General features: G+C 36.2%; 1 long non-coding RNA gene across 1 annotated transcript; it reads right to left on the reverse strand.

The window, feature by feature from the left end:
• Nucleotides 1-27,370: 27,370 nt before the first annotated feature.
• On the reverse strand, nucleotides 27,371-103,129 carry LOC108582168. Its single transcript, XR_001895365.3, has 3 exons — nucleotides 102,314-103,129; nucleotides 86,237-86,284; nucleotides 27,371-27,743 (listed from the first exon to the last, which is right to left on the reverse strand). It is a non-coding gene; the product is annotated as an uncharacterized LOC108582168 (long non-coding RNA).
• Between the last annotated feature and the right edge of the window lie 41,050 nt (nucleotides 103,130-144,179).

The following is a 144,179-nucleotide window of genomic DNA, read 5'->3' on the forward strand; positions in this document are numbered from 1 at the left end:
ATGCAAGAGAAAGAAATGTATGGTTGCAAACCATGTAAACCAACCAGTACTGGTTATGTAATTTGGGGACCACAGTGTAAAATAATAATGTGTCCCTCTGCTCAAAAATTAAGAATTTCAAGATAATAGTATCAGAATGTTAAACTAAGCATGGGACCTGCATAAGGGCAGGACTTTGTGAGAAAAGAAAATTACCTGGACCCCTTGGTGAGACTTGTGACAGGGGTGTGGCTCGCTTATTCGGCTGCCATGCTCAAACCCCTTGTGGAAGGGGATCACGCAGGCGAGTGGGTGATGGGGCCGGCGAACACTTTTGGGCTCTGGCCCTATGCCAGCGTCTAGGGGTGTGTTACAATTAATGCTCTCTTAGCAGTTGCCATCCACTGACTGCTAAGTGTTAATCAGCTCAATGGAGAGTCAGGGTGACAACCTTTTACACTTTGCCCTCTTGGTACCCAGGTCCTTGTCTGACATCCAGGAAGAAGCAAGTCATATGGACTTGAAGGATGGTGAAAGCAGAGATTTAATTGAATGACGGAGGTGGCTCTCAGCGGGATGGGAACCAGAAAGGGGATGGAGTGGAAGGCAATCTTCCCCTGAAGTTTGGCCATCCCCATCCAAATTCCTACCCAATTATTCAGATGCCTCTTCGACATTCAGATGCCTCTTCTCTTCTTTCCCTCTCTGCTGCACTGCTTTGCTCCTCTGCCAATGGAGTTTGGGGTTTTCATGGGTACAAGATGGGCGTGGTTGGCCAGGGTGGTTTTGGAAAAGCAACATTCAGCCAGGAAAATAGGGGTGTGAAGTTCTCACTTAGGGCTACAGGCTCAAGCTTGTGAGCGGGGCCTTTGCTGGGGAACCACCCTCCTCTACTCAGTATTTTTTCTGTTCATATAATTTGTGCAAATCTTCAGGTCATATACACATGAAGCCAGCTCTGACCAGAGCAGCCTGAGGTTATCTATTCCCAAAGTTCACATGCATTTACATAAAGATTGATCTGAGGACATTTCCAACACATAAAATCACCTCATAATATGTAGAAAGAAAAGCTGTTAATATTGGTGGTGCAATGCAAAATCTGCTTAGGCTTTGCATTTCTATGAACCTCGATCTGCAAAAATACAGAAGGAAAAAAGAAGGAAGATGTATATAAATGTGAAATGTGGATATGCCCTAATATATACTTCTATAATAGCTCATATAACAAAATTTTTATTTGACAAAATAAAGATAAATAATAATTAGTCCTTGTTCCTGATAAATAAATCATTTGGTAAGCAAGAAAGATACAAACAAACAAACAACAACAACAAAAAAGACAAAGTGGCTTACTTTTTTTTTTTTTTTTTAAGTTCTATGATAGAGGCTGCTCAGACTGCTGATAAGATAGAACAGAGTCCGGAGCAAGATGGCTGAATAGGAGCAGCTCCACCCTCCAGCTCCCAGTTCAAGGAACACAGAGGACGGGTGATTTCTGCATTTTCAACTGAGGTACTGGGTTCATCTCACTGGGGAGTGCCGGAAAATCAGTGCTGGTCGACTGGTACAGCCTGACCAGCGAGAGCTGAAGCAGGGCGAGCCATTGCCTCACCTGGGAAGCACAAGGGGGAAGGGAATCGCTTTTCCTAGCCAAGGGAAACGGAGACATACAACACCTGGAAAATAGGGTAACTCCCACCCTAATTCTGTGCGTTTCCAAGGGTCTTAGCAAACGGCACACCAGATTATATCCTGTGCCTGGTTTGGAGGGTCCCACAACCACAGAGCCTCCCTCATTGCTAGCACAGCAGTCTGAGATCTGACTGCAAGGCAGCAGGAAGGCTTGGGGAGGGGTGCCCGCCATTGCTGAGGCTTAAGTAGGTAAACAAAGCCACCGGGAAGCTTGAACTGGGTAGAGCCCACCATAACTCAAGGGGTCTGCCTGTCTCTGTAGACTCCACCTCTGGGGACAGGGCATAGCTAAACAAAAAGCAGCAGAAACCTCGGCAGATGTAAATGACCCTGTCTGACAGCTTTGAAGAGAACAGTGGATCTCCCAGCACAGAGGTTGAGATCCGAGAATGGATAGACTGCCTAAACAAGTGGGTCCCTGACCCCTGAGTAGCCTAACTGGGAGAAATCCCCCACTAGGTGCAGACCGACACCTCACACCTCACACAGCTGGGTACACTCCTGAGACGAAGCTTCCAGAGCAAGAATCAGACAGCAACACTCGCTGTTCAGCAATATTCTATCTCCTGCAGCCTTCATTGCTGATACCCAGGCAAACAGGGTCTGGAGTGGACCTCAAGCAATCTCCAACAGACCTACAGCTGAGGGTCCTGACTATTAGAAGGAAAATTAACAAACAGAAAGGACACTTACACCAAAACCCCATCAGTTCATCACCGTCATCAAAGATCAAAGGCAGATAAAAACACAGAGATGGGGAAAAAGCGGGCAGAAAACCTGGAAATTCAAAAAATCAGAGAGCATCTTCCCTTTCAAAGGAACGCAGCTCATCGCCAGTGACGGAACAAAGCTGGATGGAGAATGACTTTGACGAGTTGAGAGAAGAAGGCTTCAGTCGATCAAACTACTCAGAGGTAAAGGAGGAACTATGTACCCAGCACAAAGAAACTAAAATTCTTGAAAAAAGAATGGAAAAATGGATAACTAGAATAATCAATGCAGAGAAGGCCATAAAAGAACTGAGAGAGATAAAAACTATGACATGAGAAATACATGACAAATGCACAAGCTTCAGTAACCAACTTGATCAACTGGAAGAAAGAGGATCAATGATTGAAGATCAAATGAATGAAATGAAGCAAGAAGAGAAGTCTAGAGAAAAAAGAGGAAAAAGAAGTGAACAAAGCCTCCAAGAAGTATGGGATTCTGTGAAAAAAACAAATCTACGTCTGATTCGTGTGCGTGAAAGTGAAGGAGAAAATGGAACTAAGTTGGAAAACACTTTTCAGGATATCATCCAGGAGAACTTCCCCAACCTAGTAAGGCAGGCCAACATTCAAATTCAGGAAATACAGAGAATGCCACAAAGATACTCTTTAAGAACAGCAACTCCAAGACACATAATTGTCAGATTCACCAAAGTTGAAATGAAGGAAAAAATGTTAAGGGCAGCCAGAGAGAAAGGTCAGGTTACTCACAAAGGGAAGTCCGTCAGAATAACAGCAGATCTCTCGGCAGAAACTCTACAAGCCAGAAGAGAGTGGGGGCCAATATTCAACATTCTTAAAGAAAAGAATTTTCAACCCAGAATTTCATATCCAGCAAAACTAAGTTTCATCAGTGAAGGAGAAATAAAATCCTTTACAGACAAGCAAATGCTTAGAGATTTTGTCAACACCCGGCCTGCCCAACAAAAGACCCTGAAGGAAGCACGAAACATTTAAAGGAACAAACGGTACCAGCCATTGCAAAAACATGCCAAAATGTAAAGACCACCGACGCTAGGAAAAAACTGCATCAACTAACGAGCAAAATAATCAGCTAATATCACAATGACAGGATCAAGTTCAAACATAACAATATTAACCTTAAATGTAAATGGACTAAATGCTCCAATTAAAAGACACAGACTGGCAAATTGGATAAAGAGTCAAGACCAATCAGTTTGCTGTATTCAGGAGACCCATCTCACATGCAGAGACACACATAGGCTCAAAATAAAGGGATGGAGGAAGATCCACCAAGCAAATGCAGAACAAAAAAAAAGCAGGGGTTGCAATCCTAGTCTCTGCTAAAACAGACTTTAAAACATCAAAGATCAAAAGAGACAAAGAAGGCCATTACATAATGGTAAAGGGATCAATTCAACAGGAAGAACTAACGATCCTAAATATATATGAACCCAATACAGGAGCACCCAGATTCATAAAGCAAGCCCTTAGAAACTTACAAAGAGAACTAGACTCCCATAAAATAATAATGGGAGACTTCAACACCTCACTGTCAACATTAGACAGATCAACGAGACAGAAAGTTAACAAGGATATCCAGGAATTGAACTCAACTATGCACCAAGCAGACCGAATAGACATCTACAGAACTCTCCACCACAAATCAACAGAATATACATTCTTCTCAGCACCACATCACACTTATTCCAAAATTGACCACATAGGTGGAAGTAAAGCACTCCTCAGCAAATGTACAAGAACAGAAATTATAACAAACTGCCTCTCAGACCACAGTGCAATCAAACTAGAACTCAAGACTAAGAAACTCAATCAAAACCGCTCAACTACATGGAAACTGAACAACCTTCTCCTGAATGACTACTGGGTACATAACGAAAAGAAGGCAGAAATAAAGATGTTCTTTGAAACCAACGAGAACAAAGATACAACATACCAGAATCTCTGGGACACATTTAAAGCAGCGTGTAGAGGGAAATTTATAGCACTAAATGCCCACAAGAGAAAGCTGGAAAGATCAAAATTGACACCGTAACATCATAATTGAAAGAACTAGAGAAGCAAGAGCAAACACTTTCAAAAGCTAGCAGAAGGTAAGAAATAACTAAGATCAGAGCAGAACTGAAGGAGATAGAGACACAAAAAACCCTCCAAAAAATCAATGAATCCAGGAGCTGGTTTTTTGAAAACAAAATTCATAGACCGCTAGCAAGACTAATAAAGAAGAAAAGAGAGAAGAATCAAATAGTTGCAATAAAAAATGATAAAGAGGATATCACCACTGACCCCACAGAAGTACAAACTATCATCAGAGAATACTATAAACACCTCTATGCAAATAAACTAGAAAACCTAGAAGAAGTGGACAATTTTCTGGACACTTACACTCTCCCAAGACTAAACCTGGAAGAAGTTGAATCCCTGAATAGATCAATAGCAGGCTCTGAAATTAAGGCAATAATTAATAGCCTACCAACCCAAAAAAGTCCAGGACCAGACAGATTCACAGCCGAATTCTACCAGAGGTACAAGGAGGAGCTGGTACCATTCCTTCTGAAACTATTCCAATCAATACAAAAAGAGAGAATCCTCCCTCACTCATTTTATGAGGCCAACATCATCCTGATACCGAAGCCTGGCAGAGACACAACAAAAAAAGAGAATTTTAGACCAAGATCCCTGATGAACATCGATGCAAAAGTCCTCAGTAAAATCCTGGCAAACCGAATCCAGCAGCACAACAAAAAGCTTATCCACCATGATCAAGTGGGCTTCATCCCTGGGATGCAAGACTGGTTCAACATACACAAATCAATAAATGTAATCCAGCATATACACAGAACCAAAGACAACACCCATATGATTATCTCAATAGATGCAGAAAAGGCCTTTGACAAAATTCAACAGCCCTTCATGCTAAAAACTCTCAATAAATTCGGTATTGATGGAACATATCTCAAAATAATAAGAGCTATTTATGACAAACCCATGGCCAATATCATACTGAATGGGCAAAAACTGGAAGCATTCCCTTTGAAAACGGGCACAAGACAGGGATGCCCTCTCTCACCACTCCTATTTAACATAGTGTTGAAAGTTCTGGCTAGGGCAATCAGGCAAGAAAAAGAAATCAAGGGTATTCAGTTAGGAAAAGAAGAAGTCAAATTGTCCCTCTTTGCAGATGACATGATTGTATATTTATAAAACCCCATCGTCTCAGCCTAAAATCTCCTTAAGCTGATAAGCAATTTCAGCAAAGTCTCAGGATACAAAATTAATGTGCAAAAATCACAAGCATTCTTATACAGCAGTAACAGACAAACAAAGAGCCAAATCATGAATGAACTTCCATTCACAATTGCTTCAAAGAGAATAAAATACCTAGGAATCCAACTTACAAGGGATGTAAAGGACTTCTTCAAGGAGAACCACAAACCACTGCTCAGTGAAATAAAAGAGGACACAAACAAATGGAAGAACATACCATGCTCATGGATAGGAAGAGTCAATGTCGTGAAAATGACCATACTGCCCAAGGTAATTTATAGATTCAATGTCATCCCCATCAAGCTACCAATGACTTTCTTCACAGAATTGGAAAAAAACTGCTTTAAAGTTCATATGGAACCAAAAAAGAGCCCGCATTGCCAAGACAGTCCTAAGTCAAAAGAATAAAAGAACATCACGCTACCTGACTTCAAACTATACTACAAGGCTACAGTAACCAAAACAGCATGGTACTGGTACCAAAACAGAGATATTGACCAATGGAACAGAACAGAGCCCTCAGAAATAATACCACACATCTACAGCCATCTGATCTTTGACAAACCTGACAAAAACAAGAAATGGAGGAAGGATCCCCTATTTAATAAATGATGCTGGGAAAATTGGCTAGCCATAAGTAGAAAGCTGAAACTGGATCCTTTCTTTACTCCTTATTCGAAAATTAATTCAAGATGGATTAGAGACTGAAATGTTAGACCTAATACCATAAAAACCCTAGAAGAAAACCTAGGCAATACCATTCAGGACATAGGCATGGGAAAGGACTTCATGTCTAAAACACCAAAAGCAATGGCAACAAAAGCCAAAATTGACAAATGGGATCTAATTAAACTAAAGAGCTTCTGCACAGCAAAAGAAACTACCATCAGAGTGAACAGGCAACCTACAGAATGGGAGAAAATTTTTGCAATCTACTCATCTGACAAAGGGCTAATATCCAGAACCTACCAAGAACTCAAACAAATTTACAAGGAAAAAAACAAACAACCCCATCAAAAGGTGGACAAAGGATATGAACAGACATTTCTCAAAAGAAGACATTCATACAGCCAACAGACACATGAAAAAATGCTCGTCATCACTGGACATCAGAGAAATGCAAATCAAAACCACAATGAGATACCATCTCATACCAGTTAGAATAGCAATCATTAAAAAGTCAGGAAACAACAGGTGCTGGAGAGGATGTGGAGAAATAGGAACACTTTTACACTTTTGGTGGGATTGTAAACTAGTTCAACCACTGTGGAAAACAGTATGGCGATTCCTCAAGGAGCTAGAACTAGACATACCATATGACCCAGTCATTGCATTACTGAGTATATACCCAAAGGATTATAAATCATGCTGCTATAAAGACACATGCACACGTATGTTTATTGCGGCACTACTCACAATAGCAAAGCGTTGGAATCAACCCAAATGTCCATCAGTGACAGACTGGATTAAGAAAATGTGGCACATATACACCATGGAATACTATGCAGCCATAAGAAAAGATGAGTTTGTGTCCTTTGTAGGTACATGGATGCAGCTGGAAACCATCATTCTTAGCAAACTATCACAAGAACAGAAAACCAAACACCGCATGTTCTCACTCATAGGTGGGAATTGAACAATGAGATCACTTGGACATGGGAAGGGGAACATCAGATACTGGGGCCTATTATGGGGAGGGGGGAGGGCAGAGGGATGGCATTGGGAGTTATAACTGATGTAAATGACGAGTTGATGGGTGCTGACGAGTTGATGGGTGCAGCACACCAACATGGCACATGTATACCTATGTAACAAACCTGCACGTTGTGCACATGTACCCAAGAACTTAAAGTATTAAAAAAAAAAAAAAAAAAAAAAAAAAGGATATAATAGAGAAGGGGACCTAACATAGACTTTGTGGGAAGGAACCTGAACCTGGAACCAATACCCCAATGACTGTCCTATGTTATTTTATTTTGTGCTTTCATCTCACTTCAGTCATCCTTTTCCTTCATTCATAATCCATAATATGAATAGTGCTTTGGTAATCTGATGGTTCCATTATTTGTTTCACAATATGACTCTAGGAAACAATAAATTGTTTATTTAGGTGCAAGCAAGTGTTGGGGCTCAGCAAGTATATGTTAAATGAGAGATAATTGAGTGAGATGAGAGCTAACGGTCAATAAACATTATCAGAGCAAATAGTGGAATACATAAATCCATAGATTCACAGAAAATGTAAAGACATGGAGGGATGAGAAAAAAACAATAAATACAACGTATTTCACTGTAGCTGAGATATAGGCATGCGGTAGAAAGGAGAGTGTGAAAACAATCTTAATAAGTTATGTAGCAGCTAGGTATTGAAATGGATCCATGTATCTGCCCGTATTCTGGGTTACAAACAACAGAATACATGTTCCTATCTGATTATTATAACAAAATTAAATGTTCACAGAATCAAGGAGCAACTGAAGAATCGGACTGAAAATAGACCAAAAATAAAGCTGTTATTTTTGGTTAAAATGAAGGAACGATAACCTTTTACTTTTTAGCAGAAAAGTTATCTTCAATATGCTGTTTTTACTGTTCCAGGACAGGGAGAAAACACTACTACTTCTACATAGTGCTAGCACTGTCCCAGAGCACCCAAATCAATCATTTATATCCCTGTCACTTGTTTCAAATGTAATCTCAGGTGTGACAGTTCATTAAATAGAATCTACTTCTCATGAATGAGCCTGAGTAACCAGGTGTGGCAGAAATAAAATAGCTCCATTTTCACTATTGTAGTTGGAAGTAGGGCATTATAACTTATCAACATTTCAAACAAATGGGAATTAATCACAAAATTATGGGGGTTAGAGAGTCAAATGTGTGGCAAAACTGATTAAAGACCTTCTAAGGAGGTCATTTTTTTTTTTTTTTTTTTTTAAGTAAAAGCAAAACAAAAACCCACACAACAACCATAACAGTAACAACATGGAAAGTCACTGGGAGATTTCAAGTATGAGAGTAACATGATCTTATTTGTGATTCAAAACAATTACTTGAATATCACTGTGGAAAATATACTGGAATGAAACAACAAAAGAAGACTTATAGACAAATGATAGGCTTTCATAGTAATTCAGGTAGGAAATTACAGGAAATTTACTAGGCCCAAGCAGAGGCTGTGGAGACGAAAATATGTTACTGATATAAACTATATGTTACTGACTATATGATAATAATACAATGTGATAGTTAAGAGCAATAAGAAGAATTTTAAGATGACTTCCAGGTTTCTGGCTTGAGAAGGAATGCGAGGTAGATTTAATATCCAAAAGTTAATTTTGATAGTTAATTTATGTCAACTTCACTGAGTCATGGATTTCCCGGATATCTGGTCAAACCTTATTTCTGGGTGTGTCTGTTACAGGTAGTTAGATAGTCAGTGAGAGGGGTAGAAGAGGACTCTCCTTCATCCACTAGGAATGTTGGGTGATAGTTTAGCAATTATTGCATTTCCTCTTTAAAAATGAGAATTCAGCAGCCAGAGAGAGGCCATTTCCTGATGGATTACACCTGTTAATGTCAAAATGTTAATTGAAGGTAGGCCCCAGGGAGAAGCAACTTCTTGGGCATTCGTGTTAACAGACAAAATGGTGAAGATATTCTTGGGACACACTAACCCGGAAAAGGAAAGAAAACCTCTGAAGAGCATGCATATAACTTCCTAAAACACATTGCACATGCTCAACTCCAAAGCGTAAGGAGAGCACTTAGCATTCAGGAAGCACACCTGAAAAGAAGAATCATGGAAAAGAGGCAAGCCTATAAAGTCCTAGGATCAAGGTTAAATGTCCATTTTTGTCCACTTGGGTCTTTTGCAAGTAAATTTTCCTTTCTTTCCTGTTCAAAAGCCTTTTAAAATAAACTTTCTCTCCTGCTTTGGAACTTGCCTTGGTCTCTTTTTCTGCTGTATGCCCCTCAATAGAATTATTTCTTCTGAAGAGGCAAAACTGAAGTTGCTGCAGACCTGTATGGATCCACCACCAGTAACTCGGGGTAACTCGAATCTCTGCCACTACTAGCATGTCTGACAGGGTGCTTCTGGGAGATATTAGTATTTAAATTGGTAGTCTAAATATGTGGATGTGCCATCTCCTTTTGGGTGGGCATCATCTAATCCATTGAGAGCCTGAATAGAACAAAAACGTGGAGGAAGGGAGGATTTGTTTTCTCTCACTCTGTCTGAGAACTTGAGCTAGAACCCTGATCTTCTCTTGCCCTTGCTGCCCCTAGTTTTCAGGCCTTTATACTTGGACTGAAATCTATGGCACAGGTTCTCTGACTCTCAAGACTTTGAACCACACTACTGGTCTTTCTGCATCTCCAGCTTGCAGACAGTAGATCATGGGACTTCTCCGTCACCATAATCCTGTGAGCCAATACTTTACAGAAAATACAATTAAACAATATCTTGTTGCTTGTGTTTCTCTGTAAAACTTTGAGTAACACAGCAAACGATAAAATTTTTAAAAAAAACAAAAAACACATGATCATTTCCAATATAGAAAGACAAAGCATTTTATAAAATTCATGAACCCTTCACATTAAAAGCAGTAGTAGAGATGAAAAAAGAAACTTTATCAAACTGATTAAAAGCATCTATAAAAATTTGATAACTGACATCATACTTCTCTGTGAAAGACCAAATTTTTACCAGAAAGATTAGGGATAAGATGAAGATGGCCATCCTCTCCACTCTTATTAAACATTGGATTAGAATTTTCAGTCAGATAAACTAGGTAACAACAACAACCAAAGAGTCAACACCAGAATTGGAAGGGAAAAGTACAACTATCTTTATTTGTTAATTGAATTATGGTTTATATATGAAATCCCAAGGAATCCACAGCAACTGTTACACCTAATAAACAAGTTTAGTAAGGTTAGGATCCAAGATCAATTGCATTTTTATATACTTCTAAGAAATAATAAAAAATTTTTTAAAAAATTCAATTTTGAAAAGCAGCAAAAAGAATAATATATACAGATATAAATTTACAAAATAAATGCAAGACTTTTACACTAAAATGTGTAAAACATTGTGAAAAGAAATTAAAGAACACCTAAAACTATGGAAAGAATCCACGTAAATGGATCAGAAGTCTTAATGTTGTTAAAATAACAATATTCCCAAATTAGTCTGCAGATTAAATACAATCTGTCTCAAAATTCTAGCTGGACAAATTTGGAAATTTACAAAATGATACAGGAGCTGCTGGGCGCTGTGGCTCACGCCTGTAATTCCAGCACTTTGGGAGGCTGAGGCGGGTAGATAATGAGGTCAGGAGATGGTGAGCATCCTGGCTAACACGGTGAAATCCCGTCTCTACAAAAAAAAAAATACAAAAAATTAGCCCAGTGTGGTGGCGGGTGCCTGTAGTCTCAGTTACTCAGGAGGCTGAGGCAGGAGAATGGCGTGAACCCGGTAGGCGGAGCTTGCAGTGAGCCAAGATTGCGCCACTGCACTCCAGCCTGGGCTACAGAGCGAGACTCCGTCTAAAAAATAATAATAATAATAAATAATAATAACACAGGAGCTAGAAAGAAATTCTTTAGGCAGATAGTGAGGGCAATAGAGTCTTCGGCAGACTTCCCTTCTAGAAAAAAAGGAACCCCCCAAAACATGTCTTTTCTAACAAGAAATAGCCTGAAAAATCGAGCTGCAAACATAGATAAGCAAGCTGGAAGTTTTCACGAGGGAATGACAGCAGGTGTGCTCATAGAGAAGGGTTACCTGGGGGCCAGACATTTTTTTTTGTTGTTACCATGTGTACAGTAAGGAATGGGCAACATGAGGCAGCTCAGTCAGAGAACCCACCTGCATTATAAAAGATTAGAATGGAGGCAGCCAGAAATTCATGCCCTATGCAAATTGGACACCTAGTTCTAACCAGTTTTTCATGCCCTATGCAAATGGCACACCTGTTCCAACCAGTCTTTTGTGCCCTATATACATAAGACGCCATCTTCTCAGCAGCTCATCTACAAAATCCCCTGCATTTTGCCATGGGCTGGCAACCCATTTTTCTCAGATCCCTCTCTGCAGCAGAGAGCTATTTTCTCTTTTTCACACGTTAAACTTCTGCTGTCAACCTGACTCTGTGTGTGTCCACATCTTTGTTTTCCTTGGCAATCACCAAACCTTGGGTGTTACACCAGACAATGAGTTCATTTCAAAAATAATCCTAAAATGTATTTTAAATTCTCAAGAACTCAATATTGCTTAAATATTCTTGATATAGAAGAACAAATTTGGAGAAAACACATTTTCTAATTTCAAAACTGACTACAAAACTAATTTCAAAACTGACTACAAAACTAAAGTAAAATACTAACACAAAAGTAGACCAATAGATCAATGGAATGCAACTGAAAGTCCATAGATAAACCCTCAAATTTTGCTCGATAGATTTTTGGCAAAGGTTTCAAGACAATTCAATGTCGGAATGAATTGTTCTTTTAACAATGGTTCTACGTCTAGATATTCACATGCAAAACAATGACACCAATCTCTACTCCACACCATATATAAAAATTAACTTAAATTAGATCAAAGGTCAAAAAATAAGACCAAAAACTATAAAAATCTTAGAAAAAAACATACACATATATCTTCTTGAACATGAATTAGGCAATGATTACTTAGAACCATTTTAAAACATAAGTAATAATAACAACAAAAATATAAATTCTTCCTCAAAATTGAAATGTTTTTGTTCTTCAAAGAACACCATTAAGAAAGTAAAAAGATAACTCACTAATTGGGAGAAAATATTTGAAAATCATTTCTGTTAAGGAAATTGTATCTAGAATATGTATTCTTTGAATTAAATAATAAAAAAATGAAAAAATAAGCATGCTATCTGAAGAGTTATTTCTCAAAAGAAGATATGAAAATGGTCAATAAGCACAGGAAAATGCTCAACATTATTATTTACCAAGGAAATGTAAATCTAAACCTCCATAACCTACCACTTCATGACCAGCTGAAAGACTATATTCCAAAGACAAAATAAAGAGTGTTGTGAGGATGTAGAGAAATTAGAGCCCTTATACACCACTTGTGAGAATGTGAAATGGTGCATCTACTTTGGGCAATAGTCTTGCAGTTCCTCTAAATGTTAAATATACGGTAAACTGTGGCCAAGCAATTCCACTTCTAGGCACATACTCAAAAGAAACAAAACATTATTTTCACACGAAACTTGTACATAAATGTTCACAGCCATAATAGCCAAAAGTGTAAATGACCATCAAATGTCCATCAAATAATGAATGGAGAAATAGAAAGTGGCTTATTTCTACAATAAAATATTATTCAACAATAAAAAAAATTTAGTATCCATACATACTCCAACATGGATGAACCTTGACAACATTATTTTAAGTGAAATACACCACTCACAAAGGAGCACATGTTGTATTATTCTATTCATATGAAATGACCAAAATAGGGAAATCCTTAGAATCACAAAGAAGATAAGTGGTTTCCTGAAGCTAAACAATGGTGGGCAAGCGTGGAAGGAAATGAGGAGTAACTGCTAATGGGTATAGAATTATTTTTTAAAGTTATGAAAATGTTTTAAAATACATTGTGGTAATCATGTCTCAAAGTCATGAATATACTAAAAACCACTGAATGATACACTTTAAATGGGCAAAGTGTATATAGTATGAATGTATCGTGATGAAGCTATGACTAAAGAATAAAGAGCCTGCAGTCCCAGCTACTCAGGAAGGTGAGATGGGAGTTTTGCTTGAGCCCAGGAGTTCAAGATCAGCCTGGAAAACAGTGAGACCCTCTCTAAAAAAAGAAAAAAAAAAAAGTTCAGAAGTGGTCACCTACTGTTAGAATCATAAAATACATACTTTTAAAAAGGATGCTACAAGGTGTCTGTTATCTCTATCTCAATTCATATTTACACTTTAGAATATGAGGAAAAACTTTTTTAGTAAAATAGCCTGTTAATCAACACAATAAGTGTTAAAAAAAAAAAAGCTGTTTGTAAAGTTAATGTAATTTATACATGTAGATTGTAAAATTATATTTGTGATGCTCTTGTCAGAGGCATTTAAACCAGAGTGACTCCATCTTGAATAGGGGCTGGGTAAAATGAGGCTGAGACCTACTGAGGTGCATTTCTAGAAGGTTAGGCATTTTAAGTCACAGGATGAGATAGGAGGTCAGAATAAGACACAGGTCAAGAAGACCTTGCTGATAAAACAGGTTGCAATAAAGAATCTGACCAAAACCAAGATATCAATGAAAAGTGACCTCTGGTCATCCTCACTGCTTATTATGTGTTAATTCTAATGCATCAGCATGATAAAAACAACTCTCCCACCAATGCCATGACAGTTTATAAATGCCATAGCAATATTAGGAAGTTGCCCTATATGGTCTAAAAAGGGAAGGAGCCCTCAGTTCAAGGAAATGCCCACTCTTTTACTGGAAAAACTCATGAATAGTCTATACCTTGTTAAGCATATAATCAAAAAATAACCATTAAAATTGCAAACCAGAAGCCCTTTGGACTGCTCTGCCTATGGAGCAGCCAGTCTTTATTCCTTTACCTTCTTAATAAACTTGCTTTCACTTTACTCTATGGTTTTGCCTTGAATTCTTTCTCACATGAGATCCAAGAAGTATTCTTTGTTCCAGTAACACTCTCAGTGTTACATAAATTTAACAAATTTTAAAAATCCTTATGAAACCTATACAGTTACTGTGGGAGTGAGCTCTGAAGGCTTGATACTTAAATGTTCCTGGGTCTGGCTACTTATTTAAGAGGTTTTCTTGTTGGCTGTTTCACAATATAAATACAATTGATTGGATTTGTCTTGTAAGTGTTCTCCTTTCTGATTTAAGTACACCTTTCTGATAGGTGGTGGTCTATGACCCCAAAAAATAAAGGGCAAATAGATGTTTGTTCAATAAATTGCTACATATTGAGGCAAAATTTTTTCTGAGACTTGCTTTTATTTCAGTCTTCTTATATGGTAGAATAGCAATCTTCCTCAAAATATTTTGAAGGCAATCACTGTCTATTGTCAAATAAAATTACAAGAGACTATTGCTCTCGACTGATTTCCTGAACTAGGTTCCAACAGACCAAACCAAACTAAAATGGAGATACTTACGAATTTTGATGTAATCAAGCTGAAACTTCAAAACAAAAGACAAACCTAAAACAGACTAGTTTTTTTTTATTCTTTCTAATAATACAAGGTTCCAACATAATAAGGAAGTCACCTTTGTGCTAACCCTCACAAAAAGTAACCTGAAATAACCAATCAGTTTTTGTTGTGGCTCTGTTCCTTTGTTTCCACCTAACAAAACCTACTCTTTTGCTGTTTCCTGGTGAGAGCTGAGACCAAATATGTCCAGTATGATGGTGACAGAGTGACATCAATGCCTAAAGTTTCCGTTAATATTTCAAAATTGAGAGATTGACCAAAAGGGAAATACTTTTAAATTTTAATTTAGCCTAACACTTCCTCCTTACATATTTTAAGTTCTGCCTAAAGGTTTCTCCGTACATAACAAGATATAACCTAAATAGATACATAAACAGACTACAACATATGCTTATAACAATCCCAGAGTTTTATCCAATCATAGGAAGTCCACTGTTTAAACCATGTTCAAATAAGACAGATGCTGAGCTATAACCAATCCAATTATTTCTATATCTCACTTTTGCTTTTTATATGTCACTTTACTTCTGTCTATAAATGTTATCCAACCATGTGGCAGCCTCAGAGTCACTCTAAACCTATGGTGGTTCCCAGGACTGCCTGATTCACAAATCATTCTATTAGTTCATTTTCATGCTGCTGATAAAGACATATGTGAGACTAGGCAATTTACAAAAGAAAGTTTTATTGGGCCTACAGTTCTACAGGCTGGGGAGGCATCACATTCATGATGCAAGGGGAAAGGCACATTTCACATGGCAGCAGACAAGAGGAGAGAGCTTGTGCAGGGAAACTCCCATTTTTAAAACCATCAGATCGAATGAGACTCATTCACTATCACAAGAACAGCATAGGAAAAACCTGCCCCCATAATTCAATTACCTCTCACTGGGTTCCTCCCAAATATGTGGCAATTGTGGGAGTTACTATTCAAGATGAGATCTGTGGAGCTGGGACACAGCCAAACCATATAATTCCAGCCGTGGCCCCTTCCAAATCTCATGTCCTCACATTTCAAAACCAATCGTGCCTTCCCAACAGTACCCCAAAGTCTTAACTAATTCCGGCATTAACCCACAAATCCACAGTCCAAAGTCTCATCTGAGACAAGGCAAATCCCTTCCAGCTATGAACCTGTAAAATCAAAGGCAAGTTAGCTATTTCCTAGATACAATGGGGATATAATCACTGGGTTAATATACCCATTCCAAAAGTAAAACAATTGGCCAAAACAAAGGAACTACAGGCCCCATGCAAGTCTGAAATCCAGCAGGGCAGTCAAATCTTAAAGCTCCAAAATGACTTTCTTTGACTCTATGTCTCACATGCAGGTCATGCTGATGCAAGAGGTGGGTTCCTACAGTCTTGGGCAGGTCCACTCCTGTGGCTTTGCAGGGTACAGCCTCCCTCCTGGCTGCTTTCACAAGCAGGCATTCAGTGTCAGTGGCTTTTCCAGGCACATGATGCAAGCTGTCAGTGGATCTACCATTGTAGGGTCTGGAGGACAGAGGTCCTCTTCTCATAGCTGCACTAGACAGTGTCCCAGTAGGGACTCTTTGTAGGGGCTCCAACTCCACATTTCCCTTCTGCCCTGCCATAACAAAAGTTATCCATGAGAGCCCTACTTCCACAGCAAACTTCTTTCTGGACATCCAGGTGTTTCCATTCATCCTTTGAAATCTAGGTGGAGGTTCCCAAACCCCAATTCTTGACTTCTTTGCACTAGCAGGCACAACACTATGTGGCAGCTGCCAATACTTGAGGCTTGCACCCACTGAAGCCATGGCCTGAGTTCTATGTTGGCTCCTTTCAGTCATGGCTGGAGTGGCTGAGACACAGGGCACCAAGCCCCCCAGGATGCACACAGCACAGAGACCCTGGCCCTGGCCCCCAAAAAACACTTTTTCCTCCTAGACCTCTGGGCCTGTGATGGGATGGGCTGTCATGAAGACCTTGACATGCCATGGAGACATTTTCCCCATTGACTTGGGGATTAACATTCAGCTCCTCATTACTTACGCTACTTTCTGCAGCTGGCTTGAATTTCTCCCCAGAAAATGGGATTTTCTTTTCTATGGCATTGTCAGGTTGCAAATTTTCCAAGCCTTTATGCTCTGCTTCCCTAATAAAACTAGATGTCTTTTAACAGCACCTAATTCACCTCTTGGATTCTTTGCTTCTTAGAAATTTCTTCTGTTGGATACCCTAAATCATCTCTCTCAAGTTCAAAGTTCCACAAATCTCTAGGGCAGGGCAAAATGCTGCCAGTCTCTTCGCTAAAACATAATAAGAATCATATTTGCTCCAGTTTCTAACAAGTTCCTGATTTCCATCTGAGACCTCCTCAGCCCGGACTTCATTGTCCATATCCCTATCAGCATTTTGGGCAAAGCCATTCGACAAGTCTCTAGGAAGTTCCAAACTTTCCCTTATTTTCCTGTCTTCTTCTGAGCCCTCCAAACTGTTCCAACCTCTGACTGTTACCCAGCTCCAAAGTCACTTCCACATTTCCAGGTATCTTATCAGCAGCGCCCCGATGTACTGGTACCAATTTACCATATTAGTTTGTTTTCATGCTGCTGATAAAGACCTACCTGAGACTAGGCAATTTATAAGAGAAAGAGGGTTATTGCACTTACAGTTCCACATGGCTGGGAAGGCCTCACAATCATGGTGGAAGGTGAAAAGCACATCTCACATGGCAGCAGACAAGAGAAGAGAGTTTGTGCAGGGAAACTCCTGTTTTTAAAATCATCAGGTCTCGTGAGACTCATTCAGTATCATGAGAATAGCACAGGGAAGACTTTAACCCATAATTCAATGACTTACCACCAGGATCCTCCCACGACATGTGGGAATTGTGGGAGCTACAATTCAAGATGAGATTTGCTTGGGAACACTGCCAAACTATACCATCATTCTTTGTTAAATTAAACTCTATTAAATTTAATTTGTTTACTTTTTCTTGTGACACTACACAAATAATCTAAACTGTATGTAGCTAAACAAGTTTGGTCTATTCCCATAGATCATAGATGGCCTAATGGAAGACTGTAGAAATCACAAAGATGCAGATAAAATGCATAAAGTGTTTGTTTTAGAACTCAAGAGAAAAGAAATTGCTAAGGTGCAGGAAGTGATTATTAATGGGTTAGTAATATCAGATCTAAAATATCTCTACTTGGTTTAAAAATCTGAATAATATTGATGCCTAAGTCATTTATAATTTTTCGAGATGAAATTAAATTTAAGGCAAGTTTAAAAAGCGATTCTACAAGTTAATATTTCTATATATATAGTCATATACATATATACATGTACATATACACACACAAACAAATACACACACAGTCATGTTACACATAATATTTCAGTTAACAATAGAGGACATATACAGCAGGAGTCCCATAAGATTATATGAAGCTGAAAATTTTCTATTGCTTAGTGACAATGTAGCTGCTCATGTGTTTGTTGTGATGCTGGTATAAACAAATTGTGCTTCTAGTGGTGTAAAAGTACAGTATAGCATATATAATTATATATAATAATAATACTTAAGTACAATAAATGACTATGTTACTGGCTTATACAATTACCAATTTACTACATTTTATCAGCATTTTAGTGTGCATTCCTTCTACTTACATAACTTCATATATATAAATACATTTATACATAAATAAATAAAGTATTCCACCACATAGCATTTTAGTAAACAATAGAGTGCATATACAGCAGTGGTCTCCTAAGATTATAATGGAGCTGAGAAATTTATTTATATATAATTAAATTCTAAAGTTATATTTATATAAAATTTTATATATGTGTACACACACACATATGTAAAGTTGACTGTAAAACAAAATCAGGCAGTTTTCTAGAAGAAGGCATTATCGTAGGGGATGACAGCTCCATGCATGTTACTGTCCTAAAGACCTTCCAGTGGAACAAGATGTGGAGGTGGAGGACAATGATATCCATGATCTTGACTCTGTGTAAGGCTGGGCTAATGTATGCATTTATGACTTAGTTTTTAAAATTTATAAAGTTAAAAAAGAAAAAACACAAATTAGAAGAGAGCTTACAGAATAAAGATACAAAGAAAGAAAACATTTTTGTAAAGTTGTATGATGTGTTTGTGTTTTAAGCTAAGTGTTATCACAGAAAGTTTTTAAAAAGTCTATAAAGTAAAACATTTACATTAATCTAAGGTTAATTTATTGGTGAAGACAATATATTTATAAATTTAGTGTAGCTTAGGTGTATGCTGTTTATAAGGTCAACAGTAATGGACAGTAATGTCCTAGGCCTTCACATCATACACCACTCACTCATTGATCACCCAGAGCAACTCCCAGTCCTGCAAGTTCCATTTGTGGTAAGTACTCCACACAGGAGTGCCATTTTGTATCATTTATATTACATTGTTACTGTATCTTTTCTATGTTTACATATGTTTAGATACACCAATATTTACCATTTTGTTCTAATTACCTACAGTATTCAGTAGAGTAATGTGCTGTACAAAATTGTAGCCTAGGAGCAATAGGCTACACCGTATAGCCTAGGTGTGTGGTAGGCTGTACTGTCTAGGTTTGGCTAAGTATATTCTAAGACATTCACACAATGATAAATTGTGTAATTATATATTTATCAGAGCATATCCCTGTCAGTAAGTGGTTCCTGATTCTCTGTTTGTGTGTGTGTATGTTTCTATTAACATCTCAAGTCATAACAGGTTTTCATTAATTTGTATAAAGAAAATTTTGTGCTAATAGGTCAAGTTTTCCACTCTTAAAATGTTGTTTAGTTTCCCTTCATCTTTTATTTAAATCATGAATTAAAATATATGAATTTATGATCTTGTATTCTACATTATAAAGGTCTATACAATATATTAGCAAAAACTAATCTCAGAGGAATAAATTATACTATCTATACAAGTTTGAGCAATTTAATTTGAACAAATGTCTCTACCAAAAACAAACAAACCTCTTTCAGCTTAAAGGAAAACAGAATTTTTATATTAGAATATTTTTTCTTAATGAATCAATCATATCTTATAATCAAGAAAACATACTAGCTGATCATTAAATTTTGAAAAGCATTTTTTAAATATACTGTTAACTAAAGTAACTAATTCTGAATTAAATTTAGTCTTATTGTTTAATCTTCCTAAAAATTATAGTGGGCCTCTTAATCCAAAATATAGTTATACAAACAAGACTTTCAGTATGCACTAGAGTAAAAAAGTAAAAAGAAACATGCAAAAATTGCTCAAGTTTAGAGTCTCTGTTCATAAATTGAATGATGATGAAATTTTGTAAGATCACACGCACATTGACACAGCTCTTCAGTTAACAAATGAATGATTTCAGAGAGGTTAAGTGTGTATTCTCAGTTTTATCATCTGGTTGTGATATTTGGATAACAAAATGGATGTCATTAGTCTTGCAGTATACAACTGATTCAGCTCAGCCTTTTGTAACTTTCTAATACTTATTCCATACTTATATGAGGACTGTCTGTCATGATGTCTGCGGTTTAACTAAAAACACTTCAACATAGAAAATATTGCATTATATATGTTTTAGTTTAATTTAAGCTATATTCTTGAGGGAGTGTCAGATACACTAATCAGGACATCATGGCTAAGTGGTGTGAGGTAGCATTTAATCAGAAAGTCCAAAGAGTGGTTATTAGAAGTACTTGTTTTTATTTCCCATGAATATTACTGCTAGTATCATTGATTATAGAAATGTTCTCTTATTAGGTAAAAAGGAAAGTGTCTCAAAAATACTTTAAGACACTGATCAAAATGTTTTGGAGATACCCACCACCCTTGGAAAAAGGGAGGCATAAGAATCTTTCATATTATTTTCTTTCCAGGATAATGCCTGATGTTGAATTCTTAAACTGACCTGTACTAAGAGGCTTCCAGTTGTTAACAGAATTCTGCATCCAGAGTGTTCTTTATTTGCCTCTTCTGTATCTTTCATTTAATCTGGTTGGTTACTTAAAATGGCATATATATGAGATATAATTGAATCTATAGAGTGGATTATATGACCATTTTTGCATGTACTACCTAATAAATATTTGTGTAACAGAATTTGGTGTAGTTTTGCTATTATATAACTGGAAAGAACAGATATGAGGTATTTTTTTTTTTTTTTTTTTTTGAGACGGAGTCTGGCTCTGTTGCCCAGGCTGGAGTGCAGTGGCCAGATCTCAGCTCACTGCAAGCTCCGCCTCCCGGGTTTACGCCATTCTCCTGCCTCAGCCTCCCGAGTAGCTGGGACTACAGGCGCCCGCCATGTCGCCCGGCTAGTTTTTTGTATTTTTTTTAGTAGAGATGGGGTTTCACTGTGTTAGCCAGGATGGTCTCGATCTCCTGACCTCATGATCCGCCCATCTCGGCCTCCCAAAGTGCTGGGATTACAGGCTTGAGCCACCGCGCCCAGCCGATATGAGGTAAATTAACCTCCATCTAAATCTGCCCATTTATGATGGTAAATTGTCTAAAAATTATTTTCTAGAAGTAACTCATATTTGTACCTTATCAAATATCTATAAGTCAGTTCTCAATTTGATCACAATGAATACAATTCATTTGGCAAAATTTTTCTCCACTCCAATATTAAACGTGTAATTTCAAGAGACATGTGCAAGTCATTTTTGTAGCTCAGCACCAAGTAAGGCATGAGAAAAAAAAAGAAACTTGGCTGAAGTTTGTTTTGGATTAAAGGAGTACATTGCCATCTATGCAAAGATAATGAGGGATAAAAACTTCATGATTTGCTATGAAAAAAAAAAAACAACATAAAAATGAGAATAAAATAATTGTCATAGAGTTCCTAATATATATCAGATATTTTATTGTATTTTCCATCTATTTTGTTATTTGTTTCTCATCACCACAAACACTGCCACCCCATCTAATTTAGGGATTTATACTCAAATCAATTAAGTAGAATTCTCAAAATATAAATCCAAGTAATATAATTTGGCTGCATCCCCACCCAAATCTCATCTTGAATTGTAATCCAAATTGTAATCCCCATGTGTTGAGGGAGGGACCTAGCAGGAAGTGATTGGATCATAGGAGCCATTTCTGTCATGCTGTTCTCATGAGAGTGAGTGAGTTCTCCCAAGATCTGGTTGCTTATAAGTGTGTGGTGCTTCCTCTGTGTGCTCTCTCACTCTCTCTCCCTCTGTCTCTCTCCTGCCACCATAAGAAGATGTGCCTTGCTTCCCATTCACCTTCTGCCATGATTATAAGTTTCCTTCTGCCATGATTATAAGAACAAGATGAATGTCAGAAAACAAGTTATGTGGCACATAATGAATAAGGAATAAAGATGTCAGATTATTGTGAAGAATTGAAATAAAAATGTTATGTGAACAATTCTCATAAGAAATCAAACTTAGATTGATACTTTGTGAATAAATAAAAGTGGATTGGGGTGCTAGTTCAGTATTATGATGAGGGCTATAGTTAAAGACAAAGACATGTTTATAATATCAGAAAGGAACTCCTTGAGCACTTATTTGGTATAACATAAAAAAATGCTAAAAATTCATTTTTGCAAATCCTATGTATAATGGATTTAACCATATTATGGAATGGTGCTATAGAAATAAAATAAACATAAACAAAAACAATCATCTGTCAAATCTCACAGAGTTGAAGACTAAGAAACTTGGTAATTTGGTCTCTTACCTCCTCTCATCTCTTTGTCAAATATGTTTAAATCTTTAAAAAATGTATTTATTATCATACATAGAATACTCAATACATATGTTTGTAAAAATATTGATGGAATGAACACATGAATCATTAAACTACAACTTTTTCATTTGAGATATTGATGACCTGTATCTTGGCTTATATACCTGATAAGATCTCAAGTGATTTTTATTATTTTATTTTATTTTATTTTGGGTTTTTCTTTTTGGAAACAGGGTAGACTTTATATTAATTAACATTGGAATAGAATCATAGCCCTGTAAAATTTTTCCTTTTAGTTTTAGATTCAAGGACTACATGTGCAAATTTGTGTCATGGGTATACTGCATAATGCTGACATTTGAGTTTCTAATGATGCCATCACCCAAGTAGTAAACAGAGTAGCTGAGATGTAGTTTTTCAACACCTGCCCTCCCTCCCCTTTTGGAATCCCAGTGTCTATTGTTCCCATCTTGGTATCTATGTGCACCCAATGTTTAGCTCCCACTGTGAGAATATGTGGTATTTGGTTTTCTGTTTTTGGAAGTATTTGTTTAAAATAATAGCCTCTACCCTCATCCATGTTGCTGCAAAGAACATGATTTCATTCCGTTTTATGGCTGTGTAATATTCCATGTTGTATGTGTACCATATTTTCTTTCTCCAATCGATCGTTGATGGGCACCTAGGTTGATTCCATATATTTGCTATTATGAATAGTGCTGCAGTGAATGTACAGTGCAAGTGTCTTTTTCATAGAACAATTTATTTTCCTTTGGGTATATATCCACTAATGGGAATGCTAGGTTGAATGGCAATTCTATTTTCAGTTATTTGAGAACTCTCCAACCCCTGTAGAATATTTTGAAACTATAATTTATTATTGCCTTTTATACACCTTAGTGCTCTTTAACAAAGAATGGTCTTTCCAATGTATTTTATTAAAACATTCCACAGTTATGTACTTCTGAAATACAAATTATTGAACATTTGCTGCAAGATGACATAGCATGAACCACAGAGGTTATGATAGGTATTTAAGACACAACTCTATTCTCCACCTAGGGAACAAAGTCTTTTGAACACCAAAAATCTTATAAACAATATGTTGTAAGTCTCTATGGTATATATTGTTAAAAAGTGCCTACCTTTTCCAAAATTCTTGCAGAAGGAAGCCCGAGCTTCTGTTCCCTGACATGCACCCTCCCCAGCATTGATTTCTGTCCATCTAAATTTTTCCAGTGCCTGTTGGAACTTTATGCTATTCTAAACAAATAATCAAACATCTTCTAACTTGTTACTGAATGATTTATTTCATGGAAACTTTCCTTTGTTTTCAGATTTACTACTTTGTATTTGCTATAGGTGCTGCTCAAAAGTTGGTATCGTTTTTCTTCCAAAAGATTATTCCTTTATCTTTCTAAAACAGAATGAGTTGGAAGGAAATATGTATAGAAACGAGATACAGAATGACAAAGACATAGAGAGAGAATACGAGAGAGAAAGAGAAAGACAACTAGGAATAGCTAGTAGAAATCCATCTGGCCTCTAGCATTCTTCTTTAAAATTACTCAACTACATTTCATCCACACTTCCAGGCCCATCAACATGGCCTTGCCCTCATCAGAACAGAGTTGTGCCACCACTGTTATTTCACCCTTGGAAAAGGAAAAACATTATGGCTTCATAAATCCAATCATCATAATCATCTGTTTAAATACATGAGCTAACAAGCCCTGTTGGAGTAAGTCCACAGTCCACAATGATGGAAGCCAATACATCACTGCTTGACAATATTTATTCTTTTCTAACTTATTGTAAAAAACTTTGAGACCGGTGAAGAAATGTAAAGAATAATATAATGAGCACGCATATAACCAATATACAATTTAAAAATTAACATGAAATCAAAATATTTGGACCCTTCAGTGCAATCTTCTATCTAATCTTATTACAGCACCTACCTGCTGGAATAAACATTCACTAGAATGGAGGTTTATTATTTCCATGATTTTGTAAATCCCATTTATATTTATCATTTATAAATTCCATTTATATCTATCCTAAGAGCTGTGCATGTTTTAACATGCTGTCCAAATATTATAATAAATACATATTCTAAAATTATGTCACTAATTTTATTAAAAAATTTAAAAATACACATAGACTTAGTTCCTGTGGGGGTTTACAGTGCTTTATAGTATTGCACTTATAGATATAGCACAGTATATAATAAATCTCTTGCAAATGGATTTTGGGTTATTTCCATTTTTTGATACAAACATGTTTTTGCATATTTTCATGTAAAGATGTAAGACATTATCTGGAGAATATCCCTAGAAATGGGAACTGCTGTGCCATTTAATAAGGAAATGTTCAAATTAAAATATTGCACTTTTTTTCCTCAGAAATATGAAGTCAGTGAGGCATAGGACTCTGGTGTTTTACTGCTGTATTATCAACATCAAATAAAGTGCTTGACATATGGTAGGAATTAAATAAATATTTACTGAATGAATGAATGAATCAATCAATGAATATTGACCATAATGGTGATAGTCAAATCCACCCCAACCATTTCCTGGGACAAAGGCAGGAGAGTATAATGGAAGCACACATTCTGTATGTATGAATATATTAAAATTATAAGAAAGCTAAGAAGCTGTTAAATAAAACAAATTCTATTTTTCTCCCCTGAACAACTGTATTTTTTTAAGTGACCTGGATGTCCAGGAGCGCCTGAGATACATAGCTACATTGAACAATATAGTTGTCCTAGCTCATAAATAGTTGCTCTGTTAACACTCCCTGAAACGTCTACCATTTGATCACTGTCAGGTAAGGGGTACACAAATCAGGAGTATGATTTGCCCACATGAAGTCATATCTAGGAAGGAGGCTGGTAGAGGCCCCGGAAATGGTCTGATAATTTTTTGATAGAAAATCAAGGGTATCAGTTCCCAGGAGCCCTGTTTAGCAGAGGAGAGTGGTTGGTTGCAGGTGCTTTCTTGCTTTCTTATTTTCCAAGAAAGACATTGGAAAGAGAAGGAACAGACCAGGAGACCTCTTATGCATTACTGTTTAAGCATCTGTGATAAGCAGCTATTTAACAAATGTGTTTACATTTCCAAACAGTTTTATTTTTATTATCAAAATAATACTAGTAGTTCTAGTAATACAAAAATATTACCAGAATCAAATAAGTTGAAAAGCCACAGATATACAAATTATAAGCACATTTTTCATTTCTTTTCTTTTTTTGTTTTTTTTTTTTGAGATGGAGTCTTGCTCTGTCGCCCAGACTGCAGTGCAGTGGCACAATCTCGGCTCACTGCAAGCTCCACCTCCTGGGTTCACGCCATTCTCCTGCCTCAGCCTCCCGAGTAGCTGGGACTACAGGCACCTGCCACCATGCCCGGTTAATTTTTCGTATTTTTAGTGGAGATGGGGTCTCACCATGTTAGCCAGGATGGTCTCGATCTCCTGACCTTGTGATCCACCCACCTCGGCCTCCCAAAGTGCTGGGATTACAGACGTGAGCCACCACGCCCAGCCAAGCACATTTTAAATTATAGGAGTCTACAAACAAAATTGCATTTTAGAAAATATAATCAGTAACATGTAACAGAAACCTGTAAACAACATTCACTGAAAGAACACAAAGGCAGCACAAGAACACAAAGATAGGTACTGTGGCAAACCACCATATACTTGAAAGGTTGTTATTCTGCCATTATAATGAAACAAAAATTATAAGTGAAATAATGATTTCCTCGTATTGTGTGTATATCGATATATACACACACACACGTATATATATACACATATATACATGTATGTACACATGTATAAACATACACACGTGTATATACATGTATATGCATGTATATATACACACATATATACTTATATATATACTTTTAACAACAAAGATATACACATACTTTGAACAAACACTGTGTGTATCTATACTTAAAGTATTGTAATATAATGAACTTGCTTCTTGCTCATTATCTAATCTTGGACAGATTGATAACAGTGGTATCCACAAGGGATGACGCGTAGCTAAACTGTTTCCACGTTTTGTTTCAATAGCATTCAGTGAGGAGAAATCATTTTTACACATGTATGTTGATGAGATTGTAATTAAAAAAATAAAAAGATTTAATGTAATTTATCGACAATGAAAGTCTGTTTTAACAATTAATATTGAATCATTTATCACCAGTCAATTCCAAATATTTAATTTGTAAAGATATAATTCTTTTCCATACAAGAAATAAGCCCTCGAAACATAATTTTTTTTCTATTTTTTAATGTATATTTGATTTTAAGGTTTCTATAAATTTTTTTAACAGAAAATAAAATTCAAAATATTTCATGAAATTCATAAGTCAGTCATTCATTGATAACTTCCATAGGTCGTCACCTACCTCTTTGATAATAGTTTTTGATAATAGTAATCCATAAAATCAATCTAGAGAATGTGTTTTCCTGAACTCCTCACTTTTGATTGTTTTTCTTCGGATCTCATTAAAAAAAAAAAAAAGCCTGGCCGGGCGCAGGGGCTCACGGCTGTAATCCCAGCACTTTGGGAGGCTGAGGCGGGCAAATGACTTGAGGTCAGGAGTTCAAGACCAGCCTGGCCAATATGGCGAAACCCCGTCTCTACCAAAAAAAAAAAAAAAAAAAAAGAAAGAAAGAAAAAGAAAAAAAGAAAAGAAAACTTAACATCACCTGGAGAAAACCGAATGGGTTTGGAGATCCCTCCACGCCCAAACCTAAGGGAATTATAATAGCCTGACTTGTCTAGCAGCTACCTGGAAAATTCCTATTCTTACTGCTTCCTTTCATTTGACCTGAGGATTTGCTCAGTGAGGAAAGCCCTATCCCCAGAGATTTTGTTGAAAAATGTTCATGGCAATTGTTCAGCATTGCAGCTGAACATATTATCTGAGGTGGTAATATCCCTGGGAGAAAAGAGGCAGACAAAAATACTTACCCAATATACATGTGCAGAAAGACCTGAGAGGGCACCAACTTCTCACTTCTGTCTGAGCTTGAGGCCTCTGTAAAAACAGGAAGTGAAGGCTAAGAGAGCCTTGTAAACTCCTTGATCATTCAAAGCATGTCCCAACAAACACAGCGCTCCAGCAAAGGGTGTGAGAAACTGCTCCAGGTTATTTAAGAAATCTCTGTCAAGTCATTAGCAGGCCACTAAGCTAATCAAAAAGAGATTTCAGTGGCCACATGCAATAATGAATACAGTCATTATGTGTCCGGAGCTGGTTCCTGCCGGTGGGTTGGTGGTCTCGCTGACTTCAAGAATGAAGTCGCGGACTTTCAAGGTGAGTGTTACAGCTCTTAAAGATGGCACTGACCCAAAGAGTGGGCGGTACCAAGGCTTATTGTGAAGAGTGAAAGGACAAAGCTACCGCAGCTGGAAGGAGAACAGAGAGGGTTGCAGCTGCTGGCTGGCGTGGCCAGCTTTCATTCACTTTCTGTCCCCGCCCATATTCCATTTTTGTCCTATCAGAGTGCCCTTTTTTCATTCCTCCTCGCGATTAGCTACTTTTAGAATCCTGCTGATTCGTGTGTTTTACAGAGTGCTGATTGGTGCAATTTACAGAGCGATGACTGGTGCATTTTACAATCTTCTTGTAAGGAAAGTTCCCCAAGTCCCCACTTGGCCCAGGAAGTCCAGCTGGCCTCACCTCTCAATTACAGAAGTTGTTCATGGAATTTATTAAACAAACAATTGACAACAACAATAACATAAAACCCAGGACATGGGATCCTTAATTTCCACAGTTGCCACATTATCATTTAAAATGTGCAGACATGCGAAGAAACAGAAAATCTGGCCCATATACAGGACAAATTAAAAGACAATTGACAATTTCCCTAAGGAACTACAGATGCTGGAATTATTAGAAAAGTATTTTAAGTCAGCATTATACATATGTACAAATATTTCAAGGAAACATTGTCAAAGAATTATAGGAAAACATGACAACAACTTGAGAATGCCAATAAAGAAATTTAAATTATAAAAAGGGACAGATGGAAATGTTGAAGTTGGAAATTTCAATAACTGAAATGAAAATTTACTATAGGGGTTCAACAATATATTTGAGCTGGTAGAAGAAAGAATAGGCAACCTTGAAGCTTGGTCAATTGAGTTTAACCAGTCTTAGGAACATTGAAACAATAAAGAGAAATAGAGTTTATAGACCTGTGGAACACTACAAAGTGTATGCACAATAGAATTCCAGAATAAAAGAAGATATAGACTCAAAACAGTATTTAAATAATGGATAAATAATTCTCAATTTTGATGAAAAACATTTATCTGCATGTCCAAGGAGGTCAACAAAGTCTAAAAAAGGTCAACTCAAAGAGAGGTGAACAAAAGTATTGTTAAGAAACAAAGCCAGACAGTTCTAAAGGAAGCAAGAGAAATCCAACTTATCATGCACAAAGGGTCATTAACGTTAACAGCGGGAGTCTATGTCTTCGTTTTAGGTCTCCAAGAATATGCTTTATGAATCTGGGTGCTCCTGTGTTGGGCGTATATATATTTAGGATAGTTAGGTCTCCTTGCTGAATATGAATACTACTATAAGTTTTTTTTATAATAGTCAAAAATGGGAAAATGGGAAACACCAAATGACCATCAATGGAAAAGTGAGTAAACATTTGATGCTATACCTAAACACTTGAATACTACACAACAATAAAAGGAATAAACTAATAACACACGCCACAACATTAATGAATCTCAAAATAATTAGACTGAGTGAAAGAAACTAAACGACGAAAATGTGTACTGTATAATTCCATGTATACAAAATTCTAGAAAATTCAGATTGATCTATCGTGACAGAATGCACATCAGATGTTGGTTCAAAAAGACAGGGAAAGGTGAAAGCAAGTAATAGCAATTGGCTACAAAAATATTTGGAGTAACGAATATATTCAATATTTTGACTATGATGATTGATTCATGGGCATATACATATGTCAAAACTTCTCAATGACAAGGCATGCTTATGGTCCCAAAAATTCATTAAATTGAGACCTTCAAAAATGATGTTTCCTTCTCCTGCTCTTTTGAGTTGTTCTTCATTATACAGTAATTTATTTATTCATTTATTTATTTATTTATTTTTATTTTTTTTTTTTTTTTCGAGACGGAGTCTCGTGCTGTCGCCCAGGCTGGAGTGCAGTGCAGTGGCGCGATCCTGACTCACTGCAAGCTCCGCCTCCCGGGTTCAGCCATTCTCCTGCCTTAGGTTCCCGAGTAGCTGGGACTACAGGGGCTCACCACCACGCCCGTCTGATTTTTTAAATATTTTTAGTAGAGACGGGGTTTCACCGTGTTAGCCAGGATGGTCTCGATCTCCTGATCTCGTGATCCGCCCGCCTCAGTCTCCCAAAGTGCTAGGATTACAGGCGTGAGCCACCACGCCTGGCCAGTAATTTATATTTTTAGTCCTAACATCAACGTTGTATTATTTTCAACTACACCTGCTCTCTCATCTGTTAATGGTCCTGGTGCTTTAACTTAATGATAATTTAGTACCTATTTATCCAATGTATTTAATTAGCACTTACTAATTCTTCTGTTTTGGGATAGAGTATGCTATATGATCCTCATGAGTTTTTAATAATAAAGTACATTAACATACTTAGATTATATTTTTGACCAGTAGGTACAATTTCTAATTATAAATGTTATTAATATCTTATAAATCAAGTTAGTCACATGATGATTCTTTTTTCAGTCTCCTTTTTCATCTTAACATTCTATACTTTCAATGTTCATTTAAAAAACTAATAATTACTTACTGTACTTTGTATTCTCACTCTTTTCCTGGTCATTGCCAGGTACTTTATATTTACTATCATATTTAACGTTAATGACACTATCCAAAATAGATATTATATCCTCATTTTATAGATGAGGTAACTGAGGCTCATGTAGTTCCTCACATAGTATCAGAGGTCGGACACATATTTAGTTTGGTCTTATTTGAAGACCAATACTTCTAAATTCTGTTGTATTATTTGGTCATTTTAGTTGTTTGATGGAATGTTAAATTGTATTTCTACTCTTTAAAACACATGCTTTCTTGTCTGATGATGTTTTTAGATAGTTTTCTCTGCTCTCAGATGGTATTTTTCACATTTTAAACACCATAATCCTGGCTAAATGATCTCCAGAGTATTTTTCTATTTGATAATTCAGTCACTATCCATGAGTTTTCCTCACCTATTTGGAAATTTAATGTGGGAATCTGATTTTTTCTGAAATTCACTTTAGTCTGAATGATCTATTTAATTTCCTCATCCTGAAGTAGTTTATATACTATTGTGATGGTTATTTCCAATACTTTCTGCTTTTACTTTTAAAATAGCAATTTTTCAACTTTACTCTGTCCTACACTTCAATACACCAGTAAGTCATGGACCATAGTTAAGTGACTAACATAGTTTTCATAATCATTGATGAAAATTATAAAATGAACCAAATATTTATACAGTAACTGTAATGTGCTAATCAGCGTTTAAGAGCTTTACATTTTTAATTTAATTTAAACTGATAGTAAGCTTATGAAATAGGTAACATGATCAGCTCCAACTTTATAAATGAAAAAACAATATGAGATGTTATGCAAATTACCCAATATCACTCTGCTAATAAGTGGTAGAGTTGGGGTTTGAACCCAAGCATTTTGTTTTCAGATTTCACGCTACTAAATTCTTTGTTATGCTGCCTATCATTAAAGAAAACTGCATTTCTAATTCTGGGTTGTCAATTTCTCTTCTTTTCAAAAAACTATCAGTACACTTGTATCTGTTTCTGTCACATAAAAGTAGAATTAAAAGGCGTTTTACAATACTTTTTTCTGGAATTCTAAAAATAACACTGACATCTAAATGTAGACTTCTAGGAAAAATAGTAATGTAACCTTTTACATGCAGATCCCAACCTGTCACAATTATATGTATTATACATTAAATTATTAGATTAATACCTGAATCTATTTCCTTTATCCTAATTAGGTCTTGACTGTGTTCTTACTGTTCCAAAGTTATCAGGTTACTCCTTTTTTTACTTTCTCTTTACTTGAAACACACACATATATAATACCCCAGAGTACTATGCCAGAAAATACATATTCTTACCCTGCTTCACCATAATAATGATTATCCAAATTTTCATCTGACCATATTCTTCTAAACTTGCTAAATTACCTGTTTGGCTTGGTAAACTATATGCAAACATATTGCATCAATTCTTCTTTCATTAATTTATTTTCAAAGCTGTTTTTTATTCTCCACTGTTAAAAAGTTGTAGTTTGCTCTGCTGATACTTAAATCTGTTTAAACATATCATTCTTCTAAAGTTTTATTTTCCTTATACTATACATTAAAGGCAATAGCCAAGTTTATCAATTCTTTTTTCCAAAAACTCCTCAAATATTTATAGAATTGAGCCCTTCTGTCAGAGGGATGCTTCTTTTCACTCACAATCATATCGTTCTATCAATTTTTAAACATTCTAAAGATTTCACTAAAAGATCATACACAACAAAAACAAGATGGGTGTTAAGAAGCATCAAATTATCCAATTTATACCATGAGGACTTGACCTGATAGTCTTCATGATTTTTTAGATGCCATCTTCCACTGTCCGGAAACTAATTACATTACAGGCCCTTAATAGCTGGGATGTATTTTTCCTGGAAATACATGCATAACTACACAGTCTACTTGTCTGACTTATTAATACTAACTTTCTAGTTCCTGAACTCTCTTCAAGAAGGTAGACATTTAACACCCACACTTTGGCATGTGTTTCTTAGACACCTTGACATTTCCTTGTCAAAACCAATCCCATTTTCCAGGACACCTGAGGTTTTTCCTCTGATTCTCAGGTTCAGATATCTGAGACATACCCATTTCAAGGGAACTGCCTCTCAATATGTATTACTCTTTAAAAATTTAGAAGTGAGCATACCCTTGAAGAACATATAAGATATTTAATTTTAACAAAACATGTTTATATTATAAGTGAAATGTATCTACAGATTTCTGAGAAAAAAATGAGGCCATGGTTTAATAATTCTAATCCAAGTCAAACCTACATCTATGTGGAAAAAAATATGTCACGCATAGTATGCCTGGTAATTACTCAAAAGAGCTCAAATGACAGAGCTAGGTATTCTTGTAGCCTCAGTAAAATTTCAAAATGCTTCAATGCCATCCCCTCTTTATACCTTCCTTTATTTACTCCACAATCCTTTCAACCTTTACTGTAGTTAGTCGACCAAGTAGAGACAATAAGACCAACTATGCTCTAACATAACTGCAACTTATGATGAGTTGAGATTGCCTGCTTAACATGAGGGCTAAATTTCTAGCAATATTTATATAACAATTTTAAGGCATTTTTTTGCTCTTATGTGCATGATTTCACCTACCCTACTCCAGTCACTTAACTACCTATAGTTACTCAAACTTCATACTCCTTTACCCCACTGTGGACTCTGAAGGATCTTGGGAATCCCAAATGCAGCCACCTAAGGCTAAAATGACTAATTGGAAATATACTAGATATTGTATTCCCTAAATGGGTTTAGAAGATACACAGTCTCTTTGTGTCTCCTTGGTCCCTCACCCAAAATGTAGTTCAAAGCCTCTGTAAGATAGCATAATAGAGTAAGGGAAAACATTAAAAGAGCAACCTCATCTCAGTGCGTTATGAAAGCATCAAATCAGATGTGATCCTCGGGATGGAGCAGGAAGAAGCACAATGGATTTTCAAGGATGCATGTCCAGGCTGCCACTGTTGACAAGGTATCTGACAAGTAAACTTCCAGATGAAAGGACAGCAAGGCATGCTTTTAAGATAAGGTGCGCCCTTCAATTTAAAAAAATAATAATAATAATAACAAAAACAAAAAACAAACAAAAAAAACATTGCCCAAGGTAAGAAGTTATGAATAATGTTCAGGAAAACATCACTTTTGAACAGTGATAATTTCTGTTCAATTCAAGGTTTTAATAATTGAAATACTTCTGGAAAGAGTTTGAAATGTAATTTAGACCTGGTGGGTTTTACGGTAAACTACTCAGAAAAATAATTTGCATAGGAAGTTGTTAGATAAGTGTACAAACCATGATAGAAGACATAATAGGAAAAACCCTGGGAATGCAGCCACTGTGAGAAAGATTTCAAGAATAACACAGCACTTACGTATAAACTAGCAGTAACCAATTATCTTATGTACAAATGAATAAAGATCCACCTGCAGAGAAACTACACATCTGTGAGGAATATGAAAAAGCCTTCTGCCACAAGTCTGAATTCATTAGACATCAGAGAAATCACACTAGGGAGTAACCACATGGGTGTACTAACTGTGGGAAAGGCTTTTCACGTAAGTTAACCCTCATCAAACATCAAACAATTCACACTATGTTTTTTGTAGGAAAGCCTTCACTTATAATCATATCTCACAGAACATCAGAGAACACATACAGGAGAAAGATCCATTGTGCCTTTGTGTACAATGAATGTGGAAAGTCATTTGACAAAAAAGTCATACCTCAATGTACATTGAAAAATACATGCAGTATAAAGACCTATTGTTGTAGAGAATATGGAAAATCCTTTAGCCAGAAGTGATGCATCAATAAATACTGGAGAACTCACACAGAAGAGAAAACTTATGGATGCAATGAATGTGGCCATTTTCTATCAGAAGACAACACTGGTAGACATGATAAACTCATGCTAGAAAGAATGCCTAGATGAACTGAAATATAATTGTCAGAGAGCCTTGACCAAGATACCCAATTTCATTGTGTATTCAGGAATTAATCCTTAGGAGAAATTTTATCAATATAGATAATTCGTACAAACTGTTTTGGCTTAAGTGCTATCATGATTTAAGTGTGAACACTATGTTATGAACGAGATTATGAATATACTTTAAAAACGTAAATATAATCACTCTGGAAAGAGTGAATTCTGGAATGTGAAAGTTTAAAAAGGTATTATGAATGCCCTGGATGCTTAATACCAAGTTTTTAAATCTTTCTTATAATTTTAAAAGGTCTGCTTTCCTGAGTTGACATGTCATCCACATAAGAAAATAAATGTCTGCTTGAAACCTACTGTATTCAACATTTTCCTCCAGGTCAGAATGTCTGATCCTGATGAGAAAGGCTACATAATCATAGATATAGACACAATTAAAAGAATGACAAGAAATATGAGACTTAGTCCATTTGAGTTGATATTACAAATTACCATAAACTGGGTGGATTATAAACAACATAAATTTATTTCTCAAAGTTCTGCAAGCTGGAAGTCCAAGATCAAGCCATCTATAGTTTTAGTGTCTGGTTCATAAATAGCTATCTTCTAACCATAACTTCACATGTAGTAGAGGAGAGGAAGTTCCCTGGGATCCCTTTTACAACGGTACTAATTACATTCATAAGGACTTCTAACTCATAACCTAATCACCCCTCAAAGTCTCCACACCTAAATATTATGACATTGAATATTAGCTTTCAAAATATGAATTTTGAGGTGAAGCAAACTTTCCAATTGTAGCATTACCTAATACAATTCTACATTTTAAGAATAGCAGATGAATACTTTTCAACAAAATATGTTACAAAAATAGTGATAAGAAGTATAAAACATGATAGAACAATCACTATTGAAGAATTTGAAAGAGTGATTAAAAATCTAAGAATAAAAAATGCTCCATACCCACAAGGTTTAATAATTAGTTCTATCTAACCTTTAAAGAAAGAACAGTTTCATTATTATTTAAAATATTTCAATCCATAAAGTATAACCCCAAATTTATTTCATAAGGTCAGGATAAGTTTAACAGCAAAAACAAATGGAGTTTTTAAAAAGCTACAGATTAATTTTATTCATGACTACAAAAACAAAAATTATAATTAAAATAATAAAAAATAGAATTCAGTAATATATCTAAAGAATGATATGTTATGATCACCACGTAAGAATTATCTCAAAAAGTAGTAGGAAAAAAAGGCAAAACTGTCACTTTTGCTGATGATATGATTGTATAAACAGACTTTCTTGTATATATGGAAGCTAAAAGAAAAATAATATTGTCAAGGTAGAAAGTGGAATGATAGTTAACAGGTGCTGGGTAGGATATGGGTGTATATGAGGAAGGTGCATATAAAGAGGTTTTTTTAGTGGGCACAAACATACAGTTATATAGAAGGGATAAGTTCTAGTGTTCAATTGTAGAGTAGAGTGACTATAGTTAACAACAATATATTGTACATTTCGAAATAGCTAGAAGTGAGGACTTAGAATGTTCTCAGCACATAGGAATAATAAATGGTGATTGACATCCTTAGCATCCTGACTTGATTATTCCACTTTCTACTCACGTAAAAAAATATCACAGGTACTCCATAAATATGTGTAAATATTTATCCATAAAATATATACTAATATTCTTTCTTAATTAAAACAACTTTCTAAAAAGAAAGCGTACAGAAATCAAGAGCAATTTTCTGCGTTGACAATAAACACCTAATAACATATATGCACTTCTACTGAATATGAGGAGTCAGGAATCCTAAGGGGCTATTTTAGGGGATGCCTGCCCCCATACTATTATATTACTGATTTATATGAACACTTTCATTTAAAATATTAATAGTTTTCAACATTTGCTACAAATATTTCTGCATTAGTTCATTCTCATGCTGCTATGAAGAAATATCTGAGACTGGGTAATTTATAAAGAAGAGTTTTAATTGACTCACAGTTTCACATGGCTGGGAAGGCCTCAGGAAACTTACAGTCATGGTGGAACACACCTCTTCTCAGGGTGGCAGGAGAGAGAATGAGTGCCAAGCGAAGAGGGAAGCCCCTTAGAAAACCATCAGATCTTGTGAGAACTCACTATCATGAGAAAAGCATGGGGGAAACCATCCCCATGATTCAATTATCTCCACCTGTTCCTGCCCTTGAGCAGTGAGGATTACTACAATTCAAAATAAGATTTTGGTGGGGACACAGAGCCAAACCATATCAATTTCTCATAATTTAGTTGCCTTTTATAATATTTTTTCATGTGTAGATATTAATTTTAGAATGCGTAACTGTCACAGCATCCTTAGGGTGTTGCTTTTCCTGATGGAAATGTCTGTGGCTAGTGGTACTTTGGCCTGAGTTTTGCTGGGGCCTGTTGGGCTTGTTCTGCCCACTCAGTCTGGCAGGCTGCACACGACTCATACTACCAGCCCAGATCCCATGCCTGCCAAGGGCAAGCCAGGCAGGAGTGGTGAAGGGTGTGTGAGTAAGTGAGCATGGGGTCCGGCCACTGTGCAGAGCCAGGCACACCAGCTGCTGTGTGGGGCTGGCAGATTCAGCTGTCAGCACAGGCGTTGGCTTTGTGCAAGGCTGTGGCTGGATTAGATGTACTGCAAGTGGCTTCCACTGTGGGCACCCACGCCTGGGCAAGGGGAACGTGGTGGTACCCAGAAGCTTGGAGACACCAAGAACCACAGAGCCCCAAAGAGGGTGTTACGGCTCTAGCTCAGGGAGTCCCTAGGTCTGGGGTTCCCAAAGGACTGCAGCTCTTCTCTTCTTCTCATTGCCCATAGAATGGAGGACACAGGGAGGGAGCATGTTTCAGCCCTGTTTGTATTACAGCTCCTTGAGTCCCATAATTTGGCAGGTCCTGAGTTCTTATCCCACATCCAGGAAGAATGAGGTACGTGGACAACTAGAGGGCAAGCAAGATGGAGAGGAGCTTTATTGAGTGACATAACAGCTCTCAGGATACCCAAAGTGGATAGCATCTTTCTGCAGGCAGGTTGTCCTGATGAGTGTCCAGTTCTCAGTGGAAAAGGGATCTGTAGTAAGTAGCTTCTTTCTTCAGGCAGGTCATCTTGATGAGTGAGTGAGTCTGGCTGAGTCTGGGGTTTTTATGTGAATGAAGGAAGTGTATGCTGATTGGTCCATGGCGACCATAGACAAGTCTGGAAAAAGTTCCATCTGATTGGCTGAATGGTCATCAATGAAGTTCTCATTCCAGGCTGCAGACTTCCCCCCGGAACCGGCAGTTCAGCCTCCAGGCTTCAGGCTGTCCCTGGTTGGAAGGTGGGGTTTCACCAAGACCCACCATAGAGCAGGTGTCAGGAGTCAGGAGAGGATGGCAAGCAGGAGCAGGCACTTTCAAGCCTGCAGGGGTAAGGGGCTTCCTGGACCCCCAAGAGCTCAGTAATGCTGCAATTGGACAGCTGCAGTTCCGGGCAGGAGCCCATGCTCCTTCCCTGCCAACTGGGTTGGGAGTGGGGCTCTTGCGTGTTCCCAGCTCCCATGGTTCCATGGAGTGTGCAGCCCTGGCCTTGCCTCCCCTGCTGCAGCTGTCTTCCTCGCAGTGGCCTCTCCAGACACTCTGTCAGTGCCATCATAATCAAGCATAACTTTTATTCTGTAATGACTTTCATTGTTTTTAAACTTACAAGGGCACCAAAAAATGATAAAATTCGGCTCTAATTTTATTTATCTCTCCTTTTCTCATTACTGTCATTTTATAATTATTTTCATTTTCCTTTGTAATATCTGCATTATTAAAAGTTTTGTGGTGAGTCTAAACTCTACATTATTTTTCTGTCAATGAAATTTTTACTATTTTTAATAAAATAAATTGCCTTCACCTAATAATTTATACATCTTCCTTTGTCATAAAGGTCAAAATCTCACACTCTCACGTTTTAAGTTGTAATATTTGCTGTTAAGTAATCCACTTCTTACACTTGAATTGTTAATATTGGATTGGCTTACACCCTTGCTGCTAGCCTATATTTACTTCCTTGCTCATGGATGCTCACAACCCTTCTCCTTTCCATCTTTTCCCTCTTTCATTCAACATCAATCTTTTTTTCTGCATATGTTTCCTTTCATCCTTTTTGCTTTTTGAGCTTTTATCAGCTCTGTGCTACTCTCTTATTCTCTATTCCAAATTTTCCATAAGTATGGATTCTTTTAAAGTTAGACTTATCCAGTTCTCATTAGTTTTGTCTTCTTTCACCCTCTCCATTCACTTATCTAGGCAATCATCACTACTTTCTATGGCCCTCAAAAAATATGAGCTCTCTGTGTCAAGTAATTCATTTTCCATAAGGGTGTCTTTATCATAATAATACCTTATATAACATATTACTAATCCATAGGGTCTATATATAATTTATCTTTTTGGTATTTAGTGAGGTATAATTTAAATACATACATATACATCTTTGATGTTTAGGTATATAAGACAAGTGACATAGAACTGTAATTTATTTTGGAAATAAAAACATGAGTGGCCTCTATTACATAATAATTATAATGCCAGAGGTATACATTTCCCTGAGAGGAGTTTAACTGAGTGTCTTGGACCCCCTAGTAAACGCTGTTATATGCATATAAAATAGAATATTTGGAACTCTTCAAGATATTTCTATAAGAACAGAATGAGAAGCAAGGAGAGACAGGAATGAGAATAATTACATACTAGGTTGGTAAAGTTTATACTTTGGTACCCCTATCCCATGGTCTCTGAAGTGTTAAGTCTAATACATTTTTACAATTTTTGAAGTGTTTTCATTGTTTTTATCTGGAAAACCACAGGTGGGTTTGTTTTCACTTTTGAGTCAATGTACTAAGAAAGAAGATATAAAACTGAAAACTGTAAGTTCAGATAAGAAAGAAGATATAAAACTGAAAACTATAAGTTCAGAAGAAAAAAATAGGCAAGACAGGAGAAAATAAACTGATATAAACTAGCCTAAGTGATAGAAGTTACTTAGGAATGCCAGAATGTATAATCATATTTTCATCTCTGAGAGAGAACTTAACTGCTGGATTTTATCTGGTAACATACTAAAGTACGTATCATATATTCATGTTGTTTATAGGTATAATCAAATTCTAAGTATAATTACATTTACCTAGACATGGATATTTCTTGGTCCAATCCAACCAACATATAAAAGTAACCATTAAAATCTACTTGTTATCATAACTGTTCATTCTCCGTGTGAAACAATTAACAAAGATTTCATTACAAAATAAAGTGCTTTCTAATGGCATGAGCAAGCAGTTAGTAATTTAAGTATACAGATTATCTCAGAATTATACTCCTGTATTTCTGAGGAACAAATACAATTAAGAGAGAATTGTCAGAGATATGTCTGTGGAAGCATAAATTTGAACTGAACAAAAACACGCAGGCATTTTTAATTGATTGAACAAAGTATCAGAAGCCTTATTACATTTTCTCACAGAGGTCAAACAAATAAAGTGTTAAACTATTTCTAGCTATTTTGAGTAGTAGCATTGTTACACAACTATTTTATCTATTACTTTCTGTCAGATCAATGCACTGATTCTCCTCACATAGTAGCAAAAATCTCAGGCATGTCTGAAAGAATTGGAAGCTACAAATCAGAGCAGTTCTGAAATAGATCTGTCACTTATTTAAAGATAATGGCAAATTCAAAGATATTTGTCCAACATGTTCTTGTTAGGTAAGATTTCTATATTATTTTTCCAGTAAAAATAAATATACATCAATAAGCACTGAGCTTAATAATGATCTTCCTAATCATCAAAGCGGGATTTTCTCAATTTAATTCTAAATACTATTAAGCAATATTTTTGCTGATTATATTTTTTATTAATGAAGCATTGGCTTGAGTTTGAAACTCTACTTAGATACTTTTGCATTCCTTTGAAAATAAATAATATTCTATACTCAAGCATCATTTCAAAATGGCTTATGAACATTTATAATGTAAATATTAAGAATGGCTTCTCATTTATACTAGCACCAAATAACTTCAATTTTCTATAATCCCTGATGCCTTAGCTTGTGTCAGTCTGGAACCACAGAAGCACAGGCTAGACCAGTGAAAGGAAAAAAAAAAAAAAAAAAAAAAAAAAAAAAAGCACTATAAGAGAACAAATACATAAAATAAATGAGTCTTTAATGTTTTTCCCACATGTATCATCCTTCAAAGCCTATGGTATATCCAAAGGGACTTAATTATATTAGTGAAGCATAGCAATAAAATATTTATTTCACAGCAATACTCAGTAGACATGAAATTCCTGGGACTCACATCAGCCACATTTGAAGCACCAGGACAAAAACCTTTTTAGAAACTCAGGAGTATATGCCAATTTTTATTCATTCAGATTGTGTTGATATTTTCAGAAAAGAAATTAACCAATATTTTTATAACTAGTGTCTATAGCTAAGAACTGGAAAGATATACTGATACATTTAATCCATTTTTTTTTTTTTTTTTGAGACGGAGTCTTGCTCTGTCACCCAGGCTGGAGTGCAGTGGCCAGATCTCAGCTCACTGTAAGCTCCGCCTCCCGGGTTTATGCCATTCTCCTGCCTCAGCTTCCCGAGTAGCTGGGACTACAGGCACCCGCCACCTCGCCTGGCTAGTTTTTTGTATTTTTTAGTAGAGACAGGGTTTCACCGTGTTAGCCAGGATGGTCTCGATCTCTTGACCTCGTGATCCGCCCGTCTCGGCCTCCCAAAGTGCTGGGATTACAGGCTTGAGCCACCGTGCCTGGCCCATTTAATCCAATTTTTAAAGAAAACAGATATTAAATCTACTCACTTCTGTCCATTTTTACTATTATCCAACTTTTAATGTACTGGTCTTCCTGTTTTACACCACTCTAAAATTAGAAAAATTATATTTTATATAAATAAAATACATTATTTTATAAGCCTTTTAGATGTGTTGGGCTAAAGGGTATGGAGGACTTATCTCCTTGAGCAAAGTAAACAAATTTTCCTCAATCATTACTCTAAATTTCTGTATGAAGTTACTATTCTAACTGGATCGCAGAGAGGAACTCACAACAGGATAATCTTGCCAAATTAATGAATCAGATATTAAAGAATGAACTATAAGTATAGCTTGGATTTTTGATACAAAAATCACCATAAATCTTCTGAATAAAAAACTGCTTCCACAATGTAGGTAGACAACAGAGTTTCAAGTCTCCAAAGTGAAGACAGCTTCATGAACATCATGAGCATTCCATTGAGAACTCAGAAAGCTTACAGAGCTGGAATAGCATTATGAAGCCTTAAAGAGTACTCTATATTAATCGAAATTTTAAAAGCCTCAACAACGCCAAGCAGAAACAAAAGCAAATTATCTGCATGCTAGGTGAAAACTCAATGCCTTATTAAGACATATAACAAAATCTAGACACTAACCAATGCAGTCTTAGTAGCACCCAACACATAATCACAAATTGCTGAGCTTATGAAGAATCAGGAAAATTTTATCCATAGCCAGGAGAAAAATCGGCCAGTAGAAACACATATATTGAATTAGAGAAATTATGAAATTAGCAAGCGCTAAATTTAAAATAACTGTAATAAATATGTTCTAAGATTTGAAAGAAGGTATAAGCAAAATTAGAGTCTGACCAGAGCAATCATGTAACAGAAAGAAATAAAGGGCATTCGAATAGTAAGAGAAGTCAAACTATCCCTATTTGCAGATGACATGATCCTACATCTAGAAAACCCCATCATCTCAGCCCAAAAGCTTCTTAAGCTGATAAGCAACTTTAACGAAGTCCAAAGATACAAAATCAATGTGCAAAAATTGCTGGCATTCTTGTATACCAACAATAATCAAGCCAAGAGCCAAATCATGAATGAACTCTGTATTACTCCATTTTCATGCTGCTAATAAAGACATACCAGAGACTGGATAATTTACAAAAAAATAGGTTTACTAAGACTTACAGTTCCACATGGCTGGGGAAGCCTCACAATCATGGTGGAAGGCAAAGAAGACCAAGTACTGTCTTACATTTTTGTGAAAATGATCACACTGACCCAAGCAATTTACAGATTCAATGCTATGCCCATTAAATTACCATTGACATTCTTCATAGAAATAAAGAAAATGATTTCAAAATACATGTGGAAATAAGAAAGAGCCTGAATAGCTAGGGCAATCCTCAGTAAAAGGAATGAACCTGGAGACATCACGTTACACAACTTCAAGCTATACTACAGGGCTATAGGGACCAAAACAGCATGGCACTGGTACAAGAACAGACACATAGACCAATGAAACAGAATAGAGAACCCAGAAATAAGACCACATATCTACAACTCTCTGATTTTCAACAAACCTGACAAAAACAAGCAATAGAAAAAGGATTCCCAATTCAATAAATAGTGCTGGGGTAACTGGCTAGCCATACACAGAAAATTAAAACTGGACCCCTTTCTTATACCATGTACAAACATTTATGGATTATTTCTGTATAATCCATGGATTAAAGACTTAAATATAAAACCCAAAACTATAAAAACCCTGGAAGACAACCAAGGCAATACCATTCTGTACATAGGAACAGGCAAAGATTTCATGAGAAAGATGACAAAAACAATTCCAATAAGAACAAAAATTGACAAACGCTTTTTGAGATGAGTTTCGGTTTGTCGCTTGGCTGGGAGTGGCACGGATCTCAGCTCACTGTAAAGCCCGGCCTCCCGAGTTTACGCCATTCTCCCTTTGCCTCTCTCAGCCTCCCAGTAGCTGGGACTATGAGATGCCCGCCGTCAAGGGTTAGATTTTAGTAGAGACGGGTTTCACCAGGAACGCCAGGATGGTCTCGATCTCCTGACCTCGTGATCCGCCCGTCTCGGCCTCCCAAAGTGCTGGGATTACAGGCTTGAGCCACCGCGCCCGGCCAAGGGATTCAGTTTTTAAAAAGAGCTTCTGCACAGCAAAAGAAAACTATCAACAAACAGACAGTGTAAAGAATGGAAGAAAACTTTTGCAAACTATGCATCCAACGAAAGTCTAATATACAGCATCTATAAGGAACTTAAATTTATAAGAGAAAAGCAAACAACCCCGTTGAAGAATGGGCAAAAGACACAAACAGAAACTTTTCAAAAGAAGACATACATCCAGCCAACAATCATATGAAAAAAGGCTCAATATCACTGATCATTAGAGAAATGCAAATCAAAACTACAATGAGATACCATTCACACCAGTCAGAATGGCTATTACTAAAGAGTAAAAAAATAACAGATGTTGATGAGGTTGTAAAGAAAAAGAAACACTTATACACTGTTGATGGGAGTGTATATTAGTTAAACCATTGTGAAAGGCAGTGTGGCAATTCTTCAAAGACCTACAGTCAGAAATACCATTTGACCCAAAAATCTCATTACTAGGTATATAAGTAAAGGAATATAAATCATTCTATTATAAAGACACACACATGTATACATTCATTAGAGTATGATTCACAATAGTAAAGATATGGAATCAACCCAAATATCGATCAATGATAGAGTGGGTAAAGAAAATGTGGTATATATACACCATAAAATACTATGCATCTATAAAAAAGTATGAGATCATTTCTTTTGCAGGGACATGGATGGAGCTGGAGGCCATTGTCTTTAGCAAACTAATCCAAGAACAGAAAACCAGATAGTGCATGTTCTTACTTATAAGTGGGAGCTAAATGATGAGAACACATGAATACACAGAGGGAAACAACACACACTGGGGCCTATCAGAGGGTGTAGAGTGGGAAGAGGGAGAAGATGAGGATCAGGAAAAATAACTAATGACTACTAAGCTTAATACATGGTTGCTAAAATAACTGGTACAACAAATCTCCATGACACACACATTTACCTATGTAAGAAACCTGCACATCCTGCACATGTAATGCTAAATTTAAGTTAAAAAACAAATAAAAATTACAGAACAAATAGGGAATTTTGAGCAAGAAATGAGAATATAAAAATAATACAAACTGATATCTAAAATGAAAAAGCATTTAAGTAAAAATGTCACTAAATGAACTTGGAAGCATATTAGAAGCTGTCAAAGAGATGATTAGTAAACATGAAGATAGGACAATAGAAACTCTCCAAACAGAGTCATTCAGATCAACATGTCAGAATAAAATGAATGAAACTCAATTACATGGAGATGGTTTGACTGTATCCCCACCCAAATCTCATCTCAAATTGTAGCTCAAATTGTTGTGGGAAACCCAGTGGAAGATAATTGAATCATGGGGGTGATTTCCCCCGTACTGTTCTTATGGTAGTCAATAAGTATCATGAGATCTGGTGGTTTTGTAAGAGGAGTTTCCCTGCACAAGTTCTCTCTTGTCTGCCACAATATAAGATGTGACTTATGTGACTTTCACCTTCTGACATGATTGTGAGACCTCCTGAGCCACATGGAACTACTGGTCCACTAAATGTCTTTTTCTTTATAAATTACCCAGTCTCTTTATCAGCAGCATGAAAATGAACTAATACAGATGTATTGGATAATATCAATAGGTGTTTAGTAACATACATATTAGATATGTATTAAACACATATATTAGACTAGAAAAATGAAAATAGAGAAGAAAAACATTTGTAGAAGTTGTTATCTGATAACATATCTTTAACTCTGATAAAGATCTCATATATCTATGAATCTCAATAACCCCCAAGACAAATAAACACAGTAAATCAGAAAATGGCACAAATTTCTAAAAATAAATTATTTTTTAAAAATCTTGGCCAGGTGCGGTGGTTTGCACCTATAATCCCAGCACTTTGGGAGGCTGAGGTGGGCAGATCACAAAGTCAGGAGTTCAAGTCCAGCCTGACCAACATGGTGAAACCCCATCTCTAATACAAATACAAAAATTAGCCAGGCCTAGTGGCTCATGCCTGTAATCCCAGCTACTCAGGAGGCTGACACAGGAGAATCACTTGAACCCTGGAGGCGGAGGTTGTGGTGAGTTGAGATTGTGCCCATTGCACTCCAGCCTGGGCAACAGAGCAAGACTCTATCCCAAAACAAACAAACAAAAAAGCCCAAAACCTAAACAAAAAAAACAAAAAAACAAAAACCTCTTAATATCAATGAGGAACAACAACAAAAAATACCACTTACAAGGGATTAACAATAAGAACAACTCCAGACTTCTTGTGAAATAATTTTTCTTGTAAAATAATATTATTTGGCTATTGAACCAAAGGAAATACAGCACTATACAGGGTTGCTTATTGTGCAAAATGGAAGACAACAAAGCATCTTTCAAGTGCAGAAACAAAATAAGAAAATAATGTTAACTCAGACTTTCATAGCTAGCCAAAAGAGAATCCTTCAAAACTAAAGATGCAATAAAGATATTTTTGGACAAACAAAAATTATTTCATTTTCTTTAGACCTGCATTACAAGAAAAAATAAGTAATTTCCTCAGGCAAAAGGAAATGTTAATAGTTGGAATCCCTAATCTACACAAAGAAATGTGCTGAAATGGTAAATTTAACAAATTTTCTCTCATGTCTTAATTTATATAAAATATAATTGACAGTGTAAATCCAAGTTAATAACCAGATAGTATAAGATTTTAACATATATAAGAGTAAAATATACAGGTATAACAGTACAAACAACGGGAAAGGAAAATAGACACCAACTATTGTTAAGGTTCCTATGTTATGTGTGAAGTATTGAAATAGTTATTTAGGGGCAACTTGTAAAAAGTTAAAGATTCATGCTGTAAACTCAGAAGCATCCTTTAAAAAAAATAAAACAAAGATTAAATTACTAGTTCAATAAAATATATAAAAATTGAATACTAAAGAGTATTAATCTAAAAAGAAAGCATGAGAATAATAATTTAAAAAGAACTGATTAAACAAATAAAAAAGAATAGCAAGATAGTAGAATTAAATCCAACCATATCACTAATTAGGTCAAATATTAATATATGTGACATCTTATTTAAATAACAGAGCTTAAGAGGTTAGATAAAAAAGCAAGATAAAACTATATGCTGTTTACAGGAGATGCATATTAAACATAGACTCATTTCATACTGAAATACAGTGAATGTCTGCTATGCATATAATCCTGTATGCAGCAATTATTTGTTAAATTATATAGCCTAATAATTCTTTTTTTCAAGCTTCTATTCTAAGAAAAAACATGAAGACAAAATGTGGTATATTATAAATGATATTTACTATATTCAATTGTTACCAAATTCTGTGTCCTCTTCTATGAAAATATGACAATATTTAAAACTTTCTATTGTCGGCCATCTTTTGGTTCCCCCTGACTCATATTAATGAACATTTCAACTACTGACATCAGAGTATGTTCATGGCTATCGACTGGTTTGGAAAATTCAGAATGCAGAATCATATCATTTTGCTTCTAAATAGAAAGGTAAGTATGGTATTGAACATGGCTAATACTGGATATAAATGATATTGTCTAATTATACTCAAAGGATGATCCATAAACTATCTCCTAATATCTGAACTGTTTTTTGCTTTTTGGTTGTTATGTGATAAGGAACTTGCACAAAAATACAAAACAACCTAATCACTAGGTTCAGTGTTTAGTTCAGCAAATATTTTTCCCTCTTCAGCAATCTGACTTTCTTCAAGAATGAAGTAGTTTGTTGATTTACATTCTGATGCAAGTTCTTTATCAGAAACAATACTTTGAGTAACACTAAAAACTGTGAAATGAGTGCTTCTTGGTGTCTCATTACTGATTTTGAGCAAAACTTGTCTTCCAATGATTCTGTCATTTCAGTGTTCTTGTGATATATAAGTGAAGAAATGTAAAGATATGGGGCAGTGTAACCTGTAGTTAGATGAATGGTCTGAAATTTTTGAAGGTTTGATATCTCTAAAACATTTGTCTGAGACTTCTTCTCTTTCCCTTGGAAGCAATATTTGGTGAAGCTCAGTCAAGTTTCATGAAGTCCATGTAATATAAATTACGCGTACACCATGATAAGTGCTATCAGAATTATTATGCATGATCAAAATACTGAGGCTTGCACAGATTATTAAAAATAATTTTTTGGCATCAGTGGCCTTCTGGATGAGTCTATCATAAAATATACCCTTTGTTGAGGATAGGTGTAAACCAGGATCTCTATTAGTGCTTTACATAATTATCATATTGAGTTTTGCAAATGTCTCATAAAATAGAACGTTAAACCTACCAAACTTAAAATGGTTAAGAGGCTTGCCTAAAGAAGCACGGTTTTGACCCAGACCATCAGCACCCATCATCCCAACTATGCTATCTGTCTAAAGAATGAATAGCATATTGCCCAGACAAGGCAGAATAAAATAAGTTCCTTAACAATGTCAAGTTGTAACGCAATAAATGATCTTTGAATGTTTAAGGTTAGAAAAGAGGCAAGATAACAGACTGTGAGGATGCTTAAGAGAAAAGAATGAGAAATGAGAAGAAAAGGAGGTTCAGTGTCGGATTTCAAAAGCGTTTGTACACTGAGAGTTGAGTTTTGATTTTACACTTTAAAGATAATTTCAGAACTTTTAGTAATTGTTTTCTTTCAATAGATAAAAGGTGATAAGTAATGCTACTATAAATCTGGTGCCACACTGGAGAATAAATCCATTTGAAGAAAAACTGATTAGAGAAACAACAGTTAAGGATCAATTGAGATAAAACAGACTTTAAACCAACAAAGAATAAAAAACAAAAAAAGACAAAGAAGGGTATTACATAATGGTAAAGGGATCAATGCAACAAAAAGAGTTAACTATCCTAAATAGATACGCACCCTATACAGGAACACTCAGATTAATAAAACAAGTTATTAGAGACCTATAAAAAAACTTAGACTCCCACATAATAATAGTGGGAGACTTTAATGTACCACTGTCAATATTAGACAGATTAACAAAACAGAAAATTAATAAGGATATTTAGGACTTGAACTCAGCTCTGGACAAAGTGGACCTAATAGACATCTACAGAACTCTCCACCACAAATCAACAGAATATACATTCTTCTCAGCGTCACATAGCACTTATTCTAAAGTAGACTACATAATTGGAACTAAAACCCTCCTCAGCAAATGTAAAAGGATGGAAATCATAATAAACATTCTCTCAGACCACAATGCAATCAAATTAGAACTCAGGATTAAGAAACTCACTTGAAATCGCACAACTGCATGGAAATTGAATAACCTGCTCCTGAATGATGACTGGGTAAATAACAAAATTAAGGCAGAAATAAAGAAATTTTTTGAAACCAATGAGAACAAAGACACAACATACCAGAATCTCTGGGACATAGCTAAAGCAGTGTTCAGAGGGAAATTTATAACACTAAATGCCCACATCAGAAAGCTGGAAAGATCTGAAATCAATACCCTAACATCACAATTAAAAGAACTAGAGAAGCAGGAGCAAATAAATTCAAAAGCTAGCAGAACACAAGAAATAACAAAGATCAGAGCACAACTGAAGGAGAGAGAGACACGAAAAAACCTTCAAAAATCAATGAATCCAGGAACTGGTTTTTTGAAAAGATTAACAAAATAGACCACTAGCTAGATTAATAAAGAAGAAAAGAGAGAAGAATCAAGTAGACGCAATAAAAAAATGATAACGGGGATACCACCACTGATTCCACAGAAATACAAACTACCATCAGAGAATACTATAAACAACTCTACATACAGAAAGTAGAAAATCTAGAAGAAATGGGTAAATTCCTGGACACGTACACTCTTCCAAGACTTAACCAGGAAGAAGTCAAATCCCTGAACAGACCAATGACAAGTTCTGAAATTGAGGTAGTAATTAATAGCCTATCAACGAACAAAAGTCCAGGACCAGATGAATTCACAGCCAAATTCTGCCAGACGTACAATGAGGAGTTGGTACAATTCCATCTGAAACTATTTCAAACAACAGAAAAAAGAGGGACTCCTCTCTAAATCATTTTATGAGCCCAACATCATCCTGATACCAAAACCTGGTAGAGACACAACAAAAAAAGAAAATTTCAGGCCAATATCCCTGATGAACATTTATGTGAAAATTCTCAATAAAATATTGGCAAACCGAATCCAGCAGCACATTAAAAAGCTTATCCACGACGATCAGGTTGGCTTCATCCCTGGGATCCAAGGTTGCTTCAACATATGCAAATCAATAAACGTAATCCACCACATAAACAGAACCAATGACAAAAACTACATGATTATCTCAACAGATGCAGAAAGGGCCTTCGATAAAATTCAATATCCCTTCATGCTAAAAACTCTCAATAAACTAGATATTCATGGAACATATCTCAAAATAATAAGAGCTATTTATGATAAACTTATAGCCAATATCATACTGAATGGGCAAAAACTGGAAGCATTCCCTTTGAAAACTGGCACAAGACAACGATGCCCTCCCTCACCACTCCTATTCAACATAGTATTGGAAGTTCTGGCCAGGGCAATAAGGCAAGAGAAAGAAAGAAAGGGTATCCAAATAGGAAGAGAGGAAGTCAAATTGTCTCTCTTTGCAGATGGCATGATTGTATAATTAGAAAACCCCATAATCTCAACCCAAAACTCCTTAAGCTGATAAGCAACTTCAGCAAAGTCTCAGGATACAAAATCAATGTGCAAAAATTACGAGCATTCCTATTCATCAATAATAGAAAAATAGAGAGCCAAATCATGAGTGAACCCCCATTCACAATTGCTACAAAGACAATAAAATAACCAGGAATACAACTTACAAGGGATGTGAAGGGCCTTTTCAAGGAGAACTGCAAACCACTGCTCAAGAAAATAAGAGAGAACACAACAAATGGAAAAACATTCCATGCTCATGGATAGGAAGAATCAATATCGTGAAAATGGCCATACTGCCCAAAGTAATACATAGATTCAATTCTATTCCCATCAAGCTACTACTTACTTTCTTCACAGAATTAGAAAAAAATACTTTAAATTTCATACAGAACCAAAAAAGAGCCTGTATAGCCAAGACAATCCTAAGCAAAAGTATAAAGCTGAAGGCATCACGCTACCTGAATTCCAGTTACACTACAAGTCTGCAGTAACCACAACAGCATGGTACTGGTACCAAAACAGATATAGACAAATGAAATAGAACAGAGATCTCAGAAATAATGCCACACATCTACAACCATCTGACCTTCGACAAACCTGACAAAAAGAAGCAATGGGGAAATGATTCCCTATTTAATAAATGGTGTTGGGAAAACTGCCTAGCCATATGTAGAAAACTGAACCTGGACCTCTTCCTTACACTTTGTACAAAAAATTAACTCAAGATGGATTAAAGACTTAAATGTAAAACCCCAAACCATAAAGAACCCTAGGCAATGCCATTTGAGACATAGGCATGGGCAAAGACTTCATGACAAAAACATCAAAAGCAATTGCATCCAAAGACAAAATTGACAAGTGGGATCTAATTAAACTAAAGAGCTTCTGTACAGCAAAAGAAACTATCATCAGAGTGAACAGGAAACCTACAAAATGGGAGAAAATTTTTACAATCTACCCATTTGACAAAGGTCTAATATCTAGAATCTACAAGGAAGTTAAACAATTTACAAGAAAAAACAAATAAACCCATCAAAAAGCAGGCAAAGGATATGAACAGACACTTCTCAAAAGAAGACATTTATGCGGCCAACACACATATGAAGAAAAGCTCATCATCACTGGTCATAAGAGAAATGCAAATCAAAACCACAATGAGATACCATTTCACACCAGTTAGAATGGTGATCATTACAAAGTCAGTAAACAACAGATGCTGGAGAGGCTGTGGAGAAATAGGAACACTTTTACACTGTTGATGGAAGTGTAAATTAGTTCAACCATTGTGGAAGACAGTGTGACAATTACTCAAGGATCTAGAACCAGAAATACCATTTGACCCAGCAATCCCATTGCTGGATATATACCCAAAGGATTATAAATCATTCTACTATAAAGACACATGCACATATATGTTTATTGCAGCACTATTTTCAATAGCAAAGATTTGGAACCAACTCAAATGCTCATCAATAATAGACTGGATAAACAAAATGTGGTACATATACACCATGGAATATTATGCAGCCATATAAAAGAAGGAGTTCATGTTCTTTGCAGGGACATGGATGAAGTTGGAATCCATCATTCTCAGCAAACTGACACAGGAACAGAAAACCAAACACTGCATGTTCTCACTCATAAGCTGGAGTTGAACAATGAGAACACGTAGACACAGAGAGTGGAACATCACACACCAGGGCCTGTTGTGGGGGCAGTGGGCAAGGGGAGGGAGAGCATTAGGACAAATACCTAATGCATTCAGGGCGTAAAATCTAGATGATGGGTTGATAGGTGCAGAAAACCACCATGGCACACGTAAACATGTATACTTATGTAACAAATCTGTATGTCCTGCACATGTATCCTATAGTTTAAAGTAAAAAAAAGAATCAATTGAAATTGTTTAAGTAATAATTAATGAGTCAAAGATATCATCCAAATATTTGGAAGGGGATAAATATGAGATAATTCAAACATTAAATAAGGGGATACAAAAGAAGACGAGTCTGATTTGATGAAAGGTAATTATACACTATTTTGTATGAATTACTTAATCTCTGTAAAACTTAGTATCATGGTTTGCAAAATGGAAACAATGATAATAATAATAGTACCTCTCTCAAAAGATTCTTTTAGAGATTTAAAGAGTCATAAATTGATTTCACATACCTGGAACCATGTCTGACAGATAGTAGGTGATGAATATGAAGTCTTATTGGGCATTAATATTAATGCCTAATTACTGCTTAAGATGTTAGCAAGAATGTGATTATCTTCTGTATCCCTAGATACTCTATTAATGGAGGGTATTAAATTAGTTATATTTCTTTCTATTTACATGGAGTCAACTCATATGAATTTCTTCTTAAAATTAGTCTGGTATGCATGTCACTAATCTGGCACCTAGACCATTTTGTAACTTTTGTGTGAGGAAATTATGGGAGAATAAATAAAACATATTTAATTAAAGTTCCTGTTCAACTCAACACAGAAAATTTACCTATCTAAAAAGGATTACCTCTTCCAGGAGCATAGGGCATGTAAGAAGAGAAAGTGCAATGCAACTAATGCCTGGTATGTGTGACCTTTCTGAATGTGGAACATTCTAAAGAGATGCTTAGAGATTAGAGAAGTAGCCCTAAGGTTAATGACATAGTCAACACCAGTAATCTGTAGGAAGCTAGTTAGGACAAATTATTTGGTTGGGAATCTAGAAACAGTGTCCAGATATTATGTATCAAACTAGAAAATTTATATTTTATTTTATTGCAAGGAGTTGCTCACTATTGCTGTGAAGTACAAGAACTAGTTCACAGCTAATTAGGTGCCATGGCAGCAGGAAAAGATCAAACGTGGGACACAGAGAAAAGAAAAAAGGAAAAGTACATATTTCTGAATTCATCAATCCAATCGGACTTGAAGCCAATACAATTAAAATCCCGTAAGATGCATTCAAATAAGATAGAAAATCATTATTTCACAAACATATGGGTCGTTAGATGCACAAAAGAACATCATCAAATATATAGAAAATGAGGGAAAAGTGAATAGAACAGGCATATCATAGCAACAACAGAAGTTTATATTCAGATCCACTAGGGATTAAATTTAATTTCTTGTCTTATTGGGCGCTGATGTGAAAGTCCTCCCTATTTTTAGACTTAATTATATCCCACAGCAGATCAAATATTCTTAACAGTGAAAAATCCCACCTCATTAACATCGCCATCTCTTCATATCTACATTTTAATAGTAAAAATAAAATTGCTGTTATTGATATAATCTTTAATTTCTATGATGAAATTTTTATTCAAAAACTTGACTGGCTCTAAGCTAATTATTGAATTTCTCAACATATTAAAGTGAAATCGTTATTAGAGACAAAGAGAGAGAAATGTGTTTAAGAGATGTGCTTAGAATTAAAGTGTTATTTGGGAACCAAAAATTAATTTATTCTATCCCCTCATATTCTTATCCATTCAAAACATGTATGAAACCCTTCATGTGCAGCAGGTGAATTGTGCTAGGTGGTTCAGATTGCGTAAAGAAGTTACTTTACCTGTTCTATGCTATTAACGTCCTAAAAAGCTTACATAAAATAAAAATATTGGTATAATATGAGAGAATGTGTTGCCATACAATTCTATGTGGATTCGAAATAAAGAGAGACAACATCAGCTTTAGGGATCTGGAAAGCCTATATTAATATTTGATGAGGGGCTTCAAAAATTGATAGGCTGTGTAAAGGTCGCATATTAGTAAAGGTTTTCTAGAGAAACAGAACCAATAGGAGACTCTGTGTGTGTGTGTGTGCGCGCGCACACGCGCGCGTGCATGTGGGAAACAAATAGATGTTTATTAGCTGGACTTATATGTTTATTTTAAATAACACTATATATTCTATGTGCACTTACTCTCTCTGTAAATACATACACACACACACAGAGGGAGAGAGAGAGATACAGAGACAGAGATTTATTTTAAGGAATTAGCGCACATGGTTGATTATAGAAACTGACAAGTCCAAAATCTGTAAGTATGGTCAGCAAGCGGGAGATCCAGCTCCGGTTGAAAGGAAGCCTACTAGCAAAATTTACTCTTCCTTGGGGGAGGTCAATCTTTTCTCATTTAAAGCCTTTAGTGGAGAGCCACCCACATTATGGATTATAATCCAGTTTACTCAAAATACACTGATTTAAATGTTAATCTCATCTTAAAAAATATCTTCACAGCAACATCTAGACAAATTTTTGACCCTATATCGAGGTACTGTGACCTACGTAAGTTGAAACATAAAGTTAACCATAACAAGTAGATATAGAAGAAGGGCATTTTAGATAGAGAAGTTGTGGTTTAAAAAAAGAAAGTGACAATGCAGAAAGTTTGTTGTGGGATAAGTAGTATGTTTCACGATATCTTCGTGTATCCTACTATTAATCAGATAAACTATTCCAGACCATGATTCTTTTACTTCCAGTTGTTTGGTTTTGAGAGATAACACAAACAAAAGGAACTTCAACACACACACACACACACACATAAACACACACACACACACAAAATCTTTTTTTTTTTTTTAGTCTCCATTTTCCAGGGACCAATGGGATACCAATACCTGCTCCGTTAGTGTGACATGAGAATTAAATGTATTGATACATGGAAAACTTTCAGCATAAAACTGGGCAAGGAGGCAGTGCTCAAGAGTTGAGAGGCAGCATAGCATAACATTGTCATTAAAAGTCCAAACTCTGAAAAATGACAGAGCTCTAATCCTGGATCTACCACTAAGTAACTTTGCAAAAACTGCCTAATCTCTGCTCCTGTTTCCTCCTCTGAAAACAACTGTAATATTTTGTTAAGTCTGAGAACACAGCCAGTACAAAGTATACGCCACATAAGTGTTAACTATTAGTAGGGGTAAAATGTCAGGATAATTTGTTAGGCTAGTTCATGATGTTTTAAGTCATCATCATTTCTTTAATTAATCTTGTTATTGGAATTAACAGGAGACCAAAGTATGACAAGACAGGCAATCCTTTTGTATTATGAGTTCTGGGTTCACTGACTCCAAGGAAATATCAGTGGCTTGTATATATCATAGTATCTAAAACAAGAGTTGTTGGAAAACTAGAAGCCGTTCTTCATCGAGGCCATTGTTTGGGAGCTAAGCCCTCTTAAAAACATAAAGTTGCACCTGCCATGGAGACAAAAGATGAAGGGAGGCTGGAAGAATGTAGCTTCAACCTCATTCAGTTGGGGAGGGTATTTGGGGATTTTCTATGAGCTGGGGGATCCCAGAGACTACTTTTGCAAGCATCAGATGAATAACCTGCCATACTCTTCCTTGAGACCATCAGCAAAGGTCTTTGTTTTAAATCTGGTCAGTGGAAAGAAAAGCAGAGTGAACATCTTTGAAGCTTCCAAGAGTGGTCATGCTACATTCAGTGTATATAGGACCAATATTGATAGCAGCATTATGTAACAGAAGAACTAATGGGGATGATGGAAAACATCAGGAGCTAATTAATAAAGGCCTGTTCCATTTTTCTAGGTATTGTTTAAGCCCTCAGGACCCTTTCTAACCATTTCTATGTAATGATGATAGTGATGGTCCATGGGCCACACTTCAAATAGCATTTCTGGTCTCACGTGCCTTTTAAGACAATCTCAGCTGCACGTAGTGGCTCACGCCTGTAATCCTAGCACTTTGGGAGGCCGAGATGGGTGGATCGCCTGAGGTCAGGAGTTCAAGAACAACATGGTGAAACCTCGCCTCTACTAAAAATACAAAAATTAGCCAGGCCTAGTGGTGCATGCCTGTAATCCCAGTTACTCAGGAGGTTGAAGCAGAATAGCTTGAAGCCAGGAGGCAGAGGTCATAGTGAGCCGAGATCGCGCCACTGCATTCCAATCTGGGCAACAGAGCAAGACTCCATCTCAAAAAAAGACTATCTCTTGGTATCTAGCTATTTTGCTCTCTATGGCTCTATTTTTTTTTTTTTTTTAATTATACTTTAAGTTCTGGGATACATGTGCAGAACATGCATGTTTGTTACATAGGTATACACGTGCCATGGTGGTTTGCTGCACCCATCAACCTGTCATCTACATTAGGTACTTCTCCTAATGCTCTCCCTCCCCTAGCCTCTGGTCCCCCGACAGGCCCTGGTGTGTGATGTTTCCCTCCCTGTGTCCATGTATTCTCATTGTTCAACTCCCACTTATGAGTAAGAACATGTGGTGTTTGGTTTTATGTTCCTGTGTTAGTTTGCTGAGAATGATGGCCTCCAGCTTCATCCATGTCCCTGCAAAGGACATGAATTCATCCTTTTTAATGGCTGCATTGTATTCCATGGTGTATATGTGCCACATTTCCTTTATCCACTCTATCACTGATGGGCATTTTGGTTGGTTCCAAGTCTTTGCTATTGTGAATAGTGCTGGAATAAACATATGTGTGCATGTGTCTTTATAGTAGAATGATTTATAATCCTTTGGGTATACACCCAGAATTGCTGGGTCAAATAGTATTTCTGGTTCTAGATCCTTGAGGAATTGTCACACTTTCTTCCACAATGGTTGAACTAATTTACACTCCCACCAATGGTGTAAAAATGTTCCTATTTCTCCACATCCTCGCCAGCATCTGTCATTTTCAGACTTTTTAATGATCACCATTTTAACTGGTGTGAGATAGTATCTCATTATGGTTTTGATATGCATTTCTCTAGTGACCAGTGATGATGAACTTTTTTTCAGATGTTTGTTGGCCACATAAATGTCTTCTCTTCACTCTTGGAAAAGAACATAGAAGGAGTTTTCTCATTAGGTGAACTTTTTTATGTTTATTTTAAAGAATGCTCTATAGATATTTATTCCATTGGCACTACTACATACATTTATTAATTATTCACTCATTCACTATACATTCAAATATTATTAATAACCAACTATGTACCAGTCACTGCTTTAAGCCCTGGGAATACAGTAATGGCAGGGAAAATTAGTGATGTCATCTGATTTGTGTAATAAAAAGCTAATTTTTCAACAAGCTCCCAGGAAGCCACACAATCATCAAGGTAAACAACCAATATTGTATTTTACAGTATACTGTATACAATAAATTATATGAGCTATTCAACACTTTACTATAAAATAGGCTTATGTTAGATAACTTTTCACAGCTGTAGGCTAACGTAAGTGTTCTCAGCACATTTAAGGTAGGCCACGTTAAGCTATGATGTTCTGTAGGTTTTGTATTAAAAGCATCTTCGACTTTTGATATTTTCTACTTACAATGGGTTTAACAGGATGCAACCCCTTTGTAAGTGAAGGGCCCTCTCTAGTCTGTTGAACACATAAATTTGCAGGTCAAAGAGAGATTAATGCTGGGGCTACAGATGACATTTATTTATTGGATAATCATACTAATAATCTGCTTATTCTTCAATATTTGGGACCAAGGTATCTTGTTAGACATTGATGAAGAACACCAAAGCAAACAAGATCCATTCTTGCCTCTAGGGAATGTACAGGGAAAGCCTCATGATCACGTTTATTAAAGCAAAAAGTAAAATGCATTAGGTGTAATGTAGTATGACATTCGCTATTTAGTACTGATTTATTTAAACAGAGGAGTTAGGAAGCTCTTCATAAAATCTGACATTATAGTACATTTTAGCACATAAGAAACCTGGAAGTTTTCAAGTTATATGCCTATTCTCTGGAGGTATAAACAGGCATAGTTGTGCAGAGGGTCTCACTCATGATTGCACAAATCACATCAAGATTAAAAATAAATAGCAATGCCCAGATTCTATACCCCTGTACCCACAGATCTAGAATACAAATTAAATCATCTATTTTTTAAAGTCCCCAACCCCAGGTAATTCTCATTACATTTAGGACTGAAAAATACTGGCTAAAGGAAAAAGGAAATTATGTTTTAAAAAGCAGTTTCGATAACTGGGGTGGGAAGTTGAAAACTGAAAAAAGTGCCTGCAGCAGAGTTGTTCTAATTAGATCTAATGCATTCTCCAAACGAAGCATTCTCTAAACTAAGCATTTCCCAACTTTGAAACAGACAGTCAGGCTTCACCCTTCTCAGAAATTTAAGGTGTTTGTTCCAGCTCCTCCTCCAGTGAGAGAAGAACAAGAAGGCAATGTAACATATGGAATTAGTATATTATATTTTAATGTGTTGTTTTCAAAGAAGAAAAGCCAGAAAAGAGTCATATGTGTGCCTTGAGGCAAGTTTGTTTGTCTAGTCATTTTTGTTGTTTTCTTTTTAAAAAGAGTCTAAATCTCTATCTAACCTGAGCGAGAGTAGCTGTCCTGGGACTGTCAATCTCATAAAAGCTAAGAAAGGAGAGCGGCAATGTCAGTGTGGCAATAATATCACTATAGACAGTGTCAGTGACGGGGATGAATGTCAATGTGGATGTGATCAGGGTGACAGTGATGGCAATGGAAGAGGTATACAAAAGTGACACAGATTTGTCACTAATCTCTGTGGTGAAGCCGTGACTTCAGTGGCATTTCTAACAGGGAAGAATCTCTTGAGCACTGACTGGATTTGCTGAGGGAGCTGCTTGGACTTTTCTTGGTGATACAGGAAGACATTAACATTTGCTCTCCTAGCTCTGAAGGGTAACAGGATCACTAATATATAATCTTTTTATTTTTTTTTTAATTTTGGGGGATACAGAGTACTTGTATACACTTATGGGGTACACGAGGTGCTTTGATACAAGCATGCAATGGGTAATAACATAGTCACATTTGGGACCATGGGGTATCCGTCCCCTTAAGCATTTATCCTGTGTGTTACAAACAATCCGATTATACTCTTTTAGTGATTTTAAAATGTACAATTATGTTATTATTGACTGTAGTCACCCTGTTGTGTTATCAAATATAGGTCTTATTATTTTTTCTAAATACTTCTTTTTGTACCCTATAACCATCCCCACCTCGCCCCCCACATACAATCCCTGATCTTTATAATTCATTATAACCACTAAGCAGGAGTCATGTTTTTGGGATCAGATCTGACTTCGGGTTGACTGAAACATGGGAAAAATTAACAATTTTAAGATCACAAAGTGTTCTGTTTTTCAATCAATATAATTTGTGTATATGTATGTTAGAGGATATTTATAAAAATAAAGTTTTGAATGATACATACAAACAGCATCTTTTATATTTCTATATGTTTGAAGTTCCCACACAAATCAAATAAACACTTTGAAAGAGACATTATTCTATTCCTGTTTATATATATGCTTGAAAGCATCACAAAGCAAGCCACTGAAAATATTTTAAAATAAAATGAGACTAGCTATTAAAGTACCCTAATATTTTATTAATTCAGATAATATTAATTTTATTTCATCAGTTTAATTTGTCTCTTTTACACACCTTTTAGCCATTAGTCTAAATAATTTACTTTCTTTAAGTAACATTTTTCTTCTCCATACTGCTTTACTCTGTGGTCTTATCCAATAAGTTGTAATTTACAGTGTATTAATGACTGTTGTTTTCTAGGAAATCTGAATTTTATTCAGGGTTAAGAAAGAGTTTTTCATTTCCAGATGTATTTCTTTTTTATTTGCTATCTGACTTTGTTATTTATTTACTGTTTTATTACACTGTGACCACAGAACACCTTCTGCATTATTTATACTTTTTGAAATTTATACTTATTTGAAATTTTCTTTGTGACATAACATATGAAAAATTTTTGGAAATGCATCATCAGCACTCAGAAAAAAAGAAGTTGACTTCCAGTATTTTCAGGGCACAGATTTCCATACATATACATACTAAAGTAATCTTATGAATTGTGTTATTTAAGTTTGTTCATGTTGGGCTCTTGCCTGACTCTGGTGGTACAAGTACTTCTACCAGCATTTACACAATTTGGAGATTGAATTTTCTCTCTTTGTTTCACTAAATGTGTAATTTTAGGGTTTGTTTTTATTTTTGTGTTGATTCTCTTTATCTCCACGAGCAGTGGAAAGAGTCAAACGTAGGGAAATGTTATTTTCTTACTAAAACCTAGTAGGAACATACTAAATGCAAATTTGTGAAAATGTGAACAGCAGCTAAGTGGAAGCTTAGCTTTGGCTAACCAGCAACAACAACAAAACAAAAAGAAAAATAATTTCCAATTCTTAAAGGCACTAAGATAGAATTGTTTCCCATTTAGTGGGACTGATATAGTTAGGTCCATCCAAATCTTGAAGTTAATAAAATGTTTGTTTATTTAAAACATATATTCTGTAAAACAGATGTTTCCCTATATTAAATTACCTTTACACTAATTATCCCGAACTAATGAGAGTCTTATCTCATTTATCATGTGATACCTAAGAATGAATGTATCAGGGCAACACAAGTTTTCAATAGAATTGATTAAATCAAATCCAATTTTTCATGACCAAATAATCTGTGACCTGACTTCAGGTCTTTCAGGGAACTCTTCTTAAACTATATGAAACGAATCTTCCACTCTCGCCTGATTCTATAAATAAAAATTGGCATCAAAATTCCCAGGATATTAAAAAAAAAAAAACTCTGTTATAAATTATAATATGATGCAACAAACTAAGACAATACTTGATATTATTTCCTCCTCTCACATAATTTTGATTGTTGTCATCATTAAGAATACCAGTTTATGCAATTTTTTTTTTTTTTTTAAGTTAGGGCTTTTGAGTTCACAGTTCCTTTTCTCAGCTAAAAAATTAGGAATATCTCTAAGTTGCTTGATTCAAGTAGGCATCATTCTTTAAGTGGCTTTCCTGCAGTTGCTATTTTGTTGCCTCTTGGCTGAGCTAGCCTTTGCCAGTGGCATAAGCACTTTGTCGCAGTCAATGAAATTGATAAATGAAGCACCCTTATGTAAGCAGGAACTATTAATAAAACTGCTCTTAATGGGTGATCTGACTGCTTGTACCATGCACACTCATATACTGACATACAGGAAGAAATAAAGGACTTATTCATCCTTGTTCTTTATTGATCTGCATGACAGTTTTACTTTATGGACAAATACTAGAGCTAAATTTTGTAGTTTATTGTCTTGGTCAAAATGTTTGCTCTCTTTCTAACATATGTAATACATCATTAAAAAAAGAAAGGAAATGTACTTAGTTTTGGCTGTATGAGGCGATGATAACATGCGATTTGTTGTAAACAATTTTTTCTTAGTTCTAACAAAGAGAAAAGTCTTTGTCAGCAGAAAGAAAGAAAATAATTTATGTAATATAGAAATGGCTTGGTGATTTAAAAGCCAAAACTGATGATTTTTTAAAAGATAAATACCATCACATGGTGTATATTATTTTAAAAGGTATTCTGGCTCATAGATCAACACTAACACTTTTTCCATTTTAATATTATGTTTTTCCTAATAATTTTTGTAAATCTGTCCCTCGAAAATGCTTTGTCTACAGAAAGGTCACAAAAACAGGCTCTCCGATTATCTTCTAGAAAACATTATATTTTAACTTTCAAATTAAGGTTTGATAATCTAATCTGTTATAATTTGCTTTGTGATCAAAGAAGTGACAATTTATTAAATCTCCCATGTGTACTTGAATAGACTATATAAATACTTTATATTTGCTAGATATACTGTTTTATTTAGGTAAATAAAGCCAAGTTTACTCGGTTGTTTAAATTTTCTACTCACTGTGTTTTTCAGTTTGTTTATTCTTTCCATTCTGTCAAGTTTTTCTTTAAATATTTTAAAGCTATTGTGTATGAATATACATTTAGGATTTTAATAGATTTCTTTTAGATTGATCCTGATTTTTTTTTTTTTTTTTTTTTTTTGAGATGGAGTCTTCCTCTGCTACTGGAGTACACTACTGCTGCAGGCTGGAATACAGTGGCAGGATCTCCACTCACTGCAACCTCTGCTTCCCGGGTTCCAGTGGTTCTCTTGCCTCAGCCTCCTGAGTAGCTGAGACTACAGGCACGTGCCACTATTTCCTGCTATTTTTTTTTTTTTTTTTTTTTTTTTTTGAGACGGAGTCTCGCTCTGTGGCCCAGGCTGGAGTTCAGTAGCCGGATCTCAGCTCACTGCAAGCTCCGCCTCCCGGGTTTACGCCATTCTCCTGCCTCAGACTTCCGAGTAGCTGGGACTACAGGCACCCACCACCTCGCCTGGCTACTTTTTTGTATTTTTTTTTAGTAGAGACGGAGTTTCATCATGTTAGCCAGGATGGTCTTGATCTCCTGACCTCGTGATGGGCCCGTCTCGCCTTCCCAAGCTAATTTTTGTATTTTTAGTAGACACGGGGTTTCACCATGTTGGCCAGAATGGTCTTGATCTCTTGACCTCGTGATCCGCCTGCCTCGGCCTCCCAAAGTGCTGGGATTGCAGGCATGAACCACCACGCCCGGCCCCTGATTTTGTTATTAAATATTTCTCCTTAATTTTAGTAATGCATACTGGCTTTAAAACTACTTTGATACTACTCCTTCTATACCAGGTCCCTTTTGGTTAATGCTTGCATAGTTTGTTGTTGTTGTTGTTGTTGTTGTTGTTTAATTTTTAATATCATTTTATTTTTAAATGCTTTCTGTCCTGAATTTATCTTTTAAAACCAGTATATAGTCAACTCTTTTTTAATTATTCCGTTAATAATCTTTGCAATTTATTTGGAATATCTTGTGCTTTTACTTTAAATGGATTATTAATTAATTTGTGTCCTAATCTACTACTCTTTTTTTTTTTTTTTTTTTGGAGATGGAGTTTCACTCTTGCTGCCCAGGCTGGAGTGCAATGGCGCGATCTTGGCTCACCGCAACCTCCGCCTCCTGGGTTCAAGTGATTCTCCTGCCTCAGCCTCTCGAGTAGCTGAGAGAGACTACATGCATGTGCCACCACACCCGGCTAATTTTGTATTTTTAGTAGAGACAGGGTTTCTCCATGTTGGTCAGGCTGGTCTCAAACTCCCGACCTCAAGTGATCTCCCTGCCTCAGCCTCCCAAAGTGCTGAAATTACAAGAGTAAGCCACCGCGCCTGGCCTCTTAATCTACCACTTTTTATTTGTTTTTTAGTGTTCTCTCCTTTCTTGCTTTTTTTCCCCCTATTATTACCTTATTATTTAATTTCACTATTTTTTAGTTTTTTAGATATACATGACTTATTTTTCTTTGGTTTACAGTAGACAATATAATGTGAATTTCTGATTTATTAAAATGTATTAAGTACTTTTAGATCTCCTGAAAATTGCCAAAGACTTCTTATATTTTAACTACAATTAACCTGCCATCTTGAATGTTTTGGTGGCATGCGTTTCAATTTATACCTACTGATCTACTAATTTATATACATATTTAAGGAACAAACTATATCTTGTATTGCTTTTACAGTCAATATTTATTTAGGTTTATTCAGATATGAAAATTAGAACACATTACTGATTCCAAACAGGTTATTTTATTTTATGTTCTCACCAATAATGTAGTATGTTCAAGTTGCTCCTCATTTTTGCAAACATTTGGGTTTATCACTTTTAATTTACTGTTTAAAAATCCATCCATTAGAATGTAAGGGAACTCTCCATGTGAACACCTTTTTACATGTTTGGCGATTTTTCACATATCTCCTTTTATGAATTGTCAATCCGTACCTTTGCTAATTTTTTAAACCGGGTAACTGACATTTTATTATTATTATTATTTTTTTTTTTTTTTTTTTTTTTTGAGACAGAGTCTTGCTCTGTCCCCCGGGCTGGAGTGCAGTGGCCGGATCTCAGCTCACTGCAAGCTCCGCCTCCCAGGTTTTACGCCATTCTCCTGCCTCAGCCTCCCGTGTAGCTGGGACTACAGGCGCTCGTCACCTCGCCCAGCTAGTTTTTTGTATTTTTTAGTAGAGACGGGGTTTCACCATGTTAGCCAGGATGGTCTCGATCTCCTGACCTCGTGATCCGCCCGTCTCGGCCTCCCAAAGTGCTGGGATTTATTATTGATTTTTAATAGTTGTTTAAATATTAAAGAAAATCTTTCTTTGCCATGTGTATGACAAAGAACAATATTTATAGTGTACATATTATATATAACATAATAATTACATTAAGTTAAATATACAATTTAAATAGATATGGGAAAGAATAGTTTCCACAATGTATGTAAAATGCCTATATTTAAAAATGCATATTTTATAGTGCAGAAAACTCTTAAGTTCAATTTATCATTTTTCCTTTAATGGTTACTGCTGTTTGTTTTCTGTGAAAAAAATCGTGCTTGTATTAATACTGTGAAAATATTTTTGACTTTTTTTGAAACTTTATATTTTAGACATATAAGTATATTTGATTTATCTCAAATTCATTTTCATGACCTTATATCTGCCAAATTTTAAAATTCAGTTATTTTGTTCATTACTTTTAGATTACTTTGGAGTCACACATGCTACTGTTGTGCTATGAGGCCTCCTTAGTTTAGATTATTTTGGATGTTTGTTGCACATAATTACATCATCTACAAATACAGACAGCTGTACTTGTTCTGTATATGTCTATACATACATACATACATACATATATATACACACACACACACACTTTTTTTCTTGATTTATTTAGGAAGGAACTCCAGGGTATGGCCAAGTAGGCATGATGGTAGTGAAAATAATTGTCTTATTCTAGATCTTAAGGGAAGGTGTTCTATACTATATCACAGAATATATTACCTGTAGGAATATTGTAGATACCATTTGTGAGATTGTGTTTTCTTCTTTTCTTAGTTTACTAAAAGTTTTCTATAATATAAGAATTTCAAAATATGTCAGGTATTTTTGGTGCATCTGGAGTTTTAAATTTTACCTTAACTATGTTAATGCATTGAAGTACATTGATTTTTCAGAAATTTTAAAGTTTTTGTACTCCAAGGATAAACACTGCTCTTTTGGCTCGTTTGTTTGTTTTAATGTTGAACAATTCTTGTATTACTAATATAAATCAAAATTGGCTATGAAGTGTTCACTTAAAAAATGTTTCTGTTCTTATGGCTAATCTTTTAAGGTGCTGACATATAGTTTTGCACTATATATGCCTATAATTTGCATTCTTGTAATATCCTTGTCATGTTTTGTTACCAGAGTTTTTCAGTCTTCATAAAACAAGTTGAAAAGTGCTCCCTTTTATTTCTTCATGGATATGTTTGCTAATTAAAAAAATTATTTCTCTCTTATGTGTTTAAAATTATGTGCCTTCAAAGCCATCCAGATCTGAAATTTTACTTTGGGAGTTTTAAAATCATGTATTCAAATTTTTAATGGTTATAAATTTGTATATACATATTTTCTGTTTGTTTTTTCATTGTTGTCTTTGTTACTTGTGTTTTTCAAGCAATTTGTTAATCCTAAATTATCAAATATTGGATATAGTTATTCTTATTCATATTCTCTTATCTTTTAAGTGTAGAGGATATGTAAACATGCAATTTTTTTTTTACCTTGATTCTTATCATTTGTGTCTTCTCTGCCTTCAACACTGATGAGCCTTGCTACAGATCTATCAAATTTATTTTTGTCTTCAAATAATCATATTTGGACTCATTAATTTTATCTGTTTTAAATTCCCATTTTTATTTATTACTTACTTTTTCTACTTCTTTGGATTTCAGTAGCTTTGTTTTAAATTTTGGAGTTAAAAGTTCATATATTTGATTTTAAATCTTTCTTATTTTCGAATATGTATACTTGAAGCTCTAATGTTGGCTCTAAGTATGATTTAAGAATATTTATTACCATTCAACTGAAAACATTTTCTAAATTTTTATACTTTGATGTATTCCTTATCTAAAATGTATTATTTAATTTCCAAATATTTGATGATTTTATAGTTACATTTTTGTGATTGAAATGTAATTCTTCAGTGATTAGGAAATATTCACGGTATCATTTCTATCTCTAGAAAGAGACAGAGAAAGAGAGAGAGAGAGAGACTTGCCTTATGGCCCAGATATATTGTTGGAAATAGTCTACGTGCAGGTAAAAGAGTATGTATTCTCTAAAACTTGATTATTTTTGCAAATCAATGAATATAATTCACCACATTATCATCTGAAATATAATGTTCTAATTTTGTAAATTGGCTATTTAGATTATCTTATTGTTTAAGTCTTTTACATCCTTATTAGCTGTTTGCCTTCTGCTTTATTAATTTCTAAAAGAAAAGTTTTAAAAGCACCAAATAGGAATTTGGCTTTGTGTACCTCTCCTTTTTTATCTTTATCTTTTTGTCATCTTTTTATTTTAATATTTTGAAACTATATTAGCATGTATACACTAATTTCATACAGTTTAATTTAATTTTCATGTTAAGTTTATCATTTTATTTTATTTTATTTTATTTTATTTTATTTTATTATTATTATTATACTTTAAGTTCTAGGGTACATGTGCATAACGTGCAGGTTTGTTACATATGTATACTTGTGCCATGTTGCTGTGCTGCACCCATCAACTCGTCAGCACCCATCAACTCCTCATTTACATCAGGTATAACTCCCAATGCAATCCCTCCCCCCTCCCCCCTCCCCTTAATAGGCCCCGGTGTGTGATGTTCCCCTTCCCGAGTCCAAGTGATCTCATTGTTCAGTTCCCACCTATGAGTGAGAACATGCGGTGTTTGGTTTTCTGTTCTTGTGATAGTTTGCTAAGAATGATGGTTTCCAGCTGCATCCATGTCCCTACAAAGGACACAAATTCATCCTTTTTTATGGCTGCATAGTATTCCATGGTGTATATGTGCCACATTTTCTTAATCCAGTCTGTCACTGATGGACATTTGGGTTGATTCCAAGTCTTTGCTATTGTGAATAGTGCCGCAATGAACATACGTGTGCATGTGTCTTTATAGCAGCATGATTTATAATCCTTTGAGTATATCCCCAGTAATGGGATGGCTGGGTCATATGGTACATCTAGTTCTAGATCCCTGAGGAATCGCCATACTGTTTTCCATAATGGTTGAACTAGTTTACAATCCCACCAACAGTGTAAAAGTGTTCCTATTTCTCCACATCCTCTCCAGCACCTGTTGTTTCCTGACTTTTTAATGATTGCCATTCTAACTGGTGTGAGATGGTATCTCATTGTGGTTTTGATTTGCATTTCTCTGATGGCCAGTGATGATGAGTATTTTTTCATGTGTCTGTTGGCTGTATGAATGTCTTCTTTTGAGAAATGTCTGTTCATATCCTTTGCCCACTTTTTGATGGGGTTGTTTGTTTTTTTCTTGTAAATTTGTTTGAGTTCTTTGTAGGTTGTTTGTTTTTTTCTTGTAAATTTGTTTGAGTTCTTTGTAGGTTCTGGATATTAGCCCTTTGTCAGATGAGTAGTTTGCAAAAATTTTCTCCCATTCTGTAGGTTGCCTGTTCACTCTGATAGTAGTTTCTTTTGCTGTGCAGAAGCTTTTTAGTTTAATTAGATCCCATTTGTCAATTTTGGCTTTTGCTGCCGTTGCTTTTGGTGTTTTAGACATGAAGTCTTTGCCCATGCCTATGTCCTGAATGGTACTACCTAGGTTTTCCTCTAGGGTTTTTATGGTATTAGGTCTAACATTTAAGTCTCTAATCCATCTTGAATTAATTTTCGTATAATGAGTAAGGAAAGGATCCAGTTTCAGCTTTCTACTTATGGCTAGCCAATTTTCCCAGCACCATTTATTAAATAGGGAATCCTTTCCCCATTTCTTCTTTCTCTCAGCTTTGTCAAAGATCAGATGGCTGTAGATGTGTGGTATTATTTCTGAGGACTCTGTTCTGTTCCATTGGTCTATCTCTCTGTTTTGGTACCAGTACCATGCTGTTTTGGTTACTGTAGCCTTGTAGTATAGTTTGAAGTCAGGTAGTGTGATGCCTCCAGCTTTGTTCTTTTGACTTAGGATTTGTGAAATGATACATTTATTCTTACCCTAAATTCTATTCTCTATAATCTTAATTATGTCACACTAGTTTCCCTTTGGTTATGTTTATATAGTATATGTTCCCCATGCTTATATGCTCAAACTACATGTGTCTTCATATTTAAAATATGTTTTTAAAACAAATTTTATTGTGTGTATTTGAGGTTTACAACATGATATTATGGGTTAAATATATATAGTAAAATGATTACTATAGTGAAGTAAGTTATGTGTCATCTCACATACTTTTTTGTGACAAGAGCAGCTGAAATCCATTTAACCAAAATCACAAATATAATACAATTTTATTAGCTGTAGTACTCGTGCTACACGTTAGACCTCTAGACTTGCTCATCCTACGTATCTGCTTCTTTGCATCCTATGACCTACATCTTCCCATTTTCTTCCCCCTGCTCCCCTTCTCACCCCTGGTCACCATTGTTTTATTATCTATATCTGTGTATTGATCCTTCTTTTTTTTTTTCAGGTTTCTCATATAAGAGAGATCATACAATATTTTTCTTTATATTTCTCTTAGCATAATGTCCTTCAGGTTCATCCATGCTGTCGCAAATGGTAGGATAGCATTTATTTCTAAAGCTAAATAATACTCTTTTTGTTTTGTTTTGTTTTGTTTTTTTGAGACAAAGTCTTGCTCTGTCATGCAAGTTGGAGTGAAATGGCATGATCTCGGCTCACTGCAACCTCTACCTCCTGGGTTCAAACGATTCCCATGCTTTGGCCTCCCGAGTAGCTGGGATTACAGTCAAGTGCCACCACACCCAGCTAATTTTTCTATTTTTAGCAGAGATGGGTTTCACCATGTTGGCCAGGCTGCTGTTGAACTCCTAACCTCAAGTGATCCAGCTGCCTTGGCCTCTCAAAGTGCTGGGATTACAGGCATGAGCCACTGCGTCTGGCCAATAATACTCTCTTGTATACATATATATTTTTTATCTATTTGTCCATCAGCAGACATTCAAGTTGTTTACATTTCTTGGTTATTATTCATAAAGCTCCAATGAACTTGAGTGTGCAGGTTGCTTTACAAGGTGATGATTTCATCTCCTTTGGGCATATATATACCCAGAAGAAGAATTGCCAGGTCGTATGGTAGTAGTATATTTAATATCTTTAGGAACCTCCATACTGTTTTCCATAATGGCTGTGTCAACCAGCATCTTCACCAACAGTGTGCTAGACTTCCTTTTCCTTCACACCTTTGCCTACATATATCTCGTCTTTTTATAATAGCTATCTTAACTTGTGTGAGGTAATTTCTCAGAGCAGTTTTGGTTAAGAATGCTTCCTAAAGGTAGCATAGATTTCATATCATTTCTTCAAACTGTCTTTAATGGAAAGGGTCAAAGGAGAACTCCACACTTGCCATATAATCACCCTTCTCTCTCCCTCTACCGAGTCTAAAGGCTGTTAAAAACTCTGCACATTTGTTAATAACTGATGCTCTTCCCTCTCCCATTATCTTTTCTCAATCATTATCTGTTTGAAACAATTAGAATTAATGTTACTATACCTTTTATTACAGATCCTTGTCATTCACTCTAAGTAATCCAGATGTCATATCCATAACTATTCTAAAGTTCTCATATAGTTTCATGTGTTCACTTTTCATACTGCATTAATACATCTTCCAACATGCCTCCAGACTGAGCAGCAAATCCTCTGTATCTTTAACTTCTCCAATCTTTATGTTCTTAATCAAATGAAATTTTTTTCTTCACGTTCTTACTCTTCACTAAGAATACTGTTTACCAGCCTAATTAAGTGTGGATATTTATCCTGCTACTTCCTTTATATTAGTGTGTATGGAAGGATCAAAGGTATCATCCTTGCACTTTTTTTTCGCTACATCCTAAAAAATTTTAGAATAAATGCATATATATATATATAGCTATTCTTTATTTTACATGCAAAGGATACATGTGCAGATTTGTTAATCTCATCTCTTTTAAAGTAAAATCTCAATTTTGAATTTTCTACCATCAGAGTATACAATGAAGCATCATTTATTTTCCTAAAATTAACTTACTGGTGACAATCCTGGTGAGATATGCATGCACATTCCAATTAGACAATTTAGAAGTTTACTAAAGAAACTACAGCCGTGTGTTGCATAACAATGAGAATGTGTTCTGAGAAATGCACCATTTGGTGATTTTTTTTCATTATGAGAACATCACAGAATGTATTTACACAAACCTAAAAAGTATAACCTACTATACATTAGGCTATTTGATATAGCCTATTTCTCCTAGGCTTCAAACCTGTATGGCATTATTACACTAAATACTACAGGCATTTGTAACGCAATAGTATTTGTGTATCTAAACATAGCTAGGTATAGAAAAGGTGCAGTTAAAACATGGTATTATAATCTTATAGGACCACTGATACACATGTGGTTCATCCTTGACTGAAATGTTCTGATGAGGCTCATGACTGCATGTGCAAAATGTGTTGATAGGGTTTCAGGATATCAGCATGGAATAGTGTGTTTCACTAGGACTAGCAATATAACAACATTGGGGAGCTGTCACCACTTCTAAGCCTCGAGGCAAAAGATGAAGGAACATTTATAGAAGCCAAGAGTCTGCAACTGCCATGAGTTTTGGCTTTTGGATAAAGAGTGAATACAACCTATAGCTACCCAGTAGGAAATGGGCAAGAGAAATAAAATTTCCAGTCTCACTTTTCTCTTGTCCTCAGTCTTACATTTACTGAAACTACAGAGGGCAAAAGACAAGAGAGCCCATTAAGACTATCCTGATAAGTAAGCCTTTGGGAGCACAAAGCTTTGTTTTAAGAATTTCGGGGCCGCGCACGGTAATCCTAGCACTTTGGGAGGCCGAGGCAGGCAGATTATGAGGTCAGGAGATTGAGACCATCCTGGCTAACACGGTGAAACCTCATCTCTACTAAAAATACAAAAAATTAGCCAGACATGGTGGTGGACGCCGGTAGTCCCAGCTACTCAGGAGGTTGAGGCAGGAGAATGGCTGAACCCGGGAGGTGGAGCTTGCAGTGAGCCGAGATCACATCACTGCACTCCAGCCTGGGCGATAGGGCAAGACTTCGTATCAAAAAAAAAAAAAAAAAAAGAATTTTGGGTTTTTCTTTGAGAAAAATTTCCTGTCCTGACTTGCTATTGGGTTTTAAAGATCCATCATCTGTTGGCAAATGATGACGTTCTAATGGCACTGAATTAAGTTGATCAAGAGGCATACACCAAGTACCACATCATTATAAAGTTAAATAGAAATGAGACTTGGCAAGAATCTTGTTTTATATGCAAGCGGTATGAACACCTTGCTCAAATTCTCAGCAGGCTCACTCCTGCCACACTGATGTTCTTCCCTCCACTTACACCCATGAAAACATGACAGATGAGAGGGAAACATACACAAGTCTAGACCAAAGACGCCTCTGTACGATATGCAGCATTAGCCAGCAGTGGAATTCTGTGACTTTTTAGTCATAGCCAAGTTGACAGTAAAAGACAGTAGAGTAGAATATTCCTCACCTTGAGTAGAGCTGGAATCAACTCTAATTCCACTTTGTTTGGAAGAAGAGTTGCCCTGAGGTGTGGTTCAAACTAGAATAATGGAAAAGGCCAGAATTTTTTTTTTAATTTATTTATTATTATTATACTTTAAGTTGTAGGGTACATGTGCATAACGTGCAGGTTTGTTACGTATGTATACTTGTGCCATGTTGCTGTGCTGCACCCATCAACTCGTCATTTACATCAGGTATAACTCCCAATGCAATCCCTCCCCCCTCCCCCCTCCCCATGATAGGCCCCGGTGTGTGATGTTCCCCTTCCTGAGTCCAAGTGATCTCATTGTTCAATTCCCACCTATGAGTGAGAACATGCGGTGTTTGGTTTTCTGTTCTTGTGATAGTTTGCTAAGAATGATGGTTTCCAGCTGCATCCATGTCCCTACAAAGGACACAAACTAATCCTTTTTTATGGCTGCATAGTATTCCATGGTGTATATGTGCCACATTTTCTTAATCCAGTCTGTCACTGATGGACATTTCGGTTGATTCCAAGTCTTTGCTATTGTGAATAGTACTGCAATAAACATACGTGTGCATGTGTCTTTATAGCAGCATAATTTATAATCCTTTGGGTATATCCCCAGTAATGGGATGGCTGGGTCATATGGTACATCTAGTTCTAGATCCTTGAGGAATCGCCATACTGCTTTCCATAATGGTTGAACTAGTTTACAATCCCCCCAACAGTGTAAAAGTGTTCCTATTTCTCCACATCCTCTCCAGCACCTGTTGTTTCCTGACTTTTTAATGATTGCCATTCTAACTGGTGTGAGATGGTATCTCATTGTGGTTTTTGTCTGTCTGCACAGCAAAAGAAACTACCATCAGAGTGAACAGGCAACCTACAGAATGGGAAAATTTTTGCAATCTACTCCTCTGACAAAGGGCTAATATCCAGAACCTACAAAGAACTCAAACAAATTTACAAGAAAAAAACAAACAACCCCATCAAAAAGTGGGCAAAGGATATGAACAGACATTTCTCAAAAGAAGACATTCATACAGCCAACAGACATATGAAAAAATGCTCATCATCACTGGCCATCAGAGAAAAGGCCAGAATTTATTTGAGATGAATCTAGAATGACTTCCATTTTTTTCAATGATACAAATGTAATGTATTCTCTACTATTACTTCCACATACATCCCCTTCTATGAAATCTATGAACACCATTTGTACCTGCCCGGACTCTCACTATGATCTCAGACACACAGAAGAAATGACATCACTGCATTGGCTATAAAGAGACTGGGGAAGAATATGGACGGACCTATGTCTGCCACTTTTCATCCAATCTCTCTCATTCACCCTTTCCTCCTATTCAATTTAAGGTCTACCCTTCCACTATATTCAATAATAACAAAACTGCAGCAAATACTTAGGCTTCACATTTCTTCTACTTCACTATCTCCTTTAGACAATTAGAGTCATATAATCATTAAATGATAGAAAATCCAGGACTAGAACCTGAAATGTCCTAGTTCATTTCTACCCCTCTTTTTAAGTACATATTTTTCACTGACGCTGAACACTATTGAACTTTTTTTTTTCTTGAAAAAAGGTGACATCATGTATGGCACACTTCAGCGGGCATGTTCATATATATACTTATTATATTCTGACAGACATTTGCTCAAAATCTAACCTGATTTTTATGATGCCAAAATCTATGTTAATAGACAAAGTGATAAAAATATCTTCATTAGAGGAACAAGCTTTGTCATATGTTGTTTTTGTTAAAAATTAAATTTATCAACTTTGAGTTTATTATTCTATATTTATTTATTCGTTCACTTATTCATTTATTTAACCTATCTATTCAACACATATCTATCTAGACAAATACTATCTAGACACAGGACTAGTAGTAAATTTTGTGTGATACACTTCAAAGTAATAATTATGAATCAGCATATTGTGACTTATTGATTAAGACTCCTAGATAAGATCATAATGATTATGAGTTTGGGGTAGGGAGAGATTCGCCCAGGCTGAAATGGGGTGTGTGAATTCAGAAATGAAGTTGGATTTACATTAATCATAGAAAGTTGATTAGGTTCATATAATCAGATAGAAGAGGGGACATTCCAGGATATTTGATCATGTATTAATTACATATTTAGCAATGTGAGTTTATTAATATAGTTAATATATGGAAGGATAATCCATATTTACAAGGTGTTTTTCATGTAAAGTGTAGAATTCTGTTTAACAATCTTTTTTCTCACTGTGGAAATTCAGTTTAAATAAACATCTCAGTAAGAAATTGTTAAATAAAAACAAGATTCTTGTAAAGTAAACAAAGTGTAGTCCATAGATCTCTGTGCACAGTGAGTCTGGAGTCAGTTTAATAAGCAAACTGTCAGCATGCCTAGTTTGGCATTTGAATTAATAAGACAAGAAAAGTCTTATTTCACCCACATGATCCTCATTAACAGGTTAAAATGTGGCATGTGCAGGTTCATTCAAAATCATTGCTAGAGTCTATGAAGGCAAATATTCTTCCCTGCTTCAGATGTTGACATAAATCTTCCCAAATATTTTTGATTGTCTTCAGTAGAGATTCTCAGCTGCTAAATTTTGATGAGTCTTCATTTTGCCTTTTAGTGAAGGGCGTATCAAACTGCATTAAAGGAAAACCACAGCATCATGACAACATGAGAGTATTATTAGATGTTTTAATGAATATAAAAATGCATATAGAGGGAAATCCACTATCTTTTACTTATGTTGGCAGTTCATTTGACTCTGGTTGATTTGAATAATGTTATTGATTTTTATTTTGATGAACAGAAAATCTGTAATACATAAACAACTAAAACAGCTCTGTTAGCTCCACTTTTACCACGTTGCTCTACATAGAATAAGTTATAAGATATATTGAAACATGTCATATATATAAAACTTCTGATGCACTAGAATTTGCTTAATTAGGATGGTATATAAGTCCTGTGTTTTTCTCAGATCTCAAAGAGTAACATGACTAGAAAACAGTGGTCAGCATTTTAACTAAAACAGTAAATACCATTAAACTCTTCCAAAGGATAATCTATGAATTTATTTTTAAATTAAAGGCACTATATAAACACTATGTGGATATTTCATCTCTAATCTTTCTTTTTTTGGTACGGAGTCTTGCTCTGTCACCCAGGCTGGAGTACAATGGCACAATCTCGGCTCACTTCAGCCTCCACCTCCCAGGTTCAAGCGATTCTCCTGCCTCAGCCTCCTGAGTAACTGGGATTACAGGTGTGCGCCACCATGCCTGGCTGATTTTTGTATTTTTAGTAGATACGGGGTTTCACCATGTTGGTCAGGCTGGTTTCGAACTCCTGACCTCATGATCTGCCCACCTCATCCTCCCAAAGTGCTGGGATTACAGGTGTGAGCCACTGTAATCTCTAATTACACTGCCTGGCCTTTCATCTCTAATCTTAAATCCTGAAAGTTAAAATGGAGTTTAACTTATTTCATGTCAGGCATAGAAATTTTGACAGAATATATAGAAAATTTCCACTGAATCAAAAATTGAATCAAGGATACCAAAACAAAGTATCTGTTTTGGCAAACAAACATCAATATCTATTTGGCATCAGCTTTATAATGTAATGTCAAATTATGCATAAGTACATATAATACACACATATGTATGTATACGGAATTTAATTATGCAATAAGTATTTTATATCTGCTGATATATATATGAAAGACAAAAAATCATATATATGTCAACGAATCAAAACTTTTCCAGCTTTAATGATAGAAAGTAAATTATAAAGAACATATGTTACCCTCTATTATTATTTGTTTCTAGACAAATACTTAACTTACCAACCTCATATATTATACTGGTTGACCAAATGTTGCATTTGGGAAATCTGAGTCTTCCACAGTCTATCATTCTTAATCTAGGTAAGTCATAGACAGCTGTGGGAAATTTTATTAAATCATCTCTCTGGACCCTCTCAGTAATTTAGAAATCTGAGCTTGGGTCCAATAAAATTAAAATTTTTTTTAAGCCCAAGTGTTTCAGGTTTGAAGATAAGTTGTATGTAATCACATACAGTGGTAGAGTTTTCACATAATTTCCTTAAGAATTTTTCCCCATTTATATATCACTCATAGAATGAAGTTAGATGAAGTCAGAAAGGACAGATTTAGGTCCAAATCCTATATTTGGCTGTGCTATACTAACTGTGTGACCATAGGCCAACTACTTAAACTCTTAGGGCATTCATTGTATCATTTATCAAACGGAAATTATAGAAACTAGCTCATAGGTGTGTTGTACTAAATTAAATGAAGAAATAAATCTAAATATGACTAAAATAATGTATTTATAGAATCTAAACTGAATTCATGGCAATTAATTGAATGTGGAGTACATTTCATTTGATTAACCAAATTATCCAGATAAATTGACTGTTTCTTGATAGATTATTTCTGATTAGGGTTACAGAGAAATATGTCTTAGTTTTATAGTCCTAATGCCCAGTAAGTCTAATTTTATCATTTCAATTTCACAATAAATAAACATTACTGAAGTTTGAAGAATGTTTTGATCTAATATTTTGGTGCAGTATGGTTATATTCACTTCAGTAGATTAAATATAAACAATAGTGTTGAATTATTATATATCTGAACCATGTTGTATATCATATACACTATCAGGTAGTAATTAGTTGTGAGGAGGAAAATCTATTATATTTCAATAACAATAAATGGACATTCTGAAAAGTTGGAAGGCTAGTAAATATTGTTTATATAACTGAGAGAAGCATGATAAATGCTGAGAGAAAAATATCTATTACTCATATATACTTTTTTAAAATTATTATACTTTTAAGTTCTGGGATACATGTGCAGAATATGCAGGTTTGTTACACAGGCATACACATGCCATGGTGGTTTGCTACACCCATCAACCCATCGTCTACATTAGGTATTTCTCCTAATGCTATCCCTCCCCTAGGCCCCCATCCCCCGACAGGCCCCATTGTGTGATGTCCTTCCCCCTGTCCATGTGCTCTCATTGTTCATCTTCACTAATGAGTGAGAACATACGGTGTTTGGTTTTCTGTTCCTGTGTTAGTTTGCTGAGGATGATGGCATCCAGCTTCATCCATGTCCCTGCAGAGGACATTAACTCATCCTTTTTTATGATTGCTTAGTATTCTACGGTGTATATGTGCCACACTTACTTTATCCAGTCTATCATTGATGGGCATTTGGTTTGGTTCCAAGTCTTTGCTATTGTGAACACTGCTGCAAAAAAAATACATGTGCATGTGTCTTTATAGTAGAGTGATTTATAATCCTTTGGGTATATACTCAGTAATGGGATTGCTAGGTCAAATGGTATTTCTGGTTCTAGATCCTTGAGGAATTGCCACACTGTCTTCAACAATGGTTGAACTAATTTACACTCCCACCAACAGTGTAAAAGTGTTCCTATTTCTCCACATTCTCTCCAGCACCTGTTGTTTCCTGACTTTTTAATGATTGCCATTCTAATTGGTGTGAGATGTTATCTCGTTGTGGTTTTGATTTGCATTTCTCTAATGGCCAGTGATGATGAGCTCTTTTTCATATGTTTGTTGACTGCACAAATGTCTTCTTTTGAGAAGTGTCTACTCATATCCTTCACCTACTTTTCGACGGGGTTGTTTTTTCTTGTGAATTTGTTTAAGTTCCTTGTAGAATCCAGATATTATTCCTTTGTCAGATGGACAGATTGCAAAAAATTTCTCCCATTCTGTAGGTTTCCTGTTCACGCTGATGATAGTTTATTTTGCTGTGCAGAAGCTTTTTAGTTTAATTAAGATCCCATTTGTCAATTTTGGCTTTTGTTGACATTGCTTTTGGTGTTTTAGTTATGAAGTCTTTGCCCATGCCTATGTCCTGAACAGTATTGCCTAGGTTTTCTTCTGGGGTTTTTATGGTTTTAGGTCTTACATTTAAGTCTGTAATCTATCTTGAGTTAATTTTTGTATAAAGTGTAGGGAAAGGGTCCAGTTCCAGTTTTCTGCATCATATATACTTTTAAATGCATATATATACATATAAATTTTTGAATATTGATTGACAAAATAAATGTATTTATTAAATAAGTATTCGTAGGTGTCAGACATAATATTATGCAATGTTTTCTATACAGAAATTAACAAGCAGAATAAAACATATTCAATGGAGGAAATTTGTATGCATATTATTAAGACTTGAATGATGTAATGCATTGTAGAAATGACACACACATTTATAGGACTGAGGTAGCTAAATCTGGCATTTTATTAACATAATGTAAAGATTTCTGTTCTGTTTTTTAAATGTCCAGTTAACATTTTTGTTCCCTAATCACATATCCCCATGTTCTAAAATAGAGCTGAGAAGTCTAGATTTTTTTTTAAGTTTCCCTTTGAAATTGTAATGGATGAATATTTGGAAATGACTACTGCCAGATTTCAGAAGACGGAGATTTTTTTCTGTTGGTAGGTCAGGATGTTTCTTTAGATGTGTTACTATAGAGTACACACTAACGTGAAAACTGCCACTGTTATTGTTATTTGCTCCTGATTGCTTAATATATAAATGTTACGGTGTTTGTTTCTTAGTATCTGTGAAATTTTATTCTATATTAATAATTTGTCAGTTATATCTCATTTTTCTTCCTATTTTGTAAAAAATATTCTTCCCCCATTCATGACCCATCCAAGAATGGAAGATGCTATGTCTTGTTTTGACCATATTGCATTATATTAGCTAATATATCACTTAATCATCCAGAAAAAAAAAGGATGTGTTTTTTAGTTATGCTTAGAAAGAGTTAGAATTTTACCACAGGCTACTCTGTTTCAATATTTTTATTAATTTATCTCTAGAGAAGTGCAATTGATATTTTCTGTCTCCTTTCAATGTTTAAAACTTTATCTTCTTCAGTGTTCCAATAAGGAACTTTCATTATAGTTATACTGAACTCCTTTGTGTTCTTCAAATATGCTGTATTATTCCAAGCCTCTGTGACTTTGCATACGCTATTCCCTGCTTTAGCTCCCTGGTCGACATGAACTCACACTTTAATATTAAGTTCTTGAACGTGCATGACTTTTAGAGGCAGAGTTTCTCTATATATAGATCTATTATCACATTCATCACACAGTATTGTAATTGTGTACCAACTCCTTGACAGAAGGGATATATCTTTCTCATCTTATTGCCAGACCCACCATAATTTCAGATATATAAATATACTTTATTAAATGAATGAATGAAAATTTTAAATATGCTTTTATTTCTAAATAAGATAGAGGAACTACACTAAAAACTCTTAAGTGAACTCTAAAATACATCTTTATTCTGATGAAGAAATTAAATATGATGTTAGTAAAGTTACCAGTTCCAACATCAAGAATTTAACCCAATTAATACGTGTCTCATGCTTAGTGATATAAAAGTAAATTTGGATAACACTCTGTATTTGAATAGTGAGATAAAAGCAATATCTTAAATTTAGAAGTGTGACTTCTTATTTCTAAATTTCCTAGTATATTATAGAAACAGTGATTTTGTGTTTATGATTTTACACACATATATATATATAGCTTTCAACAGTTTACAATTACAGAGCTTCAGAAAGGAACTGTTTAAAGACCAAAAAATCTCACTTTTTAATGAATGTTATAATTGGAATTACATTGCTTTTAAATAATTTATTACTGTACACTATTTCCTCAGAAGGGTTCATAGAGGCAATTGGTATACCACTGAGATTACCTGAGTCCCTTGCTCTTATGATATGAGTGACTGCCATTTATATGGAGGTGCTTTAAAACCATGGCTATTGTTAATTTATATACTTTTGCTTTCTCCATTTTTTATTCACAGTATGAAATTAGAAGGCCACGAAATAGCAGGTTTTTTTTTTTTTCTTTTCCATGGCAAGTAAACAAGTATTCATTCAGTTGACTTTATTTGTTAAAAGTTATCAATAGACTCTATGGTTTTGTCTCGATGTCACTAAAAGAACCATTTGACAGCTGTTCCCTAAGGACTAAGAAAATTTGGTCTAGAAGTAGAATTTCTAGCACTTTACGTGCATGATGCTCCAGGGGATTTTTCATAGGCAAATCTTTCAAAATGTGCAGGATTTCATTATTCCTTTTAAAAATTTGTATCATTATTATTTAATGTTTCTTTTGCTTGGGAACAAAGCATCTCACGCAGTTAAAATCACTAAAAGCAAAATCCATGGTATTTGGGTACATATCTTAAAGCATGCTACATTTAACTGTTCTGACAGGGCTGCTGACAGCTAATATTGCTTCTATGCTCTTGTGCTTCTGTCTTGCTGTTTCTGTTATTCCCTAATAAGGTCAGTATCCCAAACACTATCTGGGTATTGAAGAAGACCTATCAGAAATTATTGCTTTGGGTGACTGGTAAATCAGTGACAGCTTAGGAGGTGTCACACCATGATGCATCTGTCAGATTCTGGCAGAAGCATTGTTTTCAATAAACTCAGCTTCAGTCTGCTGATTGGAGTGCATTTCTACCACTGTGCTAGGAACAATGAACTTTTCTTGCTCAATATTATTATTTGTAAATATTTTCCCATGCCTTGGTTTTAAATTATTTTCTTACAAAATAATAACACAATTCTTTATCCAGAAATGTTTTACAGAATGATTGGGCCTTACTAGTCTTACTTTTCCAATAAGGAAACAGAGTAAGAAAATTAAATTACCACTGTTACAAAACTAGCAAATGCCAGAGCTGCTTCTGGACTTCCAGTTTCCTAGATTTTATTCCGTTTGTTCATTCCATTTATCAACCCAGTAGTTACTTCTCTATGCCTCACACTAGAAAAGAATCCTAAATTGTATGTTATGTCATAATATGTTGTACATTTCCTTTATGTCACTTATTACAATTTTCTTTAAATACTTGTTTATATATTTCCTCCTCACTAGAAAATGGGCTTGAGAAGAATGTTTCTGTTCTGTCACCACTAGAAACATAATACCACTCAGTGGTATTTGTTGACTAGTATACAGCAGTAAGAAGGAGGCAGCCCAAAACATTTTTCTTGATATTGATTTTAAGAACAGCTTTCTGCTTTGCTTCTCCAAATGGCATATCCACCAAACTGGCTAAAGTCCATCCGTCTCTCTGGTTCCTGTTTCGACATTCTGCTCACTGTCCCTTATATGAGTCCTTTCTCTCACCCTACCTCCACTAGCTCCCCTTCATCGCCCAACACACACAGTCCTTAGAGACAACTTTTTCTGACATTTTCTTTGGGTATGCCTGATGAACGAGCACTAAAACAACAGTAAATCAATTGCTGTCTTTATGCTGCCAATTCTTTCTGCCAGAAATGATAAATATAGTTACAGTTCAATTATCAACTTGTTCCTGTTTCCAAAGGAATTCACATGATAAAGTGGATAAGTAAAGTCTTTGTGGACAGGAAGATCTCTATGCACATTCTACCTGTGCCTCTAGCCTAATTCCCTCAAATAAAGTAAGAGTAATTATAGCTAAAACACAGAGTTGGTGAGAACAGAATATATCGTGCTGAGCGCCCTGGCTCACGCCTGTAATCCCAGCACTTTGGGAGGCCGAGGCAGGCGGATCATGAGGTCAGGAGATCGAGACCATCCTGGCTAACACGGTGAAACCCCGTCTCTACTAAAAATACAAAAAATTAGCCCGGCGTGGTTGTGGGTGCCTGTAGTCCCAGCTCCTTAGGAGGCTGAGGTAGGAGAATGGCGTGAACCTGGGAGGCGGAGCATGCAGTGAGCCCAGATCACGTCACTGCACTCCAGCCTGGGCGATAGAGTGAGACTCCGTCTCAAAAAAAAGAAAAAAAAAAAAAAAAAAAAAGGTAGTTGAGACCAGCCTGGCCAACATGGTGAAACCCGGTCTCAACTAAGAATACAAAACTTAGCCGGGCATGGTAGCAGGTGCCTGTAATCCCAGCTACTCGGGAGGCTGGGGCAGGAGAATCGCTTGAACCTGGGAGGGGGAGGTTGCAGTGAGCCAAGATGGCGCCACTGCACTCCAGTTTGGGCAACAGAGAAAGACTCCCTCTCAGGAAAAAAAAAAAAAAAAGGAACAGAATATATCAAGCACCTGCTGTACAGCAGTTTCTTATATTCATCTTGTCTTCAACACTAAAATATTAGAACCTCTTTTAACCTTTCAATCTCCACAATCTTTTTAGACTTTTCATTTCCCTAGAATGTATTTCTACCATTAGTGCCATCTCAACTCTAAGAACTTGTCCCATGTGAATTGTGGCCATGCTTAATTATGTGGCAACTCCTTCACTCTGTTTTTCCATAACATTTATCCCCTGTTCATCTTCACTGAAAGCTGTTTTTTTCCTTTTCCAGCATCACTTGTCATGTAGCCCTTTTAGTTGAGTCTCTCATTTTCCCAATTACCCAAAGTCATAGGCCATGGAGAAGGATTGGTTATTCTCCTTATCTTCATTTTCCATTCTTCTAAATAATCTCTCATAGTTCTAAGACTACTATATTATATTGTGTTTTCCCTCATTTATTTCTAATTTATACCAGTTTCAGTAGTACTCACCGTAAGAGACACGTGTGATCCTGTATCACATGCCCTCATTTTAATGGCAACCACAGCTGCATTTTAAACTCAGACTTATTTCATGCTGCTAGCAACTGATGTCTTCTACACACGACAGAGTATACTGGGCTCAATATAAGCACGGCCAGGCCACATAGAGGAGTACGGTTCCCAGGAGCCCCCACAAATACTGAGGGATTGGAGCTAATAGAGAAATACTACAATGATCCTTATCTCAAATGCATAATTTGGGAAAGCATTCTAGATACTTCCTAGCAGTTGCCTGGATCAAGCCCCCAGGGCTCACACAAATTATCTCAAAAATATTCTGATATTGTCCGGGCACGGTGGCTCACGCCTGTAATCCCAGCACCTTGGGAGGCTGAGGTGGGCAGATCATGAGGTCAGGAGATTGAGACCATTCTGGCTAAGACAGTGACACCTTGTCTCTACTAAAAAATACAAATAATTAGCCAGGCGTGGACTATGAGCCTGCAGTCACAGGCAGGAGACTTGCTTGAACCCAGGAGGCGGAGTTTGCAGTGAACTGAGATCACACCACTGTACTCCAGCCTGGGTGACAGAGTGACACTCCATCTCAAAAAATAAATAAATTAATTAATTAATTAATTAAATTCTGATATTAAATCTTCCTACTTCTTCATCTCACTTTCCTTGTCTCCTCACTTTACCTTTTTGGAATCATATCTCAAATAAACTGCCTACACTCATGTTTGTGTACATAGATTCTCCTATTGGGAGAATGCAAATTAAAACACACATACACCTTCAAGTATGTGAGCATGTGACACATTATTGCTATCCCTCTTTTGTCTCCTGTAACCTAATAACATGATCAAGTCCCCTATTTCTTCTCTTTGTTTTGAATCCTGAATACCTCCAGATGTCACTTTGTGTTAAAATATATTGAAGTAGTTCTATGTTACAATTAGCTTCCTCACAAGCTGTCCATTCTTTATTTGTGTAGAAAAGTTATTTTCCTTGCTGTTCTCTCAAACTGCTTCTTAAAATTTATTAAATATATTCCATATGCCAAATTCTATAAGCCATTTTTCTCATTTTCTGTTCTCATTCTCTTTGACATTTCGGAGCTTTGATCACATAGCAAACATCTAGTCATAGTGTCATAGATAGGAGAAATGACAGAAGAGGAAAATCAAAGAGAAAAAGGATGATCTTCTCAAAGCCATACATGGGTAGACATACCAAGCAATGATCTGGAATATGCACAAGATTTACTAAAGCAACGTATTAATCATTTTTGCATCTGCCAAAGCCCCTAACGGAAAAACAAAAATATGAAGTGGTATGTGAGAAAGCTAAAACATTAAGTGAATAATAAAAGGTGAGCACATATGGATTTTTATAAAGGCTAAAGGCCACTTGAGGATTTGATATTTCTCATCAGAAATTAGCATGGCCCATGCAAATATTTCTGGTCTTTTTTGGTACACAGTAGGAAGGGAGGGAGAAATTCAGTGTTGCACATTTGCCATGGTTGCTAAAAGCAATTTTCCCTTATTTGAAAAAAAAAAAAAAAATTAATGTAGAATTGGTGACAGAGTAAAGAGTTTGAAAAATCAAGAGTAGAATATTGTGTATGAACTAGGCATCAATATTCACATAATAACAATTTTGTGAAACAAATAATAATATTGTACAGGGGGTTGGAGAGAGAGATGCAGCATGGATAACCTTGACCAAAAAGCTGAGAGCACCATTTTCCAATCTAATCCTGTCTCAATTACCATGGACATTTCTCCCTTCAGTCTATTTTTATAAAAGTGCAGGTAATTGTTTGACTTAAAAATTGTACTTTTATTGTTCACTTACCTTGCTAAAAATACTTATAAGCTCAGTAGAAATTGCAGTCCTTTTAATATTCGAGTGTTTTCTTAGTCTTACGTATTTGGATTGCTTTTTCAAAATGCATGTTGCTTGATGCACTTTTAGAGAGATTTGGCTTCACTATGTGATTAGAACCATTACAAAGGTATGAAGCTCTGAAAACAGGTTCATAGTGGGAATTTTGACGTAACCTTAACTATAGGTGACACTGAAATAAATAGAGTCTCTGCTCTGGCTCTGAAGCTGCTTAGTTAAGTGGAAAATGGCTGTGTTAGCTGGGTGTGCAATCATATGAAAGAGTTCAGTAAATTGTTGAGAATGCTCTGCTATCAAGTGCTGGTGCACATGCAGCATTCATGCAGGACTATACATATTTACATTTGAGATTAACTTGTTGATTCTGTGCTTACATTTATAAGACAAGCTTTGAAATATAATGTTTAAATTACATTTCTACTGTAACAGAGTGGGACCTTATTGTATCTACGGTAAGAGACATGTAGTATATTTTCCTCCTTAAAAGAAATAATCTGCATTTTGTCTACCCAAGTACAGAATCCATCTATTTAAGCAAAATCTTATCAGGAGGATTTTCCCATTGTCACCTAATAGTTGAAGCTCAATGTTACTGTCATCCTCAAACTCCACAGAATTTTTAGAAGAACAAAGAGTACATGTCTTAGGAGTGGACTTCATCAAACACTGAGGTTCACGTCTTACTAAATGCATATAACTTATAAAATAATTGTTCCTTTTCAAAGAATTGCATGGGTAAAAAATACTTTGGTTTTACTAATGATCCAGTATTTACAGCACATCTTCACATGATTAAAATGTAGCACAAATAATTGGGATTTTTAGAGTAGGAAAGTCCAATTTTAAGCATATTTTAAGCCAATTTTTATTTACAGAATTTTCTGTTTTGTAGCTTAAGACTTATCTGATATATGCTCTGATGGTATTTTCATTACTGTTGGATTATCCTTCATTTATTAAGTCTCTAGGACAATGTTCTATGCTTCATTTGCTATTTTATTAACTTTTAGACATTCTGATACATGTGTGAATATCTTCTAAATAGTAAAATGATGCATAAATACAAGCAGTTATTAAAATTATATACAGTTATGGTTCTTATGAAAAATAAAGGAAAGTTAAAGGTCAACTTTGAGTGATAAATACTTATTTGAGGCCATGAGTATTCTGGTAAACAAGAATTCTATGTTGAGATTTGTTTATGACAGTTCATTTATCCTGCTACTTTTTCAAGATGCATTATATTCCTCTTACCTTACTCATTTTCTTACATAGTTTACATTTCATGGTATATTATTAAAATCAATTATTTGCAAATTCTTAACTCCCAAACTGTTCTGTGTTTATTGTACCAGTGCTCCTTACTCCCACTATTGTTAAAATGAACTACTGAGTACACCAAGTCTCTAATCAATCACGGAGCTGAACGCTGTCATCTTTTTCTGCGTGGACCCTGATCAGTATACTTTCATGGGTCTTCTGCTTTCATCCTGTTTTCCTGCTACACATCTAAGAACCCTCTATTCCTCCAACATTTCTTCCTAGATTATCTCATCCAATGTCTTCAAAGTATTTACTTTCTGTAGACCAATGACTCCCAGATTTTCTATCAATTTATATGCACTTGAATTCTTATATCCATCATATATCAGCAATTACTGAAGTCATAAATACGAGTCATTCTTGATTTTTAACTTTTTCTCACCACCCTGTTCAATTTTTTAGAAATTATCATTGAATGTACATTTCATCTTCCCAATATTATCTCCTTTGGTGAAGCCTCCATGATTTTTTATTTATACTACATTTAAACCACATAATTATTCTGTGTGAATTCATGCTTGCTTTCTTACAATATATTTGCCACAAAATAGCTATACTCATCCTTTTGATCACTGCCCTAATTAATAATCTTCAAAGACTTCTAATAACACACAGAGTCAACCCAAAATGCTTATAATGACCCCAATACATATAAACAATAAGGATCAAGCATCTGGCTTTGCATCTGACTTACATTTAAAAGGCGAAGTCCTTACAGTGGCCTTCTGTCAGGGCCAGCAAACTGAAAAAGATCAGATGGTAATATTTCAGACTTTGTGGGCCATTCAGTCTCTGTTGCAACTACTCAACTCTGCTTCGTAGCATGAAATCAGCCATGGCCAATACATAATGAATACGTATGGCTATATCTTCATACAAGTTTATTTACTAAAACAGGTAGCAGGTTCCTAGGTATAGTTTACTGAGGTATAGTTTACTGATCCTGTACTAAAAGACTACATATATTGTGCTCCTCTAACACACACACACACACACACACACACACACACACGACACGGGTGATGTTGTTTCTACTCTTCACTCCCTTGCTCAATCTACTGTAATGAGATTTGCTTCCATGTTGTTTCTAAAACATGCCAATCACACTCCTGACTCAGGGCCTTTGCCAGGGTTTTCTCTGCTGTCTTTTCTGGAATATCAGCGAGTTTCTAATCTTTTCATTCCTTTGTATCTCTTCTTACCTCCTCAGTGAAGCCTTTGTGATCATCCTATTTTAAGCAGCAACCTCACTGCCTTGGCTTGACACTGCTATTCCACTTCCCTATTTGTTTTACCGATAACGAATAAAGAAACATTTGAAACAATTTACATTTTACATGTTTGATTATTGAGCCTCTCCCTGCATTATGAAAGCAGAGGTTTTGGTCTATTTTTTTTTTTTTCTGCTTCATTTTAATATCCCCGAACAGTGACTACGATATATTAGATTTGTAATAAATATTTATTTATCCCTTTTTAATTATAAAGCTTTGATTCGGATAAAGAAGAAGACCTAAGATTTTTAAAATATATGTGGTACACAGTACTTCAATAGAAGTTGACATATTTAGCTTCTGGTAACAGTGAGAAATTACAAAGGAAACAGAAAAACAATATAGAATATAAACCTGTCTATCACGTAAACTTTGAAGTCACCCATATTTGATCCCCATTCATTTCTGTTTTAACTCAGTAAAGAGTTTGTTACTCCTTGGCTCATGTTCTCACAATTTTATGAGAAGATTTCTGATTCACTCCCAAGAAGGGACAGAACTGAACCCTCTTTGGATACATAACTAATGATGGAGAATCAGACTCCATCAATTGCCAAGAATTAAAGATTAGCATTTTGTAGTTGTTAACTCGTTTCATCTCTGTTCTTTTAAATATTCTTCTTTAAATTTTCAATTGGTACCAATTATTTAATATTTCAAAAACTGCAAGATAAAAAGTGAGTATATCTTATCTAACTTTGTTCCACTTTCTGGTGACAACTAATGTCACTAGCTTGATAGATAGGCTTCCACAACATTTTTTCTCATGGTTATAAATACCTGTTTTTTTAATAAATAGGACCAAACTATTTATATTTTCTATGAGTTGTCTTTTTGCTTAACCACATGGGGTAGAAATCATTTCAAGATAGTACTTATAAATATATTCTATTATTTTACTTTTTTATTGAGTTCAGTATAATGAATGAACTATACATTCACAACAATTTCTTTATAGTTTTTTTTTCTATTCAAACAATTCAAAAAATAGCAGAAATAAATACTTTTCAACATACATTGTCCTTATGGCTATATGTTAATAATTCTTTGGCTGAAATTCGTAGAAGTAGAGTTGCTGAAGCAAAGGACTTACGCATTTTAATAAGCTGTCAAATTCCTCAAAAAGCTATTTTGATTTATAATCCCTATAATTACTATCAGTGTATGAAAAAAGCCTACATTTTGACAACGCAGAATTTATACTTTTATTTGCTTATTTAAGGTATAGAATTTTAATTTTACTTTAAATTTCCCTATTTCATTTTAATTTCTCTGATTGCTAAGGATACGAATCATCTTTCTTTATACTTATTTGTTTTAAATGTTTTCCATGAATATCCTATTCATACCCAAAGCCTATTTTCATTTTATTGCTTTGTCTTTTTAAATGTTGATTTACATATATATGTTAAACATTAAAATGTTGTCTATTATGAACAAAAACTTTTATTTGAGCATTAACTTTTTTATTTTGTTTATGATTTATTTTTCATGGAAAAGTTTTAATTTATGCAATATCAAATTTGTTCATCCTTTCCTATATGAATTCTGAATGGAACTTGGAATTTCAGGCCTCAAAACTTCCTCACATCTCATTTCTTTTACTTTTAGTGTTGAACACAGGTGAATATAGAAAAAGTTTGACCTATAGATTTGTAAAAAGATAATTTATTTTATACATTAGAGTTTAAAACTTTTTTAAAGGATTTTGGATTAAATTGGTAAATCATTACATATAAAATATATAAACTATCATAAACAGTTATTCTTTCATTTTCTGATTTTCAGTATATAACACAATATAAAACAGTAAAATAACACCTGGAAAACTCAGTTGTGAGAGCTTTGTAAAGATGCATATTCTCAGGTTCACTTGCAAAGTATGGATTCAATAGTTTGGTAATTAAGTCTAGGAATATATTACCAAGCACCTATGGTTATATTCTTAGATATTCTGATCTTTGAAAAATCTCACATTATTTTTATATAATTTTGATTATTAATGAGAATTCTATTAGTTTTTGTATAAGCAATACAAAGAAAATTGTATGAAATGTGTATTCAATGTTCCAATGAAAATACAGAATTGTAACTAGGAGATAATTTATAAGTCATCTGCAAAACATGTAAGTGTCAGATACTGTTTTTCCACGTATGTAATAGTACATAGCAAAAATGAGTTTGCTTTTGACATCTCTGAATAGAAACTAAAATTTTCCTCTTAGAAATATAGCTTGAACTTAGAAAAAAAGCTTCCTGCTGACCTTGATATTATCATTCTGTCTATTTTCTGGCCTGTCTCCTAAAACATAAATAGATAAGAAAGCTAGAGAGATACATCCTACCAGAATCTTTGTAAGTTTGGTTTAGAGAGCATATGTGTGGGCATGCTGAGTTTTCCTTTACTTGCCAAAGTACTACTGGGGACATTTCAGGGATATTTTGACAGATGTAAATTATTATACCAATGGTTATAAACAATTATGGAGATGTAGAAGTAACTCCAGAAAACAGGTACTGTGTTAGTCCTTTTTCACATTGCTAAAAATACTTGAGACTTGGTAACTTATAAAGAAAATAAGTTTAATTGGCTCACAATTCCATAGGTAAGCATGGCCGCATCTGTTTGGCTTCTGGGGAGGTCTCAGAAAACTTAAAATCATGGCAGAAGGCAAAGGGGGAAGCAGGAACATCTTATATGACCAGAGCAGGAGGAAAAAAGAGAAGGGGAAAGTGCCATACACTTTTAAACAACCAGACCTCAGTGCTAGGTCAATGGTACTAAACCATTAGAAACCATCCCCATCATCCAATCACCTCCTACCAGGCCCCATCTCCAGCTTTCAGGATCACATTTCAACATGAGATTTGGGAAGGGGCACAAATCCAAACCATATTATTCTGCTCTTGGGCCCTCCCAAATCCCATGTCCTTTACACCTTGCAATATAAAATCCTGCCTTCCAAACAGTCCCTGAAAGTCTTAACGCAGTCCAGCACTAATTCAAAAGTCCACAGTCCAAAGTCTCACCTGAGACAAGGCAAGCTTCTTCTACCTATGAGCCTGTAAAATTAGTTACTGTAATTTCACTTTAAAATTTCACAGTAAAATTAGTTACTGCAATTACTGTAATTAGAGCCTGTAAAAGTTAGTTATTTCCAAGATACAATGGGGGTACAGACACTGGATAAATATTCCCATTCCAAAATGAAGCAGTCTGCCACAAAAAGGGGGGCTACAAGACTCAGGCAAGTCCAAAACCCAGCAGAGCAGTTGTTCAATCTTAAAGCTCCAACATAATCTTGTTTGATTCCATATCTCACAACTTGAGCACACTGATGCAAGGGGTTTGCTCCCAAGGCCTTGGGAAGCTGTGCCTTTATGGCTTCTCTCAAGGGCTGGCATTGAGTGCCTATAGCTTTTCCAAGTACACAGTGCAAGCTATTGGTGGACTTACAATTCCAGGGCATGGAGGATGGTGGCCCTCTTCTCACATCTCCACCAGGCAATGCTCCAGTTGGGACTCTGTGTGGGGATTCCAACCCCACATTGCCCCTCCACACTTCCCTAGTTGAGGTTCTCCATGAGGGCCCTGTGCTGCAGCAGGCTTCTGTCTGAACATCCAAGCTTTTCCATACATCCTCTGAAATCTAGGTGGAGTCTCACTAACCTCAACTCTTACACTCTGTGTACCCACAAACTTAACACCATGTGGAAGCCACCAAAGCTTACAGCTTGTACCCTCTGAATCAGTGGCCCAAGCAGTACACAGGTCCCTTTGAACCATGGCTAGAGCTGGAGTGATCGGGACGTGAGAATCAGTGTACCAAGGCTGCACAGGGCAGTGGGGTATTCATCCTGACCCCAAAACCATTCTTTCCTCCTATGTCTCCAGGCCTGTGATGGGAGGAGCTGCCTCACAGGTCTCTGAAATGTCCTCCAGGCCTCTTCCTTATTGTCTTGCCTATCAGCACTTGCCTTCCTTTTAGTTATGTAAATTTCTGCAGCTGATTTCAATTGCTCCCTGAAAATGGGCTTTTATTTTCTATCACATTGTTGGGCTGCAAATTTTTCAAACTTTTACTCTCTGCATTCCTTTTAAATATAAGTTCCAGTTTCAGGTCATTTCTTTGCTAATGCATATCAGATAGGCTTTTAGAAGCAGCTAGTCCACATACTGAATGCTGTGCTGCTTAGATAATTCTTCCATCAGATGCCCTAATTCATCACTCTCAAGTTTAAAGTTCCATAGATCCCTAGAGTAGAGGCACAATGCTGCCAACCTCTTTGCTGACACATAACAAAAGTGACCTTCACTCCAGTTCCCAGTAAGTTTGTCAACTCCATCAGAGACCTCCTCAGGCTGGACTTCACTGTCAAAAACACTATCAGCATTTTGGTCACAACAATTTAACAGATCTCAAGGAAGTTCCAAACTTTCTCTCATTTTCCTGTCTTCTTCTGAGCCCTTCATACTCTTCAAACTTCTGCTCATTACCCAGTTTCAAAGTTACTTCCACATTTTCAAGTTTCTTTATAGGAATGCTCCACTTCCTGGTACCAATTTTTTGTATTAGTCAGTTCTTGCATTGCTATAAAGAATTACCTAACACTGGGTAATTTATAAGGAAAAGAGGTTTAATTGGCTCATAGTTCTGCAGACTCTACAGAAAGCATGGCAGCATGTGCTTGGCTTTGAGGGAGGCTTCAGGAAACTTATGATCTTGGAAAAAGTTGAAGGAGAGGCAGGTATATCTTACACAGCCAGAGCAGGAGGAAGGGGCAGAGGGAAGTGCCACACATTTTTAAACAACCGGATCTCACAAGAACTCCATCACAAGAACTCTACTAGGGGGATGGTGTTAAACTATTAGAAAGTTCCCCATGATTCAATCACCTCCCACCAGGCCTCACCTCCAGCATTGGAGATTACATTTCAGTAGGAGATTTGGGTGGGGACACAGATCTAAACCATATCAGATACTAAACTATTTTAAAATAATATCATTTGATTTTAAAATGTATTTCTATTTTATGGGTCTAGAAAGTCATAGGAAAAAAAGGAATGTGAAACTCAACAGATATTAGTAAGACATGTCACAAAGCATATCTGGAAATGAAACAGGATCTTCTTGAATGAGCTAATGGACCATGCAGTGCAGCTTCTTGTCTCTGGCACTGTCCAATGTGAAAAAAGAATAAGGCAATATAAAAAGTGAAGCAATTTGTAAAATAAAAACTATACCATGGTTTTTGTTGTCATTTTTTTCTTTTTTCTTTTTCTTTTTTTCTTTTTTTTTGTAGCATGATTGTACTTAGTACTTAGCCAATTGATCTAGATTGGTGAAGGCACTATATAAATAGCAATCATATTTGTAAATTACTGATAACTTAGAGTCCACTTTTATTTCTCACAATTATCCTATAATTTTGGTAGTTTTAACTCAAGTTTGCAAACTAGACACAGAAGCTGAAAGTAATTAAGCAACTAATTTAGTCTTTTTAAATTTTTTCACTTTTCATTTTTTGAGACAGGGTTTCTCTCCCTGTCACTTGGGCTGGAGTGCAGCAGCACGATAATGGCTCTGAAGCCGTGGTCTCCTGTCTCAAGGGTTCCTCCTATCTTGGTCTCCCAAGTAGCTGGCACTACGGGCACACACCACCATGCTTGGCTTATTTTTTTTATTTTTATTTTTTGTAGAGACAGAGTCTCACTATGTTTTTCCAAGGCTGGTCTTGAATTGCTGGGCTCAAGCCATCCTCCCATCTTTGCCTAGCAAAGTGCTGGGACTGCAGGCATAAGCCACTGAGCCCAGCCCTAAACTAGTCTTTTAAATGCATGAGTAACTATTCATATTATATCATGTCTGATTTTTAAACTAATTATTTATAGTAAGACAGATACTTCTAAATATTATAGTCAATTTTATAGATTAAAATAGTATTCTCTTTTCAGATTGTAAGCATTCATAGTTTTTATACATTTATTTATCTAATTTTCACAAATGATCCCTTTAATAAGCAACTTACAAATTAGGAAATACTTGTTTAATTTATTTAAAAGTATGATTCTTAAATCTTATCTTTTAATAAAATGAATATACCCCTCTGACCTTCTTAGATATATCTGTTGTCTCTAGGTGTTAGTTTCTAGTTTCTAAAGTAAGAAAATATACAAATCAATAGGCCATAAAAGCAATTCCTCATCTTAGACTTTTAGTTAAAATAAAATACAAGAAAGGAGAAAAATTTTTCTCATTTACAACATATTTTAAAATGTTATTGATTAGTCATAGAAAGAGTATTGTTATGCACAGTTAACATTCCTAATGGGTTTTAAATTTTACTTGCTTTATCTTTTTTTTTTCTGAAGAACCCAACTTTAGCAATTGGAATATCATTGTAAACAAAAGACTGAGAACTGCAGAGGAAAAAGAGAGAGTCCTATTTTCTATCAAGAAACAATCTGCAGATTGGGGAGACACAACCTCTAGAAGAAGTGAAAGTGTGCTCTCTCAGGAACAAAGGAAGGGTCTGGTTTAAATAGGGCAAGTTCTCACCTCAGTCCTCAATCAGGTCTGTTTATGCAAAAAAAGTGATCAAACTTGTTTAATTCTGATTGGTCGAAAGTGTTGAGCCCTGATTAAGTGGTTTCCAAGCCCAAAACAAGATGTCTCTGTCAGATATTTCTTTTGAAAGGCCATTGTATGGGGAGGGAGGGTGGGTATTCCAGCTACAGTTTATCTTGGCACTCCCAACAGGAACTGGTTTTACTTGATTGTAGAAAGGAAGGTTCTGTTCCACTTTTACAATATCTTTCCTAGGACAGAGTATTTGACTGCTCCCACACCCAGGTTTGGCCACCAGATTCTGTTTTAATGTCAAGCACCTCAGTAAGGCACAGGGAGCCCATTTCGTCTGTTGGCCAGGGCATACTTTAACAACGTGATAATCGTGCATTCTATTTAAACTTCATGAAGGTGTTTTGTTGGGATAAATAACATATTTAAAATAGAAAATGAAGTTATCTCACACTCATACATATCCAATGACTGAAAGTTTTTTAAAAGAAAAGCTACAAGTTGAAATTTTCCACTATGCAAAAAAAAAAAAAGAGAGAGAGAGAGAAATTATAACAAAATTTTATACTAACAATATTAAACACATTTGAACTTAGGAGAACAGTAATGACAAAAATAATATGTAAAAGAGAAGGAAATACCAGTTTGGACTTAATGTTTTTAAACTGATGAAAGCAGGCAAACAAAATTGAGTAATTTAAAAATGCATGCCTTTCTGTCAAGATTTGAAGCAATGAAAGAAAAGAAGAAAAAAAAAAAATATTGAGCAACTGCTTTCTAAATCATAAAAACAGTAAAAGAGAAAACATGCAAACAGGCAAAATACGATTTTAAAAAAGCAACCATAAGCATAGAGAACTGGTATCCCATTATGAGAGGTGTTTCTTTCCTAAAATTAAGACCTTTTACTAGTATTGTAGAACATATAAAGAAGGATGAAGGGAGACAAGTAAAACTACAGAAATTCCACATAGGGCACAAAGGATCTTTAAATCAGCCAGTCAATACATTCATACACGCATACTTATATCATACAAAATGGAGTTATTATTTACTGAACACATTAGAAACCATCTACTTTGGTAGGATATTCATGGTTGCAGGGCCAGTGGGGACAAATATTGGAGTCCTTTGCTCCTTATGGAGGGGATATACTTGTAAACTCCCCACAATGTAGGATGAGATTCTATAGGGTCTATACCACAAGAGCAATGATGACCTAGGAAATAATCCAACTCTCTTAGAGACTGAAGCCCTGTGAGGGATCAATTCAATCCCTATAATAAATGACTCAAGGTCTGCTAATGCTTTTCTCTAATTAACTTCTGAATTTAAGGGAGTAAAAGAAAAACTAGTATGTTGTTGACATTATTTTATTACTATTGTTATGTATTGACAAGTGTTTCTAGAAAAAGATGAGTTCAGGAACCGTTAGACCACTTCTCAAACATAAAAGCAGCACAGAAATCTAGCAAAGGCCAGAATTTGCAGAATTAGAAAATAGAACTGTTTCTCAACTCCAACTGGTTAAAGATAAACTATGAAGGCCTTGAGCAACAACAACAACAAAAATTAAAATTCAGCCTCAAGCAAGAATCATATCAAGGTTATATCTATTAAAACATTAAAAACAAACACCTACTAATGTTGCATTGATTCAGCCCTTTCAATTAAACAAAATGGCTTAAGACTAAAATATCTCTTAGAAGCTTCATAGGCTCAACATAACAGCATTTAAGCCCAGAGGGAAGAAAAAAATCTTATAAAGAATTATTGGTATGGTTATCAGTATCTGTAGTAGATAGTAATCAAATAAATTAAAAGCCCACTATTACTTTTGAAAAAGTTTTACTGTTAAGATAATCAACAGCCTGGACCAAAAGAATCTGTGACTGTTAAAAAATGTGAAATGACCCTTGGGGCACCCAATTTCCTATGACCAGGAATCAGAATGAAAGAGCTTCTCAGACTCTGGGGAAAGAATAGTATCCAAAATCTGATGTAGCCTATGAAGATAGTGGGCAAGAAAAGTACCTACAAGAGGATCAGAGTGAAGGGCCATGCAGAACAATAGACTGAGGATTGTCTACCCTAGAATAGATCAATGGTGGAGAAAAAGAAGAAGAAGAGGGAGGAGGGGAAGGAAGTCGGGGCAGACGGTGGGAGGGTGGAATCTCTTCAGATTTTCAGAATTGCCCTAGTGACTACCAGATTAGATAGATAGATAGATAGATAGATAGATAGATAGATAGATAGATAGACAGACAGAGAGACAGAGAGAGAGAGAGAGAGAACAAAAGTAATTGTTTCAGTTCTCCTTCTCTTCTGCCTGTCTGTCCAAGCCTGGTAATATTTTATCCAACCTGAATCCTGTTAGAAAGAAAAAAAGCCATAGGTTCACCGGGAGTTTAAATGAAATATGAGAAATAAAGAAATGTTGTTGCTGTGTTACTGGGTTTGGAATGCAGTTGTTATCACACTGTAAACTCTAACTGATTATACCTGCAGTGTATCGACAACATGAATGATGTTTGAAATCTTGTCTTGGATACTACTGGTGCTTTGTCAAGATTCCTTTAACTGTGGCAGTGCACCCATCTTCATGTTGCCTAGAATACTGCCTGCTCACATAGACCAGTTTCCTTCTCCAAATAACTTTTCTTGGTCAAATGGGAGCTGCCTAACTCTGGAGATTATGCTCCCCCTTATCACAGTAAGCAACCTGTGGCCAGTGACTTGACAAACATACCTGTACTAAAAGCCCTTGAAACAATATGGGATTACGTGTGCAAGTCATGCTCCAGATCTTTCCTGTGAGATCCCACTAAAACTAGCCTGATACCTCCTAGACAATACCTGCTTAGCTTTTTACCCTCCACCCAATCTTCCTTCCCTCATTCCACACCCATTCTCCTTGAGAGCATTTTCTAAATCCTTTGAACAAAAATTCCTAGGTTAGATGCTTTCTTTTTCTTTCTTTCTTTCTCTCTTTTTTTTTTTTTTAGAAACCTGACCTAAGCAGTTGGAATCAGAAGCAGGCTCCCAGGATGGGATTCTAGAATTGAATACGTCACTGGTTGGATGGCAATAGAAATTATAGAAATTATTATCACTGGTGGTAGGGTAAGTAGGAAGTTCTTGAAACTGCTCTCCATATCCAGTAATACAGAAAACAAAAAAGCAACATTATATTCCAGGAGGAAGGGCAAAAATTTATGTCAATCTTAAAGACCAAAGGATGTAAGGGTGGTGGTTCCCATCAAATATTCATTTATTATACTTGTCTGACTTCTTCAAACTCCAAGAATGATCTAGAAAGATAATAGTGGACTACCGTAAACTCGATCAGGTAGTAAATTTATATGCACTGCTTGGTAGATGTGGTATTTTTGTTACAGCAATAAGCATCTGTCATGTTATATGAACACTGATAAAGAGAATACATTTTTTTTTTAAATTATACTTTAAGTTCTAGGGTACATGTGCACAACGTGCAGGTTTGTTACATATGTATACATGTGTCATGTTGGTGTGCTGCACCCATTAACTCGTCATTTATATTAGGTATATCTCCTAATGCTATCCTTCCCTCCTCCCCGGCACCCCATGACAGGTCCCAGTGTGTGATGTTCCCCTTCCTGTGTCCAAGTGTTCTCATTGTTCAATTCCCACCTATGAGTAAGAATATGCAGTGTTTGGTGTTTTGTCCTTGCGATAGTTTGCTGAGAATGATGGTTTCCAGCTTCATCCGTGTCCCTGTAAAGGACATGAACTCATCCTTTTTTATGGCTGCATAGTATTCCATGGTATATATGTACCACATTTTCTTAATCCAGTTTATCATTGATGGACATGTGGGTTGGTTCCAAGTCTTTGTCTATTCACAATAGAGAATACAATATTCTATCCCCATCAGAATGAAGGACCAAAAGCATTTTGTACTCATAAGGTAGACAACATAACATATTTATGATCTTATTCCAGGCTTTTTCCCCAACCTGTACCAGAATATAATTTGGGGGTATCTGGACCCTTTGGGCACTCTACTAGAACATCACATTGATCTGCTTTTATTTTTGACATTATGTTTGTTGGGCCAAATGAACAAGATATAGACAGTACTTTTCAGATCATGATAAGACACATGTACTTCAATACGGGAAAGATAAAACCTACACTGATTCAAGGAGCCACATTAAAATATTTACAGGTCTAGTGGTCTAGGGGCATGTTGTGACACTTCTTCCAAAATAAAGGATGGTTTAGTGCACCTTCATGACACTGCATGAAGATGAAATCTCATTAATTGTTAGGCTTCTTCAGATTTTGGGGTGAGCACCTTTCATATTTTAAAATGGGGTTCTGACCTGTTGTTGGATTATGTGGAAGGCTGCTAGTTTTGAGTGTGCTGCAGGGCAGGAAAATAGGCCCCATCTGTGGTAAATGCAGCCTTGCCACATATTGCAACTATAGCTCAAGAGATACTCTAGTCCATTTGCATGACTTTCCCCCAGATCTGTAATCTGGTTCTGAACAAGGAGATAAGGCATTAACCACTGCCAATACATCAATGCTGATTTTTGCAACTGATTAATTTAAACAAAAAATGGATGACCAAGATGCTCAAAAATGCTGAATACCAGCTTGAAGATGTCTGCAGGCAAAGGTGGGGCACTACGATTGAGTATTCACTATACGCTTTAAAGCAATTACTTTTATATAGTAGGATGCATGGGTCTGGAGAACATAAGCTGGAAGTTTAATATTCTTCATCATCTTTCTCAATAATCCATTAAGGGATTTGTGCTTGTCATCTTTAGAAACACTGGGCTCTTGATGTCCTGTTTCCCAGAAGAGAAATTCTCGCCACTAAATATTTAGAGTCCCACAGAGCACAAATCTGTAGTTGTCACTGAATCACTATGGGTTCCTTGTGCCATTAAACCAGAAGGCACAGAGAGAAGTTACTATAATGGTAAAGGTTACTAACGCTGATTTTCATGAGTGTAGGGGAGAATATGTTTAACACACAGGAGATTTTCGGGTGTATCTCTTATTACTTCTATAGCTATTTTAAACTGGAAATAAACAAGTGGAACATACATGGACTAATAAATATACCTTGACACAACTTCAGACTCCTATGAAAGAGTCTAGGTTACCTTTTCAGACAAATTATCTAATCAGCAAAATTGCCAGTTGAAGGAAAGAGGAATTTAAAATTATTGTGAAGGATAGAGATTATGAGTTATCAGTCACAACCTCAGGATTAACTGCAGCACAAGAACTGAATTGTCCCAACATCCTTCCCTTAATAAGTTTTCCAAGGAATCTCAATCTTACTCTAAAAAGAGTAAGGGGAATCTGTCTGATATTATATACATTTAGAGTTACAACAGTATGTGATTTTGTCAAAGCATTGCAAGCTAAAAATAATGAAATATTTGTTTTCTTTTCCTCTCTTGTATGAACTTTCATCCAAACTCTGATTATGTGGGAGCTGGAAAAATATTTCCCAAATTTCTTCTATGTAATTCACAAAAATACTACTGACAGCACTAATCTATTATGCATGCTAACAGATTATTTTTATAAAACAAATACATATAAGCATACAAATCAAAATTTTTAATCACGAAAATAAAAGGCTAACAAAAGAATAGAGCTCTTGCTGACTAGCTACACTGAAGAATACCAGCATCTCTTTTATCCTCTCTTCTTGCCTTATTAAGAAAATGATCTTGATTACAAAGAATAAAGAGCAATAAAGTGGCTAGAGCTTGTGTAAGTCTTTCAAAAGAAAGTGCCCAGTTTGTTCTCCACTGAAAGACAATGAATAATGACATTTTGCCGGTAATCATTGATCCCTGAAAATTAACAATTTATTTATAATCTTCATGCACATTAAATTAAATATTCTGGTGTGTAATGTATATGAAACATAATTTACACTTATGATTACAAAAACACTTCTGAAATGTATTCATACAAGTGAATACAATATACACAGCAATGATAAAGCTACAAACTGCAAGGAATTACATAGATTTTAGGTATAGTGGTGAGGGAAAGAAATAAAGAACAAAAAATACATACGGTTTGATGACGTTCATATAAAGTTCAAAAACACACAAAAGAAATACAGTAAGTTTTTATTTAATGTCATCAATCAGTTCTGGGAAACTGTGCCTTTAAGCAAAATGACATATCACAAACCAATTTTTTCATGGCAAATTGAGATAATTAAGGGTTAAGTTTCTATAGTATACTTCTGGTCACAAAAATATCACCAAATATCTACATAAAGACCCCAAAACACTTTTAATATTAAACATTGAGCTGAATGTGGGCTACATATATGTTTAAGAAAGATTAATAAAAAGAAGATAATCATTTACCCAATTTTGGTGAATCGTTGAGTGCTGGCGGTTGTAGTGGGGATGGGTTAAATCAATGAATAAATTTTTATAAAGCAGATGTTGTAAGGAGCATCTCTCACCACCATGCAGTTCAAAAACAAACAAGAATAAATATGGCTGGCTTGCTGTGCACTTTCATACTGTTCCCAGACCACATTGAGGCTCGGCCTGGTATTTCTCATGGCCCAATAGTGAGATGCAGATGACCCACAATTAAACTTGCTTAATCCTTAATGGGTCCTGTTAAGAATTCCTTGGTTAAAGGGCCGGGCGCGGTGGCTTGCGCCTGTAATCTCTGCACTTTGGGAGGCCAAGGCGGGCAGATCACGAGGTCAGGAGATCGAGACCACGGCGAAACCCCGTCTGTACTAAAAATAGAAAAACTTAGCCAGGGCAGTGGTGGGCGCCTGTAGTCCCAGCTACTTGGGAGGCTGAGGCAGGAGAATGGCGGGAACCCGAGAGGCGGAGCTTGCGGTGAGCCGAGATCCTGCCACTGCACTCCAGCCTGGGCAACAGAGCCAGACTCTGTCTCAAGAAAAAAAAAAAAAAAAAAAAAATTATTTGGTTATTTTGTCATGCTTTAAGGCCAAGGCAAAACTCTTGGTGAGCTTTTGTTACACCCTAGCTTTTGTATAAGGGCATTGGGCTTTTAATATTTAACTTAACCACTCAGTCAGTACAGAAACAGTTGTTACGGAGGCTTGTGTTAGTGAGACCTGGCTTGCCACAATACTACATCATTTATTGTCATGCATTTATATGATTATCATATATTTTATGAATTTTTATTTTACAATAATTTGTATTCATTTATTCATTCGCCAACTCCCTTATTCTAGTTTAGGGTCCCAGGTGGTAGAAGCTGTCCCTGTAGCACATGCATGAGGCAGAAACCAGCCCTGGACAGGGCTCTGTTTCGTGGGAGGGTACACTCACAAACACCTCCACACACATAAGACTGCGACCATATAGACACAGCAATTCACGTGACATGTACATCTTTGGGATGTGGGAGGAAACCAGAGTACCTGGAGAGAAAGTGATTTTTTTTTTCCTCATTGACATTATAACAAAAAACATTATTTGAGGCCCCTCTGTACTGCACAGACAATTAAAATGGTCTGTGTATGTAATCTTTGTGTATATAATATCTAAACATAGAAAACGTATACTAAACATGGTATAAAAGATAAAAAATTGTGTAATTTTTATATACAGGACACTTACCACAAACGGAGCTTGCAGGTCTGCTTCCTCTGGGTGAGGGAATGAGTGAGTGAGTAAATGTGAAGGCTGAGGACATTACTGTACAATATGTGGACTTCTTGAACACTGTCCACTAAGGCTACACTTAATTTATTTAAAAATCTATATTTTTTTCCTTTGTAATAAATTAACGTTAGCCTACTGTGACTTTTTTTATTTTTATTTTTATTTTTTGAGACAGAGTTTCGCTCTTGTTGCCCAGGCTGGAGTGCAATAGCGCAATCTCGGCTCACTGCAACTTCTGCTTCCTGGGTTCAAGGGATTCTCCTGTCTCAGCCTCCTGAGTAGCTGGGATTACAGGCATCTGCCACCACGCCCAGCTAATTTTGGTAATTTTAGTAGACACGTGGGTTTTATCATATTGGTCTGGAACTTCTGACCTCAGGTGATTCGCCCACTTCAGCCTCCCAAAGTGCTGGGATTATAGGTGTGAGCCACTGCACCTGGCCTTGACTTTTTTACTCTAACTTTTTAAACTTTTTAACTCCTCAGTAATAACATGTAGCTTAAAACACATACACAATTTATACTATACAAAAATATTTTCTTTCAATCTTTATCAGCTTTGTATAAGTTATTTTTCACTTTTGAATCGTTTCTTTGTTGTTAAAAACTAAGACAGGAACACACCCATCAGCCTGGGTCTACATAGAGTCAGGGTCATCACTATCATTGCCTTTCATCTCTACGTATTGTCCCACTGGAAGTTCTTCAGGGGCAGTAACATGCATGGAGCTTCAGGGGCAATCACATGCTTGTCTCCTATGATAACAATGTCTTCTTCTGGAACACCCCCGAAAGACCTGCCTGAGGCTGTTTTACAGTTAACTTTTATTTTTTAACAAGGAGAGAACGTACACTCTAAAATGATAAAATGTATAGTACATACATAAACCAGTAACGTAGTCATTTATTACCCTTATTATTATGTACCACACGTAACTGTATGTGGTAGACTTTTGGATGACTGACAGCCCAGTAGGTTTATTTATGCCAGTACTACAAACAGACAAATAAACTGTGGTGCTACAACTTTGAGGACACCTAGGACATCACTAGGAGATAGGAGGAATTTTTCAGCTCTATTATGGAACCTCTATCATATATGCAATCCCTTACTAACGGAAAACGTTGCTACAGCTGTACACAGGAAGTCCTCACTTAACCTCCTTGATAGGTTCTTGGAAATGGTGTCTTTAATCAAAATGGCATGTAAGGAAACCAATTTTACCTCAGGCTAATTGAGATGAGCAAGACTCAAATTCCTGTTGACGCAGCTAGGTGACAGACGCCGCCTGGAGAAACTTCAACCCACCCGCACTCTGAGGTGTAGCCTCCGGAAGTTTGGGACGTTTGCAGTGGGGAGGAGCCTGGCCCCGCCTCTTCCTGTGTGGAGCCTGGGATTCAAGCTGCCGGCGGGAAGAGCTCTAGTAGGCGCTGTGGATTAGCGAGAGTCCCTGTTTCCCCCTCTTCTTCCTTTTCACCCGATATCACCGGATAAAACTCTGTATTACTATTCAATTTGTCTGTGAGCCTGAATTTTCGTGGCCGTGGGACAAAGAACCTTGTCTTTAGCTGAATTAAAAAAAAAGTCCTGCAGCATTTTTGGTGCACGACGTGGGGGTTCGAGAAGCGGTGAGTGAAATGGGGAGTCAAAACCTTTCACTGTGGTTTCTAAGCCTTTCCATCCTCCCACTTCTGAGACTAGGGGAAAAGTGCCCCCAACTCCTGTATAGGGGTCGGGAAAGACAGGCGAATGGGGGCTCCTTGCTCCCCCTCCCCTACGTGCATGGACTAGGACGCATAACCCAAGGGTCATGCACAGCCGCTGTCTGGTTGCCAACCACAGTGCATCCTTCCCCTTCCCCCCGCCAAGGGGTTTTACTCCATTGATAGTAATTCAACTATTATCCCTAACTATTATCCTTAAGAACCAGTTGCATAAGAATAAGAGGTTCTGGCCCGGCTGGTGTCTCACTCCTGTAATCCCTGCACTTTGGGAGGCCAAGGCGGGTGAATCAAGAGGTCAGGAGTTCGAGACCAGCCTGGCCAATATGGTGGAACCACATCTCTTTTAAAAATACAGAAATTAGCTGGGCGTGGTGGCGAGCACCTCCAGCTGCTCAGGAGGCTGAGACAGGAGAATTGCTTGAACCTAGGAGGCAGAGGTTGCAGAGAGCCGAGATTGCTCCATGGCACTCCAGTCTGGGTGACAGAATGAGACTCCGTCTCAAAAAAAAAAAAAAAAAAAAAAAAGGAAAAAATTGGTTCTTCCCTAGGAATTTTTAAACTGTTTCTTTCCTTCCTCTTCTCTGCCTCATCAGCAAGTTAACTTGTAAGGTTTTTTTCCCTTCTAGAAGACATTTTACTAGGCCAGATCCCCCAGATATCACTGTTTATATTCGTAAAGTTTTGATTGTAAACAATGATTTTGTGGAGACAGGGTTTTCTTCAGCCTGTGACTCTTCTGTGTGTGATGTCTGTAAAAAGAGCTCTGATTAATTTAGCCTAAAGAAAGACAAGCGCTTGGATCTAATATTTTTTAAAGGGAAGATAAAAGCTGTGGTACTTTTCAGTTCACGTGACTTTAATCTTTGCTAAGTAGGAACAGCCTTAAAGGTTATGGATAACAAGTAAATCACATCAAAATGTGAATAGGTGGGCTAAATTATGAATGTCAGATGCAAGGTTTGCTAAGTGTTTCGAAGTTACAAACTACTTTTTATGTTTTGAGAGCTATTTAATTTGCTGGCCTTCGCAATTGATAAGGCCTGGGGACATATGGAACTAACCACGATCTTAATTAAGCAGGAGTCAAACCTGGCTGCACTTAACACACAATTAAAGCAACTTACCCCTTTTTACCTGAAAGTTAAAAGTTGCTGGGTGTTACCATTATAACATGTAAATGAGACTATTGAAAATTGATTTGAATGCAAGGGATGTACGAACAATAAAATGTTTTTTAGTAAAAAGTCATAAGAAGGCATGGAAATGTAAGTTTTTGCCTAGGGTTAAAGGATTGTTTTGAGTTCCATAGGAAAAGCTGAAGGTTCAAACAAGTGGTGCAAAAATGTTGGAAATTAATCCCACAGAACAGGTTCTGTGTGTGAACATACTGACTAAAAGCAAAAAGGTATTATATGGTTTTTCTGTAAATTCATCATTGAAATAAAAGCATGACAAGGTTTTCTGAAGTTGCTAATCTGCTCTTTGACAAAATTTGTAAAGGGTTATAAAAGATTTTTTGCTTTTTTAAACTTTTCGAGTCATTTTGGCAAATTAAAAAACTTGTAATAATCTGAACTTTATTTCATAATATCGAGTGCTTTGAGCCTTGAATGCATTTAACAGGCTTCCCAAAATCAAACTTAAGTTTCAAAATTGTCTTTCCTGACACCCGGCTTTTTGGATAGTCCAGGGACTCCTGGACTATCCATTAAAGAGAGGTAAACAGGATTATTTGACATGTTTAGGTACATGGGGTTGCCAAAATGATGTTCAATATTCTTTAGGTTATATGTTGGTAAATAATGCTAATATATGTTCCAAAATTATATGGCATTTCTAAAATGCTAGTGTCTAAGTATATACTATCAATTATGATTAAGGGTGTTAAGTTTGTAAACCACGAAGATAACCAAACTTCTTTGTCGGTCGTGTTTCTAAGTGTAACTACCCTGGACATTTTGCTCTTCACAGATAATTGTTGTCTTATTTTAATCCTTTTCAAAAGATGGTTTATCATTAGCTATAGAACTTAAACAGGTGCTCTCAAATACAGACTTCTGATAACTTTGAAGATTGTAACATTAGAATAAAGGAAAATGTACAGGACTCAAGAAGAGCAGAAATGTTCACAAATATCAAGCAAAACAAGAGTTAACTAAATGGACTGAAATCAGGAAGCTGAAGCAAGTCTTTCTGTCTTTTGCTTGGAATATTGCTGATCTTTGTTTGTCAGAGTCAAGAAAGCTTATTTTGAACTATTTACAGCGTTTAATAATTAAGGTATTCACTCCTGTGATCAAAATTTGGAGCATGTTTATTTCTCTCTGCCTGGTTCTTCTAGAATTTGGAAACCATCTGTGAGTAATCTTATGGCAGTGTAGTTGTTTGCATCAATGCAGTAAGAATCATTTTTCTTTTGCAACAGAACACAATTGGAGAAACTGGGTATTTTACAAAGGCTTTGACTGGAAGGGTATGCTTCCCTTTAAGGAGTCAATCTCGACTTGTAGAGCCAATAAAAGCCCAGTGGGGAAGCTGGCCTCGTACCCTTGTCTGTGCAGTCCCTGTACAGGGTTCCTGACTTGTGATCAGTAAAGAATGTCACTTTCTAACAGGTCTAGGAGCTCCAAGTTTATTATAGAACCCAAAGAGGAAAGGATCACCCAACTCACAGGTGTTTGAGAATACAAACCCCTTGTTGAGCTTGGCTTTAGAAGGTCTTATCTGAGATTACCTGTGGAACAAACTTCCATCAAAGCCAATTCAAAAGGCCTGTGTCGAAATAATTGTTCTTGCTATACTTTATGCAAATAATCAGTCCAAGTATAATACTAAAGTCTATTTTGCAAACCAGTCCTGTGATGATTTTTTTAATGAAAACCGACTGGAGAGAGAGAAATCACGTTTCAAAATGTATCATATATTTGTCATTAAATTCTAAACTCACTAGTTTTTAAGTTTTTGCCTACATTTCAGACTTACCCGGCTTGTTCCTGTGAACCTATCAGCAATCTCTGGTGGAAGCTCAGAAAGAACAAAAGGGGATGGGTAATGTCAAAATCTGGATCAATATTCCAGTTCTGAGAAATTACTCTACAAATCCTTCCAGGTGACTGGAATAAATAGGGTGCCCATCACCCGGGGGTTTTCTCTGGAGACAGTAAGACCGAAGGAACTAACCAAAGCCAAGCACCACGCACCCACATCCTAGAAAGAATAACTGTAGCTACCAGTTATCTGAGTGTGTTACAAGACATCCTTTTCTCTCTCTTGTTGAAGAAGGACTCAGTTCCACAGTTTCACGTCAGCATTTGACTTTAATAAGGAGTCCATGCAACCACCCCCCAAGACACATTTTTGTCCCAGACTCAATTCCAAGCTTTGGGTCAAAGCCCTAGGAAAGAAAACTGGATCTGAGGGCTTCGGAGGCAGGTGATAACGCAGGTTAAAAGGCATAGCGCAGGTGAGTGTGGCTGATTTGTGCCGCTTAAGCCAAGCCGAAGCTGTTTCATGGCTAAAGGCCACATTAGTATTTTAACAGACCAATGGGTTCACCTTGCTCACTGCCTAGACAGAGCTGATTTGTCAAGGATGGGAATTGCGGTGGCGAAAGAGTAATTCACACAGAGCCAGCTGTGCAGGAGATTGGAGTTTTGTTATTCAAATCAGTCTCCCTAAGCATTCAGGCCTCAGAGTTTTTAAAGATAATTTGGCAGGTAGGGGCTTGGGATGTGGGGAGTGCTGGTTGGTCAGGTTGGAGATGGAATCATAAGAGGTTGCAGTTAGTTTTTTTTTTTTAATATCTTCTATTCTTGGGTGTGACGGCAGAACTTGTGGAGCCAGATTACTAGTTTCGGTGGTGTCAACTGATCCACTGAGTGCAGGGTCTGCAAAATATCTGAAGCACTGATTTTAGGTTTTACAATAGTGATGTTATCCCCAGGAGCAATTGGGGAGTTTCAGACTCTTGGAGCCAGAGGCTGCATGACACCTGATTTGTAGAGACAGTCACCCAGGCTGGGATGCAGTGGTGCGATCTCGGCTCACTGCAACCTCTGCCTCCCAGGTTCAAGCGATTCTCCTGCCTCAGCCTCCTGAGTAGCTGGGACTAATGGCGTGTGCCACTGTGCCCAGCTAATTTTTGTATTTTTAGTAGAGACGGGGTTTCACAATGTTGGCCAGGCTAGTCTTGAACTCCTGACCTCGTGATCCACCCGCCTTGGCTTCCCAAAGTGCTGGGATTACAGGTGTGAGCCACCCCTCCTGGTTGTAATTTCTAATCTTGTAGATTACGTGGCAGTCCTGCAAAGGCAGACTGGACTCCAGGCAAGAATGAGGTCTTTTCGGGATAGGGGTGTTATCAATTTTGTTTCAGAGTCAAACCATGAACTCGGTTACTTCCCAAAGTTAGTTCAGCCTATGCCCAGGAATGAACAAGGACAGTTTAAGAGTTAGAAGCAAGATAGAGTTGGTTAGGTCTGAGTTTTTCACTGTCATAATTTCCTGTTATAATTTTGCAAGGTGGTTTCAATATCCATGGCATAAATGAGGTCTAGGGAACTCCCAGGCTATTGACAGTAGGTGGGAAAGAGACATAGGTGAGAGCAGATAATTGCTATTCTCTAAGCTTCCCTGCTTCATGGGTGCAGGCTGCTTTGGTATCCATGGCGGTGCCTGCCAAGGTCGCCGGAGCTGAAGTATGGAAGTGGGAAAGAAGACACTTTTACCTTTCTTTCTCATGTGCCTCAAGTATCTGCTATAAAGAGAAGGGAATCAGGGATGTCTGCTGCCCTCTTTCTAGATGGCTGGCCATTCATCTTCAGTCTGTACTCCTTTAGAATGCATCCTGAACCCCTGGGACTCCTTTGAAAAAAATCCTTTCTTTTTTTTTTTCTTTCTTCTCCTGGGTTCTCTCTTCACAGATAGGTAATTGTGTCTCTGTACTGTAGGACACTCGTCTCAGATGCATCCTCTAAACTTGAAGAAGTTAATTTCCCCAACCTTAAACTGGTTGGCTTAGGATTGTGCTCAGGAGAAGGGAACCCAGAAGCCCAACGTGCTGGCAAAAGGGTAAAGTTGGGCTTTTGGCCTCTCTCTCCCTGTGCAGACTGGTAAAGGGCCTTTAAATTTTTGAGCTGTCCTTGCCCCTCCCCTTTGTTTCGTTTTGATACATGTTTTCTAATAACCTAGTTTGTCTCTTCCTGCCTTCAGGTGGTCAGACTCTAAATGGTCACACAACCAGTGCCTCTGACAATGGCCCCTTCTACTGGGAGTCCTTAAATAGGCCTCAGAGCGACCTCTGACTGCCATTTTCCCAAAAAAGCGCCCCCTATCAGCAAGAAGCAGTTAAGATCGGTCTTTGTCCTTATCCTTATTCCAAGGGCCTTACATGTACCCTTTTTTTTTTTCTTTTGAGATGGAGTATCGCTTCGTCGCCCAGGCTGGAGTACAGTTGCACGGATCTCGGCTCACTGCAGCCTCTGCCTCCTGGGCTCAAGCAATTCTCTGCCTCAGCCTCCTGAGTAGATGGGATTACAGGTGCCCGCCATTATGCCTGCCTAATTTTTTTGTATTTTTAGTAGAGATGGGATTTCACCATCTTGGCCAGGCTGGTCTCGAACTCCTGACCTCATGATCCACCCGCCTTGGCCTCCCAAAGTGCTGGGATTACAGATGTGAGCCACCACGTCTGGCCTAGATGTAATTCTTTAGAGTGGGGAGTGAGATGGCCAAGTGGGAGGGAGGTCCCTGGAGAAACTCCAACCAGCCTGACCACTGAGGTGGAGCCTTGGGAAGTTCACTAAGTTTGCAGCCTGATGCCTTCTCTTCCTATGTGGAACCTTGGATTCAAGCTGCAGTGGGAAGTGCTCTAGCACTAGGGAGATTCCCTGTTTTCTTCTTTTCTTGCTTTTCACCCCATAAATCCCTGTCTTACTCACCATTCAAATTCTCTGTGAGCCTGAATTTTCATGGCCATGGGACAAGGAATCCTATCTTTAACTGAACTAAGGAAAAGTCCTGCAACACTGGTGTATTTTTGGTCACAAAAACATCACCAAACTTCTAAATAGACCCAAAATACTTCTAACATTAAGTATTGAAATAAATATGAGCTATACCTATCTTTAGGAAAAAATTAATAAGAACAAGTATGATATTAATTTACCTGCTTAGTGAAGTTCAGGGTTACAGGTGCCCATAGCCTATCCTGGCAGGTGAGGACACAAAACAGGATGCCATTTCATGGCAAGGTGTGTTCACACACACCTGCACTCAGACAGGGCCCATGTAGACTCACTATTGAACCTCACATACACAGCTGTGGGATGTGGGAGGAAACCACAGTGCTGAGAGAAAGCCTACACAGATGTGAGGAGAACTGGCAAACTCCATACTGTGGCCCTGGCAGGGAAATAATTATGTTTTGCCTTCAACATTATAATAAAACAATGTTATTTTAGGACCTATATGATGTTAGTGGTTAGAATATGTTTGCAAGGGGTTTACAACCATGAGGTTACATAAAGGAGCCAGTTGTAAGTTGGAAATTGTATGTATCTTGATATGGGTGACAGTTACATGATTGTTTACATATGGAAAAACTATTTGAGTTGTATATTTACAATGTGTGTCATTACTGTATATAAGTTATAATGCAATAAAGAGGAAGAAGTAAAGCAAAAAACCCACAAACTTCTGAAGTATTTTTATTACGATTCCAGCTTCTCAAATTAATTCTGCTTTTCACAAATTCACTTTTTGCCATTCTACAAAAAAAGGAAAAAAAAAAAACTACTTTAAAATGGCAAATCCCATAGAGCGTCCTCAGATTGAATTCTTTCAGGAATACTTAATAATAGGCATCACTGCTTTTTTTTTTTAAAGCCTAGGGATATTATTTTGCTGTTGACATATATAGAAGACCAAACATAGAAGCCAGTTAGTAACTGGGTCATATGACTTTAGAACCGTAAAAGACGTAACTCTAAAATCTCTCTAAAATAATTTACCACTAAATTAGTATAAATATTTCATTGACATATGTCACCCATCAATGGCCATCAAGAAATGTGAAATTTTACTGGGCTAAGCAAAAATAGAGACCATATTTAATGCATAGATACTGGTTAAAATAAAAGTAGAAACATCAACCTAAGAGTGACAGAGGAAGAAAAGAGGGCCGTTCTCACAGGAGACACAAGACTGGTACCATTAGGGTTTTTTTTAGGGCTCCCAACCACAGCACAAGGAATAAGAAAAATAAAGAAACTGAAATAGTAGGACATATTAAAGTATGTAATTTTTATTGCATGTCTTCAGTTGTTTACTCTTGATTTTCAAAATGGCTATAATTCATGATCTGAAATGTGTGACTATCTTTCATGGAAAGATAATTCAGCATTTGATCATATATTTCAAAATAGAATCTGCTTTTCCCCCAAAATATGATAATTCATTAATTCTCGCTAGTTTTATATTATGTCTTACTAAATAAAACTTCAAAGTACAAAATGTTGCATTGATGAACTGCTTTTTTTTTTTTTTTTTTTTTTTTTTGAGATGGAGTTTCACTCTTGTCACCCAGATAGAGTATAGTGGCATGATCTTGTTTCGCTGCAACCTCCGCCTCTCGGGTTCAAGCTATTCTCCTGCCTCAGCCTCTCAAGTAGATGGGGTTACAGGCACATACCTGGCTGATTTTTGTATTTTTAGTAGAGACAGGGTTTCAACATGTTGGCCAGGCTGGTCTCGAACTCTTGATCTCAAGTGATCTGCCTGTCTCAGCCTCCCAAAGTGCTGAGACTGCAGGCATGAGCCACCATGCCCAGCCAGTTATCTGCTTTTTAATCCATCGAAAAGAAATTGCCTCATAGGTTTTAAGGTATGAAGATTTTGGCATAGTACGAAACCTCTCTTGAGAAGGCCATCAACTCTATTCTGATACTATGGGGTCATGGCATTATTTAAAAGTTAACTGAGGTTATTTCTACAAATAGTATTCACTTTAAGAAATTGAAATGTGAAATGTTTGTAGAGAATGAAAACTTCCTTTGGAGATGACACTTAAATGTTAAGTTCCTATTGTGTTTAAGGTAATGTATGCACTTTGCATTCTTTTTTTTTTTTTTTTTGAGACGGAGTCTCGCGCTGTGTCACCCAGGCTGTAGTGCAGTGGCGCGATCTCGGCTCACTGCAAGCTCCGCCTCCCAGGTTCACGCCATTCTCCTGCCTCAGCCTCCGAGTAGCTGGGACTACAGGCGCCCGCCACCACGCCCGGCCAGTTTTTTGTATTTTTAGTAGAGACGGGGTTTCACCATGTTAGCCAGAATGGTCTCGATCTCCTGACCTCATGATCCACCCGCCTCGGCCTCGGCCTCCCGCACTTTGCATTCTTAAAGAGTGACATAGTTTGGCTACATGTTCCTGAACAAATCTCATGTTGAATTGTCAATTTCCATTGTTGGAAGTGGGGCCTGATGGAAGGTGATTGAAATATGGTTTAGCGCTATCCTCTTGATACCGTTGTTGCGACAATGAGTTGTTCTCTTTCTCTTTCTCGCTCGCTCTTTCTCTCATCTTTGTGTCTCATGTTTGTATGTAGGTGTTTTTGAGAGATCTGGTTGCTTAAAAGTGTGTTGCACCCCCTCTCTCCTGCTTTACGCCATGTGATGTGCCTGCTTCCCCTTAAGCTTCTGCTATGATTGTAAACTTCCTGAGGCTTCCTCAGAAGCAGATGCCACTATGTTTCCTGTATAGCTTACAGAACCATGAGCCAATTAAAACTCTTTTTTTTTAAATATAAATTACCCAGTCTCAGGTATTTCTTTATAGCAATATGACAATTACTACTTTTGTTGATAAAGTTGATCACAGAAGCTCCCTTAGTAGTTCAGATAAAACTAACAGTGGTCATAAATATATTACAATAAGTAAATAAATTACTAAAATGAGTATTCATTGCTTACTGTATGTCATGCATGTTATAAACACTGTTATCTCTTAAAATTCATAGAAATCCTTCAAGTTAAGTAATAATGAAATTAAATATACAAGTATAGATATGTAGATTGTCATCTATTTTAAATTGTAGGGAGTTTTTCTAGTTTTAGATGAATAGTAAGCTATTAATTTAAAAGAAAAGAAGAAATGATACCCCACAAGAAATTAAAATGCATATACATTGAGCTAAAAGAGGTGATAAACTTTTTTATTTAAACATAGAGGTAATTTCATAATTTCATCCCCTTCCCTCCCCTCCCCTTCCCTTCTCTTCCCTTTGTTTCCTTCTCCTCTCTCCTTTTCTCCATCTCTCTTTCTGGGTCTCTTTCTCTCATATTTGTGTCTCATGTTTGTATGTGTTTGTATGTGTATCTGTATGCATAGCCACAGGAAACTGTATAGATGTAAACACAATCTCCTCAGGAAGCACTAAGAATACTTTTTATTCCAGCACAAATGTTCTAGTTAATAAATGATAATATGGGGCTTTAACCCATGTTTTCTGATTTTAAGCAAAGTCTAGTAAATTAAATTAGATGGTCTATCTACAAAGCACAGCCATTTGATTCATGAAACAACTGAGGCTAATGAGGGTCTTTTTTGTACCTCTGTCTTTTACAGATTTTCTGGTCAGATTAAGCTGAGTAAAATGAACTTAAAGCCTTGAAGACAGAAAACTTACAAAAGTACAGGCTGAAGTGTTCTCATTCAGCAAGAACAACAGAGCAAAAGGCCTGAAGAAGGAGCATACTATGGTCAGAATACCATCAAGGAGGAAAGAGGTAGGATGTGAGACTGAGAGACAGCCAAAGCCCCTTGTGGCAGAGTCTTGTATACCCGTATACCATGATAAGTTAAAGTTCCTCTAAATGTGACAGGAAGCCAATGGAAGGGTCTATGCAAGAAGGGAGTGACAGGTCTTGATTTATATATTAAAAGGATAAACTACCATGTTTAAAGGCTGCTGATTACTTGAGTATGATGTTTACAAAAAATTCCAATTGGCAAAAGAGGCAATTGCTGACCTAGACAAGAAATGAGTTTGTAGCTAGAGGACAGTGTGGGAATCAAGAGAGGGCATTCTTTGTTTAAAGATTGGAGGTCTCACAGTTTTTTGTTTTTCTGCTTAAGAAAAACATAATAGTACAGTGTTTAAGATCATAGAATCTGGAGCCACATTTCCTGGATTCAAATTCTGGCTTAATTCCTTTATCTGTAAAATGGATTTGATAATGGTAAACCATAGGATTAAATAAGGATTACAAAATCAAGACATGTGTAAAGCACCTACAAGTTCTCTTGGCACATTGGAAGCATTCTATATTATTAACTATAAAAGAAGGAAAATTTTAAATATAGAGGATATAGAAAAAAATGTGAGAGAAAAATCAATTGAATGGGAGAGAGGGAGTGGGAACTGGTGCACCATTAAGAATTTGATATTAGGTTGGAACAGGCGTGGCTCATCCATTGAAGAGGAGGGAAGTCACTGTGTGTGTTTGATGAGGTATGCACATTAACTCTTCCTTGAGAGAGAATTTATGAAGAGGAAAAAAACACCTCTTTTCTTATATTTGGGCATGTATGATTTATATCTTCCTATGGAGTGATACTATGATTTATTCAAGGTATCTTTATTTGAATGACAAAACTAGAATAAAATATTTCCCAATTTTACATATTTGTATTGGCCTTATTCTAAAATTAATTTTCTGAAAATATAAAGCATATGTCTAGAATGTCTGCTATGAAAAAGTAGAGTGGGCTAATTTTATGACTGCTAATTTTCCTTTTGTTTTAAATTATTTCAATATACTATGAATAAATAATTAGAAATAAACACATAATGAATTGGGTAGAGCCACTCTGTCTTTCATGGATAAAACTTTTATTTTTGTTCATTAAATAAGAAAAAAATGACATTAAAATCAACTAATTTTTCTTCCTTAGTCATTACCTTTAAACACTGAAAGATTCACAATTAAAATAACAAAATACTTCTCACTGTGGTTTTTTTTACATACAACAATAAGATACTGACTAAATATGCCAGTACATTTAATCCTTATATTTTTATTGATATATGTATTTTGCTTTGGTAATCAAAATTAGGAAGGCTTTCCTTTCAAAAACCTAAATCAGCACTTGACTCCTGCAATTATGGTTAGGTAATATTTTCAAATGGAACAAACATGTCGTTAAGTAATTGAAAATAATATATGAGGGGAAATTTTAAGATTTCAGGTCAATAATTATGGTTAGTTTTACGTAATCCTTCACCTGATGATTTGTAATGTTATTATACAAGCCATCTTAATAGGTTTGTGTGAACTTTGAAGGAAAAATAATAGTTGTATTTATAATTCTAGTGCTACTGATAGTATCAACATATCATTTGAGGACAGATAAATCTCTAGATTTTTCCTGGTTTATTTGGGGTCATCAGTAATTTTATAGCAAAGATATTTATAGAAAAATATTTCAGGAACACATGAAACCATGAGAGTACTGATATAATATTGCTCAAAAACATGTTTATTTACAATAAAAATATTAAGGCTATAGCAAGCAATGCTATATCAAGAGCTCTGCAAGCAAGAAAAAAATGCTTACTGAGAAATTATTGGTTTTAAATAGAAACAAAATAAAATCACCTCAGGTCCCAAATTACCATGAAAAGTGGCTTCTTCTCTTTCTCTCTCTGTATATGTTTGTGCAAGTATATGTATGTATGTAAACTTTTATACCTGAACCTACCTTATATGTCATAATTATTATTTCCTTACTATTATCTAATGCAAAAGTTCGTAGACTTTTTCTCTAAACATCAGTTTGTAAATTTTCTTAGGCTGTGTGGGCCACATGGTCTCTCTTACAACTACTCCACTCCCTATTTGTAGTGTGAAAACAGCCATGAGTAACAGGTAATTGAAGCAGCATAGCTGTATTCCAATAAAATTTTCTTTAGAAAACCAGGCAGAAGGTCAGTCGTAGTTTGCCTAGTCCTGCTGTATTAGATTTTCAAAATAGATACATTATTTAGAAGGTTTGAATGCAATGCTTTTAATAATTTGGAAAGCAAAAATCAGAATTAGAATGAATAGGATACTATAAATTTATATATAGATATGATTGTATATATAGTCATAGCTATAAATTAAGATATGAATATCAACATTGTTTTGCAGCAAATGAGAATAAGCAGAGGTCTTTGGTTTCAGTTTTAATTTTTGTTTGTTTGTTTTGCTATCCTTGTCTAAATAGCATGCAGCTTTCAAAATAAGAATTTTATAGAGGGAAATTTTGATGCCATCCTGAGGTAAAATTACATAAATAGCAGTGAGGGGGACATGCATGCGCACATGTGCGCACACACACACTTGCTTCAGTTAACTCAGATATATCTGCCTTACCATTTATTTTTCAATTCCTCATCAAAACTTGCTGCCATATTTGTAGTTATATTTTACAAAGAATTCAGAGAGAATGAATTCAAAGGATTAAAAGTATTAGAAAGTTATATTGGAAATCTGGATTCAGGTTTAGCTATTTTAAAATATTAATCTTTCTGTCTTCATAATATTTTTAAAGAACAAAATTTTCTATGTAGTATTATAATATCATGCATGTCAGCACCAAGTGATTATTACAGATCCTGGTTTCTGTCTGGACTTCTCCCCTGCGCCTATAAGAAGACTGGGAAAGAGCCCTCTGGATGAGGGTCGAACCCATAAGCCCTTGAATCTGAAAGTTCAATGCACAGAAAGAGAAGTGCTAAATAGTTTTTACCAAATATTGCTTCCAAGAATTTTATTTCTCATGGGCAATGTATTAAGTGATGTGAATAATTCACAAATTACATAGACATAATCTCTGTGTTCAGGGAACTTACAATTTTATAGATTAATGAGAGCAATAAAAATAATTTTCAGATTTCAAATTTAGAAACCTCTTTCAACAGAAAGAAGGCTAGGAATTTTCACATTCATCGTTCCAATTAACCAGGGTTCACAATATCAAATACCTGACAAGGTCAAATGGTACCACCTCACAGTGATGCCAGTTAAATAGGGACAGAAATAGAAGGTAGAGAGCATGCCTTTTTAAAGGGAGTGACCACTACTCAGCTCCAGATTTATGTTATGCATTTCTATAATTCAACTGAGCCATATAATCACAAGTTTTAATTCAAAAATATATAGTGTAGGTCAAATAAAATATATCTGATGGTTGGAATCAATATTTGGTGATATTTGTATCACTGGCATTGACATATCAAGCTTGTATAATCAGTTCCTCATATTTCACATGACATAACTGAACATCATAGATATTAGATGTTTTCAAATTCACATGACCGTAATGATGGAAAAGGGTTCTCACGGTAACTGATATAGGGTAAAATCTTGCTAACATGAACATTCAGGAGGACACTAAAGATACTGAATTAAATGTACTCAAATGCATTGAGATGTATAGAACTGAGGACAGAGGAGTTGCCAGAGAAACAATCCTTTTTTATCATACACACTTTTAGGTGCATATTATACATATAAGTCAACTTATTTTTACTTGGAATTGGAAACCAATATTACATATTCTCTACACATTGCCTGCCCGAGCTTGATGCCTGCACTAATAGAGTCTCCAAAACACGAGACTCCTCTGTGTTTTCTAGCATGACTCTTCCCAGCCTACCTGAGATTTATCTCTTACATATCATAGCACTTTCTGTCAATTTTGGAATTGGAGATTAAACAGCCCATAGGTCAATCCTATCTGAGCATATGCTGTGAGATAGGAAATTTCAAACCTGTCAGTGGCAGTGTTTCTTACCATATAGTAGGACTCAGTTTTCAGAGAGAAACAAATTAAGATGATCCACAGATAAAAGCATAGAATATGTAGAAAGAAAGTACTGGCACTATTCAGGCTCCTAAGGCCTGGTTAAACTAAACACCTCTTCTTGAGTTTTAATGGATCTTACTCTTTGAGATGGAGTCTCACTCTGTCACCCAGGCTGGAATGCAGTGGGATGCTCTCAGCTCACTGCCACCTCCACCTCTTGGGTTCAAGCGATTCTCCTGCCTCAGCCTCCCAAGTAGCTGGGATTTCAGGCATGTGCCACCATCCCTGGCTAATTTTTGTATTTTTAGTAGAGACAGGGTTTCACCATGTTGGCCAGGCTGGTCTCGAACTCCTGACCTCAAGTAATCTGTCTGCCTTGGCCTCCCAAAGTGCTGGAATTATAGGCAAGAGCCATTGCGCCTGGCCCTACCTTAGTTTTAGTTGTCAATATATCCCATTACACTTCTGAAAACTCCGTTCTAAGTTTGGCTAAAATATTTAGAGTTATAAATCAGATTTGTATCGCTTACATCAAGGGGGTCTTGCCAAACACCACACATATATATGCGCACACATATATATGCATATATACAAACACATACTTTATTAAAGGGAACAGCATTTATTACTGTATGTCTCTCTCTTTCTCTCTTTCTGTATATATATGAAAATATAGAGTAGTTCTAAGGTATCAAAGGTGACAGATTCTACAGACAGCAGAAGTATAGTAAAAGAATGTTATGAAAAACTTTATGTAAATATGTTCAACAAATTAGATGAAATAGAAAAATTGCATTCTAAAGCACACTGAAGAAATGTAAAACCTGAATAACTTTATATTATTAAAGGAATTGAATTTGCATTAAATAGCCTATAAGAGAATTTTCTATGGGTTTCTCCATATCTGCATATCTTTTGAGCAGAGGCACTAACTGCCCTTTGTTTCAGATAACGTTTCTAACAATGTTTGTAGAGCAAATATGCTTGGAAGATAGAAGCAATGTTAGCCTTGGGAGGATAGAGAATGTTTCCTTACAACCTCAGAGGACAGAGGTAGTATCTGCCTCTGGAGGAGAAGACAGGCTCACCTACTGTTCAGGATCGCAACAAAGTGTCTACAGAACACTAAAAAAATAAGTGGGTTCCATTAACTAAACGTTCCTCTCAACACAGCTCATTGCATATGCAGGCATCTCTCTGGGTCTAACGGGATAACACGGGATAACATATGAAATAAAGTGAAAAGGGAAATGACACAAATATGGTAATACTCATGATACTTCCTATGCTGTGAGTAGTCAAGTTGTCTTGTGTCCTCTTTCTGCATCCACGAAAACGTGGCAGGCTAAATTGTTGGCTTACAAGTTGGCTAAAATCTCAGCCCCTTCCTCGTTTTTGACAAAACCTTTCCACATCTAAAACTCCAGGCCCAGATGGCCCTATCTGTAGATGTTTGAATATTTAGCAAACATGCATGGAAGAAAGTACACCAATTCTATGCAAATAATTCCAGAAATTTCAAAAAGGAGAATATGTCTCTACTAATTTTGTAAAGCCAATACTGTAAAGTATCAGTATTACCCTGATGCCAAAACCATACAAAGATACTACAAAAATAAAATCATAGACCAAAAATCTTTTTTTTTTTTTTTTTTTTTTTTTTTGACACGGAGTCTCGCTTTGTCGCCCAGGCTGGAGTGCAGTGGCGCGATCTCTGCTCACTGCAAGCTCCACCTCCCGGGTTCACGCCATTCTCCCGCCTCAGCCTCCAGTAGCTGGGACTACAGGCACGCACCACCACGCCTGGCTAATTTTTTGTATTTTTAGTAGAGACGGGGTTTCACCATGTTAGCCAGAATGGTCTCGATCTCCTGACCTCATGATCTGCCCGCCTCAGCCTCCCAAAGTGCTGGGATTGCAAGCGTGAGCCACTGCGCCCGGCCGACCAAAATTCTTAATGCATATACATGAAAAAATTCTAAACAAAATTTTGACAATCTGTCTCATATGGAGGAAAATGTATGCTGATTTTCATAGGCACAGGAAGGCGCTTGAAAATATCTAATATCCCATTCTTATTAAAAACTCTCTTCAGAATAAAAGTGCAAGGAACTTCATAAAGGGCATCTAAAAATACCTGTAAGTTAATGTCATACCTACTGGTAAAAACATCAAAGATTTCTTAGATATGACACCAAAAATATGACCTATGGAATTCCACATTGATAAATTGAAATTATTATAATCATAAAGTTCTACTCTATGAAAGTCACTGTAAAGATAATAAATAAAAAGACAACTCACAGAGGGAAAGAAAAATATTTGCAAGTGACATATCTAAAAAATAACTTCTATCCACAATATATACAGAATTATTGAACCAGGTGTAGTGGCCCACAGCTGTTATCCCAGCACTTTGGGAGGCTGAGGTGAGTGGACTGCTTGAGCTCAGGAGTTCGTGACCAGTCTGGGCAACATGGTGAAATCCCAGCTCTACAGAAAATTTAAAAAAAAAAAAAAAATTGGCCAAGCGTGGTAGAGCACACCTATGGTTCCATCTAATCAGGAGGCTGTGGGAGGATGCTTTGAGTCCAGAAGTCTAGGTTGGAGTGAGCTGAGCTGGAGCCACTTCTCTCCACCCTTGGTGACAGAGTGAGACCCTGTCTTTAAAAAAACAAACAAGCAAAACAAAACAAAACAAAACCAATGGTGCAGTGGCTCACGCCTGTAATCCCAGCACTTTGGGAGGCTGAGGTAGGCTGATCACGAGGTCAGGAGATTGAGACCATGTGGCTAACACGGTGAAACCCCATCTCTACTGAAAATACAAAAAAACAGCTGGGCATGGTGGCAGGCGCCTATAGTCCCAGCTACTCCGGAGGCTGAGGCAGAATAGCATGAACCCAGGAAGTGGAAGTTGCAGTGAGCCGAGATTGCGCCACTGTACTACAGCCCAGTTGACAGAGCGAGATTGTCAAAAAAAAAAAAAAAAAAAATCTTGAAAACATAAGAGTAAATATTTTGGCAGACACCATACGAAATTAGGAATATAAATTGCAAGTAAGCATATGAAATTGGTACTCAATTTCATACGACATTAGGAAAAGAAAAATTAAAATTTTTCTGATATTGTATTTGTGACTTACTATTACACACTGATGAGAATGGTTAAAAGTAAAATGAGCAACCATATCAACAATTGGCAAGGTCCTCTCCCATTGCTGGAGGTAATGTTAAACAGTACAACTCCTTTAGAGAACAGCATGGAAATATTATTGGGAGGTGACAACATGCTAGCAGCCCTCGCTCTCAGTGCCTCCTCGGCCTCTGGCATCCACTCTGGCATTGCTTGAGGAGCCCTTCAGCCCACCACTGCACTGTGGGAGCCGCTCACTGGGCTGGCCGAGGCCGGAGCTGGCTCCCTCTGCTTGCGGGTAGGTGTTGAGGGAGAGGCGCGGGAGGGCTTGCGGGCCAGTGGGAGTTGTTCCGGGTGGGCGTGGGCTTTGCAGGCTCTGCACTCGGAGCAGCTGGCCAGCGCAGCCGGGCCAGGGCAATGAGGGGCTTAGCACCTGGGCCAGTAGCTGCAGTGGATGCGGGGAGTCTGCCAGCAGTGCTTGCCCGCAGGCACTGCACGCAAATTCTCGCAGGGCCTCAGCTGACTCTCCCCGCGGCAGGGCTGGGGGCCTGTAGCCCACCATGCCTGAGCTTCCCCGATGCGCACTGTCCCCTGTGCCTTGGCCCCGTGTGCCTTGGCTCCCAGTCTCATCCACTGCCCAAGGGTTGAGGAGTGCAGGCACATGCGCAGGACTGGTAAGCAGCTCTGCCTGCAGCCCTGGTGTGGGATCCACTTGGTGTGAAGCCAGCTGGGCTGCTGAGGCTAGTGGGGACTTGGAGAACATTTATGTCTAGCTAAGGGATTGTAAATACACCAATCAGTACTCTGTATCTAGCTCAATTTTTTGTAAATACACCAATCAGTACTCTGTGTCTAGCTCAGGGTTTATAAATGCACCAGTCAGTATTCTGTATCTAGCTAACCTAGTGGGGACTTGGAGAACTCTTCTGTCTAGCACTCTGTGTCTAGCTAAAGGATTATAAACACATCAATCAGCACTCTGTGTCTAGCTCAAGGTTTGTAAACACACCAATCAGCACTCTGTGTCTAGCTCAAGGTTTGTAAATGCACCAATCAGTGCTCTGTGTCTAGCTAATCTAGTGGGGACTAGGAGAACTTTCCTGTCTAGCTAGAGGATTGTAAATGCACCAATCAGCACTCTGTGTCTAGCTCAGGGATTGTAAACACACCAATCAGCACCCTGTCAAAATGGTCCAATCAGCTCTCTGTAAAACAGACCAATCAGCTCTCTGTAAAAGAGGCCAATCAGCCTCTTTCCAATCTCTTTGGAAAATGGACCAATCAGCAGGATGCGGGTGGGGCCAGATAAAGGAATAAAAGCAGGCTGCCTGAGCCAGCTGATGGCAACCCATTTGGGTTGTTTTCTACACTGTGGAAGTTTTATGCTCTTCCTGTTTACAATAAATATTGCTGCTGCTTATTCTTTGGGTCCATGCTGTTTTTATGAGCTGTATCACTCACTGTGAAGGTCTGCAGCATCTCTGCTAAAGTCAGCAAGACAGTGAACTGAATAGGAGGAATGAACAAGCTGTAAGGAAGGAAGGAACAACTCCAGACGTGCTGCCTTAAGAGCTGTAACACTTACCACGAAGGTCTGCTGCTTCACTCCTGAAGTCAGGGAGACCACGAACCCACCGGAAGGAAAAAACTCCCAACACATCTGAACATCTGAAGGAACATAGTTCAGACACACTATGTTTAAGAACTATAATACTCATTGCGAGGGTTTGTGACTTCATTCTTGAAGTTAATGAGACCAAGAACCCACGAATTCCGTACACGTTATGCAAGTGTGAACAAAACAAAAGTTTCATGGTGAATTCGTTCAATATAAGTAGGATTTAAATATTCTGTTTTAATTCCCTTATTTGTGAAGTGTTTGTATGTGTCTGTAGAATAGGTGAAAAATAGGACTAGTTATTCAAGAATGTGAGAATCAAGTGAGATAATTTTTCTGAGTATAATTTGTAAATATAAATCTCCAAACCTAAAGATAAAGTATTATTACTACTTTGTGAAAACCACAATGTTTTTTCAATAATGTGGTTGTATTTCATTTTTATTTATTTACCTTTTGTCTTTATAGTAGCTATAGAGTCCAAAATTGGCTCAGTTCTACCAGGATGTAGCACCAAATGTATATGAAAAAGATGTAAGGAGAATTGTATTGCTACAAGGTTATAAAACATTTTCAGTAGCATCTAGTTAAATTCCTCATCCGAAAGGTTACATAGGCATGTCAATACCACTGCAGAAAAAAATTAAATATAAAAATTGGAACATTATGAAGAATGAAAATAAGAAATTTATGGGTAATGTATTACCTGTGGAAGAGTCCAGGATGATCATAGAGATATAAAAATCACAAGTCCCTATGTTGAGGTTTCAGTGGTTAACAAAGCCACTTTTCCTTTTCTAAAATGAAATGAGAAGTCAGAAAATTTTTATCTTTCCTAGTATGAGAATGCATGAGGAAGGAAGAACTCAAGTGGCAAGAACCAGTTATTACATGGGTAAAGCAGAAGTGCCCTTTTCTAGTAATCATTTCATTAAGTGAGCATTTATTAAGCACCTACTATATATGCCACACACAGTGCTAGTTGTTTGAAGACTACTGGTTACACTCCTATGTGACTGGATTTTGTGAATCTAAATTAACTGTTTTATGTATGTGTTCTTAAAACTCCATAAATTTGTGGCAAATTTTAATTTATATTGTCTTAGTGTAGCTCTATGTCACTATGCAACATGTGGTTATATGCACTGAATGTACAGTGTACGCATTGCATGGAATTTTGGAGTCTTGAAAGGAGAGTCGGCTTCCTCAAGGACCTACGTTAGCACAGAATCTCTTGCTAAAGGGAGACCTGCAGGTACGCACACAGTTGCAGAGCACTTTCGAGGTATTCACTGCAGAGATATCTCACAGGGAAGAAAACAAGTATTGTCCAAATGCCTGCTGTTTTATACTGAGCTTCTAAGAAAAATCTGTATGATACCTCTCTTTATCACTGCTATTTTTTGAAAAAAATTTCAAATAATTAACTATCCTAGCTGCAGTGAAAGGTCATCAAAGGGCCAAAGGATGAAAAGCTGGGGATAAGATCCTAGAGCAGTTTACTTTGAAGGCCCCAAGCACATAACATAGATGATCTAATGAATCCCTGCAATGGTTCTATAAAATAGATATGGGATAAGTATTGTCATTCTTTTAGTGCTTTGCAGGGGAAATATAAAAATCATCAAATAGAATTTTCAAGCCCCTTACTCAAAGAGCTCAGTGTTGAATTTTTCTTCTGAGCTTTGGGCTGCTCCCCCAGATGTCAGAAAGGATGAACCATAATCTCTCAAGGGTGTGTTTGATGTGATTCACGTAGGGCAAAACAGATTGCAGAAATTTATAACCTTTTTTTGAAGAGAAAAATAGAAGCTATATTCAACAAGAGATGGAGAAAAGTGAATGCTATTGAGCAATAATCACCAGCAAGCTGAGAGAACTGCAGAGGCTTGAACTCAAACTTCTGAACAGAAAAATTTTGATCAGATACAAGGTAAAAATAATTTTTAAGAGCTGTAGGGAGATGTGATAGAAGAAGCAGATAAGATCCTGAAATGTAAAAGATACAGAAACTCCGTTTAAAAAAAAAAAAAAATGTGCTTACCCTTCATTAGTTGAACAGGGTTCTTCAATGTTTTAATTCTAAAATAATTATCTACCATATGAAGAAAGAAAAAAATATCAATTTTCATATGAAGATAAGGAAATAAAATGAGCACAATGACTGCAACTTCTGATGAAGTGTATTATTGAAATGGAGTTTCTGGACTGTCTTCAACATGAAGTCTATCTAGGAAAGACTATTTCAATGTCTTCCTCTCAATATGTAGGTATGTACATACCTCTCAATATGTAGGTATGTGTCTTAAACACACTGCACACCTCACACATTCACACACAGACATACATATGCACATGCACATGCATGTATACATACACAGAAAATCCTATTATACAGAAATAATATTGAGAAGCTTATATGTGCCAGTCATTGTCTTTGGAACTGTGTGTGTATTTCTTCATCTGATTCCCATACTAACACAGAAATACTTTTAACCATTTTGGTCTGGTTTCATCAGACCATTTAACTAAGGTGAATTAACTATAGCTTACTAGATGTTATTTATATAAATAATACATAACAGTTACTTTCAGCACTGTATATCTAGGTAATTTAGATTTTTAACATTCATGTGTTGTGTCGATCATTTTCATCTATTTCTTGCCTTTTTAAAAAATCTTCCTATTATTTGTCATAGTCATTTATCCTCTTAGCTTAAATACAAGAATCCATAGTTATTTCTGCTCTGGGTATTTATGTATGAATGGGGACCATTTCTTCTCTTGGGCCTAATAATAATAATCCTAATTGTAGAAGAGCACAAGACAAGTGTGACTAAAGTTTATTGGTTGGCAAGAGGTTTGTGCTTTACTCTTTCCTAAGAGCCCTTTATGATGGGTTACTTGAGATTCTTCTTTTTAAAAATTGTGATAATTCTATGTACTTCACAGCTAAATCATTGTAAGACTTTTAAAAACAAAATAAACTTAAATAGATAGGTAGATTGAGCTGCATCAGTGCCTGTCATATAGTTAATATTCAGAATATGTAATTACTGTTTCTTCACTTGTTCCTTATTTATGTTTTAATTAGACTTAGGTGGTTTTCAAATGGTAAGTGATAGTCTCAGATTAGTCAATGTGTTTGTTTGCTGCCTCTTTCTAGGAGTTTCCCAAATCAAGCTGTATTATACACTTTATTACAGAAAAGGATTCCTTATATTGTCTTACTTACATCTACACTGAATAGTAAGTTGACAGCAAACCGAACATATCAGTTCTGTTACATAAAAACATTATCTGAAATCATCAAGTTACAACAATTTTCTAAAGTAAACATATAAATAATAACTGATACAAAAACCAGAGGTCAGAAAGCTTTTTCTCAAGAAAGCCAGATAGTATATGTTTTAGGCCATGTGGCTGCTGTCATATGGCCTGCCATTGTGGCATGACAGGCACCATAAGCAATACATTTTTAAAAAATGAGTTTGGCTCTGTTACAATTAAATTTTATCTACAAAATCAAATGGTGGGCTGGATTTGGCCCACAGACCGCAATTTGCCATCTCCTGATCAAACCAGTGTTTTAAGTGGATAGTGACATGAAAACTCACTGATGTGTCCCAGAAGAACTTTTTAAAGTCCAGTAGAACATAAGTTATCAATATTATTGATTACAAACTTTCGTGGATAGGAACAGCGAGTTGTTTCTTTCCACATTTTGTCTTTTATGTAGAATTAGATGTTCAGTAATTTTATTTTTATTAATTTAGTTATATGAGAATAGCACTTAAAATACAAATACATGAATTTGTACTCATCGAATGAAAAATAAAGCAATACTTTCTTTTGGTATGAGCATTGAAAATACAGTAATTCTTCAATTTTTTTCTGTTGACATTCAAGAGAGGATATACTTAATACAGACAATTATGGTCTTCCTAAGTAGGCACTGAATACAGAGTACAGAACATATCAGAAGAGACAAATAATATGGTTATCTTGTCAATAGATATACAAATGACATAAATGCTAAATTTATTTCTGAGAAAGGAAAGTGGTAATAGTTCTAGAGGTATTATGTGATAGTGAAAAAATGAGTTTCAGAAAATTGTCTTGCGAAAAAGACAAAGTACAAATAGAAGTGGAAGTTGAAGTCACATAAATTGAAGTTAAAAGCAATTTGAATAAAAAATTGTTAATTACAGTCTCAGAAAATGAAGATTGCATATTAGGAAAGCAAACATTTAAACTGAATGTTCAAAGTGCAGTAAGATATTTGAGTAGTAAAACACTTTTCCCTTTTTACTTGGTTATTTGGCTTGTTTCCAATTAGAGAAGAAAGTATTATTTCACTGCCATGAAAAAAAAAGCACCTAAAAATTCAGATAAAATTTCATCATGCTTTTTCATCCAAATGAGAGCAGTTTGAATATGCTAGAGAATGAGGACTTTCACCAATAATTTGGTAATATAATGAAGTTAAGGTCAGATGGGAAGCAGACTTTTATTTAAATTGTCACAAAGAAATAAGATATATATACCAAAAGATTATTTAATTATTTAAATTTTGTTTTGCACTGGCTAGAACCTCCTGTACAATGTTAAACAGAAATACTGAGAAGAGCGATTCTTGCCCTGTTCCTATATTAGAGGAAAAATATTCAGAATTTCACTTTGAATTCTTGGCATAAGCCCAAATTGATCATGACTTATGAACATTTATATATATATTGTTGGATTCAATTTATTAAAATTTTGTAAGATTTTCTTCATGTATGTTTATGAGGTATCTTTTTTGATCTGTACTGTTCATTTGTGACAGGATCTGTCCCTGGGATCTGCACCCCAGGCTAGAGTGCAATGACACAATCATATCTCAGTATGGCCTCTAACTCCTGGGCTCAAGCAATCCTCCTGCCTGAGCCTCCTGAGTAGCTAGGAATACAGGTGTGTACTACCACACCTGGCTAATTTTTTTATTGTTATTATTATATTTTAAAGAGAGGGAGGTCTTTCTATTTTGCCTAGGTTGGTCTAGAACTCCTGGCCTCAAGCAATTCTTCCGCCTCAGCCTTCCAAGTATCTCTGTGCTATTCTTTATTGTTAATGTCTGTGGTGATGATATTATGGTAATTGTGGCCTCATAAAATTCGTTGTATATTTTCCCATTTTCCAGAAACTTTGCAGCTTCGTATCTCTTCTTTACAAAACATCTAGACATGGAGTTTTCTTTCTTAAAGTGTTTTAACTAAAATTTAATTTGTTTACTAGAGATAAAGCTATTTAGGATGGCTGCATATATTTGTGTTATTTTATTCCTTGATGAGAATCTTGATTTTTAGGGGGGTATGAAAACATACCCAGCTAAATATACTTACCTTTCCATACTCCTTTGTAGGTAGGAGTAACAATGTAACACATTTCTGGCCAATGGGATATAAGCAGAAGTAGGCTGGGATGTTAAAATGTTTTTCTTTCATAAAGTGAACTCTACCCCTCCACCACTTCCATTTCCATTTCCAAGGACATAAGCTATCTTTTAGGAAAGATGGAGCAGACAGACAGAAAAAAATCGGAGTCCTCAATGATATACTCCATCAGCTGTTAATACCTGTATACTGAGTCTAGACTTCCTATACGAGTTAAACGAGCTGGTAATTTTATGCCATCATAGGTGAATGTGGAACATGAATAAACTATATGAAAAAAAAAATGATGTTTTGCAATAAAGACATACTTCTACATTTGCAAATTATACATTTCATGTTATTAAATAGTGAAGTTTGTTAAGATTAAGGATTAAACTTAACATCTGTTATGTTATGTCATATTTGCTAAGAAATAACTAGAATTTATACTAGTAGGCTAAATCTATTTTAAACAGTTCATAAAGAAATACATGCAATATAAGTTCATATTGCAATATCTATGTGGCTATAGGACATATCTTGAAGACTGCTAGGGTTTCTTTCTTTCTTTTCTACTTTAACTGCTTTACCCTATCTGTTACCTTGAAAAGGTCATTAAAATGTTCTTTTCTTGAAGAATGCTTCAGAATATTAATTGTGTGTTTGTAGTAGGTTGAAACATCTTGTATTTACAACAAAAGCATCTTAATATAATGTTGTTTCTTATAAAATGAATTGATAGACAAAGTCTCATTTGAAGCTATCTCTGATATAGTCATCTGGTAAAAAACAGGATGAGCCATTCTTCATTTAATTACTTAGAGACAGTATAAAAGTAATATACATAGAAAAATAATGCAAAATCAAGAATTGTTATTATACTTTTAAACTTCACTTTTTCTCACTTTTCACTTCAGGTGACATATGATGTGGAGAGGTAGAGGACAGAAAAAACATGAAGAGCAATGCCACAGAGTTTCCTAAAATGACATTTTTATTCCCTTACATCTATACTGACAGATCTCAGGATTCATTTTTACATGAAGAGAAAAAAATAAGAAAACAAACATTTTTAAAAATGCTACATATAAGACATGGTGATTGATCTCAGTTTAGAACTCAGAGGTACTGACAGGGAGGTTTATTGCCTGCATTTCATAGGTGAGAAAACTGAAGCATTGAAAATCGTGTAACTTATCAAAAAACTTTTCACTAAGGAGAAATAAAACAAAATATTAACAAAAAATTAATGAATAATTTCAATATCCATTAAATCAAATGTCTTAGAATATACATAGTTATGAATTTGTACAAATGTATACATTTGTACATTTATATATTGGTGAAACTACATGAAATAGTAAACTCTCCCAAAAATGTTAGCTGTAAAGGCAAATGGATATTTAATATTTATAATACATTTGAAAATAAAATTCCACTTATTTTTCTAAACACTGAGTTGTCACAAAGATGTTTTCCTTAGGAAAAAACCTGGATGATTAATAATAATGTATGCCAATAATAGCAGAAAATAGAATCATTTTGAGTCTACATTATTATTTTCCAAAGCCACAATATGTTATTATCTATTTAAAATAAAACATGTTAAATTTATTCTAAGGGAAAATAAAAGCAGGCAATCATTATAATTCTGTCAGTTTGATAGCATCTAATTGGTTAAAAGCAGTCATAGATTAAATAAATACTGGATTCTGAACAGAAATGTCAAGCCAGACTTACTTTGTGATTTGTGAATGATAAGATAATGTTGTGGTACTGGTAACTTATGCATATGGATATTATAATTATTATACATTTTGTTAAGCTTGCAGAACTAATCCACTCCTCAACCATATGAACTTTCACAATTTACTTGCAGCCAACACAGAAAATTATTGCTCAACTCCTTCTTTAAGAAGTGACTTTCTAAATAAATGGAGGATGTGTGGCTAGATAACAGCTTCTAACTTTTACTTCCTTATAGTTTACCTCTGGTTATGAGCTTAGGTTATACTCTCCTAGGGATGGTCCTCGCCAGTGACTAAACAGGACTGAGGTACAAGCACCTGGCCATTTAAACCTTTCATGGGCAATCTTTGCTGTAAAACCGTACTCTGATTTAGTAAAGACCTTGTTAGATCTATTTAATGGTCCTACCACTTCACCTGGTCAAATTTGTTTTCTCCCTTCTCCTTTGTTAGGTATTGCACTCCAGTAATATTTCCTACTCCTTACTCATTCAGCATCTCCTTTCCAGAAGACAAAACTAACATAGAATTTTCAGGAGTCATCTGAGAAAGCAGGGGGCAGGATGGTGTTTTAGGACTTGATGACTCGTGGGGCTGGCAATGAGGTCCCCATGCTTGATTGGGCAATGGTAGTCCCTGGAATAAGGTGGCAGCCCAATTGCTAAAACTTTCCTCAGTGCTGACTTGACAGAATGTTCCAATTAAAAGAAACACCCTAGTCTGCTCAGTGATACGGGGCACTGGGAAAGTATAGAGATGCAGAAATGGGAAGGGGAGGAGATGGGAAAGGCACGTATAAGGAAAATTGAATGGAATAAGCTGGTTATTGTTAACTTGTGTTGATGTCATACAGAGAGACAATAATAAGCTAAAGGCTTATCAAACAAGTATAAATGTGAAGGTCAAAGGCTCTCTTTGATACCGTACAAGAAGAGAAGCAGCTGAACACCAAACTCAGGATTTAGTAAGCAGACTGGCTAAATTTCAGAGACAAGGCAATGGTCATCTAAGGCAAGTCTGTAGTGGCAAAGTTTGGCCCTGGCAGTGGTAACATGCCTGGCTGTCTGGCCAGGGATCTGGAAAGAAAAAAGTTAGAAGATGAGAGTGAAGGAGGTCTGTGTGGAGGCATGCAGATGAACATATTGGCATAGGAAAAAAGCATAAAGATTTTAGAATTTAGTTTCATGTCCTCAAGAAAACATCCACCAGAGAAGAAGCAACAAATAAACATATAAAATTGAAGTAGCCAGGCTTTGTTACCAGTCATCCCAGAACTGGCACAATGTACCCATGAAAGGAATAGCCACAAGAGAGTCATTGATTAATTCTAGCAGGCATAGCTGGCTATTCATGACTAGGTTTGCCTTTTCTGTTTAGTGGGATTTCAACCAGAACTATTATGAGTGCTTATAGAATTCAGCATTCAGCAAGAAGACCCACTTTACAGCAAAAGACATATGGGAGTGGAATCAATGATCCTTTCTTTTTTTTTTTTTTTTTTTTGAGACGGAGTCTCGCGCTGTGTCACCCAGGCTGGAGTGCAGTGGCGCGATCTCGGCTCACTGCAAGCTCCGCCTCCCAGGTTCACGCCATTCTCCTGCCTCAGCCTCCGAGTAGCTGGGACTACAGGCGCCCGCCACCACGCCCGGCTAGTTTTTTGTATTTTTAGTAGAGACGGGGTTTCACCATGTTAGCCAGGATGGTCTCGATCTCCTGACCTCGTGATCCACCCGCCTCGGCCTCCCAAAGTGCTGGGATTACAGGCTTGAGCCACCGCGCCCGGCCGGAATCAATGATCCTTTCACACGCTGCAGCACTCTAAGGCAGCTGGCCTTATAGAATGCAAAATGGCCTTCTAAATGAGCAGCTGAAATGCCAGCTCAGAGAAAGCACTCAGAATTTTTGAAGTACTGTATTTTGGCTCACAATGTATTTATGAAACCAGATATTCATATGGTACCATATTCCCAAGAGGAAGTATATATGAGTTCAGGAAGCAAAGAATTTGTTTATGCCTTACTTACAAGTGCTCTGAATTATCTACTAGAGAATTTTATTGTTTCTTGCCACAACAAATCTGGATTCTATAGAGTTGTAGGTTCTGAACCTAAAAAGAGGGACACACTTACCAGGCAACACAGAAAAATCCTCATTGAATAACATGTTTGTTATAGTTGCTGCCAGGACTTTATGGATTCATTTTGTCCAGGAACTAGCAGATCCTGGCAAAGTTAATTGATCATGACCATCAATGTTGTCTTTCATTTTGCGGGCTGAGAGGACTATGTTTTGATCCCAGATCAGCTACTTGGGTACCTGCTGATAATCCCGTACTCCATCTTAAATGCCAGTGAACACATGCTGTAACTTGAGACAGATAAGGTACGATTACATAGGATTCAGATGACTCTAAAATGAAGATTTCTGTTATACATCTAGTTAAGCCACCCTTGGTGTTAGCTGAAGATGAGGAGATTCAAAATAGATTCTGGAGGAAAAGGAGTATGAATACCAGTGATGGGCCTGAGATCAACTTCAGAGATGGGGTCTGTAGTTTATATCATTGTGTTCCCATTTCAGAGTTTTCCTTTAGGCAAAAAGGCCCACAGAAGACAGGAAACAGCTTATCCTTGAATCTGTGCAGAGGTATAGATCTGTATGGTACAGAAAATGGATTGAGATGGTCATGAGAATGTGTCTCATGGACCTTAAACTTTGAGGGTGATAACTGACAAAGCGTCCCATTTGCTACACTCTGAAATTTATCTTCATGTTTCCACCAAGGCACGCTTTCCTCACATTGCTGCCAGCCAGTGACTCATTATTGTAAAGAAACTAACGGAGCCCATTCCTGAAAGAGATGGGAACCCTCAGTTGGCTGACATCGGCTTGAGGATGCCGCTGCACTCCTGTCAACTTCTTCTTAGACTGCATGGCAGTGAAGGACATTTCTATCTAATGTTCTTCTCCTCTTCTTCACTCAGGATTATATTTGTGTACTTTCACATTTGTTCTCAGCCTTCTAAAATTCCACTTCTGTTTTCTTTCACACAAGTATTTCTTGTAATAAAATCCGTGCATGTTTAGTTTTATCTTGGTGTTGCTATTTGGAGTACGAAGACTAACACATTCTGTAAGGCCAGAAGACTCATCAGAGTATTATTTTACATAGAAATGCCCAGAGGACAAAACAGTCAACAAGTCATCAAGAATTTGCTGATGAGACTCATAAATGCATAAACTATGAAGTTCAGTGGTCGCTCTCTCCTGAGGGCTAGGGTTGATATAAGGGGAAGTGAACATAGGAGGTGGTTGATTGATGTCATTGAAATGATGGGACTGCTATTGGCATTGCTTATTGCCAGAAGGCAGAAGATTGCAATTATGAAAAAGAAGTGAATTTAATCTTCAGTGACTCAGATTCAATAGGCATAGCCACAGTAAAAATTCAGGATCCTTTGTACAAATTATCAGACTTGAGTCAGTTTTCAGACACTGAATCTGTGGATTGATAGAAAAAGTAACTGGGTCCCAAAGAGTGAAGGCCTTTGAACATCATGGAGCATGTACATAGTAATGACTCCTCCATCCCTACCCCAAAAAGGCCTATAGACAAAACATGGGAGACCTCTTGTTTAAAAATTGTCAAGAATTTCAAGACAGTAACAACAGAGCTTTAAACTGAGTGAAGGACCCTCCTGAGCCTAGGTTCCGTGTGACTGCATAGGTCACCTGTCCGTGAAATTGGTCCTGCCTACGCTTTGTAACTTGGGTGAGTCTATATTGTGAAATAGTGATGAGACTTTTTGAAGACTGTTAGGAAAAGGTCTGCGTTACTGTTGATGTAAAATCCCTGAAATCTTGTCATGGTCCACCATGTGAGAGATTGGGTTTGGGTAATAAATGGAACCTTGGCCTCAAGTCCAGCATACAGTGGGTCCATTGGATTCTTGGTCCCAGCTGGTGATCATTTCCCAGTCTCTGAATGCATGATGGAGACTGATAGACTTGGCAGTTGAAATAACCCCACATTGGAGTTAGAGCTATCTTAGTGGGAAAGCCAAGAGGAAGAAAACTGTCTCACCGTGGCCAACATAGGAAATTAAATACAATATGTATTGGTAGTGAAGACGAATGCTACACTTAAACATCTAAGGAATACAGGAATAGTAATTACTATCATATCCCTTGTTAATTTTCCAGTCTGGCCCTTGCAGAAACCAGATGGATCCCTGAAGACAGCAGCCAACCAATTGCAAGCCCAGTAAAATCAGACCCCAATTCTAGCTGAGGTGTGTTATTGTTGTTAGAGCAGCTACGTATGGTCTTAGGTGCAGGATATGTAGTTGTTTGTAAGATGCATTTGTTTCTGTCTCAGTTCAGAAACAGGATCAGAAATAGTTCTCATTAAGACAAAGTAGATGCAACCTCACTTCCGGGTATTTATCAAAAAAAAAAAAAAAATGAAGTCAGGATCTCAAAGGGATATTAGCATTCCTATGTTTCATTGCAGGACTACTCACAGTCAAGATGTAAAAACAACCTTAATGGCGATAGATAGATGAAGGAATAAAGAAAATGTGGTATATACACACAGTGGGATACTACTCAGCTTTATAAAAGGAAATTCTGCAGTGTGTAACAACATGGATGAACATTGAGGACATTATGCTAAGGGAAATAAGACTGTTACAGAAAGACAAATACTGCATTATTGCACTTAGATGATGCATTTAAAGTAGTGAAACTCACAGAATCAAATAGTGGAATGGTGATTACCAGGGACTGTGGGCAGGAGAAAATGTAGACTTACAAATAAAAATGGGCATAATGCTTCAGTTATGCAAGATGAATAAACTCTAGAGATTTGCTGTACAACATTGTGACTACAGTCAACAATCATGTATTATACACTAACAAATCTGTATGATAGTAGATCTCATGTTAAGTGTTCTTACAACAGTTTTTTTAAAAAGACAATTGTTGTACACAGCTTCATCCCAGGGATATCTTAACTCCTGCTCTGTTAAAATATACCCCCAAGAGACATGGATAGCCTGACTTCCCTCAGAACATCACATCAATCCATTATATCAGTATTATCATGTGAATCAAGCAGGATAAGCAACAATACATGGCTAATGTACTAGAAATCTGGGTAAGATACATATATGATAGAAGGTAGGAGATAAACTGTAAAGACTCAGAGACCTGCCACTTAAGTATTTTCATGCTTCCAGTGGCAAGTTTCAGGAAAATCTTTCTTAATCAGAAATACAGGTAAGAATCGAGATATTTCAATGCCTATTAAGGATACTTCCATAGATGCTAGACACTCAACAATAAATTTTAGCTGGGCAAATGTAAGATGACCATGAAAAGGGGAAAAAAGCAGAAATAAGCCATTTATCAGAGCAAAGTAATACAACAAGAATGAAAGTGAAATTGATGCTCTATAAAGAAGAGGCCTGAAGAGGTTTTGCCCAAAGTGAAGTATATGGGAAGAGGGAGCCACACATACTGAAAAACACATTCTCTCTTAGTGATGGAATCTAAAGTGTTGGTTTTTCTGAGAGTCATATATTCTGTAGCTTAGCATTTTCATGCATATATTCATTTATTGATTCATTACTATCACTAGCTACATTGCAAAAATATCTGAGACAAGAGGGCCTAGCGAGAACTATGAATTTGCTCTTTTTCTTAATATCACAACCTGTGCGTGACTTTATTTGAGACAGTGTCTTACTCTGTTGCCCAGGCAGAGTGCACGGCATGATCATAGCACACTGCAACCTTGACTTCCCAAGCTCAAACTACCCTCCTGCCTCAGCCTTCCAAGTAGCTGGGACTACAAGTGTGCCTTCCAAGTAGCTGGGACTACAAGTGTGCAACATCACACTTCACTAATTTTTTATTTATTTTTAATTTTTTGGAGAAACAGAGTCTCACTATGTTGCCCAGGCTCCTTGCCTCAAGCGATCCTTCTGCCTTGGCCTCCCAAAGAGCCACCACACCCAGCCATGCATGACTTTAAATATGGAAAATAATCCAGGTATCTTCAGAACACTCACAATTAATTTTGCCATGGAAGGCACTGAGGAGAAAGAGAAAATTTACCTTAATGCACCTATTTGTTAGTCATATCTTTCATTACAATTTTAGAGAAAACATAAAAGAGCTGTTCTATTTTTTGAAACACAAAAGATTGATCAGTACTTTTTTTGTTGTTCATTGTACTTTTTAACATATAAGCAAAAATATTTTCCTCTATTTTACTATTAATTTAGAATGTTTTATTTTACTGCACACATATTTAAATCCATGTTAACCTAGTTGATTTTTAAGATTCATAAAACCATGCATCCTTCACTCCATTTAATCTCTGTGATTTAACTTTGTGTATTTGCACATCCGAAGTTTGTGTTAAAAGCCGTTTCAGGTTATTTTTCCAGAAATAAACATAATATTCCCCAATTTTTCAGTTAAATTCATAAGTATAAATATTTTACCACATGTTAACACATTATTATTAATATTCTCAATTTTCCATTTTATTTTAGAATTGTAGACAATTGTGTAATTGTTTCTTTTTGGCTAAACACTTTCACCTGTTTTATTCTGTATTTGGCTTTGTTTTCCATATTTCCTTTTCTTTTAGTAAAGTTAATTCTAGACATCTCTGACAGTTTTTTGTTTTTTTTTGTTTTTTTTTTGTTTTTTTTTTTTTAAACATTGAACTTATACTCTCAAACAATTCTTGACATACTGCTTCTTAGACTGGAGATATGCTAAAAGTACCAACCTAAAATTCAGTAAAAATACAAACCTAAAATTTAGTTTCAGTTTTTGAATCTTGATATAATCAACATTCTTAAACTATGTATAAAATGTTGATGCTGTTTTATTATACAGTTAAATATATTCATAAGGAAGGAAAATATCAAAGTATCCTTACCCATAGGAGGTTTGCTATTAAGTTCCAAATAAAAAGCAGTATAAGTATAAAAATAATTTATAATAAAAAAATCAAAATATCCTGTGATGATTAATATTGTCAATTTGATTGGATTAAAGGATGCAAAGTATTTTGTCTGGGTGTATCTGGGTGTTTCTGGGTGTTGTGGGAAGAGGTTAACATTTGAGTCAGTGGACTAAGAGAGGAAGACCCACCCACAATGTGGGTGGGCACCATCCAATCGGCTGCCAGCAGGGCAGGAAAAAGCAGGTAGAAGGCGGAAGAAGCTGACTTGCTGAGTATTCCAACCTTCATCTTCTCCCATTCTGGATGGTTTCTACTCTCAAACATCAGACTCCAAGTTCTTTGACATTTGGACTCTTGGACTTAACACTACTGGTTTCCCAGGGGCCCTTTTTTTTTTTTTTTTTTTTTTTTTTTTTTGATAGAGACAGAGACTTGCTCTGTCACCAGGCTGGAGGGCGGTGGCGCAATCACGGCTCACTGCAAGTTCCGCCTCCCTGCAAGTTCCGCCTCCCAGGTTCAAGTGATTCTCCTGCCTCAGCCTCCGGAGTAGCTGGGACTACAGGCACGCGTCACCATGCCTAGGTAATTTTTGTATTTTTAGTAGAGACAGGGTTTCGCCATGTTGGCCAGGATAGTCTCCATCTCTTGACCTCCTGATCCATCTGCTTCGGCCTCCCAAAGTGTGCCAGGGGCTCTTGAGTCTTCAGCCACAAACTGAAGGCTGCACTGTTGGCTTCCCTGCTTTTGAGGTTTTGGGACTCAGACTGGCTTCCTTGCTCCTCAGCTTGCAGATGGTCTGTTGTGGGACTTCACCTTGTGATCCTGTGAGTCAATACCCCTTAATAAACTCCCTTTCATATATACATACATCCTATTAGATTTGTCCCCCTAGAAAACCCTGACTAATCCATATTCTGATGTGAAGTCACCTATTTGAAATCAGAAAAAGAAAAAAAAGACACTTTTTTCACATTTGAAAGAAGAGTAAGAGAGTAGTTCATAATTTTTCGTTCAGACCTATTGAACCAAGTTTATTGTTTTAATGAGGTACAAAAGAAAGAAAATATAATAAATTAGTGGAATAAGTGTGACATCATCAAAACTTCTTATTTCAGACTTACGTTAAATATAAACATGTCGACAAAGCTCAGTGGATGAGAACTGTATCACAAAGGAATAAATGAAGACATGGCTTCAAAAACATTACCTGTTTAAGTATCTCTCTATATCTATCTATCTATCTATCTATCTATCTATCTATCTATCTATCTGTCTAATTTTCTCTGTTTCCCGCTCTCTCTATGTGTGTGTGTCTGTGTGTGTGTATGGGGTGGTGGAGCCGACAGTGTCTCTTTTTCTTTCTCCCTGCTATTTTCTTACAACTGACTTTTTTCTGCATAGGTAGGTTTGTTCTCTCCTGTTGGACTCTGGAAACTTGAGCAAGATCCTAAGGAGAAGAGATAAACTGAGGCTGGCACTTTTTTTTTTTTTTTTTTTTTACTGCCTCAGAATTTTTGCCATATCCATTTGTATTTTGGGCTGGAGGTTGAATTCTAAGCAGAAAGGCTCTGAGTAATAGTATAGTTGTAAGATGTCTCTCCAGACTAAGGAAACAAAGCTTCTAATTCAGAAGCTGCCAGGGAGGGGAATCCCACTGAACACATCTGGCCCTCAGTTGAAACTTCTAGGTCCTAGAGGGAAGGCAAATAAGAAGAGAGAGATTTAGCAAAATTAGACTCCTGCCTCAACTCACATTGGTCCATGACTAGATCATGGCCAGCACTCCCAACACCATTTACCCAGGTGAAAAAACTAACCCTTTCTGGAGGAAGAAAATTTATAATATTTTGTAATTCTTAATATGCAATTTCTGGTGTTTAAATAAATGTTTATGCATTCCAGGAAACAGGAGCATAGGATAAAGACTCAAGAGGAAAAACAAATAACTAAAACACTCACAGATTTTCCAGATATTAGAATTAGTGGTATAACACTTTAATAAATAGTATTAATGTTTACGAGTGGCTATTTTAGAACTAAAAGAATAACTGGTAAAGAAATTAATAAATGTTTTGGATAGCAGATTAGATACAGCCAAAGGCTATATTTGTGAACTCGAATGTTGGTCAATAGAGTATGTCTACATGTATCACAGAAAGAAAAAAAAAATTGAATGAAAATATTTTATCTTATTTGTAATCATAGTCCTAGAAGAGAGAAAAATTACTCAGACATAATATTGGAGGAGATAATAGCCCTAAATTTTTCAAAAGTGACGGAAAAAAATGAAAATAGCAGCATCAAAATCTCTGAGAAATTGAAACAAAATAAGCATAAAACTACATTTGACATACTGTAACACAATTGTTTATGCAAATACAAGAAAATAATTTTAAAACAGAAAGAAAATAAAGATAACAACTTTCACAACTTTCTTAACAGAATCAACATAATTCAGCAGCTGATGTTTTAAAAAGTATGATGCATTTCTGAGGCGATTCTCTTAATATGCGTAGTCAGAAATTCCTTTATTTACATTTATTCAGGTCTTATGTTTACAGCTATAAAAGTAAAGCTATTTCAACTTTTAAGTCTTCTTCTCTTTTCCTGACATTTATTCATTGATTCTTTTATGTTACTGAGGTGGTGTAAAAGTAATTGTGGTTTTTGCCATTGCTTTTAATGGCAAAATTATATAGACCAGCTAGCTGTAATCTACATGTATCATGCTAGAAATAGGAACTATAATGATGTGGAAAAAAAAAGTTATCCTCTATCTATCATTGTTTCATTATTTCCAGTTTTTGGTCTTTTTCTTCTTTTTAATTTTTGATAATAATAATGAATTTCTTAAAATTTTCTTAATTAAGGAAAGGTAATCAGATGAACTATAAACTAAGGTTATAGCAATATCTTTAACAAATTAGTGATGTTGGTAAAACTAATTGCTAAATTGTCATTGAAATTTTGGCACTCTACTTCTATCAGTCATAGTTATTTTGCTACTTACTAAACTAAAATAACTAATTTATAGGTTTTGATTGGCAGGTCACTTAAGTACACCATCCCAGGATTCATATTGTAAGCATGCATAGCAATTAAATTCTTTATAACATTTGCAGCAATCATAAATAGTTTTCTGTGTAGATATTTATTTAAAGTCTATTTTCCCACTATTAGACATTATGCTTTGTAAAAATAGAATAAATAGTAGACCATCTATTAAAGATAAATGAAAGAACAGAATGAAAGGAAGAAGAAAGAGAAGGAGGGAGAAGAGAAGAGGGAGAGAAAGAGAAAGAAATTCATGCAGGTATTAGTCATTTATAATAACTCTTCCAAAAATTTTATGAAGAAGTTTCCAATGTTTCAAAAACATTTCTAGGGAGCTACTAAACTTGGTGGAGGATATTCTGCGTCCTTTGTAATAAGAAATGGATTCCATTTTGGGAAGTTGACAACTGACAGATTGTAAGCCTCATCCTTCCCCTTTCCCCTTGTGCACCACATCTAAAAACCTGATAGAAAAGCCTGGTTGTTCTGTCCCTTTTCACCAGGGGATTCCGAACCATGCAAACTTCTGCCTGTGTGCAGGAAGCCTGAACAAAATGGAATAAAAACCTTCAGCCAGTCTCCTTTCTCAAGACTGTCAGAACTGCTATGGAGAACTCTCCTGCTTTCCCCAGAAAAGGCTTAACTATGTAAGTAACAAATTTCTTCATGTCCTCTTGGTGTGTGAGTGGTGTCATCAGTCTTGACATTTAAACTAGATTTTGGGTGAAATTCTATTCTGATTATATAAAGTGAGCAATATACAACATCCTTCTATGTATATTTTGATTTGAAGTTAATTTACATATCAAAATATACGAGAAATGATGCAAGTTAGAGAATTTGAGATATTTCATAATGAAAAAAAATTATCAAATGCCATGTTAATTTATGTCTCAAAACCAGGCTCTTTTGCACATTTTAGGAACTGTTTTTTAATATATACTTTGGCAAAAGAAAAGTCTCTGATTTTGGTGGTAATAGATCTTTTGACTCATTATAGAAATCTGTATCAAACTATCATAACTATCATAATGAAATTACTTAATTTCATTTTATATGGTTAAGATTTCATTTTTTTTAACTGTCGTTTGAATTGACATAGCAAGACTTAAAAAAAGTAACAAGGAAGGCTACATTGGTTCCGGGAGTGTGCTCTTAAAGATACATTAAATTTATTCCATTGCATTTTTAAATTTTTATCTACATAAGAGAGATCCATGCTACATTGTGCCTCTCTGGAGGAAACCAATTTTATTAATGCAGGCTAAATACCAGGAGTATTTTTCTTCTGACCTACGTTGTTGTACTGTTCTGATTTGTAGTTTTTAAATTTTTCCCATTCTGTATTTGAGAACACCATTCTGAAGAAGAAAAGTATTAACTGTTGTTATAATATTTTTGACATAATCAATAATTTTATTTCATAGAACACATTTTTCTAGATTCTGAAGTATTGTCTCTGCTTGTGTAGAAGAAAAAGTCTTTTCAATCATGAACTATTTGAACTTACTATGTTGGCTTCATTTTCAACACAAATAATCAGAGATAGTTTTATTTTTGATTTTGACTTCCAGATCCCTAAACACATGTTGTGATTTTGAGTTCTACTATCTTTAACCCCATAATATTCTTCCGCCTGCAGTAACTTTATCACAGTTTTGTTAATTTTCTTATTTAAATTTTGTTTTGTTTTTCTTTGTTTTGTTTTGGTAGAGTTAGGGTGAGGTTTCACCATGTTGGCCAGGCTTGTCTCGAACTCCTGACAAGTGATCTGCCCACCTCGGCCTCCCAGAGTGATGGGATTACAGACGTGAGCACTGCAACTGGCTGAAAATGCCTTTTTTTTATTTTGAAGTGTGGTTTGGAAGTCATCCATGTACAATATATGCTGGTAAAAAATAGAGCAAAACTATTTTCCAAAGTATAATAAGTATTCGGCATATCTATTATAAAATAGAAAACATTCTCAACAATAAAAGTACCATCTACTTGTAGGTAAAGAGTAATTTATAGTATCTGCTTTCCATCTTTAAGGAACCAAAAGTATCCTCCTAGGCATTGAGCAAAACAAGCCATTTCTCTCCTCCCCCTCCAGACTTCTCTATAGATCCTTTGGCTTAGTTGATCTGTAAGAGAATACCCATCCCTTGTTATGTTTACAATTAGTAAATTTTTGTGAGTGCAAGCAGCATTATTCATGGAAATCTTAAGGTATCACATCCTAAATCATACAAATTCTTATTCTCGTATCATTATTTGTTCTTGTCTTAGTCTATCCCCACTGCTATAATAAAATATCACAGGCTGGGAAGTTCAAGATCAACATGTGGGAAGATTCAGTGCCTAGTGGGGGCCCGTTCCTCATTGACAGCACCTTCTTGCTGCATTCTCACGTGGAGGAAGGGCAAAAAGGGAATAGCTAGTTACTGCCAGCTTTTTAATATTTATTTTATTTTTTGATTGTTTTAATTTATTTTTTATTCACCAGGTTTTTGGGGAGCAGGTGGTATTTGATTACATGAATAAGTTCTTTAGTGGTGATTTCTGATATTTTGATGCACCCATCATCCAAGTGGTGTACACTGTACCCAATCTGTAGTCTTTTATTCCTCACCTCCCCACAACCCTTTCCCCCAAGTCTGCATTGTATGATTCTTATGCCTTTACGTCCTCATATCTTAGCTCCCACTTACGAGAACGTACAATGTTTGGTTTTTCATTCATGAGTTACTTCGCTTAGAACAATAGTTTCCAGTTCCATCCAGGTTGCTGCAAATGCCATTATTTTGCTCATTTTTTGGCTGAGTAGTATTCCATGGTGTGTGTGTGTGTGTGTGCGCGCGTGTGTGTGTGTGTATCATTTCCTTTACTCATTGATTGATGGGCACTTGGGCTGGTTCCATATTTTTGCAATTGCAAATTGTGCTGCTATAAACATGCATGTACAAGTATCTGTTTTGTGATGACTTACTTTCCTCTGGGAAGATACCTAGTAGGTTATCTTCTGGATATATTTGCTGGATCGAATGGTAGATCTACTTTTAGTTCCTTAAGGAATATCCACACTGATTTCCATAGTGGTTACACTAGTTTACATTCCCACCAACAGTGTAAAGTGTTCTCTTTTCACCACATCCATGCCAACATCTATTATTTTTTTGCTTTTTTGATTATGGCCATTCTTGCAGGAGTAAGGTGGTATTGCATTGTGGGTTTGATTTGCATTTTTCCATGATAATTGGTGATATTGAGCATTTTTCCTTATGTTTGTTGGCCATTTGTATATCTTCACTTGAGAATTGTCTATTCATTTCCTTAGCCCCTTTTTCATGCGATTGGTTGTTTTTTTCTTGCTGATTTGAGTTCTTTGTAGATTCCGACTATTAATCTTTGTTGGATATGTGGATTGTGAAGATTTTCTCTCATGCTGTAGGTTGTCTGTTAACTCTGATGATTATTTATTTTGCTGTGCAGGAGCTCTTTAAAGACCCATCTATTTATCTTTGTTTTTGTTGCATTTGCTTTTGAGTCCTTGGTTGTGAAGTCTTTGGCTAAGTCAATGTCTGGAAAGGTTTTTCAGGTGTTATCTTCTAGAATGTTTATGGTTTCAGGTCTTAGCTTTAAGTCTTTGATCCATCTTGAATTGATGTTGCTGTAAGGTGAGAGAACAGGGTCCATTTTTATTCTTCTATGTGTAGCTTGCCACTTATCCCAGTATCATTTATAGAATAGGGTATATTTTTCCCACATTATGTTTCTGTTTACTTTGTCGAAGATCATTTGGCTGTAAGTATTTGGCATTATTTCTGGGTTCTCTATTGATCTCACATAGACACCATTGGTCTATGTGCATATTTTTATAACAATACTATGCTGCTTTGGTGACTATAGCCTTATAGTGTGAATTCAGTTGGGTAACGTGATGCCTCCAGATTTGTACTTTTTGCTTAGTCTTGCTTTGAGTATGTAGACTTTTTTTTTGTTCCATATGAATTTTAGGATTGTTATATCTAATGCTATGAAGAATGATGGTATTTCGATGGGAATTGCATTTAATTTGTAGATTGTTTTTGGAAGTATAGTAATTTTCACAATATTGATTCTACTCATCCATGAGCATGGGATGATGAACATAGATACAAAAACCTTCAACAAAACACTAGCAAACCAAATCCAATAGTGTGTCAAGAAGATAATCCACCATGATCAAGTGGGTTTCATACCAGGGATGAAGAGATGATTTAACATTTCCAAGTCAATAAATGTGATACACCACGTAAACAGAATTTAAAACAAAAATCACATGATCATCTCAATAGAGGCAGAAAAAGAATTTGACAAAATCCAGCATTCCTTTATTGTTAAAACCCTCTGCAAAATTGGCATAAAAGGAACACAGTTTAAGGTAATAAAAACTATCTATTACAACCCCACAGCCAACATTATACTGAATGGGGAAAGGCTGAAAGTATTGCCCCTGAGAACTGGTACAAGACAAGAATGCCCACTTTCACCTCTTCTATTCAACTTAGTACTGGAAGTCCTAGCCAGAGCAATCAGACAAGAGAAATAAATAAAGGGCATCCAAATTGTTAAAGAAGAAGTCAAACTGTCCCTGTTTGCTGATGATATGACTGTATATCTAGAAAACCCTAAAGACTCCTCCAAAAAGCTCCTAGAACTGGTAAACAAATTCATCAAAGTTTCAGGGTACAAAATTAATGTACACAAATCCATAGCTCTGCTATACACCAACAACAACCAAGCTGAGAATCAAATCAAGAAATCAAGCTGCTTTACAGTAGATGCAATATAAAATACTTAGGGATATACCTAACCAAGGATGTGAAAGACCTCTACAAGGAAAACTACAAAACACTGCTGAAAGAAATAGACAACACAAACAAATGGAAATACATACTGCCAGCTTTTTAAAATAAAGGCATTAATCTTATTCACCAGGGCAGAACCTTAATGATTTAATCCCCTCTCAAAGGCCCCACCTTCTAATACCATCACATGCATATGAATTTTGGGGTTTAAGTTCCAGCATATGAATTTTGGAGGGACACATGCATTTCAAACTATACCACTTCTGTGATTAAAAAGTACTTATTTAGCACCTGACATGTTTTGTGAATTTTGAAGAAGGCTGTGAGAACATAGGATAAAGGCCATCCAAGCCTTCTTGGGAAAAGAAGGTTAAAAGGTTTAGAAAAAAAAAAGGAGGCTGGATTTGATTTGAAGCATAAATGTCATCCGATCACTCCCCTTTTCAATACTACATCCCTTCTACAGGAAGGGAATGGATTCATGTGGAAATACTCAGGACAAAGCAAACATTATAGACCAAATAGGTAATTGTATTGAATGTTATAGAACTATGAAGTAGAAGAAACCCTAGGCAACTAGAATTTCACTGGCAGAGCTTAGGTAATACCATAATGTTTTAGTTGGTATATAGTGATAATGTGTTAGGCCATGCTTGCATTGCTATAAAGAAATATCTGAGACTGGGTAATTTATAAAGAAAAGAGGTTGAATTAGCTCATGGCTCTGCAGG

The sequence above is a fragment of the Papio anubis genome, chromosome 12 (genome assembly GCF_008728515.1).
Source record: "Papio anubis isolate 15944 chromosome 12, Panubis1.0, whole genome shotgun sequence".
NCBI classification, from domain to species: Eukaryota; Metazoa; Chordata; class Mammalia; order Primates; family Cercopithecidae; genus Papio; species Papio anubis.